At 46.8% G+C, this 134,263-nt stretch overlaps 1 protein-coding gene and 1 long non-coding RNA gene across 2 annotated transcripts; both read left to right on the top strand.

The window, feature by feature from the left end:
- The first annotated feature begins 39,019 nt into the window (after positions 1 to 39,019).
- LOC142312937 (gastrula zinc finger protein XlCGF66.1-like) lies at positions 39,020 to 49,355 on the top strand. Its single transcript, XM_075351925.1, has 4 exons — positions 39,020 to 39,085; positions 48,675 to 48,824; positions 48,954 to 49,133; positions 49,215 to 49,355. The coding sequence occupies exons 1-4, from the start codon at positions 39,020 to 39,022 to the stop codon at positions 49,353 to 49,355; spliced, it is 537 nt and encodes a 178-aa protein (XP_075208040.1).
- An 81-nt stretch (positions 49,356 to 49,436) lies between these two features.
- LOC142312205 (uncharacterized) lies at positions 49,437 to 120,330 on the top strand. Its single transcript, XR_012754340.1, has 5 exons — positions 49,437 to 49,519; positions 49,717 to 49,807; positions 50,592 to 50,660; positions 51,576 to 51,644; positions 120,264 to 120,330. It is a non-coding gene; the product is annotated as an uncharacterized LOC142312205 (long non-coding RNA).
- Positions 120,331 to 134,263: the final 13,933 nt, after the last annotated feature.

Genomic DNA, 134,263 nt, shown 5'->3' on the forward strand with positions numbered 1-134,263 from the left:
ACTCCTTAAGACGCCTCATGCACTTCCTCGGGAAGATGGTGGCGGCAATAGAGGCGGTTCCGTTTGCGCAGTTTCATCTGCGTCCACTTCAATGGGACATTCTCCGCCAATGGGACGGGAGGTCGACATCCCTGGACAGGAAAGTCTCCCTTTCCCAAACGGCCAAGGACTCTCTGCAGTGGTGGCTCCTGTCCACCTCATTATCACAGGGAAGATCCTTCCTACCACCGTCCTGGGCGGTGGTCACGACAGACGCGAGTCTGTCAGGGTGGGGAGCAGTGTTTCTTCACCACAGGGCTCAGGGTACGTGGACTCAGCAGGAGTCCAGCCTTCAGATCAATGTTCTGGAAATCAGAGCAGTGTATCTTGCCCTTCTAGCCTTCCAGCAGTGGCTGGAAGGGAAGCAGATCCGAATTCAATCGGACAACTCCACAGCGGTGGCATACATCAATCACCAAGGGGGGACTCGCAGTCGGCAAGCCTTCCAGGAAGTCCGGCGGATTCTGATGTGGGTGGAAGCCACGGCCTCCACCATATCCGCAGTTCACATCCCCGGCGTAGAAAACTGGGAAGCAGACTTCCTCAGTCGCCAGGGCATGGACGCAGGGGAATGGTCCCTTCACCCGGACGTGTTTCAGGAAATCTGCCGCCGATGGGGAAGGCCGGACGTCGACCTGATGGCGTCCCGGCACAACAACAAGGTCCCAACCTTCATGGCACGGTCTCGCGATCAAAGAGCCCTAGCAGCAGACGCCCTAGTGCAAGATTGGTCGCAGTTCCGGCTCCCTTATGTGTTTCCACCTCTGGCACTCTTGCCCAGAGTGCTACGCAAGATCAGATCCGACTGCAGCCGCGTCATACTCGTCGCCCCAGACTGGCCAAGGAGGGCGTGGTATCCGGATCTGTGGCATCTCACGGTCGGCCAACCGTGGGCACTTCCAGACCGACCAGACTTACTGTCCCAGGGGCCGTTTTTCCATCGGAATTCTGCGGCCCTGAACCTGACTGTGTGGCCATTGAATCCTGGATCCTAGCGTCTTCAGGATTATCCCAAGGGGTCGTTGCCACCATGAGACAGGCTAGGAAGCCCACGTCTGCTAAGATCTACCACAGAACGTGGAGGATATTCTTATCCTGGTGCTCTGCTCAGGGAGTGTCTCCCTGGCCATTTGCATTACCTACCCTTCTTTCTTTCCTGCAATCTGGGTTAGAAAAAGGGTTGTCGCTCGGCTCCCTGAAAGGACAAGTCTCGGCGCTATCCGTCTTTTTTCAGAAGCGTCTAGCACGACTTTCTAAGGTGCGCACGTTCCTACAGGGGGTTTGCCATATCGTTCCCCCGTACAAGCGGCCGTTAGATCCATGGGATCTGAACAGGGTACTAGTTGCCCTCCAGAAGCCGCCCTTCGAGCCTCTGAGGGAGGTTTCACTTTCTAGACTATCACAGAAAGTGGCTTTTCTGGTAGCGATCACATCTCTTCGGAGAGTGTCTGAGCTAGCAGCGCTATCTTCCAAGGCTCCCTTCCTGGTCTTCCACCAGGACAAGGTAGTGCTGCGCCCCATTCAGGAGTTTCTCCCGAAGGTGGTATCCTCTTTTCATCTTAATCAGGATATCTCTTTGCCTTCGTTTTGTCCTCATGCAGTTCATCGGTATGAGAAGGACTTACATTTGTTAGATCTGGTGAGAGCACTCAGAATCTACATTTCCCGCACGGCGCCCCTGCGCCGTTCGGATGCACTCTTTGTCCTTGTCGCTGGTAAGCGCAAAGGGTCGCAGGCTTCTAAGGCCACCCTGGCTCGTTGGATCAAAGAACCAATTCTTGAAGCCTACCGTTCTGCGGGGCTTCCGGTTCCATCAGGGCTGAAGGCCCATTCTACCAGAGCCGTGGGTGCGTCCTGGGCATTGCGACACCAGGCTACGGCTCAACAGGTGTGCCAGGCAGCTACCTGGTCGAGTCTGCACACTTTCACCAAACATTATCAGGTGCATACCTATGCTTCGGCGGACGCCAGCCAAGGTAGAAGAGTCCTGCAGGCGGCAGTTGCCTCCCCGTAGGGGAGGGCTGTCTTTGCAGCTCTAACATGAGGTATTTCTTTACCCACCCAGGGACAGCTTTTGGACGTCCCAATCGTCTGGGTCTCCCAATAGAGCGCCGAAGAAGAAGGGAATTTTGTTACTTACCGTAAATTCCTTTTCTTCTAGCTCTTATTGGGAGACCCAGCACCCGCCCTGTTGTCCTTCGGGATTTTTGGTTTGTTTGCGGGTACACATGTTGTTCATGTTGAACGGTTTTCAGTTCTCCGATGTTACTCGGAGTAAATTTGTTTAAACCAGTTATTGGCTTTCCTCCTTCTTGCTTTTGCACTAAAACTGGTGAGCCAGTGATCCCACTGGGGGTGTATAGCCAGAAGGGGAGGGGCCTTACACTTTTAAGTGTAATTGCTTTGTGTGGCCTCCGGAGGCAGTGCTATACACCCAATCGTCTGGGTCTCCCAATAAGAGCTAGAAGAAAAGGAATTTACGGTAAGTAACAAAATTCCCTTCTTTGTTTTTCATTAAAAAAACAACTATGTATTCAGTCAAAGCAAAGACAAGTTAATGAGATCTGATATTGATGTCATATATTATAGTGTTTATTATTGCTAAGTGGGGGGATAACTGAGGGGGGAGGGCTGGGGTAATGGGACGGCGATGCCCAGGGCTGTTATACTTGTTTTGTTGGAAAAGTTCAAATAAAAAATATCTGATTTAAAAAAAGAAAAAAAAAAAAGTTAATGAGGAAAATAAAGCAATTTAGAATGGAGGTTAGAATTAACACTACAGTCTATCACAAAAGTGAGTACACCCCTTATATTTTTGCAAATATTTTATCGTTTCATAGGACAACATTGAAGATATGACACTTTGACATAAAGTAAAGTAGTCCGTGTAGAGCTGGTAGAACAGTGTAAAGTTGGTGTGTGTGCCCTCTATATAATTCCACACACAGATATTAATGTCAAAATTGCTAATTGCTAGCAACATGAGTGAGTACACCCCTAAGTGAATATTGCCAAATTGTACCCAATTTACCATTTTCCCTCCCCAGTGTCATGTGACTTATTAGTGTTACAAGTAGGGCTGATCGATTCCGCCAAAATCCGGGACCGGCAGATCCCTGCCGGATTAAATAAAAATCCGGATCCGTTCTGGATTCCGATGCCCAAAATAAGTCTATGAGGATCAGAATCCGGAGATTAAAAACGTTTGTGGAAGGGATACAGGCTTAGGAGCACACGTGGTATACTTACCCGAGGCTGTGTCATGGACACTTTTCCCTTCCAGAGCGACAATTCAATGTTCATTGTTTTGCTCACCCACCGGCGCATGTAATTGGTTGCAGCTAGATGCGTCCCCACCCTGAGTGGCAGCGTGTCAGCTGTCTGCAACCAATCACAGGCGTCATGACGGCCGGTGGGTGGGGAAAGCAGTTCAAATGTCTGTGGTTCAGTATGGTGAACGTGCAGATCTTTCAGAAATACATGCAGGCTCCTGTCAGAAGTGCGCGGCTGTGTCGGTGATGCGCTGTCAGACTCGTAATGGTCTGACATGACATCAGCCGGCACAGCCTGCGCTCTCTGAACATGAGCGTGCATGTACACAGAAACACATGCACGCTCGTGTCAGAGGTGCGCGGCTTTGTCGGTGATGCGGCTTTTTTTTGTTTATTATTTAAATAAATAATTTAAAAAAAAAAAGATGTGCGGCCAGCCCCCCCCTAATTTTCATCCTCAGCTATGATAATGCCGGCTGGGGGCTGGTAGTCTCAGCCCACAGCCGGCCGGTATTGCCGCATCTATTAGATGTGACAATCCCGGTGCAATATCGGCTCTTCCTGTCAGCCTGGAGCAGTGCCAATCTGGGTGATAAGGGGTTAATATCAGTGCACAGCTGCTACTAAACTCTAGGTTAGTGTGATAGCACAGGCGTCTATGAGATACCTGCATCACACTAATCTGTAAGTGAATGTAAATAAGCACAGACACAGAGAAAAAACCTTTATTTGGAATAAAGTACAAAACACACACCCTCCTTCACTACTTTATTATCCCCCAACACCCTGTAGGTCTGGAGTAATCCACACGAGGTCCCACGCCACTTCAGCTCTGCTACATAACCAGCGGCCATAGAGCACGACCGCTGGCTGCGCAGACAATGACTGAGCATCGCAGCATGGCAGGCAGATACTGTCACAGGCTGGGGGGGGCGCGTCTGCCTACAACCAATCACAGATGAGATGACGGCTGGTGGGCGGGGAAAACATGGAAAGCTGTGTGTATACGATGCACAGTACAGGAAGGGAATGCGCGACCCGGAAGCAGTGTGCCGCCATGACACCGATTCTCGGTAAGTATGAAATGCTGTTTTATTTCTGTTTTTCTTTATTTTTAAATTATTTTCCCCAGTGCCGGATCTGGATTGTGCACCCGGAATTCCGCGTCCGGATCCGGTACCCGGAAATCTTTGAAACCGCGCGGATCCGGACTTTTACAGTTCGGATCTGCTCAGCCCTAGTTACAAGGTGTGAATTGTGAGCAGGTGTGTTAAATTTGTAGTGGCTCACACACTCATACTTGTCAGTGGAAGTTCAACATAGCACCTCATGGCAAAGAGGATCTGAAAATTAAGAATTGGTGCACTGCATAAAGATGGCCTAGGCAAAAAGAAAATTGCCAACACTCTAAAATTGAGGTGCAGCACAGTGGCCAGGACCATACAGCGGTTTAACAAGACAGGTTCCACCTAGAACAGGCCTCACAATGTTCAACCAAAGAGGTTGAGTGCCCTTACTCAGCATCATATCTAAAAGATATCTTATTAAAATAGATGTATGAGTGCTGTCACCATTGCTGCGGAGGGTTAAGGGTGTGGGAGGTCATCCAGTCAGTGCTCAGACCAAACGCCACACACTGCATCACTTTGGTCTGCATGGCTGTCATCCCAAAAAGAAGTCTCTTCTAAAGATGATGCACAAGAAAGCCCACAAACAGTTTGCTGAAAAAAGCAGACTAAGGACATGGATTACTGGAACCATGTCCTGTTGTCTGATGAGACCAAGATAAACATATTTATTTCAGATGGTGGGAAGCATGTGTGGCAGCAACCAGGTGAGGAGTACAAAGACAAGTGTGTCTTGCCTACAGTCAAGCATGGTGGTGGGAACATCATGATTTCGGGGCTGCATGAATGCTGTTGTCTGTAATTGAGCTAAAGTTCATTGAGGGAATCATGAATGCCAACCTCTACTGGGACATACTGAAGCAGTGCATGATCCTCTTCAATTGTATTCCAACATAACGACCACAATCTCCACCAAGACGTCCACTGCCTTGCTAAGGAAACTCATGATAAGGGTACTGGACTGGCCAAGCATGTCTCCAGATCTAAATCCTAAGGAACATATGTGGGCCATCTACAAATGCAAGAAGGAGGAGCGCAAGGTCTTTTAATATCCACCAGATCTGTGATGTCGTCATGGAGGAGTGGAAGAGGATTCCAGTGGCAACCTGTGAAGCTCTAGTAAACTCCATGCCCAGGTGAGTTAAGGCATTGCTTGAAAATAATGGTGGCCCCTAAAAATATTGATACTTTGGGCAACATTTGGCTATTTTTACTTACGGGTGTACTCACTTTTGTTGCCAGTGTTTTTTACCTTAATGGTACACAAAATGTACACTGTTATACAAGCTGTACACTGAATACTTTACATTTTATCAAAATGTCATATCTTTAGCATTGTCCCATGAAAAGGTAACATCCACTTTCCTTCAGTGGATTCCTGTGCTGCAGGCAGAGGAGCTTGGAGCATGTGGCTTGGATGGCGTAAAGACTTAACATACTAGTAGTCTGAATGATTTCCATCATAAAGCTACAGCCTGGTTGGCTTTCTAAGATGTAACTACAGTGGTACCTCGCTTAACGAGTAACCCACATAACGAGAATTTCGCTTAACAAGCAAAGCTTTCTGTAAATTTGTAACCCGCTTTACGAGAAAGCTTTGCTGTACGAGCGAAATTCTCACCGCACACACTTCCGGTTTCGTCCATCCACCACGCTCTGACCCGCACGTGCAGTGCACACAAGCACACACATGTACTCACAAACACACACACGCACGCACACACAGTATTATGCTCACCTTACCTTTCGTTCCACCGGCGGTCTCATGGATCTTGCAGTTCCCGGGTACATCGCGACGTCCTCGCGGTGAACTACACGACCCAGGAGGCCGGCGACGGAACGGAAGGTAAGGTGAGCATATAACATAGTGTACCTTACGTTTCATCGCCGGCCTCCTGGGTGCTGTAGTGCGCCGCTCCGTTCCACGCTGTGATTCTGCCTCCATAGCGACGAGGGAGGAACTTCCTGTCACCGCTGCTGAATGGCAGAGCGCTGGCCAATCAGAGGCAAGCAGCTCTGCCTTGACGTCAGCGCTCTAGCCGGGAAGTTCCTGCCTCGTCGTTATGGAAACGCGATACACGGCTCGGCCCCGTACTGGTGAACAGCAAGTCCCAGGAGACCAGCGATGGAGCGGAAGGTAAATAATAATAATAATCTTTATTTCTATAGCGCCAACATATTCCGCAGCGCTTTACAATTCAGGAGGAACATATACATATAATATACATAAACATATACAAGCAAGTAACAATTATAGAGGATACAATATTTAAAAGGAAAAAAGGCAACCCTGCTCGTGAGAGCTTACAATCTACAATGAGATGGGGGGAGGGGCAAGGTACAAGTGTTTATTTAAAATGACAATCCAGCCAGCTCATGGGGGATAGATGATGGCTTCCTGGACCAGTTGGCCAGAGCCTTGAGATGCATTTGGGTGCCATGGAGTTTGACGTGGGGTTATGTTCTGAGAAAGTAAGGTAAGGAAGGAAAGGAAGGTAAGGTGGGCATGTAATATGTGCGTGTGCATGCGTGCATTAGTGTTTGTGTGAGTTTGTGTGTGTTTGTACGTGTTTGTGTGTGTTTGTGCATGTGTAGAATGACAGAATAGGGGACCAGGATGGGACATTTAACCCGTTGTGGAACGAATCGTTAGCATTGCAATGATTTCCTATGGGAAAACTTGCTTTGCTGAACGAGTAACTTGTTTAACAAGCACAGTCCCAGAACGGATTGTTCTCGTTAAGCATGGTTCCACTGTACAGTGGAACAATCCTCAAATCTGGAGATCCCTCTAGATGCCGCATGGCTTGGCCTAGCACCTCATGTCTTGACTTTGCCTGTAGCCTACTGCCTCATAGCTTGGCACTGTTGCTGACTTTATACCTTGGATTTGGTAAACTTTGAGTTTTATCATTTTATAAATATTTATATAGAAAAAGCTGTCTTCATTGCTTACATTCCTGTGTAAGTTGTAAAATAATACTATCACTGTGCATAGAGTTCTAGGTTGGATTACCAGGGGTTTTACCAGCCATGTGTTAGGATCTCTGAGATGAGATTTGTTCAAGCATCACAATTAGATCTATTGAATCTTAAAGGGAACTTGTCAGGTCCTATGTGCCCCCAGAACCAGAAGCAGTTCTGTGCACATATCTACAGTATGTTACATTCCTAACAATCCCTTCATGCAGTTGCACACGTAAACTGATCTTTAGAGAAATTATTTCTAAAGTCCGTTTATGATATGCTAATTAGGGCTTTAATAAGTTGAGGGGGCATTAGCTCAACGACTTGTCAGCCCACTTAGTATGTTATCATGCCCCTATAGGCATGATAACCTGCTTTACTAAAGCGGCATCTTTGCCAGCACTATAAAAATCCACCCACATGCGTAGATCCATTCCCCTTAGCTTTGACCTTGTCTGACGCCGGGTGCATGTGTTCCAGCTTCCGATACAGTTAAAACCAGAAGTTTAGATACACTATCTAAAAAGAGACGTATGCATGTTTTTCTAACTATCTGACATGAAATCAGAATAAACCTTCCCATTTTCCAAATGCCAGAATAATGAGAGAGAGAATGTTTTATGGCATTTTTATTACTTTCTGTAAAGTCAAAAGTTTACATACGTTTCAATAGTGTTTAAACTGTATGACTTGGGTGAAACATTTTGGATATCCTTAAACAAGCTTCTCACAACAGTTAGTAGAAATTTGGAACCATTCCTCTGACAGAACTGATGTAATTGAGTCATGTTTGTAGGTTGTCTTGCTTGCATCTGAATTCTTTTGACTTTCCCATGATACTACATAAAAAAAACGTGTGTTTCAGATGTGCAATAAAATACCTCCATAGGAGACATGTCCGTTTTTTCTCCAGCATCACGCGTGTCACACGTACCACACAGTAATGTGATCCATATGACTTCAGTGTGACAAGTACCGGAGAAAACATGGGTCTTTGAAATAAAAAGATTTTCTATATTTACCTGTATCCAGCTCTGTTTTCTTGGGCTTTGCTGCCTCCCGCTTCTGACCAACGTTCATTACATTCATTGATTTGAAGTAAAAAGAGAAAAAACGGGCACTGCTAATCCTTCTGATATGTCGCTGTTAAATCACTCTTATACTGCATATAATGGTGCACATCCAAGAAAAGAAAGTCCATATAATAATATCCAAGAGGAGTTAGAAAGAGGCAGCACTCACCGGCGCTTCAGATGCGATTTTAATAAATCATGCTGAGGATGGGTACAAGTGGAGTGGAGGGTGAAAGAGGCTTACAGCGCCGGACAACGGCGAGTTGTTTCCCACACTTAGGACCCGTTGAAGCACTAAGTGTGCGAAACGGCTCGCCGTTGTCCGGCGCAGTAAGCCTCTTTCACCCTCCCCTCCACTTCTACCCGTCCTCAGGATTATTTATTAAAAACCGCATCTGAAGCCGAGTGCTGCCTCTTTCTACCTCCTCTTGGATATATTCATTGGTTATTCACTGCACTGAGGAACTATAAGCTGAAGCATCGCAGGGACAGCATCACAGGGACAGCACCGGGGACCGCACCGCTGGAGACAGCGTCGGGGACAGCATCCCGGAGGACAGCATCGCCGAGGACAGTATCACCGGTGACAGGTGAGTTTTCAGCAAACAAGCAGTGTGAGCAGCGACGTCCAGGAGATCATCAGAGTTCCCAATCAACTCTGATGAATCCGTGAAATCACCGACATGACACCCGCTGTAGCGCAGGGGTGTCATTAGGATGTCATCAGAGTTCATTGGGAACACCAATGACCTCCTGGACTTCACTGCACACACACTGCTTGCTGAATACTCACCAGTCCCAGATTCGGTCCTCGGCGGTGCTGTACCCAACGCTGTCCCCGCAATGCTCCGGCTTCCAGCTCCTCAGTGCAGTGAATAACGAATATAATGAGCGGCAGTCAGAAGCAGGAGGCAGCAGAGCCGAAGAAAACAGCGCTGGATACAGGTGAATATGAAAAAAAATCTTTTTATTTCAAAGACCCGTGTTTTCTCCGGTACATGTATGCAAACAAAGATGTCACACATGTGACACGCGTATGACCATAACCATGCGTGTGGCTTGTACCTGATTAAACATAGACGTCTGAAACCGGCCTTAGGGACCATTTTAAACACTTAGTAAACTTTTGCAGGTGTTTTGTGGTAATTATTCTATTCTAATTTTCTGAGATAATGACTTTTGGGTTTTCATTGTGTGTGAGCAACATTAACAAAAATAAACACTTGAAATAGATCCCTCTGTGTGTAATGACTCTATATAATATGTGTTTCCCTATTTGTATTGAATTACTGAAATAAATTAACTTTTTGATGATATTCTAATTTATTGAGATGTCCTTGTACAATTGACAAATACCGTCACACCATAGCCGAATCACATATTACCCCCACATAGTGACTGAATAATACCACATACAAGGGACAAATACTGTCACACTATGACCAGACCACATATTACCACCACACAGTGAACAAATACTACAGTACTGATCATTAATAAAAAACACACAATACTAATGTTACCATCGGTGCCATTATACACAGGAGCACTATACATAGTATACAGTGTTAGTGTAAGTGTACAGGTAATACAGTGACTCACCAGTAACATTATACGATGGAGCTCTGTATATGGTGTATAGTGTGCAGGCAATACAGTGATCACCAGTGACATAGTACACAGTGTACAGTCATGGCCAAACGTTTTGAGAATGCTACAAATATTAATTTTTACAAAGTCTACTGCTTCAGTTTTTCTAATGGCAATTTGCATATACTCCAGAATGTCATAAAGAGTGATCAGCATAACAGCAATTACTTGCAAAGTCAATATTGGCTAAGAAAATGAACTTTAACCCCCAAAACACATTTCAACATCATTAAGTAAGAATTACACCACTGGACACTTTAAAAGGAGGCTGGTGCTTGGTATCATTGTTTCTCTTCAGTTAACCATGGTTATCTCTAAAGAAACACGTGCAGCCATCATTGCTCTGCACAAAAATGGCCTAACAGGGAAGAGTATTGCAGCTACAAAGATTGCACCTCAGGCAACAATCTATCGCATCATCAAGAACTTCAAGGAGAGAGCTTCCATTATTGCCAAAAAGGCTACAGGGCGCCCAAGAAGGATCAGCAAACACCAGGACCGTATCTTAAAACTGTTTCAGCTGCGGGATCGGACTACCAGCAGTGCCGAGCTAGCTCAGCAATGGCAGCAGGCTGGTGTGAGTGCTTCTGCACGCACTGTGAGGCAGAGACTCTTTGAGCAAGGCCTGGTTTCAAGGAGGGCAGCAAAGAAGCCACTTCTCTCCAGAAAAAACATCAGGGACCGACTGATATTCTGCAAAAGGTACAGGGAGTGGACTGCTGAGGACTGGGGTAAAGTCATTTTCTCAGATGAATCCCCTTTTCGATTGTTTGGGACATCTGGAAAACAGCTTATTAGAAGAAGAAGAGGTGAGCGTTACCACCAGTCTTGTCTCATGCCAACTGTTAAGCATCCTGAAACGATTCATGTGTGGGGTTGCTTCTCAGCCAAGGGAATCAGCTCACTCACAGTCTTGCCTAAAAACACAGCCATGAATAAAGAATGGTACCAGAATGTCCTCCAAGAGCAACTTTTCCCAACCGTCCAAGAGCAGTTTGGCGCCCAACAATGCCTTTTCCAGCATGATGGAGCACCTTGCCATAAAGCAAAGGTGATCACTAAATGGCTCATGGAACAAAATATTGAGATTTTGGGTCCATGGCCTGGAAACTCCATAGATCTTAATCCCATTGAGAACTTCTGGGCAATCATCAAGAGACGGGTGGACAAACAAAAAACAACAAATTCTGGCAAAATGCAAGCATTGCTTATGCAAGAATGGACAGCTATCAGTCAGGATTTGGTCCAGAAGTTGATTGAGAGCATGCCAGGGAGAATTGCAGAGGTCCTGAAGAAGAAGGGTCAACACTGCAAATATTGACTTGCTGCATTAACTCATTCTAGCTGTCAATATAACCTTTTGGTACTCTTAATATGATTGCAATTATATTTCTGTATGTGATGTAAACATCAGACAAACACAAATAAAAACCAGAGGGCAACAGATCATGTGAAAAAATAATCTTGGTGTCATTCTCAAAACTTTTGGCCATGACTGTATAGTGTAATACAATGACTTACCAGGGACGTCTCTAGTTGAACTTATTCATCTTTGCTTTTCTTCTTCATCCAGTGCAGACCACCATCACTTCTTCCAGCCAGGACAAGTCTCTGCAGAACATTACACACAGTTATCTATAGCTGATCGATTCCAAAGCACAGTCCCAACTTTTCCCCTAACTTCTCCACTACTTTGGATCAATAAAATAAGTGACATTGTGTCGTTCTGCACAGTTACAGTATCATCAAAAATAAAATACATACCAGCAGTAATAATATCCCTTAATTATCCCCTATAGCAGTCATGGCGAACCTTTCAGAGACGGAGTGCCCAAACTACAACACAAAACCCATTTATTTATTGTGAAGTGCCACGAGGGCAATTTAATCTGAATAACAGAACTTTACAATCATTTGGCATGCTTTTGAACAATTATTGTGATTTTTGCTGTTGCATGCATGCTGATAACTTGTCTACCCTTGGCTCATACTTTGTAAGTTTGAGGGCAACACATGCTGCACTGAAGTCATCTGTTAGTCTGTTTCTAATGTCAGATTTGATATAATTCAAAGCTGAAAACAGCTGCTCACAAGAATATGACGACCCAAACAGGGTAAGTAAAGCAATCCCAAGTGCTTTCATTGACTTAAAATTATTTGGCAGAGAATTCCACACTTTAAGGATTTCATTTTCTGAACTAACTGTGCTGTCCTTTGTCATTCCTTCTATCTTCTCAAGTGTTTCACGCAGGTCACAGAATTTATTTTTCCAGATAGAGCTTTCTTGAAATTCCAATAGCTCCATTTCAAGATTCCCTAAATCTAACCATTGTAAGCAGGAAAGATCAATATCTTCAAATTTGGCTCTCTCTGGAAATGTCAGAAAACACAGAGTTGTCTCCATTTTACGGAACTGTAAAAATCTGTTACTAAAATTGACCTTTGCAACTCGTACAAGGCTAGAAAATTCCTTGTAGATTTCTTGATGGCTGGTGACACTGTCTACAAATGTAGAATTTTCTAAATGCATTTTTAGATTTGGAAAATATTTCAGTTGCCCACTTTCAATGTCTCTTTCAAAAACCTGAAGTTTGGAGGGATGGAGCACAATGGGGGATGGAGCACGATGGGGGTTGCGCAGCATGGGGGATGGAGCACGATGGGGAGTGCACAGCATGGGGGATGGAGCACGATGGGGAGTGCGCAGCATGGGGGATGGAGCACGATGGGGGTGCACACCTCCCCCCAAAACACACACTGCCACACGCGCACTGCACAACACACTACACACACACTGGGAACCACAAACACCGCCCTACACAGACACCCACACACACAGACAACGCCGCACACACACAACACCCAACACACAAACACCGCAGCATACACAAATATACGCACATACCGCGCAACACACACACATTGCACAAAACATACCTCCCCCAAAACACACACACGCACCCCACACCCACACAAACCGCGCAACACACACAGCACCACACACAAACAACACTGCAGACACACAGCGCTCCACAAACAACGCAACACACACACAGCGCTCCACACAAACAACACCGCTCTCACACACCCCCACCCAGACAACACCCAGAACATTTACAGCCCCTACACAAACACTTGGCAACTACACACAACAACATCTATATATATAACAAAAATCATACATTAACTACACAATAAATTCTAGAATACCCGATGCGTTAGAATCGGGCCACCTTTTGGTTGTACATAAGTAAGCAATTATACTGTGCCTGAACCTCCTCAAGAAGTGCTTGAAATTGTCGAGAATTTAGAGCACGAGCTATGATGTAATTAACCATTTTTGTGACATCTTTAAGGACATCCTCAAATTTTTTGCTACTTTCCCTGGCACAGAGAGCATCTTGATGTATAATACAATGGAACTGAATGACTTCATGTTTTATTTCTTTAACAAAGAACTGTATGAAACCAGCTGATTTACCCACCATAGAAGGTGCCCCATCACTAGTAATTGAAACAACTTTTTCTGGTCTTATGCCTATGTGACAAAAAAGCCTCCATCACAGCATTGTGGATATCTATCCCTTGTGTTCTTTCAGGCAAGGATAACAGTTTCACCAGCTCCTCTCTCATAGTGTCACCAGCAGCATAACGCAAAATTACTGCTAGTCTTGCGTGATTTTTTTACATCTGTGCTTTCATCCAAGCACATTGAGTAACAAGCTGCCTTTTGTAGGTCAGTGGTGAGCTGCTGACAAACATCACTTGCCATGCGCTGGACTCGATCTTTAACAGTATTTCTGCTAAGTGGCATCTCAGAGATGGGTTGAATAATTTTATCTTTATTTGGCAAATCATGAAAAAGAGAATTACTCCCAGACAACATGGCTGCTTTGATAATTTCCCCATCAGAGAGGGGCTTACCATGTTTTGCTATGACCAGGAACATTTGAAAACTGGCAGCTGTCAGATGATTTGTTCTATTTGGAGAAAGATAGTTGCAAAAACTAAGAGACTGGGAATTATATTTTCTCAATTTGCCTTCAAGAAACTCTTGTCGTTCAGTTTCACTTAGTTGGGCAACATTTTTGTGGTTGGTGTCAAAGTGCCGTCTGACACTTGATGTGCGACACACAACACTTTCATTACACAGAGTACATAAGGCTTTCCCACTGCGTTCAATAACTCCAAATGACTCTGTCCAGACCTCTTGGAATGATCTTCCACTACCTGTTTTTGCTTTTTTTGCTGTACTCATATCTGGTGGCTGCCAACTTCTGAGTCCTGATTAGCTTGGAAAGTAGCAAGGGAAGCTGGCTGTCTCGGAAAAGCTGGTTGTCTCAGAAAAGCTGGTTGTCTAGGAAAAGCTGGCTGTCTCGGAGAAGCTGGCTGGCTCGGAAAGCTGGCTGGGCTAGCTTGGAAAAGCTGTCTGGCTCGGAAAAGCTGGATGGGCTGGCTCGGAAAAGCTGGATGGACTGGCTTTGAAAAGCTTCCTGGCTTTGAAAAGCTTGCTGGCTCGGAAAAGCTGGCTGGCTCGGAAAAGCTGGCTGACTCGGAAAAGCTGGCTAGCTCGGAAAGCTGGCTGGCTCGGACAGCTGGCTGGGCTGGCTTGGAAAAGCTGTCTGGCTTGGAAAAGCAGGCTGGCTGGCTCGGAAAAGCTGGATGGGCTGGCTCGGAAAAGCTGGCTGGCTTGGAAAAGCTTGCTGGCTTTGAAAAGCTGGCTGGCTCGGAAAAGCTGGCTGGCTCGGAAAAGCTGGCTGGCTTGGAAAAGCTGGCTGGCTCGGAAAGCTGGCTGGGCTGGCTTGGAAAAGCTATGGGGAGATAAGGTATGCACACCAGTGACTATGGAAGGGGAATACATGGAATAGCAGAAACTGCTGTGTGAATACTGACATGAAAAATTCAATAGCTATTTGTAAGAATGAAATGTGAAAAATGGAACCTGCATTACTGCCATGAATATATGAATAAAGAGAAATTTAGCTACTGAATTGATCAATGCAGAAGAGCCCCAACACTACGCCAAAGTATTTCTCTACGTTGGGGTCCCTAGCTTGTGTGTGTCCTCTCATGCAGTTAAAAAACTTACCGTGTATGGGACGCTGAGACCCAGGCTATATATGCGTATAATGTGGATTGGCAATAGGTGTGTATGGGGAGGGTTCACAAACGAAAAACTACTAACATTAAGGAATAACGTTTGGAACTCCATTCTATGTCTGAACTGGGTGCAAAAAACCTAAAAAACATCACTATGGGGAGATAAGGTATGCACACCAGTGACTATGGAAGGGGAATACATGGAATAGCAGAAACTGCTGTGTGAATACTGACATGAAAAATTCAATAGCTATTTGTAAGAATGAAATGTGAAAAATGGAACCTGCATTACTGCCATGAATATATGAATAAAGAGAAATTTAGCTACTGAATTGATCAATGCAGAAGAGCCCCAACACTACGCCAAAGTATTTCTCTACGTTGGGGTTTCGTTTGTGAACCCTCCCCATACACACCTATTGCCAATCCACATTATACGCATATATAGCCTGGGTCTCAGCGTCCCATACACGGTAAGTTTTTTAACTGCATGAGAGGACACACACAAGCTAGGGACCCCAACGTAGAGAAATACTTTGGCGTAGTGTTGGGGCTCTTCTGCATTGATCAATTCAGTAGCTAAATTTCTCTTTATTCATATATTCATGGCAGTAATGCAGGTTCCATTTTTCACATTTCATTCTTACAAATAGCTATTGAATTTTTCATGTCAGTATTCACACAGCAGTTTCTGCTATTCCATGTATTCCCCTTCCATAGTCACTGGTGTGCATACCTTATCTCCCCATAGTGATGTTTTTTAGGTTTTTTGCACCCAGTTCAGACATAGAATGGAGTTCCAAACGTTATTCCTTAATGTTAGTAGTTTTTCGTTTGTGAACCCTCCCCATACACACCTATTGCCAATCCACATTATACGCATATATAGCCTGGGTCTCAGCGTCCCATACACGGTAAGTTTTTTAACTGCATGAGAGGACACACACAAGCTAGGGACCCCAACGTAGAGAAATACTTTGGCGTAGTGTTGGGGCTCTTCTGCATTGATCAATTCAGTAGCTAAATTTCTCTTTATTCATATATTCATGGCAGTAATGCAGGTTCCATTTTTCACATTTCATTCTTACAAATAGCTATTGAATTTTTCATGTCAGTATTCACACAGCAGTTTCTGCTATTCCATGTATGCCCCTTCCATAGTCACTGGTGTGCATACCTTATCTCCCCATAGTGATGTTTTTTAGGTTTTTTGCACCCAGTTCAGACATAGAATGGAGTTCCAAACGTTATTCCTTAATGTTAGTAGTTTTTCGTTTGTGAACCCTCCCCATACACACCTATTGCCAATCCACATTATACGCATATATAGCCTGGGTCTCAGCGTCCCATACACGGTAAGTTTTTTAACTGCATGAGAGGACACACACAAGCTAGGGACCCCAACGTAGAGAAATACTTTGGCGTAGTGTTGGGGCTCTTCTGCATTGATCAATTCAGTAGCTAAATTTCTCTTTATTCATATATTCATGGCAGTAATGCAGGTTCCATTTTTCACATTTCATTCTTACAAATAGCTATTGAATTTTTCATGTCAGTATTCACACAGCAGTTTCTGCTATTCCATGTATTCCCCTTCCATAGTCACTGGTGTGCATACCTTATCTCCCCATAGTGATGTTTTTTAGGTTTTTTGCACCCAGTTCAGACATAGAATGGAGTTCCAAACGTTATTCCTTAATGTTAGTAGTTTTTCGTTTGTGAACCCTCCCCATACACACCTATTGCCAATCCACATTATACGCATATATAGCCTGGGTCTCAGCGTCCCATACACGGTAAGTTTTTTAACTGCATGAGAGGACACACACAAGCTAGGGACCCCAACGTAGAGAAATACTTTGGCGTAGTGTTGGGGCTCTTCTGCATTGATCAATTCAGTAGCTAAATTTCTCTTTATTCATATATTCATGGCAGTAATGCAGGTTCCATTTTTCACATTTCATTCTTACAAATAGCTATTGAATTTTTCATGTCAGTATTCACACAGCAGTTTCTGCTATTCCATGTATTCCCCTTCCATAGTCACTGGTGTGCATACCTTATCTCCCCATAGTGATGTTTTTTAGGTTTTTTGCACCCAGTTCAGACATAGAATGGAGTTCCAAACGTTATTCCTTAATGTTAGTAGTTTTTCGTTTGTGAACCCTCCCCATACACACCTATTGCCAATCCACATTATACGCATATATAGCCTGGGTCTCAGCGTCCCATACACGGTAAGTTTTTTAACTGCATGAGAGGACACACACAAGCTAGGGACCCCAACGTAGAGAAATACTTTGGCGTAGTGTTGGGGCTCTTCTGCATTGATCAATTCAGTAGCTAAATTTCTCTTTATTCATATATTCATGGCAGTAATGCAGGTTCCATTTTTCACATTTCATTCTTACAAATAGCTATTGAATTTTTCATGTCAGTATTCACACAGCAGTTTCTGCTATTCCATGTATTCCCCTTCCATAGTCACTGGTGTGCATACCTTATCTCCCCATAGTGATGTTTTTTAGGTTTTTTGCACCCAGTTCAGACATAGAATGGAGTTCCAAACGTTATTCCTTAATGTTAGTAGTTTTTCGTTTGTGAACCCTCCCCATACACACCTATTGCCAATCCACATTATACGCATATATAGCCTGGGTCTCAGCGTCCCATACACGGTAAGTTTTTTAACTGCATGAGAGGACACACACAAGCTAGGGACCCCAACGTAGAGAAATACTTTGGCGTAGTGTTGGGGCTCTTCTGCATTGATCAATTCAGTAGCTAAATTTCTCTTTATTCATATATTCATGGCAGTAATGCAGGTTCCATTTTTCACACTTCATTCTTACAAATAGCTATTGAATTTTTCATGTCAGTATTCACACAGCAGTTTCTGCTATTCCATGTATTCCCCTTCCATAGTCACTGGTGTGCATACCTTATCTCCCCATAGTGATGTTTTTTAGGTTTTTTGCACCCAGTTCAGACATAGAATGGAGTTCCAAACGTTATTCCTTAAGGCTTGGAAAAGCTGTCTGGCTTGGAAAAGCAGGCTGGCTGGCTCGGAAAAGCTGGCTGGCTTGGAAAAGCTTGCTGGCTTTGAAAAGCTGGCTGGCTCGGAAAAGCTGGCTGGCTCGGAGAGCTGGCTGGGCTGGCTTGGAAAAGCTTTCTGGCTCGGAAAAGCTGGATGGGCTGGCTCAGAAAAGCTGGCTGGCTTGGAAAAGCTGGCTGGCTTGGAAAAGCTTGCTGGCTCGGAAAAGCTTGCTGGCTCGGAAAAGCTTGCTGGCTCGGAAAAGCTTGCTGGCTCGGAAAAGCTGGCTGGCTCGGAAAAGTTGTCTGGCTCGGAAAAGCTGGCTGGCTCGGAAAAGCTGGCTGGCTCGGAAAAGCTGGCTGGCTCGGAAAAGCTGGCTGGCTCGGAAAAGCTGGCTGGCTCGGGAAGCTGGCTGGCTCGGAAAGCTTCACTGTGAACTGAAAAAATATATAGTGGCTGCAGCTCCACATTTGACAAAAGAAAAATATATATATAACTTAAATTGTACCTGTCAAAGACATGTCAAAAGTTTCGCTGGCGGTCCGGTGCTAAGATTGCCAACAGCCGCCAAACGTGACAGGTGGACTTTAACTTTTAATTACTGTGTTCACCACCTCTCCAATAAGACTGGTTCCACAGCCCCACCCCACTCCACATTCACAGCACATGTAATGTTCCCATCCTGATACTCTCCATCTAGTACTGTGCCCCACCCAGATCCTTGTAATACTGTGCCTCATCCAGATCCATGTAATACTGTGCCTCATCCATGTACATATAATACTGTGCCCCATCCATATACATATAATACTGTGCCCCATCCAGATACATATAATACTGTGCCCCATCCAGATACATATAATACTGTGCCCATTCAGATACATATAATACTGTGCCCCATCCGTATACATATAATACTGTGCCCCATCCATATACATATAATACTGTGCCCCATCCATATACATATAATACTGTACCCATCCAGATACATATAATACTGTGCCCATCCAGATACATATAATACTGTGCCCATCCAGATACATATAATACTGTGCCCCATCCAGATACATATAATACTGTGCCCATTCAGATACATATAATACTGTGCCCATCCAGATACATATAATACTGTGCCCATCCAGATACATATAATACTGTGCCCATCCAGATACATATAATACTGTGCCCCATCCAGATACATATAATACTGTGCCCATTCAGATACATATAATACTGTGCCCATCCAGATACATATAATACTGTGCCCATCCAGATACATATAATACTGTGCCCATCCAGATACATATAATACTGTGCCCCATCCAGATGCATATAATACTGTGCCCATTCAGATACATATAATACTGTGCCCATCCAGATACATATAATACTGTGCCCATCCAGATACATATAATACTGTGCCCATTCAGATACATATAATACTGTGCCCACTCATAGTCTTTATTTGTTACTTTTTAGTCGCCTCTAGATAGTAAAAAAAAAATAAAATCGTACTACTCAGCTTCCTACTCCCACTTCACCGCTGCTCGCTCCTGGTCTCCTCAAGTCTTCTCTATTCCCACACTGCCGCAGCCACAACACGTGATGACGCCGGCGCCGTCACATCAAGGTATGAGACAGTGTCGGGCTTAATGACGCTGCGGGGGGGGTGTCAGCGGGAGGAGCAATGTCCCCTCATATCCGACAGTCACAACTTTGAACTGCTAGCGCTGGCGCGCCAGCAATTTAAAGCGGCAGTACGATTCTGCCTGAGGCAGCGGCCGTCACATCACGGTATGCGACAGTCGGGCTTAATGACGCTGCGGGGGGTGTCAGCAGGAGGAGCAATGTCTCCTCCGATCTGACAGTCACAACTTTGAACTGCTAGCACTAGCGCGCCAGCAATTCAAAACGGCAGTACGATTCTGCCTGAGGCAAGGACGCGCGTGCCAGCAGAGAGTGCTCTGCGTGCCCTCTCTGGCACGCGTGCCATAGGTTCACCATCACTGCCCTATAGTAATAATGGTCCACATCCTGGCCCCATGTCTCCATCTTGACCCCATGTCTCTCCATCTTGGCCTCATGTCTCTCCCTCATGGCCCCAAGTCTGTAACTCATGGCTTCAAGTCCTTTCCTCATGTCTCTCCACCCTGGCCCCATATCTCTCCATCATGGCCTCATATCTCTCCATTGTGGCCCCATGTCTCTCCATCCTGGCTGTGATGGTAGGATATGGGGGGAGGTGTATCATGTTGTGCAGATTCCTACTTTAAGCTTGGTTCACTGTCCATTATTTGTACTCCTTGTGTGTACATTGTATTGTCTGTAGGTAATCACCCCCTGTAGTGCAAGGTTATCATGGACCAGGGTTGGTTATTGAATTGGCTGGAGGACAAAGGAGGAATATCCAAAAGGCGACTGTTGATCTGGACTTTTGCTTTGGAGTCAAGCAATGTGTGGTTGGGGTGATGAGCGGCCTGCCTGCAGATATTCTCCTAGGAAATGATGTGGGAGATCTACAATGCCGATTTGTGGGTACAGGAAACACAGTTTGAATGAAGGAGGACACAAAGGGAAGCTTGTCCTTACAACCCTACCGCTGTACAAGGCATTATCTACAGCTTCTCCATCCAATACAAGCGTGGAAGCCAACACCAGAATGCTGATGGACTGTCACGGCAAGAGCAACCATAGACTATCCACACCTGAGCAACATGGACTTAAGCGAGATGGCCAGAGGTCTGTGTAGACCTCATGGCATACTCACTTATTCAGAAAGAGGGACAGGTTGCTCTGGTGGGATATGGGGGGAGGTGTATCATGTTGTGCAGATTCCTAATTTAAGCTTGGTTCACTGTCCATTATTTGTACTGCTTGTGTGTATATTGTATTGTCTGTAGGTAATCACCCCCTGTAGTGTAAGGTTATAGCTTCTTGAAGCGCTTCTATCCCTAGGTGTGGGGGGAGGTGGGCCTGGAATCTATCTACTGTAAACTCTCTGCTTACCTGGGGGGAAGTGGCAGTCTGTTTGAGAACTTGAAGAGAGAAGGATTGATCCTCTGGGAGAAGCTGTGACTTCTCAGAAAAACCTGGACATTTTTTGCTTCACTAATTTTACCCTCTGTTTTGTGGATTATGTTATGGACCATTTGATTTGCTTGGATTAAATGCTCTTCGGATTGTACAGCCATCTCTCGCTCTGTTGTGTGATATGGGAGAAGGACCCCATCACACTAGCCTCATGTCTCTCCATCCTGGCCCCATATCTCTCCATCATGGTCTCTCTTTCCTGGCTCCATGTCTCTCCATCCTGGGCCCCATATCTCTCCATCCTGGCCCCATATCTCTCCATCATGGTCTCTCCTTCCTGGCTCCAGGTCTCTCCATCCTGGCCCCATGTCTCTCTATCCTGGCCCCATATCTCTCCATCGTGGTCACTCCATCCTGGCCTCATGTCTCTCCATCCTGGCCTCATGTCTCTCCATCCTGGCCCCATGTCTCTCCATCCTGGCCCCATGTCTCTCCATCATGGACTCTTGTCTCTCCATCCTAGCCCCTATATATCTGTTCATGATATTGCGGGTTTTTTTTTTAATAATAAACATCACAAATCAGCAAATAACACTGACATCTCTGGTGTCTCTGTAATCGTAACGACCCAAACAACACACCAATCAGATTATTTATGGGGATCGGTAAATGGCGAAAAAAATGGCGCAATTGATTGTTTTTAAAACCCATAAAAAATGTAATAAAAATGTATCACTGAGGCAGTGTTCACACATAGTGTAAATGCTACATATTTTCTGCAGGTGTCCGCACCACCACACAACGCAATAACAATCTTCTCTGATTATTGCGTGTTTGCTGTGTTTTTTATGCATTCTCTCCGACATTTGATACATGTTTGTTGCAGATGTGAATCCAGGGTTTTATTATTACAGAAAAGCTTTGATTATGCGTTTAAAAATGTAACGGCAATTTTTTTTTCGCTTACGTTTTATTTCAGGCTCCACAAAGAAGCCTATAAAGAAAAAAAAACACCAAAACCGCACAGTTCAGCGGTGTTTTTAGACGCATCGAGGGCAGAAATTTCATGAAATGACATGCTCTTTGCTTGGACATTTAGTCCATGTTCACATGTAGCGTAAATGCCGGGTTTTTCTGCTGCTTTTTTGCACATAAATTCTGCTGTGTGTAATTGTTCAAGCAAAGTGGATGTGATTCCATGAAAAGACATCGCTGAACTCTACAGTTTTGGTGCTTTTTTATTTTCTACAGGTTTTTATGTGGAGCTTAAAACAATTCAGGAGAAAACTGCAGATAGTTTTATACAGTCATATGAAAACGTTTGGGCACTCCTATTAATGTTAACCTTTTTTCTTTATAACAATTTGGGGTTTTGCAACAGCTATTTCAGTTTCATATATCTAATAACTGATGGACTGAGTAATATTTCTGGATTGAAATGACGTTTATTGTACTAATAGAAAATGTGTAATCCGCATTTAAACAAAATTTGACCGGTGCAAAAGTATGGATACCTCAACATAAAAGTGACATTAATATTTTGTAGATCCTCCTTTTGCAAAAATAACAGCCTCTAGTCGCTTCCTGTAGCTTTTAATGAGATCCTGGATGAAGGTATTTTTGACCATTCCTGTTTACAAAACAATTCCAGTTCAGTTAAGTTTGATGGGCGCCGAGCATGGACAGCACGCTTCAAATCATCCCACAGATGTTCAATGATAGTCAGGTCTGGGAACTGGGATAGCCATTCCAGAACATTGTAATTGTTCCTCTATATGAATGCCTGAGTAGATTTGGAGCGGTGTTTTGGATCATTGTCTTGCTGAAATATCCACCCCCTGCGTAACTTCAACTTCGTCACTGATTCTTGCACATTATTGTCAAGAATCTGCTGATACTGAGTTGAATCCATGCGACCCTCAACTTTAACAAGATTCCCGGTGCCGGCATTGGCCACACAGCCCCAAAGCATGATGGAACCTCCACCAAATTTTAGTGTGGGTAGCAAGCAAGTGCTTTTCTTGGAATACCATGTTTTTTTGCCTCCATGCATAACGCCTTTTTGTATGACCAAACAACTCAATCTTTGTTTCATCAGTCCACAGGAGCTTCTTCCAAAATGTAACTGGCTTGTCCAAATGTGCTTTTGCATACCTCAGGCAACTCTGTTTGTGGCGTGCTTGCAGAAACTGCTTCTTTCGCATCACTCTCCCATACAGCTTCTCCTTGTGCAACGTGCGCTGTATTGTTGACCGATGCACATTGACACCATCTGCAGCAAGATGAAGCTGCAGGTCTTTGGAGGTGGTCTGTGGATTGTCCTTGACTGTTCTCACCATTCTTCTTCTGATATTTTTCTTGGCCCTTTTCTTGGTCAAATTTTGTTTAAATGCAGATGGCACATTTTCTGTTAGTGCAATAAACCTCATTTCCAGAAATATTACTCAGTCCATCAGTTATTAGATATATGAAACTGAAATAGCTGTTGCAAAAACTCAAATTGTTATAAAGAAAAAAGGTTAACATTAATAGGGGTGCCCAAACTTTTTCATATGACTAAGTGCAGAATCCGCGCTTTTCTGTACTATTAACAAAACACTTAAAAACGCAGATTCACTTTGACACCAAAAACGCATTAAATAATGGAGAAAAGGCATAAAAAAATGCAGCAAAGATGCAATAACACTAAGTAACAAAAAAAAAAAATCTGTTCCTGGGTTAAAAGTGCTAGTTCCTCTTTAATTGGGCATTACATGTTTTGGAAAAAATTCATGTAACCCCGAAACTTTGCTTTTGTGGCTGCCACAATGATTTTAGTATACCAATGTAGCCCTATAGTAAACTCACTATATTCGAATGTCATTGTTCATGTGAACTACACATTACTGTTGTTTCTTTAGTCTGATAAGATTCTTCTTTCATGGTAACCAAGGTATGAAAGATGTTTAGTACTTCAGGATTCCAGACTTTACATCATTCAAAGCTATTGATACACACAAGTATTACTCCATAATGGTAACCAGTATCCTTCTCTTCCCCTTGCCTATTCGGCAAAGCTTAAAGAAGACTATGAAATACGTAATTACTTACCGGTAATGTGTTTTTTTTCTGAACCCATGACGGCACCACGAGAGAGGGGATCCGCCCTTCAAGGACAGGAAACCTCCAGGATAAAAAGGGGCGGCACCTCTCCCCGCATCAGTTGATTACCGAGCATGACAGGACCTCCGAAAAAAGGAACATCGTTAAGACATACCCCGCCACCGTAACTGCCCAGTGGAGAGGAGCGAAAAAGGAAGTAAACTATCAACACCTAAGTGTAGGGAGGGAATGTAAGGGTGCCATCATGGGTTCAGAAAAAACACATTACCGGTAAGTAATTACGTATTTTTCCAGCACCATGACGGCACCATGAGAGAATTACATAGAGGAAGACCTAGGGAGGGACAACAGTCTGCAGAACCTGTCTCCCAAAGGTGATGTCTGTGAATGACAAATCAAGGCGATAGTGATTAAAAAAGGTTGACGGAGAAGACCAGGTTGCCGCCTTACATATTTGCTCGATGGAGACCTCTGATCTCTCCGCCCAGGAAGATGCCATCGCTCGTGTGGAGTGCGCCTTCAGACCAGGAGGTACGGCTTCACCCCTGGCTGTGTAAGCAATGGAGATGGCATCCCTGATCCACCTGGCCAAGGTGGACTTGGAAGCCTTAAGCCCCTTCCTACAACCCTGGAAGACCACAAACAGAGACTAAAGGCCGCTTTACACACTGCGATATCGGTACCGATATTGCCAGTGGGCGTACCCGCCCCCATCGGTTGTGCGACACGGGCAAATCTCTGCCCATGTCTCACAACATCGCCCGGACCGTCACACTACTTACCTTACCTGCGACGTCGCTGTGACCGGCGAACCGCCTCCTTTCTAAGGGGGCGGTTCGTTCAGCGTCACTGAACCGCCGCCCAATAGAAGCGGAGGGGCGGAGATGAGCGGGATGAACATCCCGCCCACCTCCTTCCGCATTGTGGCCGGGAAGCAGGTAAGGAGAGCTTCCTCGTTCCTGCGGTGTCACACGGAGCGATGTGTGCTGCCGCAGGAACGAGGAACAACTTCGTTACTGCTGCAGTAACGATATGTGAGAATGAACCCCCATGTCACCAATGAGCGATTTTGCACGTTTTTGCGATGATGCAAAATCTCTCATGAGTGTCACACGCAACGGCATCGCTACAGCGGCCGGATGTGCGTCACAAAATCCGTGACCCCAACGAGATCGCTGTAGCGATTTTGTAGCGTGTAAAGCCCACTTTATCCCTCCTCCATTCTGAAGTGACCAACAGATACTGCTGAAGACAATACCTAACATCTAGGCAGTGCCATCTAGGCAGTGCCATCCTATCTCCTCCGGAGTAGAAGGGTTGTCATAAAAAGAGGGGAGCACTATCTCTTGGGACCTATGTAAGTGAGAATGCACCTTCGGCAAATAGGCGGGGTCACTTCTTAAAACCACTCTATCGTCAAAAAACTGGGTATACGGAGGAGAAATGGATAAGGCCTGAAGGTCACTAACCCTATGGGCTGAAGTGAGGGCGACCAGGAGAATCGTTTTTAGGGACATATGTTTGAGTGAGATGGAATCTAAGGGCTCAACCGGGGGCTGTTTTAAGGCTGAGAGGACTAAGTTAAGGTCCCAGGACGGTAGGGGCATGTTGCACCGAGGTCTAGACCTAGCACAGGCTCTAATGAACCTAGACACCCAGGGATCTCCGGCCAGGGCATGGTTATACAAGGCACTCAACGTGGAAACTTGCACTTTAAGGGTACTAACCGACAGACCCAGTTCCCAACCCCTTTGCAGGAATTCTAAGATAACTGGGACAGGGGCCAGCTTAGCAGGATCTGCACCCATGGAGGCTAAGAATTTGTTCCAAATGCACCCATAGATATGTGTAGTGACAGGCTTCTGACACTGCATCAAGGTGGAGATTAGACCCGGAGAAAACCCCTTGCCGCCTAACAGTGACCTCTCAAGCACCACGCCGTCAGATGTAATCTGGTGTTCTGTAGGTGGAAGGCTGGACCCTGGGACAGGAGATCCGGTAGGTCCGGAAGAACCCATGGATCAGTTATGGACAGGTTGGTCAGTCAATAAAACCAAGGTCTCTTTGGCCAAAAAAGGGCTATGAGAATCACTGCTGCTTGATCCTCCCATATCTTCCTGAGTACCGCAGGAAGGAGGGTGATTGGAGGGAAGGCATATGCGAGGTGGGAGTCCCATCTGAGCAATAGGGCATCTACTGAGTGGGGACGATCCCTCGGATCCAGGGAACAGAATTTGGGAACCTTCCTGTTGGTTCTGGTCGCAAAGAGATCTATCTCGGGTATCCCCCACATCTCCGTTATCCTGGTGAAAACGGACTGATTTAAAGACCATTCGCCTTGGTGAAACCGGTTGCGACTGAGAAAATCCGCCATAATGTTCTCCTTCCCTCGGATGTGTACTGCCGATAGGGAGTCTAGGTGAGCCTCTGCCAGAGACATGATTCTGCTTGTGATGGACATAAGATGCCTGGAGCGAGTACCCCCTTGGTGGTTGAGATACGCCACTGTCGCCTGGTTGTCTGTCAGGATTTTCACAGGGCGAACCATCAATGACGGGAGGAAACGACCTAACGCCTTTTCCACCGCCAGCAATTCCCTTGTATTCAAGGAACTTTGAGCTTCTCCTCCAGACCATCGCCCCTGAATGAACTGAGTGTCCAAATGTGCACCCCAACCATAGAGGCTGGCGTCGGTGGTCACCACCGTTGTCTCTTGTACCAGCCAAGGCACCCCCCTTTCCAGGTTGACAGGATACAGCCACCAATAGAGTTACTGGAGCGTGTGAGGGCCGAGAACTATAAGACTGTCCAGATGATCCCCGTGAGCGGTCTGATGCTGCAAGACGTTCCACTGCAGGACCCGGGTGTGTGACTAAGCCCATCGGACAGCCGGGATGGCCGCAGTCGGGGAGCCCAGAAGGGACATCGCACCCCTGAGAGACATGCGCTTGCGCCGCAGAGTCCGGTCTACCTGGGACTGGAGGGCTTCCACCTTGTAGTGTGGTAGATGACACATCTGAGTGTTTGAGTCCCAAGTGAGTTCCAGAAACAGCTGAACCTTGGATGGGATTAACCTGGACTTTTCTGTGTTGATCAACCAGCCCAACTCCCGCAGGGAGGCTTGCACCTGCCGCAGAAGGGCTGCGAAATGGCGGGCTGAGGTCCCCACAATCAAGAAGTCATCCAGATAAGGAATTAGAAGGACTTCCCTCTGACGCAGCTATGCGGATACTTCCGCTATTAGCTTTGTAAATATTCTCAGGGCGATGGCCAGACCGAAGGGGAGGGCTTTGTATTGAAAATGGCAGACCCGACTGTCCATGTGTATGGCTACTCTGAGGAAGCATTGGAAGAGAGAGTGGATCAGGACATGATAGTATGCATCGCTTAAGTCTATGACTGCCATGTGACATTGGGGATACAGATATTTCACAATGGACCTCTTGGACTCCCTCTTGAAGCTGTCATATATTTTTCTTCAAATACGTAAAAGCGCATGAAAGAAAGAACTTCAAAAATGTAAAAAATAAATGTATTTTATCTATTTAAAAATGGTTGCCAAAATTCAGTTACAAAAAGGAAAAAAATATACTTCATTAGCTTACGTAAAAAGTTCAATGAGTCCATACAAATCAATAGAAATCTTCATCTATTTCACCTTGGTTCCCAAGTAGAATCATGTTGCAGGACTGATAAATATATCTTGCTTCGTCTTGGGTGAATGCAGGATAGGCTGGATGGATGGATCCGCTTCGACATGTGTGGATTGACTCTCGGAGCAGGAGTGAGCAGCCACCCTCTCCCACCGTGTGTTTTATGACAACTGTCCAATCCATATAGGGTGTTTCAACTGAACACAGTTACATATGACATAATCACTAGAAGCTTCCAGAAGGAAGAATATATATATAACTAGGTACCAGGCTTCTGTCAGCATCTATCCATACTTAATACAGATACCTTATTATTTATTCTTTATAAAAACTTTATCAATAAGCTATGCCCTTCCAATATAAACAAAACTGTGAAAACATATATGTCCTATTATAAAATGTTTGATAACTAGATGTTTTAATTTTAATGTTTTTACAATTCCCCCTTGAAGCGGGTGAATTATTAATTATTATTAATGAAACCCCGAAAATTAATTAATACATCATTAAAATAACAAATCTTCTTTCCTTATTTGGCGACAATGGATTAGTATCAATAATAATGATGAATAATAATCAATTTGCATTATTCATGTTGTAAGTTCAATAATATAATTATGTGGATTCATGTTATGGTAGGCCGTGACTGATTAATCCTATAAAAATATATAATTATACTTCGCTAGACCTAAAAAGATGCAAAACAAATCCGGTCACCATATGATGTCCTCTGGGTTGATGTCTTCTTATCTCCGATGTAATCCGGCATAAACACAGTCTCTTAGAAATAAATCCTTTGATAAAAAATGAATGGTTACCAATTTAATACAGTCCCGTATTGCATTTATCATCGTTAGATCAAGTCCATAAGCTTTATTCTTTATTACAAAGTCCATAGCCAATGTTGATAAACCACAGTTCATGAGTGTAGAAGAATAGCATAAGTCTTTGATGTCTGTGCAGTGTAATTTACATTAGTCACCTTTTATCCTCCGCGCTGCCTGTTGTCAAATCCTGGAACAGATGTTAAGACGTTCTTGGTCAGCACGACAGGGGTTAACTTTAACACGTTATTGCTCTCCTTAGTAACTGTAGTGAGGTCTTAATGCACAGACCATGTGTCATTGTCCATCCTGGCACCATAAGATCACTGTGTTTCTGAGGTCCAGACGCGGTAAGTATTTTGTATTTAACACAGTCTTATTTGAGACGTTACCTTTTGGACCGTTGAATTTCAGCCTTTTAAACCTTTTTGTAGAATCCCTTTTAACTTTAGAAAAATTAATAAAAGTCTTTTATCTTAATCTTGATTGAAGTCTTCATTCCCTAAACTAGATACCAAATATGGCAATAACTATCACTAATAAATGTCACAGTGTATCATAACTCTAATACTATAATACCATGTCATTATTATTATCGTAGAAGTATTAATATAATTGATACTTAGAATGATGTAATAATACTGCATAATGGTATAGACGATAGTATTCTCATGTAATGACCTTTTTTATCATTGGTGTAATTACCTTTCCAAACCCATAGGTGGCAATGTGTTAAATGTAACCAAAATGTAATATAAAATATGAAATAATACAATATGTACCCATAACATGTATCATATTATAAATATGAAAGGCAACAATGTGGCTTATTTAGTTAGATCATTTGTAAAATTATAAACCAAAGCAAATAACCTTTTAGAAAAGACTGGATGATTCCATCAAAACACAATAATACCCATTATAAATTATTATTGATTACAAATATAATATATTATTAATAAATATAGGAAGGTAAACCTAGATGTACCTCGATCTTCCATCTTTATTACTCTAGTTTAATTTATTTGATTTGTCTATTATTTATTAAATAACCTACTATATAAGAAAATGTGTAACTATAAGTAATATTTCATCCTTATTGTGTTAACATACTAATATAAAAAATAATGTATTACTAGGAAGTAAATAATTGTATATATTGATGAAGGAAATATTCTTTTCTTCCAAAAAGTGGAACTTTCCCTTTTAATATGATTCATATTTAACAAAGTAATATTCTTATATTAGATATTACTTAACTAAATATTGAAGTGTTTCTCAATTGAGATATTTAAAATTTGAAGGAAAAATAAAAAATTGTAGAATTAAAATTTTGATTAAAAATTTGAATATTAAATAAAAATAATGAATATAAAGAATAGGAATAAAAATGAAAATCGGAATAAAAATAAAAATTGAAATAAAAATAAGGCCTTCTATGTATATAATAATACATAACCTTACATACATAACCTTAATATTACCAGGATCTTATAGGATTTCCATACCATATCATATCAGTAACCTATAAAATAATTAAGTCATGTAACTTTGCAGATAATACTCTTCTCTTAGTATATAAATGCATTATGATATACTTCAAATATATTTTTTTTTTATTCCCAATTCTTCCTTTGTACTTGAAATATTAATTATTAAAGTATTCTGTAGACACATATATTTATCAAATATAAGTGTGTGATTGAGACCAAACCTTTTCCTTTTAATATCATCAAATATGATGTTATAAAAATTAATATGTCAAGATTAAATTAAATTAAAATGTATGTTGTATATCTTCAAGACCATATTATAAATATTACTTTCATATTTGAAAAGAAAAATGATTACCAATCTGTGTATCAGTAAAAGAAGTAACTAACACAAACCTGTATAAAAATCAAAACGTTAAAACCTTATTCTAGAATGTAACTCTTCAGAATAAACCCTTAATAAAGATCCTAACATAGCTATACTAAAGAAATATGTCTAAGAATAAGATATATTCGGTATAAATTCCTTCATTATTTATACTTATGTACTATAACTTATTTATTCTATTAATATACATACATATTATAACCTCGAAGTTAAAACAAAAATTCCTTTTTTTTCTTTTGGAAGCTTCAAAGACCTCTTAACCAAGTACTTGACATCGGCACCTGCTCAGACAATCAATCATTCATAGACACATTATGCACACAAGACTGTCATGGTTCTTTAACATACATCCACATAGAAACATTGACAGACACATATCCCTGTTTTTGATTTTCAATTTCTCTATGCGCATTTCAAAACTTCTTGAAGTATACGAATAATTTATTACATATACTCATGAGAAATAGGTACCTTTGATCGTCACATACTGTACATTTCACCATAGAACAAACATTTATTATTATTAGCTTTAGTAATTCAAAAGTCACATGCTTTGGTTACGTGCAAAGAACATTCCATTCCAAAACAGCAAGCAGTTTTACTCCACTCCAAAACTCAGATTACATTTCTAATAACTCTAAAGAAGATATATATTCATAAAAGAAATGTTAAACTAATGGTCCTCTGGCAATTGGTACCTGAGAAAATAATAATTCTTCTTCTTCTTCTTATTATTATTATTATTATTATTATTATTAATCATGCTTTCGCGATTAGCCTTACACAATAAGATATATGTTACCTGATTGTGGACAAGAACAAATTTATAAATAAAAAGTTAATACTTCATTAATCTGCTTTACTGATAAATTCTGAGGGAAATAAAAGAATAAAATTATTATCATATTTATGATAAAAAATGAAACACTTAGAATCAGTTACTTTCTCTTACTATTACATTTTAAATATTATTATTCATATACAGAGATCAAATAATTGATTTATAACTTTTAGACTATCATAACTAAATGAAGATATGACCTTGATTTACTATCACTACTTTTAATATACATATATATATGCATAGATTCACTGTATATGAATAATCATGATTATCAAATAGCAAAATTACTTTATCTAGAAAACCCCTTTTATTCAGCTAAAACCCAAACCTCAATTTTTTCAAGATCCGATCTATTACAGTACATTCCAGAATATTAGAATGGAAATTATTTTGTAACTCAATTTTTCTCCTTAAATGAGAAAGAATGTCTCTCTCTGAAAGACCACCCAGCTGTTGCTGGCTATCAAATTCTCTGGCCAACGTTTTTTCTTCTTTCAATAGTAACCCGGGGATCGAATCTGCACAAGACACCTGTTTCTGTCTTTCAAAACTTTTACTCATCATTTGTCTGGGATCATCAATATCTGATCCTGTGACCAATCCCTTCACTGGAGACAAGGGAAACAAAGGTTTTTCCTGTGGAAAGAGATTTTTAGATAATAATAATTGTGATGGATTGTATGGTTTGTAACACGTATGCAATTTCCTGCGAATTTCATAGATTCTGTCACAGAAATATCTGGATCTGGTAGACACTGTTGGCTTTTCACAGAATCTCTCCCTTTTTTGTGTTGGTTTTTCAGAATTAATTAATTTCTGTTTTGATTGACTTTGGTGATTTCTAACAAAATCGATAAATGTCGTACATTCGAATAGGGACTTTTTATTTAATGCCACCGTACAGGCTGCATTATCAAGGAAATTAAATTTCCTTATGAATGTGGAAATTAAAGATTTTAATCTGACATTTGGAATGACCGCCCTATATAATCGTTCAAAAACGGACATAAATGAGAACGTACTTTCATTCTCTTCAATTTGTAATTCCTTTTACATCTCATAATCTGGATTCGTTTCATTCCTTGCACAGAAAATGAGATTTTTCAGCCTTATGATATCGTTATCATTTGAACAATCAAATGTCTCATTGTCAGAAGACTTTTTTAATGCCAATTGTCTAAAGAAATGCTGAGGTATCCACATATCAAATACCTGAGTCTTCTCACTATTGGTTAAATTTAATTTCTCAACGGAACTTTCAAATATTTCTGAATTTCTGCATACATGTATTTTAGGATTATATGCGGGAATTAATTTGCATAAGTCCAATAGACTCTTTCTAAGTTTAATCCCTAACTTAGTCTGTTCTATTTTTAGAAACTGATCGTCGCCATTTTCTCTCTGCACGTGTCCTTCTCTGACAACTTTCTGCACGTCTCCCACTCTGGCTCCTCCCCCTTCTGGCTTCTCTACGTCATTTCCTGCTTCTTTCCCAGTGTCCTGAAAGTCACCTTGAATACACAGCACATGTCTGCCGCCATTGTCAAGATTCTGATTTTCAGAATTACAGTCTAAATCTGACTTTTCATTTGCAACATTACAGTCAGAATTCACAATATAACTGACTGACATTCCAGGTTCTAAGCAGTCTTTGGATTTCTCTATCACTGACTTTCCTGACAATTCAGGTTGTCTATTTCCACCATTTTTTCATTTTTCTACGATTAACTTGTGAAATTCATAGACTAAATGACAGACATTTCTAATTTTCTGTTTCTCTCTATTAAAAGACCTTGCACATTCTACACGTGAATTCTCAAGTTCACACTCCCCATAAAAGCTTAACCAAATCTCCTCCACATTAGAAATATCTGAATAAGTGAACTGAAGTTTACTTTGCTTAACATAAGAAGAGATAAAATCCATTTTCTTACCTGAAATTATCAGATGATCTGATGGATGATCCTCTAAGACTCGATTCACCTTGTTCAGCACGTCCAATACTTTTTATGGACTGACTTATTTTTTTCTTGCTCAAAGACACGTCAAAAGAGTATTATCTGTGCCTTAGCAAAATCTTTAAAGTTCATTTAAAAAAAACATTCATGCAACTTGACTTAACCGTATTTCCTAGGTTCTGCGTGATTTTTATAAATTGTCAATTCCCTGTCACTTTGCAGGAGGCATATGTCTCTGTCCCCCCTTATGCAAAGTGAAGGAAGAAGTACAAAAATTAAAAAACACGAATGGCTGGCTCACCAAAATGTTAAAAATATACTCTTAAATATATTTTTCTTCAAATACGTAAAAGCGCATGAAAGAAAGAACTTCAAAAATGTAAAAAATAATTGTATTTTATCTATTTAAAAATGGTTGCCAAAATTCAGTTACAAAAAGGAAAAATAATATACTTCATTAGCTTACGTAAAAAGTTCAATGAGTCCATACAAATCAATAGAAATCTTCATCTATTTCACCTTGGTTCCCAAATAGAATCATGTTGCAGGACTGATAAATATATCTTGCTTCGTCTTGGGTGAATGCAGGATAGGCTGGATGGATGGATCCGCTTCGACATGTGTGGATTGACTCTCGGAGCAGGAGTGAGCAGCCACCCCCTCCCACCGTGTATTTTATGACAACTGTCCAATCCATATAGGGTGTTTCAACTGAACACAGTTACATATGACATAATCACTAGAAGCTTCCAGAAGGAAGAATATATATATAACTAGGTACCATGCTTATGTCAGCATCTATCCATACTTAATAAAGATACCTTATTATTTATTCTTTATAAAAACTTTATCAATAAGCTATGCCCTTCCAATATAAACAAAACTGTGAAAACATATATGTCCTATTATAAAATGTTTGATAACTAGATGTATTAATTTTTTTTTTAAACTTTGAATTTTTATTGAGATTTTCAATTTACGTTTTTCATACATAAAATAAAACATAAAATTCACAATTCTTATCGAACCTAGACAAACAATGACAGGACAGGTGAAGAGGGTTAGGAGGGGAGAGGAGAAATAGGAGGGAAGAGGGAAGGGTTTCAAGAGTCCATGCTCCTTCCATAAGACCCATAGGCCTCAGTCTCACAGATCCTCCTGTCCCGCAAAGTAGTCCCATGGTGCCCACACGGCCTGGAAACGGTCAACTGTGTCATGCAATAGTGCCGTGAAATGTTCCATGCGTCTAACGTCCAGTAATCTATACTTGAGGCTCTGGTGTGAGGGTGTCCCTGGCTGCCTCCAATTTTTTGCAATTAAGCATCTGGCCACCGTAAGGATGTGGGACAAAAGCTTAGAGGACGTTTTTCCCAATCCCCCATTCCCAAGACCCAGAACATAGATCAGGGGATCAAGATCAACCTCTATATATAGTACTTTATGGATCAACCCTCTAACCCGCTCCCAGAAGGGGACTATCCCTGGACAGGACCAGAATATGTGCAGAATGGTGCCCCTGCCTCCCCCGCATCTCCAGCAACAAGCCGGTATGGAGGGGTCTATGCCATGAAGGAAATCTGGAGTGTGGTACCAAAATAGCAAAATTTTATAGATATTTTCCTTATATAGTGTGCATATTGACGTCTTGGCGGCGTTTCCCCAGATTGCTGCCCATTCCTGAGGAAGTATCCGCCTTCCCAATAGAGACTCCCATTTCCGCATGTATGGAAAAGACCCCTCGGGCCCCTCCCGTGACTCAGAAAGCAAAATGTAAATTTCCGAAATCAGCCCCTTAGTATCAGTGCCCCTTCTGCAAATTTTCTCAAAATCTGTGGGAATCGAGGCCCCTGCCCTGCCAAACAAGGAGCCAGCCAAGTCTCTGATCTGCAGATATTGGAAAAACTCTCGATTAGAGAGAGAGAATTTATCTCTAAGGTACTCAAAGGAATGGATCTGCATTGTACTTCCATCTATAATGTCTGCAAATCTGAATAGACCTGCCTTGAGCCAGGGGTGCACCATGTCCGACTCCAGACTGCTTGGGAGCAAGGGTTGGTATATGAAGGACACCAGAGGGGAGCAGGGGGATGCCAAAGGAAATCTTCTAATGCAAAATGCCCAGAGGTCCCTAGTGAACTGCATCGGTCCAAGAAGAGGGGGGAGCGAATCACACCGGGCCGGGGGCCACAGGAGCGCGTTTGGATGTATAGGCGCCAGCCAAAGTTTTTCAATCTCAGTCCACCTGTTGTATGCCCAAAGGGACACCCAACAGGGGATCCTCCTAAGATGGGCCGCCCAATAGTATTTTAGGATGTCCGGGACAGAAAGCCCCCCCCTGTTTCTCCGAGCCATCAACACCTCCCTGGCCACCCTATGACGTTTGTTACACCAAATAAATCTAAGGATAGCCGCCTGAAGGGACTTCAGCTCCTTTATTGGTACCTTAACTGGGAGGGTTTCAAAGAAATATAATAATTTTGGGAGCAAGCTCATTTTAACCGCCGCAATGCGCCCCATCCACGAAAGAGGGAGGGGCAACCACTTGCTCAAAAGAGTTCTCAGCTCTCGGAAAAGGGGGGGGAAGTTAAGGTTATAGAGGGAATCATAAGTAGATGTGAGGTTAACCCCCAGGTACTTGACCGCATCTGTCTTCCAACGAAACTTAAAATTCAAACGCAAGTAATCCAGGGCCACCGGGTCGAGATTCAAGGGCATTGCCTCCATTTTGCTAGAGTTGATCTTATACCCCGAAAGGCTCCCGTACCTACCCAAGGTGCACATTAAAATTGGAAGGGACACATGGATGTTAGTAAGTGTAATGAGCACATCGTCGGCAAAAAGCGAGATTTTAAACGGTTTATTCCTGACCAGGACCCCCGAGATGTCTGGGTTGCTCCTGACCGAGGCCGCGAGGGGCTCTATAGATGTATTAATTTTAATGTTTTTACAGGGCTTTCAGGTTGATGATGGTGCGATAGAACCCGTCGGGCTTCCTCACCAGAAAGAGGGTGGAGTAGAATCCGTCCCCTTGTTCTTGTGTGGGAACTTTCATCAGAACCCCCTTGAAGAGGAGGTGTTGGATCTCTGCTTCCAAAGCCAGCTGTTCCGTAGGAGAACGACGTAGAGGGGTAACCAGGAATCGTTGAGGAGGAGGGTGATGGAAGAGGAGCTGGAGGCCTGATTTTATTACGCCCAGAATCCATGAACTGGATGAAATCCTTTCCCAAGCCGGAAGGAACTGAGAGAGTCTCCCTCCGACCTGGGAAAGCGAGTCACTTGGATGACTTATGTTGATCTTTCGAGGGCCCATTGAACATGAACCCCTTTCCCGGTTTCTTTCTATCGGACCAGGTATTCCGATCCCTTGGCTGGGTGTTCCGGTGAACTGGCTTCTTCCGAAAGGACCGCCTTAACGATGGAAAGGACGGAAAGGGAAAGCCACTTTTCTTGTCGCTAGCCTTCTCCAGGATGTCATCCAGGACCGGCCCAAACAGATATTCCCCTTGACAAGGGATATTGCAAAGTTTAGACTTAGTTTGCATATCCCCCGGCCAGCATTTCAACCAAAGAGCTCTTCTAGCCGCATTGGAGAGGGACGCCGACTTTGCAGTCAACTTAGCGGAGTCTGCTGAGGCGTCCGCAAGAAAGGCCGCCGCTCCTCGCAATTTGGAGAGGGGGGAAGCAATCTCTTCCTTAGTTGCCCTTGATCTAAACTGGTCTTCCAGTTCATCTATCCATATAGGCAGGGATCTAGCCGTACACGTAGCAGCAATGGCGGGTCTCAGTCCTCCAGCAGAAGCTTCCCAGGTATTCTTCAGGAAGTGATCTGCCTTTTTATCCAACGGGTCTTTCAATGAACCCATGTCCTCAAATGGTGAGGCAAATTTTCTGGACGCCTTGGCGACCGCAACATCCAGTTTTGGAGCATTATCCCAGGTGGAGCAGGAGGCCTCCTCAAACGGATATTTCCTCTTAAAGGCGCCTGGAAGGGAACGCTTCTTATCAGGCTTCTTCCATTCCCTGGTAATTAAAGCTTGTACTCTATCCACCACCGGGAAGGAGCGCTGTTTTTTCTGCTCCATGCCCCCGAACATCCGATCCTGAATAGATTTTTCAGGTTTCTCATCTGGGATGCCCATAGCGGTTCGTACCGCCTTAACCAATTTCTTCATATTTTCGATCGGGATGCACTGGCGACCTCCTGAGTCACTATCTGAAGAGGAGCGGGAAGTAGAGCCAGAGGAATCACATTCCCCATCAGACCTATCAAAGTCCTCGTGGGTAGGCGAAGGGGGTTTAGAAGCCCCAGCGCTCTGCGCCCCAGACAGGGATCTGAGGGAGTCCCTGACCTCTTCCCGTATGATGGAACGGAGATCGGAGGTAAATCTCGGCCGTTCCTCTGACAAAGTCTGCTGAATGCAGCTCCTGCACAGCCTCTTAGTCCAGGAACCGGATAATTCCTTACTGCCCAAGGCACCTTCTTTATGCCTAGACTTGGATTGACATTTCTTAGGTCTATTATGATCCGGGTCAGCAGGGACATCATCTGACTTCCCTCCTTTAGAGGGTCTATTCCTGTCAGGGGTGCCAGAGTCCTTCCGCTTGCAGGACCGATCATCAGTCATCCCACGCTTGGCTCCAGAGCCGGTGACACTGCCATCCCGGCTACCTCTCTGCTGCCGCTTCTGGGAGGCAGTATCTGGATCAGAGGGAGGCTTTGGAGAGGAGAGAAGCGAAGGAGACACAGCCGATCGCTTGTCAGCCATGGTACTGAGCACAGACACCATTGAGGAAGATTGCCGCTCTTTTTTTAAAAAACTGGCAACCCCTCCCTTCTATTTCCAGGAGATGACGTCCCACTCATGTCCAATGCACTGCGCATGCGCACTGCCCAGACACCCCCACCTGCCACACACAACATGGCGCTCCGATATCCGGAAGCGCCACAGTGCCTGCAGCCGCGAGGACGCCACTGCAGGGAAGCGCAGCAGCAGCCACCTCCATCCAGACCCCTGGCGCCCGGTGCTACGTGGTAAGGAGAGGGGGGAGGAGGGAGCCCACGCGCAGACGGTACCCCCGTGGGTTTGCTGCGGCGGGAGAGCACTGCGGCCGACCGGCCCTTAGCTGGTCCTCGCAGGCTCCGCACCACGTCCCCGCGCCTAGAATCCGTCCTGGTGTCACCGGAGTATGGTGTGCCGCGCGCAGGCCTGACACCCGTGGGTCCGCTGCGGCAGCTCCACAGCACCTCGGCCGACCGCAGCAGGACCCGTGCCGCTGCCAGAGTCGGCCGGCCGGGCGCCGGACTTGAACCTTCGGCCCATCAGGACCATCCTGGATCTAGTAGATCCCTGGAGGCTACCTGTTCAAGGACAGGAAACCAACTGATGCGGGGAGAGGTGCCACCCCTTTTTATCCTGGAGGTTTCCTGTCCTTGAAGGGCGGATCTCCTCTCTCGTGGTGCCGTCATGGGTGCTGGAAAAAATGTGAAGAGATTGTTAAATGTGATGAAATATGAGGAATATGGTTGGGAAGTAATCTGAGATTTCAAAATGCTTGCATTCTTGATGGGTCTTCAAGGAGGCTATGCTAAGCTTCCACGCGTTGTTTGCCTTTGGGATAGCAGGGACGCTACCATAGACAATATTGGCTTGAATGTACTGAGTTTCCGTGGGGAACAACAACATTACATGGGAGTCACTTGTAGACCCTAGAAAGGTACTAATGCCACCTTTCTATATCAAACTAGTCCTCATGAATCAATTTGTCACAGCTTTGGACAAGGAATCAGTGCCATTCACGTATCTACAAGATCTCTTCCAAAAGCTTTCAGAAGCAAAAGTTAAAGCTGGCGTTTTATGTTGGCCCTCAAATCAAAATAGTTACGGAGTGTCAAGAGTTTCCCAAACTCCTCAAAAGAAAAGAGAAAGAAGCATGGATCAGTTTTGTTAATGTAGTTACAGGCTTCCTTTTGAAATCATAAGACTGAAAACTATGATGCATTGGTTGAGACTGGTGAAGCAAAATGGGCTGCATGAGGTCTCAAAGTCCATATCCTTGATGCCCATCTTGATAGACTCAAACAGAAGATGGATTCCGAGGAGCAACAAGAGTGCTTTCATCAAGATAGCAAAGTTCAAAAATATACGATAGAGGAAAACATGATGGGGGACTACATTTGGGGATTAATGCGTCAAAGTGATATGACATACCTTCACAAAAGTAAACATTTCTAGGTTCCTTTTCATCAATTTGTAGCATTTTGATTAAAATATGTTAATGATTTGAAATATATTGTATTTCATTTAGATTATGAACTTAAAGCCGCCCCTATATCACAGGATCCAATTCAAATATCTTGTTCTCACCCACAAAGCTCTCCACAGTGCAGCACTCCACTACATCTCCACCCTCTTCTCTGTCTATCACCCTACCCGTTCCCTTCGCTCTGCAAGGCCTAAAACACACTTCCTCATAAAAAATGTCCATGTGACACGGTCCGTTTTTCGGGTCCGTGTTCCGTTTTTTTGGGGCGTTTCTCCGGTACGTATGGCATCCGTGTGATGGCGTATGCGAGCCGTGTGTACGTGTAAAATGTCCGTGTTTGTGTGTAAAATGCCCGTGTATGTGTACGTGGAATGTCCGTGTGGAATGTCCGTTTGTGTGTTGCACAATATCCTTGATACATGTCGCTGACAGCAGACAAAGTTGCGCGATGAGAATGAACTCGGGTGAACTTCACCCGACTTCATTGTCATGCCGCGGCTCTGTCTGTGTGCCGCGTACTGATTAGCGGTCACCTGTGAAGGATTCACCAGTGACCGCTAATCCCCCGAGTGACTGAAGTGAGCAGCCCTCTCCCATACTTACCGCTCCCCGATCACCAGCGCGGCGAGGAACAGCTGTGCAGAGAATACGCGGCAACAATTACTTTGAATATGCCGGCTGCTCATTAATCAATCTCGTATTCCCTGCTTTCCCCACCCACAGACGCCTGTGATTGGTTGCAGTGAGACACGCCCCCCAAGCTGAGTGACAGGTGTCTCACTGTACCCAATCACAGCAGCCGGTGGGCGTGTCTATACTGTGCAGTAAAATAAATAAATAATTTAAAAAAACGGCGTGCGGTCCCCCCAATTTTAATACTAGCCAGATAAAGCCATACGGCTGAAGGCTGGTATTCTCAGGATGGGGAGCCCCACGTTATGGGGAGCCCCCCAGCCTAACAATATCAGTCAGCAGCCGCCCAGAATTGCTGCATACATTATATGCGACAGTTCTGGGACTATACCCGGCTCTTCCCGCTTTGCCCTGGTGCATTGGCATTCGGGGTAATAAGGAGTTTTTGGCAGCCCATAGCTGCCAATAAGTCCTAGATTAATCATGTCAGGCGTCTCCCTGAGATACCTTCCATGATTAATCTGTAAATTACAGTAAATAAACACACACACCCGAACAATCCTTTATTAGAAAAAAAAACACTAACAAATTGCCTTGTTCACCAATTTTATAAGCCTGAAAAAGCCCTCCCTGTCCGGCGTAATCCAGGATGGTCCAGCGTCGCATCCAGCTGTGCTGCATGAAGGTGACCGGAGCTGCAGAAGACACCGCCGCTCCTGTCAGATCCACGTCAGATCGCGCTATTCCCTTTATTAGCTGCGTGGAGCTGACAGGAGCGGCGGTGTCTTCTGCAGCTCCGGTCACCTTCATGCAGCACAGCTGGATGCGACGCTGGACCATCCTGGATTACGCCGGACAGGGAGGGCTTTTTCAGGCTTATAAAATTGGTGAACAAGGCAATTTGTTAGTGTTTTTTTTTCTAATAAAGGATTGTTCGGGTGTGTGTGTTTATTTACTGTAATTTACAGATTAATCATGGAAGGTATCTCGGGGAGACGCCTGACATGATTAATCTAGGACTTATTGGCAGCTATGGGCTGCCAAAAACTCCTTGTTACCCCGAATGCCAATGCACCAGGGCAAATCGGGAAGAGCCGGGTACAGTCCCAGAACTGTCGCATATAATGTATGCGGCAATTCTGGGCGGCTGCTGACTGATATTGTTAGGCTGGGGGGCTCCCCATAACGTGGGGCTCCCCATCCTGAGAAAACCAGCCTTCAGCCGTATGGCTTTATCTGGCTGGTATTAAAATTGGGGGGGACCGCACGCCGTTTTTTTTAATTATTTAGTTATTTATTTTACTGCACAGTATAGACACGCCCACCGGCTGCTGTGATTGGGTGCAGTGAGACACCTGTCACTCAGCTTGGGGGGCGTGTCTCACTGCAACCAATCACAGGTGTCTGTGGGTGGAGAAAGCAGGGAATACGAGATTGATTAATGAGCGGCCGGCATATTCAAAGTAATTGTTGCCGCGTATTCTCTGCACAGCTGTTCCTCGCCGCGCTGGTGATCGGGGAGCGGTATGAGCCGGGGGAAGAAAAAAAATGAGTGCCAATGTAAGTATGACTGAGAACAACAGAAAAAAAGGTAAGTATACTGAATTTAATTTAAAAAAAAATAAAAATAAGATCGCTAGTGTAAAAACGCACACGCACGAAACGTGCTGAACACGGACATACTCCGTGTGCGGTCCATGCAGGCACGGACCCATAGACTTTAGAGGGTCCGTGCCTGCGTGCTGCTGGCCAAAAACGGACATGTCGTCCGTGCAGAAAAGCGCACACACTTAGTTATCACACGGACACACGTTCCGTGTGATTTTACATGTGTGTGCCATCTACCATTGAATAACATGGGTCTCCGTGTGTACGTGTCTCCGGTACGTGCAAATACGTACCCCACACGTACAAAAATAACGGATGTTTGTTGCGGGTTCAAATGACTTTCGACTAACATCCACACTAATCCGAACCTCCACTCCCGAACCCAAGACTTCTCCTGAGCTGCACCAATCCTTTGGAACGCTCTACCCCAAAAAGCTAGGACGAATCAAAACTTACTCAGCATCAGACACCCCCTAAAAACACATCTTTTTAGGGTGGCCTATCAGACTCCCTAGCCGAATTAGATTCACATAGTCCCTCCATGACATTTCAGAACATAACTCCCCGTGAAACTCCTCCGCACCCAAAAGCATCTCAAGGTTCTGGTGAATGGTAAAGGCAGCCTCTATCTATCCCCCATTTCTTTGAGATGGCTGGATTGTCATTGTAAATAAGCACTTGTACCTTGTTTCCCCTCCATCTCATTGTAGATTGTAAGCTCTCACGAGCAGGGTTGTCTTTTTTTCCATACTTTAATTATTGTATTTTCTATAACTGTTATTTGTTTGTATATGATCCCCCTGAATTGTAAAGCGCTGCGGAATATGTTGGCGCTATAGAAATAAAGATTATTATTATTAGATTATTATTATTTCTAATTTTCCTTAAGACAGTATTCCAATTTCAACTTTTCAGTGTCCTGAACGCAAAATCTAAGTTTCTGCAGGCTGATACATTTTTCCATGTTTTTATGATATAACTAATTAAGAAATGACATTAATTCCCTGGGAACAAAAATCATGTTACATAGTCTAATCAGAGAAGATTGTTATTGTGTAGTTTGGTGCAGACAGCGGCACAAACAAAAACACAGGATTTCTGTTATGTGTGAACATGGCCTTAAGGCTACTTTACACACTGCGATATCGGTCCCGATATCGCTAGTGTGGGTACCCACCCCTATCTGTTGTGCGACATGGGCAAATCGCTGCCCGTGACGCACAACATCGCGCAGACCTATTGTAACGGGGTGCCAGGGGTGCCTCCAGGGTTGTAGTCGTGGCCCTTGCTATCAGGCTTACCCCTGGCTCCGCCGTCACTATCGGGACGGGAGATGTCTCGGTGGGGCAGAGTGTGGTGGTGCAGATGTCGTCCGATGTATAAACACGTTCCAGGCATGATTCGGTGCAAACAAAAGGCATTCTTTATTACACAGTTCTTCACACAACCGGCAGTTATAGATGACACTTCACACTTCCTTTAGCTGAGGGAAAGCCTGTCCTGACGTCTCCTCCAGTGGGGATGTGCCCGGCTACTCTACTTCACCTGGCTCCCACTTATGGCTACCCACAGCCCGGACCCACACCGGGACTGCTTCGCACTATGAGGTTCCGCCCGCTCCTTTTCTCTCCGGCTTCCCTGTTCTTCCAGCTCCCTTCTTTCTTTCTTTCTTTCTGCCCACTCAGCTCCACACTCTGCCACTGGCTGTATCTTCTCTCCCGTCCCGGACACAACTGACTTCAACACACACACACTTCTCTCTCTAAGCTGCCGGCCCCTCCTCTCTCCTGCCCTGTTTCTATGGGGACAGCCGTCCCACCCGGGCTCTAGGGGAAAACCCACTGCACAGTAAAAACATGTTTATTAATAACATCAACAGTAACTACCCCAGAGTGAGGTATCTTCAGGGGGAAACTGCACCTCCTTGTAAGGGGTCTGCCCACCCCTTACATTCCTCCCCTCTTTAAGCCTAAGCCTCCCGGCAAGGCATAAATCTAAAACCACATGTAAAAACAAACAAAGTCATTTTAATAAAACTTCAAACATGTTCACCTTAGGGCACCCGCAAGGGGCACACCAGTCCAGCGCCCGGAGTCCCTCCTGGGAGCTCCCGGTCTTTGTAGACAATGTGCCCGGAGGCCGTCAGCAGGCACTCCCGGTCTTTGCTGATCTTCTGCCCGGAGACTATAACAAGCGCTCCCGGTCTTTGAAGGCAGGCACACGGACACTAAAGTCTTCCTTAACAACACGGAGGGAGCCCCTGGCTCAGTCCAGCATCAGGCTCCTTCCGGGCTCCGTAGCTTGAACAAAGGTTGCAACTGTGAAACTTTGCCGGCTCCGTAACAATGCCGGTATTCAACACAAACATGTCCATAACCTCCGGTTTTGTATCTTCAACCCTCGACGGGGTGATGGGGACTTCCGCTAAGTCAGGGGTGACGGTTTCACTGGGTCCCAGAAGAATCCCCACTCGTCTTCTTCTAGCTCCCGGGTAGGTTGCTCTTCCGGGGCCGGAACTGCTGTGTGAGTTGGAGGTCCCACCTCGACTGGCGGGGACACCTCCGGACACTGATATGTAGTTCCCAGGACTTTGCTTCCCGGCTGCAGCTGTGCCCTATAGGTGGCGCGGACTTCAGTCAAGGTCTCGCCGGTCGCGGCATCCCAGGTAGTGACCCAGGTTACTTTGGTGGGCCGCTCCGGTCCTTCTGGCACAGCCGGTAAAATAAGGGTAAGTCCTTCTGCGGCCGCAGTCTGCTTCGGCCGTCCTCTCCCCCGGCTGATTTCTACCAGCGCGCCCACTGCAGCATGCTGTTTTCTCGGGGTCTCCATCTTGCTCGGAGTTAGCGTTTTTGGTAAAGGCGTCGGGGTCAGTGGAGATGCTGGAGAAAGTGGAGGCGGGCCCACTTTTCCCGCTCTCGGGTACACTCCACCCCCAGTCTCACACATCAGATCGACCCCTCCGCGGCGGTTCCTCTTTTTCTTCAAAACACCGCCCACTTCACATGTCTTCTTCGATGCCCTGGAGCCAGCACCTCCCCTCTTTGGGCGGAGTACTCTGAACTTCTTTTTAGGCACCGGCCAGCCCCAGGCTCTTCTTTTGGCGCCAATTCTTCGCGCGCTTTCTGTGTTCTCAAAGACGACGGCCATCTTGCCGCCATCTTTTGCCCGGTCCAACGCCTTAGGCACTGTTTCTTCTTCCCACCATGGGATCGGAACTCTTTTCCAATAATCCGGATCCAGGGCCCTAGGCACCACTTGGTCTCCTTTTTCTTGGAGCGGGTCCCCTTGCATATGATCCGTATCCTGCCGACTACGCCACATGTAACGGGGTGCCAGGGGTGCCTCCAGGGTTGTAGTCATGGCCCTTGCTATCAGGCTTACCCCTGGCTCCGCCGTCACTATCGGGACGGAAGATGTCTCGGTGGGGCAGAGTGTGGTGGTGCAGATGTCGTCCGACGTATAAACACGTTCCAGGCATGATTCGGTGCAAACAAAAGGCATTCTTTATTACACAGTTCTTCACACAACCGGCAGTTATAGATGACACTTCACACTTCCTTTAGCTGAGGGAAAGCCTGTCCTGACGTCTCCTCCAGTGGGGATGTGCCCGGCTACTCTACTTCACCTGGCTCCCACTTATGGCTACCCACAGCCCGGACCCACACCGGGACTGCTTCGCACTATGAGGTTCCGCCCGCTCCTTTTCTCTCCGGCTTCCCTGTTCTTCCAGCTCCCTTCTTTCTTTCTTTCTTTCTGCCCACTCAGCTCCACACTGCCACTGGCTGTATCTTCTCTCCCATCCCGGACACAACTGACTTCAACACACACACACTTCTCTCTCTAAGCTGCCGGCCCCTCCTCTCTCCTGCCCTGTTTCTATGGGGACAGCCGTCCCACCCGGGCTCTAGGGGAAAACCCACTGCACAGTAAAAACATGTTTATTAATAACATCAACAGTAACTACCGCAGAGTGAGGTATCTTCAGGGGGAAACTGCACCTCCTTGTAAGGGGTCTGCCCACCCCTTACACTATCACACATACTTACCTGCCCGGCGACGTCGCTGTGACCGGCGAACCGCCTCCTTTCTAAGGGGGCGGTCCGTGCGGCGTCACAGCGACGTCACTGAGCGGCCGCCCAATAGAAGCGGAGGGGCGAAGATGAGTGGCCGGAACATCCCGCCCACCTCCTTCCTTCCTCATAGCGGCTGGGAGGCAGGTAAGGAGAGGTTCCTCGTTCCTGTGGCGTCACACATAGCGATGTGTGCTGCCGCAGGAGCGACGAACTACATCGTTACTGCTGCAGTAACGATAATCGAGAATGGACCCCCATGTCACCGATGAGCGATTTTGCAACGATGCAAACTCGCTCATCGGTGTCACACGCAGCAACATCGCTAATGTGGCCGAATGTGCGTCACAAATTCCGTGACCCCAACGACTCCGCATTAGCGATGTCGCAGCGTGTAAAGCCCCCTTTAGGCTAGGTTCACATTTCCGTTGTTTTGCATCAGTCACATGCGTTGCTTGACGCATGTGACTGATGCATTGTACAATGGGTGACAAGTATTGGATGAGAAAGCGGATTCCGTTCGGCGGATGGCTATTGTGAACGATCAGCTGATCTCCCGGCCACCGGCTTCTGTGAGCGATCAGCTGATCTCCCAGCCGCCGGCTTTTGAGAGCAATCAGCTGATCGTTCACAATAGCCGATGGCCGGGCAATCAGCTGATCGTTCTCATTAGCCGACGGCCGGGAGATCAGCTGATCGCTCTCATTAGCCGGCAGCCGGGAGATCAGCTGATCGCTCTCATTAGCCTGTAGAGCTGTAGGGGGAAAAAGCGCAATAGGGTCTTACCCGGTATGAGGGTAGAGAGACAGAAAGACACTCACCTGGTAGGGTTGTGCAAGTCACAACTCCTTATGATCGCATGTGAGTGCCTTTTTGTGGTTTAGCAGCGGCCCCAGAATGCAGTATATAACATATAGGTCAGGTAAAGAGAAAACCGGTTTAAATGCCGCGCTAAAAAATATGATTTCTTTTCCTGAGGAAGGAGACAGAGATGTCTCTGAAACGCGTAGAATTACGAAATAAAGGAAATCTTTTTCATCTACAGCATCAGTGGTTTTTAGCGGGGCAGTTAAACCGGTTTTCTCTTTACCTGACCTATATATTATACGCTCTCATTAGCCGGGAGATCAGCTGATCGTTCGGCCGCCGATGAGCATGCGCAGTGAAAACATATGGATTGCGCTGCTCAAAAAACGTTACAGGCTGCGTTCCTGCCGCCCGACGGTCAGTTGTTCCACGACTGATCAGTTGGGCGGAGAATGCAACGCAGCATCATCAGTCACAATCTTCCACTCATACAAGTCTATGGGAGCAACGGAATCCGCCAAACGGATTCTGTTGTTTACCAGAGCAGCGGATTGTGACTGATACAATTTAACGGAAATGTGAACCTAGCCTTATAGGCACAAATAACCAACATGTCATATAGTGACACATAAATATAAGACAATTCTGGCTGCTATGAATGAACAGTCCGGGGCAATAGGGTAATGACCCTTACTGCCAAATGGGCGTGGTCAAAATTTCCTGCTGCGCACGCCGCATGCATTGTCCCTTTTTCTCTTCTTCGAAAGTTGGGAAGTATGCACATGCGGCTCCGCTCCGGGCACCTCGTACACACACGGCTCCGCTCCGGGCACCTCGTACACACACGGCTCCGCTCCGGGCACCTCGTACACACACGGCTCTGCTCCGGGCACCTCGTACACACACGGCTCCGCTCCGGGCACCTCGTACACACACGGCTCTGCTCCACACACACACACGGCTCCGCTTCCCACACCTCGTGCACACACGGCTCCGCTCCGTACACCTCGTACACACACGACTCCGCTCCATACACCTCGTACACACACGGCTCCGCTCCGTACACCTCGTACACACACGACTCCGCTCCATACACCTCGTACACACACGGCTCCGCTCCGTACACCTCGTACACACACGGCTCTGCTACATCCACACTGTAAACCCCTCCTGACCCCACACATAACCTTCCCCTCATCCAGCACCATGACACCCAGCACAGCAGAGTCCTGCATACACTGAGGAGCTGATCATGTGACCCTTACTGCCAAATGGGCGTGGTCAAAATTTCCTGCTGCGCGCACCGCATGCATTGTCCCTTTTTCTCTTCTTCGAAAGTTGGGAAGTATGCACATGCGGCTCCGCTCAGGGCACCTCGACTCCTCCCCTCCATGTGACATCATCACAGGTCCTGGAAGCACAGAGCAGCCATATATCTAGTGTGCGGCTCTGCAGGAGGAGGTATGTGGAGATTCCCCATTACTGGGGCAGGGGGCATTAACCCCTTCAGTGTGTAATTTATCTTTTAGTTTGTATCTTGGCACTACGTTTCTTACCTGTTTCTTTTCCTTCCATTTCGCATTACTAGGTTTTGTTATTATTGTATTTTGTCATTATCAATGCCTGATAAATAATCACTGGATCCACTCCTCAGACTCAAGCGACCACAGTCCGAGCAAAGCCAGGAAAGAAATACAAATAGTATATCTCCTTATATGTATCTCCTTATTATCTTCAGGTCTTCTCCTCATTCAGGTCCCTACAATACCAGACCTTCTATATAAGAAAATATCTGACTGCCCCATCAAGGATGGATGCGGACAGGGACAAGATGGCGGAGAGGATATTACACCTCACCCTAGAGATCCTCTTCCGGCTTACTGGAGAGGTGAGAGATTCTGATGACGTCACATTACATCATTCTTATCTATGGGAATAACACATGGACAGAACTGGAGAGGTGAGGACTCTGGGAATGTCTGGAGTGAGATTTATTACTGTGTCTCTCCATAACCAGGATTACACAGTAGTGAAGAAGACCTCTAGTGAGCGCTGTCAGGCCCCTGTGTCTGAGGGATGGGGAAGACCCCAGAGCCCAATCACGGGGCCTCCACCTCACCCCCCGATACATGAGGACATCAATGACCAGAAGATCCTAGAACTCACCTACAAGATGATTGAGCTGCTGACTGGAGAGGTGACACTGCTGGGAATGCTGGGACATTATACAGTAACGCTATGAAGGGATCGGGGGTGACAGTATTATTGTATGTGTCAGGTTCCTATAAGGTGTCAGGATGTCACCGTCTATTTCTCCATGGAGGAGTGGGAGTATTTAGAAGGACACAAAGATCTGTACAAGGACGTCATGATGGAGGTTCCCCAGCCCCTCACATCACCAGGTAATAGACAGGACTAAATACACACGGCCTATAATTATCTGTATGTAAGGAATGAATTCAGTCCCTGTATGTGTTTCCTCCAGTTCTATCCAGTAAGAGGACAACACCAGAGAGATGTCTCCGTCCTCTTCTTCCACAGGACTGTAAACAAGAAGATCCCAATGTTCCTCAGGACCATCAGGTAGATGGAGAGAAGGTGCCATGAAATCTCCCTATGATGTGTAGACGGCTGTGAAGGTCTTGTGCTCAGTCTTGTTTTATCCACCAGTATTATATGTTTTATACTTGTGTAATGAGAGCGGTGGAGATGGCAGGATTAGAGCTGATCATAGATGTGACTTCTCCATCTGTCTGTGACTTTTACAATATTTGTTTCAGGGTGAAAATCTGACCCATATTAATACTACAGAGACATATGTGAGGGGTGATGAGTGGAGTAAAGTGGAGATTCCTACATATGACTACCCAGGTGAGTAATTTCCACTAAAGCCAGAGATTCTTCATAGCCATTGACAGTGGCTGGTTTATCAGGTGTGTAGCCATATTGTGATCACCATTCTACCGTTAAACCACTGCATGCTCTTCTAATCAAAATTGTCCCTATTAGTTTGGGCACTTTTCCGGTTAGTATGAGAGCTCTCCCCCAGAATGTCTGAGACTTAATAGGAACCTGTCATGTCCCCAAACACTATTAATCTGCAGATATGGTGTTCATTTGCAGGTTAGTAGCATTCTAAAGAAGCCCGGACGCTGCATTGCAAGCTCAACTACTGGGAGGAAACTAAAATTATTCCTCCTGGTATTCTCTGGCTTTTAGTCATAATAGAAGTGCGACTGACGCAGCTTAATCACCACTCTGTGCATAGTGAGCGATGCTCACATTGAGTAATGCATAGTGCGCGCAGTGAGGATTTACATACAGTGGCTGAAGACTTGTACCATAAGGTCAGACAACACCTTTATGACTGTTTTGACCCCACAGGCATTTTCTGGAACTTTGCACACAGTGGATGTTGCAAAGTGAAAATTGCAAATATGCCAATTTAGTACCAAACACCTATACTACTCACAAAAAGTTAGGGATCTTTGGCTTTTGTGTTTAACTTATGTAAAACGTAAAAAGTTCATGTTGCAGTGATACGTTATCATGAAAGCAGGGTATTTAATTAGAAGCATGCAACTGTGATTTCCTTATCTCAAATAATTTATTGAAACAAAAGCCAACAACAGACCGCTGTATCTCATCTTTTTAGACTCGCTTGTAACAGGGTTGGTGCCTCAGGATTGGAGGATTGCTGATGTGGTACCGATATTTAAGAAAGGTAAGAGGGTAGATCCATTCAACTACCGTCCAGTAAGCCTGACATCAGTAGTATGCAAAGTTTTTGAGGGTATTTTTAAGGGATGACATGCAAAAATATATTGCAGAAAATAATATAATAACTGACAGACAGCATGGATTCATGAAAGATAAATCGTGTCTAACCAATCTGTTGGGGTTCTATGAGGAGGTAAGTGCAAATCTGGATATTGGTAATGCAGCTGATGTGATTTATTTGTACTTTGTAAAGGCATTTGATACTGTACCACATAATAGCCTTATACTAAAGCTCCAGAAGCAAGGACTAGGGAAAACTATATGCAACTGGGTAAGGAATTGGCTAAAAGATAGTAAACAAAGAGTAGTCATAAATGGTACATTCTCTAACACACTATGAAGAAAAAGACATGGATCGCACATCCCAAAAAATACAATGATCTAAAGCCGCTAGGCAAAAAATTAAATAGAACATTAGGTTCTTTGTTACCATTCTGATCAGATTGTATTAAGCACACTGCCACGTCACGGCAAACCTCTTGAGTGGGTCCCTATTCTAAATTTTGTAGTGCGCACTGTGCAATAACCACTGCTGCAGCAACAAAGCGCCAGCAGGGCAGGTGACCTGGTGCCTCACAGCACCCATGCTGGAAGGCGAAGCCCCAAGGCTTCAGGCCGCACCGCTCCACTGACACGACACCACCACAACAGCGGCCACCACACAGTACCAGCACACAGTGAGAGGAGCTGCGTGCTCACCTGCCACTGGCTCCCATATGTAAAACGTAAAAAGTTCATGTTACAGTGATACGTTATCATGAAAGCAGGGTATTTAATTAAAAGCATGCAACTGTGATTCATTCATCTCGATTTATTGAAACAAAAGCCAACAACAGACCGCTGTATCTCATCTTTTTAGACTCGCTTGTAACAGGGTTGGTGCCTGAGGATTGGAGGATTGCTGATGTGGTACCAATATATAAAAAAGGTAAGAGGGTAGATCCAGGCAACTACCGTCCAGTAAGCCTGACATCAGTAGTATGTAAAGTTTGTGAGGGCGTTTTTAAGGGATGACATGCAAAAATATATTGCAGAAAATAATATAACTGACAGACAGCATGGATTCATGAAAGATAAGTTGTGTCTAACCAATCTGTTGGGGTTCTATGAGGGGGTAAGTGCAAACCTGGATATTGGTAATGCAGCTTGATATTGTACCACATAATAGCCTTTTACTAAAGCTCCAGAAGCAAGGACTAGTGGAAACTATTTGCAAATGTGTAAGGAATTGGCTAAAAGATAGGAAACAAAGAGTAGTCATAAATGGTACATTCTCTAAATAGCCTATTGTCAGCAGTGAGGAGCCATAGGGACCGGTGCTAGGACCGATTCTTTTTTTAATCTCTTTATTAACGACCTTGTGGATGAAATTGATAGTAAATTGTCAGTCTTTGCTGATGACACCAAACTATGTAGGATATTAAAAACTGACCTTGATAGTACAATATTACAAAAAGATCTGGATAAGATGTCAGAATGGACAGATACTTGGCAAATGAGATTTAATGTTGATAAATGTAAAGTAATGCACCTAGGACGGAGTAATCCTATAGCTGCGTATACATTAAATGGATGTAATCTCGGGACTACAGAACAGGAGAAGAACTTGGGTATTCTCATTACAAATAAGCTGAGCAGGAGCACTCAATGTCAGGCAGCAGCTACTAAAGTAAACAAGATTTTAGGGTGTATAAAAAGAGAGATTAGATCCGGTGATTCCAACATATTATTACCCCTCCTATAAATCACTTGTAAGGTCACATCTGGAATATGGGATCCAGTTTTGGGCTCCACATTTTAAAAAAGCCATTTGGAAGTTAGAGTTAGTTCAAAGGCGGTTAACTAGACTACTACAAGGAATGGAGGCCTCCAATATGATCAGGTGGAAAAAGTTAGATTTGCTTAGCTTAGAAAAAAGACGTCTCAGAGGAGATCTCATTTATATGTATAAATACATGTGTGGTCAATATAAAGGACTGGCACATGACTTATTCCTTCCAAAGACCATACTAAGGACCAGGGGGCATACACTGCGAGTGGAAGAAAAGCGATTCCGGCAGCTAAATAGGAAAGGGTTCTTTACAGTTAGAGCAGTCAGACTGTGGAATGCCCTACCACAAGAGGTAGTAATGGCAGATACTATTACAGCTTTTAAAAAAGGGCTGGATAATTTCCTCAGTACATATAACATTGTTGGTTATAAATGACTTAGGGTGGCTTTACACGCTGCAACATCGCTAGCCGATGCTAGCGATGGCGAGCGTGATAGCACCCGCCCCTATTGTTATGCCGATATGTGAAGATCGCTGCCGTAGCGAACATTATCGCTACAGCAGCGTCACACGTACTTACCTGCTCAGCGACGTCGCTGTGACCGGCGAACCGCCTCTTTTCTAAGGGGGCGGTTCGCTCGGCGTCACAGCGAGGTCACTAAGCGGCCGCCCAATCAAAGCGGAAGGGCGGAGATGAGCGAGACGAACATCCCGCCCACCTTCTTCCTTCCGCATTGTGGCCGGGAGGCAGGTAAGGAGAGGTTCCTCATTCCTGCAGCGTCACACGTAGCGATGTGTGCTGCCGCAGGGACGAGGATCAACTTCGCCCAAGCGACAGCAGCGATAATTGGGAGAGGACCCCCATGTCAATGAGGAGCGATTTTGGACGTTTTTGCAACGATCCAAAATTGCTCCTAGGAGTCACACACAACGAGATCTCTACAGCGGCCGGATGTGCGTCACAAAATCCGTGACCCCAAAGAGATCGCTATAGCGATCTCGTAGCGTGTAAAGCTCGCTTAAGTGACAACATGTAGAATTGATGGAGGAAGGTTGAACTAGATGGAGCTAGGTCTTTTTTCAACCTATGTAACATTGGTGGGCATACCCCTCTAAAAAAGTTAGTGTGTCAATAACTTATCATATGGCCTTGACGATTAATTATAGCTGACAATGACATCTCATTCTGGTCACAAGTGGAGTTATTGCCTGCTGAGGCATGGAATCCCACTCTTCTTAAAGGGCGGCCTGAAGGTCATCGAGGTTCTGGGGTACAAAATTACAAGCCTCTACACCACGACTCAGCTAATCTTATACGTTTTTTATGGGATTCAGGTCTGGCGTACCTCCATTTGAGGTACCCCAGTCTCCAGCACCCACTCCCTAATGATGCAGCCTCAAGCTGGAGCATTGTTGTCAATGGAGATTAAATTAGTCCTCTTGACAGGAAAAGGCGGAAAACTTTCTTCAGCACAACCTTCCGATTAGAAAAAAATATTTCATTGAAAAAAGGACTAAAATTTGCAAGGATCTATGGTTTAAAACTTACGTGTTTCTGGCAACTGGGTTGCCCTTAGGCCTAATTTTTTTGCTATGGTTATGTTCATGCAGAGGCACAATGACTGGATGAATGATAGTAGTAGGGGCCTGTCACTACCATTCACAAAGTGTAGGGCAGTTTTTTTATTGAATAGACACACCACCCCACGCTGTAACACCACTACACAAGCTCATCAGGTGACAACAGTGGCTGGTGGATAACGCTCTTCTTGACATCTTCATCATCATTGGTGGCCATCTTTTCTGCTCAGCGTGAGCACTGAGGCCCACTGGTCCCCTTGTGCCTAGTAGGGTGGTCAAGTACCCTTGCAGGTCATCTAGCATGCAGACCACGCTAATGTAAATTATTTAGAATGGTGGCTGGAGCTGGAGTTGTGTAGCAAAGATCATCCGGTTCCAAAGGGCATTGTTCAAAGTCAGTGGTCATCAGTGTGGGATGTGGACAAAGAACGTCCACTCCTGTGCCTTTCTGTGAGTTTTTTAGTCTCTTTGTATTTCTGTACAACCTGCTGATCACACTCTTAGCTCAGTGGCTACTTCAGTCTGAGAACAGCCTGTTTGAATCTTCGCAATGTTGAGGTACTGTTAAACAATGGTTAGCTGTCGTCTTGGTCTCATGATGTCAAAATGTGAACAGCATGATGAAGAGGACTGTTTAAATTACTAATTGAACCCTAAAATTTATTGGGCGATTCATAGTGAATTTTGCCATTAAGTTCCATGTTCGAGAACAGGAAGTTGTGCAAAAAGTACTGAAACATTGAACAATTGAACATGTGCATTCAAACATATAGAGAAGGTCACATTAAGATGACCTGAAAAGGATAGAGTGCATTATAGAGTAATTCTGAAATTTCACCTGGAAACCAAATATCCCTAACTTTTTGTGAGTAGTGTAGTGCAGAGCTTGGGCTTCTGGAAACCTGCACACCATAAATTAAGTGGGTTCCTCTTACCACAGCATTGCCAAAGGTGGATGCTCAATGTGGTTTGGACATACTGCAAGATTCAGAGGGGGAGATATTTGGCTTTGAGAGTGGATTTTGCTGAATTGTTGAACGGTAGCCATGTTGCTTTTCAAGACTTTTTGAGCTACATGTAATTTGTAAACCTTCTATTTTTCCATTGAAATTTGATAGACATAAGTAGGATTTTGGTATTTGCGGGATGAGAAGAAGTTTTTAATGGTATAATTTTTGCCTACATAACATTTTTGGTTAGCTTCTTATTCTATTATTTGGTAGGGTGAATGAACAAAGAGCCAAAAATCATGGTTTACTGGTCCTTCTCAGATGTCTTAGATTATGAAATGGTTTTGTGTAAGTAAAAAATGTTGCAACAAACCTTGCAATTTCAATGTACATTTTATATGGAAATCTTATAAAAATAGATTTTTTTTTAAGGATATTTTATTCAAAAATAATAATTGGTTTTATTCTCGACAGATTTGTCATCTGATCCTTTTAAACAGGTCCTATGTTCCAATTCATCACAGACTATTAAGAAAAATAAACGTCATGAAGGGGATGTTAAATCTCAAAGTGCTCTCACAGAAATGAATCCATCCGAATGTTCAGAATATGAAAAAAGTTTTTCCTTTGTAATGTCTTTGTTTGCATATGAGAAAAATCACATAGAAGAAAAGAATTATTCTTGTTCAGAATGTGGGAAATGTTTTGCAAAGAAATCAAATCTTGTTAAACACCAAAGATATCACACAGGGGATAAGCCTTTTTTATGTTCAGAATGTGGCAAATGTTTTGTAGAAAAATCACATCTTGTTTTACATCAAAGAACTCACACAGGTGAAAAACCATTTTCATGTACAGAATGTGGCAAATGTTATGCAGATAAATCAAGTCTTTTTACACACCACAGAAGACACACAGGGGAGAAGCCATATTCTTGTACAGAATGTGGGAAATGTTTTAACCAGAAAGCCCATCTGGTTAGACACCAGAGAACTCACACTGGAGAGAAGCCATATCCATGTTCAGAATGTGGAAAATGTTGTGCAGATAAATCAAATCTTGTTGAACATCAAAGAATTCACACAGGAGAGAAGCCATTTTCTTGTTCAGAATGTGGTAAATGTTTTGCAACCAAATCAACGCTTGTTAAACACCAGAGAATTCACAAAGGGGGGAATCCATTATCATACCTGCAGGGTGAAACATTTTTTACTTAAAATTCATATTTTGTTGTTCATTAAAAAAACAACTATGTATTCAGTCAAAGCAAAGACAAGTTAATGAGGAAAAGAAAGCAATTTAGAACGGAGATTAGAATTAAAAATACAGTCTATCACAAAAATGAGTACACCCCTTATATTTTTGCACATATTTTATCTTTTCATGGGACAACATTGAAGATATGACACTTTGACATAGTGTAAAGTAGTCAGTGTAAAGCTGGTAGAACAGTGTAAAGTTGGTGTGTGTGCCCTCTATATAATTCCACACACAGCTATTAATGTCAAAATTGCTAACTGCTAGCAACATGAGTGAGTACACCCCTAAGTGAAAATCGGTAAATTGTACCCAATTTACCATTTTCCCTCCCCAGTGTCATGTGACTACAAGTAGGGCTGATCGAATCTGCCAAAATCCGGGACCAGCGGATCCCTGCCGGATTGAAAAAAAAATTCACATCTGCTCCGGATTCTGGTGCCCATATAAGTCTATAAGGACCAGAATCCGGAGATTAAAAACGTTTGTAGAAGGGATACGGGGGTAGGAGCGCGTGCGGTATACTCACCCGAGGCTGTGTCATGGCAGTAAACTCTTTCCGGGTCACGCTTTTCCCTTTCGGAGCTGACAATTCAATATTCATTGTTTTGCCTGCTCACCGGCGCATGTAATTGGTTGCAGCTAGACGCGCCTCTACCCTGAGTAGCAGCGTGTCAGCTGACTGGAACCAATCACAGGTGGCATAACGGCCAGTGGGCGGGGAAAGCAGTGCAAGTGTCTGCAGGTCAGTATGGTGCACGTGCATGTGTTTCAGAAACACATGCACGTTCCTGTCAGAAGTGTGCGGCTGTGTCAGTTATGCAATGTCAGACTCGTACAAGTCTGACACGACGTAAGCCGGCACAGCCTGCGCTCTCTGAGCATGAGCGTGCATGTACCTAAAAACACATGCACACTCCTGTCAGAAGTGCGCTGCTGTGTTGGTGATGCGGCTTTTTTTTATTATTTAAATAAATAATTAAAAAAAAACAAAAAAAACGACGTGCGCCCCCCCTCCCCCCTAATTTTCATCCCCAGCCATGATAATGCCAGCTGGGGGCTAGTAGTCTCAACCCGTAGCCGCCCGGTATTGCCGCATCTATTAGATGTGACAATCCCGGTGCAATACCGGCTCTTCTCATTGGCCTGCAGCGGTGCCAATCAGGGTGATAGGGGTTAATAGAAGCGCACAGCTGCTACTAAACCTATGGTTAGTGTGATAGCACAAGCGTCTATGAGATACCTGCATCACACTAACCTGTAAGTGAATGTAAATAAGCACAGACACAGAGAAAATTCCTTTATTTGAAATAAAGTACAAAACACACATCCTCCTTCACCACTTTATTATCCCCCAACACCCTGCAGCTCTGGCGTAATCCACACTAGGTCAAACGACACTTCAGCCCTGCTACATAGCCAGCGACCATAGAGCACGACCGCTGCCTGTGCAGACAATGACTGAGCATCGTGGCACGGCAGGCAGATACTGTTATAGGCTGGGGGTGTGTCTGCCAACAACCAATCACAGACGAGAGGACGGCCAGTGGGCGGGATAAACACGGAAAGCTGTGTGTATACGATGCACAGTACGGGAAGTGAATGCGCGACCCAGACGCAGTGTGCCGCCATGACACCAAGTCTCGGTAAGTATTAAACGCTGTTTAGTTTCTGTTTTTCTTTATTTTTCAATTATTTTCCCCTAGTGCCGGATCCGGATCATGCACCCAGAATTCCGGATCCGGAACCCGAAAAGCTTTGAAACCGCGCAGATCCGGACTTTTACATTTCGAGTCCGCTCAGCCTTAGTTACAAGGTGTCAGGTGTGAATTGTGAGCAGCTGTGTTAAATTTGTAGTGGCTCACACACTCTCTCATACTTGTCAGTGGAAGTTCAACATAGCACCTCATGGCAAAGGGGATCTGAAAAAAAAGAATTGGTGCACTACATAAAGATGGCCTAGGCAAAAAGAAAATTGCTAACACTCTAAAACTGAGGTGCAACACAGTGGCCAGGACCATACAGCGGTTTAACAAGACAGATTCCACCTAGAACAGGCCTCACTATGCTTGATCAAAGAGGTTGAGTGCCCTTACTCAGCATCATATCCAAAATATATCTTATTAAAATAGATATATGAGTGCTGGCAGCATTGCTGCAGAGGTTAAAGGTGTGGGAGGTCAGCCGGTCAGTGCTCAGACCAAACGCCACATACTGCATCACTTTGGTCTGCATGGCTCTTATCCCAAAAAGAAGTCTCTTCTAAAGATGATGCACAAGAAAGCCCACAAACAGTTTGCAGAAAAAAAGCAGACTAAGGACATGGATTACTGGAACCATGTCCTGTGGTCCGATGAGATCAAGATAAACATATATTGGTTCAGATGGTGGCAATCATGTGTGGCAGCAACCAAGTGAGGGGTACAAAGACAAGTGTGTCTTGCCTACAGTCAATCATGGTGGTGGGAGCATCATGATTTGGGGCTGCTGTCTGTAATTGAGCTACAGTTCATTGAGGGAATCATGAATGCCAACCTCTACTGGGACATACTGAAGCAGTGCATGATCCTCTTCCATTGTATTTGAACAACATGATAACGACCACAAACACTACCAAGACGTCCACTGGCTTGCAAAGGAAACTGATGGTAAAGGTACTGGACTGGCCAAGCATGTCTCCAGATCTAAATCCTAAGGAACATACAGTATGTGGTCTCTTAACATACACCAGCTCTGTGATGTTGTCATGGAGGAGTGAAAGAGGATTCCAGTGGCAACCTGTGAAGCTCTAGTAAATTCCATGCCCAGGTGAGTTAAGGCATTGCTTGAAAATAATGGTGGCCCCAAAAATATTGATGCTTTGGGCAACATTTGGCTATTTTTACTTAAGGGTGTACTCACTTTTGTTGCCAGTGTTTTTTACCTTAATGGCACACAAAATGTACACTGTTATACAAGCTGTACACTGAATACTTTACATTTTATCAAAATGTCATATCTTTAGCATTGTCCCATGAAAAGGTAACATCCACTTTCATTCAGTGGATTCCTGTGCTGCAGGCAGAGGAGCTCGGAGCATGTGGCTTGGATGGTGTGAAGATTTAGCATTCTAGTAGTCTGTATGGTCTCTATCATAAAGCTACAGCCTGGTTGGCTTTCTAAGATGTAACTACAGTAGAACAATCCACAAATCTGGGGATTCCTCTAGATCCCGCATGGCTTTGCCTAGCACCTCATGTCCTGACTTTGCCTGTAGCCTCCTGCCTCGTAGCTTGGCCTAGTGCATCATGATTTGGCCTAGTACTTTCTGATTAATGGCTTGGCCTGCTGCCTTATGGCTTGGCTTACTGCTTCATAGCTTGACCTGGTCTACTGCCTCTTGGCTTGGCCTACTGCCATTTTGCTTGGTTTACTGCCTAATGCCTCTTGGCTTGGCTAGTTCCTCCTAGCTCAGATCTTAACCTACTACCTTAGAATTTGGATTGTTTGCTGCCTATTACCTCTGGGCTTGGCTTGGACTGTGAGATACGTATTCCAAAGTTTGGGGCAATAGGGTTTGTCCCTTTTGTAGCAGCAGTGTGAGGGCACTCAATCAATCATTGAGGATGGACCAAGCTATACCCTTCGATAGAAGACTGAGTTCTTATCAGAGAAAAAGATCTGAGCATTCAGACTTTCCTGAGCCTGCCCATCTCTAATAGCTTTCTTGGGTGAACAGTGTGCTGGTCATTGTCTTCGGCATGTGCTAGTGCTAGAAGCCACAGCTCTTCCGTGTAGGAAATCCCTGCTTAAAGCTAGTGGGGAGTTTCCCAGTGTAAATGTTTCAGTGTAAACCAGTAGGGTGTCCCACCAATGGCACAGGCTCATAAGAAATCCGAAGAATGTGCATGAATTGATGAAGTCGCCATTGGCACCTGGAGAAGCCGCACTATGGATTAGTCTTGTTACCAAGTGGAAGGATATCCTTGGTGAGATGAATACCTGTTGGAAAGACCAAGGTAACAGTTCTGATTGTTACACAGGAACAGCAGAGAAGTCTATGAAATGTTTTTTCACTGTTGCTGACTATGATACCTTGGATTTGGTAAACTTTGAAGTTTATTATTTTATAAATGTTTATATAGAAAAAGCTGTCTTCTTTGCTTACATTCCTTTGTAAGATGTAAAATAATACTATCACTGTGCATAGAGTTCTAGGTTGGATTACCAGGGGTTTTACCAGCCATGTGTTAGGATCTCTGAGATGAGATTTGTTCAAGCATCACAATTAGATCTATTGAATCTTAAAGGGAACCTGTCAGGTCCTATGTGCCCCCAGAACCAGAAGCAGTTCTGTGCACATATCTACAGTATATTACATTCCTAACAGTCCCTTCATGCAGTTGCACACGTAAACTGATCTTTAGAGAAATTATTTCTAAAGGCCGTTTAGGATATGCTAATTAGGGCTGTGACTAGTTGAGCGGGCATTAGCACAACGACTTGTTGGCCCACTTAGTATGTTATCACGCCCCTGTGAGCATGATAACCTGCTTTACTAAAGCGGCATCTTTTCCAGCACTATACAAAGCCATCCACATGCGCAGATCTATTCCCCTTAGCTTTGACCTTGTCTGATGCTGGGTGTATGCGTCCCAGCTTCCGATACAGTTAAAACCAGAAGTTTAGATACACTATCTAATCATTGCAACTACAGATGGATTTGAGTAAATTGGAGAATTGGGCTGAAAAATGGCAAATGAGGTTTAACACAGATAAGTGTAAGGTTATGCACATGGGAAGGAGAAACAGATGCTACGATTACTTACCAAATGGGAAACTGCTGGAGAAATCAGACATGGAAAAAGACTTAGGCATCTTAGTCAATAAGAAGCTAAATTGGAGTGCCCAGTGTCTGGCAGCAGCCACCAAAGCAAATAGGGTGATGGGATGCATTAGAAGAGGTCTGGGGGCACGAGATGAAAACATCATTCTCCCTTTGTACAAATCACTCGTCAGACCACACTTGGAGTATTGTGTGCAATTTTGGGCGCCGGTGCTCAAGAAAGACATTACTGAACTTGAAAGGGTTCAGAGGTGGGCTACTAAAATAATAAATGGAGTGGGTGCATTACAATACACGGAAATGTTATGAAAATTAGGTCTATTTACTCTAGAAAAGAGAAGACTTAGGGGAGACCTAATAAACATGTACAAATATATCAGAGGGCCATATAGAGATCTCTCCCATGATCTGTTTGTACCAAGGACTATGACAAGAACAAGGGGGCATTCTCTTCGATTGGAGGAAAGAAAATTCCTACATCAGCATAGAAGATGGTTCTTCACGGTAAGAGCAGTGAGGCTCTGGAACTCTCTTCCTGAGGAAGTGGTGATGGCCAACTCACTGAATGAATTTAAGAGAGGAATGGATGCTTTTCTTGATAGCAAAAGTATAGAAGGTTATAAATAGCATAATCTTACAGGTAGATAGAAGAGCGACCAAGATTATTAGAGGAATGGGTGGGCTGCAATACCAAGACAGGTTATTAAACTTGGGGTTATTTAGTTTGGAAAAACAAAGGCTTAGGGGGGATCTAATTACAATGTATAAACATATGAGGGGACAGTACAGAGACCTTTCCAAAGATCTCTTTACACCTAGGCCTGCGACTGGAACACGGGAGCATCCGCTATGTCTTGAGGAAAGAAGATTTAATCACAATCACAGACGAGGATTCTTTACTGTACGAGCAGTGAGACTATGGAGCTCTCTGCCGTATGATATTGTAATGAGTGATTCACTACTAACATTTAAGCAGAGCCTGGATGCCTTTCTTGAAAAATATAATATTACCAGTTATGTATATTAGATTTTATGACAGGGTGTTGATCCAGGGAACTAGTCTGATTGCCGTATGTGGAGTCAGGAAGGAATTTTTTTCCCCATTGGAGCTTATTTGACACATTGTTTTTTTTTTGCCTTCCTCTGGATCAACATGTTAGGCTATGGGTTGAACTAGATGGACTAAGGGCGGCTTTGCACGTTGCGACATCGCACATGCGATGTCGGTGGGGTCAAATCGAAAGTGACGCACATCCGGCGTCACTTTCGACATCGTACTGTGTAAATGCTAGATGATACAATGAACGAGCGCAAAAACGTCGTTATTGTATCATCGTTGCATTCACCGACATTTCCATAATGCCGGTGCCGCGACAGGTACGATGTTGTTCCTCGTTCCTGCGGCAGCACACATTGCTGTGTATGAAGCCGCAGGAGTGAGGAACATCTCCTTACCTGCCGCCGGCGGCCGGCTATGCGGAAGGACGGAGGTGGGCGGGATGTTTACATCCTGCTCATCTCCGCCCCTCCGCAGCTATTGGCCGCCTGCCGTGTGACGTCGCTCTGACGCCGCACGACCCGCCCCCTTAGGAAGGAGGCGGGTCGCCGGCCAGAGCGACGATCGCAGGGCAGGTGAGTGCATGTGAAGCTGACGTAGCGATAATTTTCGCTACGCCAGCTATCACATGATATTGTACCTGCGACGGGAGCGGGGACTATCGCGTGCGACATCGCAGCATCGGCTTGCGATGTCGCAACGTGCAAAGCCCGCCTTAGAGTCTCCCTTCAACCTTAAAAAAAACTATGAAACTATCTAAAAAGATACGTATGCATGTTTTCTCACTATCTGACATGAAATCAGAATGAACCTTCCACTTTTCCAAATGCCAGGATAATGAGAGAGAGAATGTTTTATGGCATATTTATTACTTCCTGCAAAGTCAAAAGTTTACATACGTTTCAATAGTGTTTAAACTGTATGACTTGGGTGAAACATTTTGGATATCCTTCTACAAGCTTCTCACAACAGTTAGTAGGAATTTGGAACCATTGCTCTGACAGAACTGGTGTAATTGAGTCATTTTGTAGGATTGTGATGGCCAATACAAAACATTGACTTTGTTATCCTTAAGCCACTATGTTTTGTGTCATTGTTAGTGTTGAGCGGACCCGGACTGTAAACGTCCGGATCCACGCAGTTTCAATGCTATCTCCGGGGACGACCCGGACGCGGGATTCTGGGTGCGCGATCCGGATTCGGCAAGTCCTAAAACATGAAAAAAACAATAAATAAATGAGCGTTTCATACTTACCGACACTCTGTGTCATGGCGGCATACTTCTTCCGGGTTGCGCTTTGACTTCACACTTCTTTCCTTGTTTTCTCCGCCCAGCGTCCGTCCGTGCAGGCTGACACGCCCCCCAGCCTGTGACAGTCTGCTGCGGTGATCGCGTCATCGCCGCCCACAGTCCGACCGTGCAGGTTGACTCTCTCTCTGTCTCTCTCCCCGAATCGGACTTCTGCTTCAGTCCGTCAATGATTCGCCGGACCCGAATTATATCCTATCCACTCAACTCTAGTCATTGTCCATTTGGAAAGCTAATTTCTGCCCAAGCTTTAAGTTCTTGGCTGATGCCTTGAGATGTTGCTTCACAGTATTGTAACAAAATTCTCTTTACTCATGATGCCATCTATTTTGGGAAGTGCACCAGGCCCTCCTGCAGCAAAACAACCCGACAGCATGATGCTGCCACCCCTGTGTTTCATAGTTGGGATGGTGTTCTTAGGCTTCCAAGCTTCTCCCCTTTTCCTCCAAACATAACGATGGTCATTATGGCCAAACACTCCAATTTTAGTTTTGTCATACCACAGGACATGTCTCCAAAAATTAAGGTCATTGTTCCTGTGTGCATTTGCAAACATTAATCTGGCTTTTTTATGTTTCTTTTGGAGTAATGGCTTCTTCCTGGCAGAGTGGCCTTACAGCCCATGTTGATACAGTACTCGCTTCACTGTGTATAATACCAACTTCCCCCCCCCCAGCATCTTCACAAGGTATTTTGTATTTGTTCTTGGGTTGATATGCAGATGTGTGGTCAAAGCATGTTCATCTCTGGTACACAGAACCCTTCTTCCGAGCGGTATGATGGCTGGACATTCCCATCTTGTTTGTACAGATGAATGAGGCGCATTCAGATATCTGGAAATTGCACCTAAGGATGAACCAGACTTGTGCAAATAGACAATTCTCTTTCTGAGATCTTGGCTGATTTATCTAGACTTTCCCATGATGCTACATAAAAAAAAACTGTGTGTTTCAGATGTGCAATAAAATACATCCACAGGAGACATGTCCGTTTTTTCTCCGGCAGCACGGGTGTCACACGTACAACACAGTGATATGATCAGAGTGACACGTACCGTAGACAACACGGGTCTTTGAAATAAAAAGATTTTCTATATTTACCTGTATCCAGCTCTGTTTTCTTCGGCTCTGCTGCCTACCGCTTCTGACCACCGCTCATTTTATTCATTGATTTGAAGTAAAAAGAGAAAAACCAGGCAAACCAAGCCGATGCTGCGATGCCGAGCGCGATAGTCCCCGCCCCCGTCGCAGCTGCGATATCCTTGTGATAGCTGCCGTAGCGAACATTATCGCTACGGCAGCTTCACATGGACTCACCCGCCCTGTGACGTCACTCTGGCCGGCGACCTGCCTCCTTATTAAGTGGGCGGGTCGTGCGGCGTCACAGTGACATCACACAGCAGGCGGCCAATAGGAGCGGAGGGGCGGAGATGAGTGGGATGTAAACATCCCGCCCACCTCCTTCCTTCTGCATATCCTACGGAAGCCGCGGTGACGCCGGTAGGAGATGTTCCTCGCTCCTGCGACTTCACACACAGCGATGTGTGCTGTCGCAGGAGCGAGGAACAACATTGGACTGTCGCGTCAGCGTAATTATGGATTACGCCGACGCTGCACCGATGATACGATTACGACGCTTTTGCGCTCATTAATCGTATCATCTAGGCTTTACACACTACGATGTCGCATGCGATGCCGGATGTGCGTCACTTTCAATTTGACCCCACCGACATCGCACCTGCGATGTCGTAGTGTGCAAAGCCCACCTTAAGGCCCTGTCACACACACACACACACATAAATCTTTGGCAGATCTGTGGTTGCAGTGAAATCATGGACATATTGTTCCATTTGTACACAGCCACAAACCTGGCACTGATTGTCCACAATTTCACTGCAACCACAGATCTGCCACAAATTTATCTGTGTGTGTGACAGGGCCCTTAGGGCGGCTTTGCACACTACGACATCGCGGGTGCGATGTCAGTGGGGTCAAATCGAAAGTGACGCACATCCGGCGTCACTTGCGATGTCGTAGTGTGTAAATCCTAGATGATACGATGAACGAGCGCAAAAGCGTCGTTATCGTATCATCGCTGCAGCCTCCGACATTTCCATAATGCCGGTGCAGCGACAGGTGCGATGTTGTTCCTCACTCCTGTGGCAGCGCACATCGCTGTGTATGAAGCCGCAGGAGCGAGGAACTTCACCTTACCTGCCGCCAGCTGCAATGAGAAGGACGGAGGTGGGCGGGATGTTTACATCCTGCTCATCTCCGCCCCTCCACTTCAATTGGCCGCCTGCCGTGTGACGTCACTGTGATGCCGCACGACTCGCCCCCTTAGGAAGGAGGCGGGTCGCCGGCCAGAGGGACGTCGCACGGCAGGTAAGTGCATGTGAAACTGCCGTAGCGATAATAATCGCTACGGCAGCTTTCACTAGATATTGCACGTGCGACGGGGGTGGGACTATCGCTGCAGCATCGGTAACACATTGTTACTGATGTCACAGCGTGCAAAGCCCACCTTAGACTATGTGCCCACGGGAGTTTGTACCTGCGGATATATCCGCAGGTTTCCCGCAGCTGCTCGCCAGAATCCGCAGCTATTTTTAGCTGCGGTAGTACAGCGAAATAGCTGCGATAAACCTTGGGGCATTCAGGCGACTAAAGCGGGCTTTACACGCTACAATATATCTTACGATGTGTCGGCGGGGTCACGTCGTAAGTGACGCACATCCAGCATCGTAAGTTATATTGTAGCAAGTGACAGCTACGTGTGATTGCGATTGAACGTTAAAATGTTCATCGCATGCACGTCGTTCAATTGCTAAAAATTGAACGTGAGGTTGTTCAATGTTCCCGAGGTAGCACATATCGCAGCATGTGACAACCCGGGAACGATGAACAGATCTTACCTGCGTCCTGCGGCTCCCGCCGGCAATGCGGAAGGAAGGAGGTGGGCGGGATGTTTACGTCCCACCCATCTCCGGCCCTCCGCTTCTATTGGCCGGCTGCCGCGTGACGTCGATGTGACGCCGAACGTCCCTCCCACTCCAGGAAGTGGACGTTCGCCGCCCACATCGAGATCGTATGGAAGGGTAAGTACGTGTGACGGCAAATAATCGTTTGTGCAACACGTTCAACAAATTGAACCTGACGCACATACGATGGGGGCGTTACGATTGCATACGATATCATATGCTTAATCGTAACGTGTAAAGCAGGCTTTACCTGCGGAAGCCCGGCCTCTATTTCCATAGTGGAGGGCTGGGATTTCCGCAGGTAATTCCACAGAAATAATTGACATGCAATTACGTGTGGCTGCAGGACATCCGCAGCATATTCCGCAGCCGCACGTATCCGCAGCATGGACACAGCACTCCCCATGTCCCATAGGATAATGTGGCGCCCCTGACCTGGTCAGGCACCACTGAGTACTGCACCCATGCTGGGGACAGTACAAAAACAGGTAATCCAGAAGGCTGACCGAGGTGTGACTACACAGGCGCATAGTGATCAGGTCTCACACATTTACCTTTGAGAGGACCCCTGGGGATCCCAGGAGGGGGCGAAGCCTCCATCTCCACTCGAGGGGTGTGGTAGAGAGCCTGGTTGCTAGGTGACGTAGGCAAGAACAGGAGAGGAGGGAAGAGTGAGCCGAGGACAGTTGAGTGGTGAAGTTCAGGGAGGGCAGAAGCAGACCCTGTAGCTCTACACAATTCTGACAACGTACGCGCAGTGACTACCGACGGGGGAGAACGGTCACCTGGGAGTGCTGCCCGAAATCCACACACGGCTAAAGAGAGAGCAACGGAGTGGAAAGTAAGGAGACTGTCAGGGAGATACCAGGCCCAAACGGGTAGCAGGTCCCAGTGCAGGGATAGATTCACCTTTCCTTTGCCAAACCTGCATGAGGGGGCACTTTACACCCCCAAGACAACACCACAGAGTCCGCAGCCACGTAGCCAAAGTTAGGGCCCATAGCTCACAGGAGGCAAGCAGCCGGAGTGACCTGGTCCAGGCTACAAGCAAACGGGCCAAAAGAAGGGGAGAGAGGCACCAGCAACTTCCCTGGGCGACCCCAGCAGGGCTTCAAGCAGAGGTTACCCCAAAACACAACGGGCTAAGGAAGGCGAGTTGGTAGCCACCCTCATAAGTCAGCCTGAAGGACACCTGGTTCCAGCCTGGTTCATCCCAGCTACGCCCGGGTTACTCACCCTGCCACCATCAGTGAGTAAAACCCCTGAAAGACATCCTGCTTGTGCGTGTGAGTCATTCTGCGACTTGTAGTTCCACACACCTACACGGGACCCTGGGGCATGCCTCACTCTCAGGAGGCTATTACAACTGACTGCACCTACCATCAGCCCCAGGCACCCCTAACCTGCAGTGGCGGTCTCCACTGACCGCAATTCTGAGAGTGGCGTCACGACAATCGAAATAGAGGATTTCCTAACCTGTGACAAGATCCAGCCGCGTGGAGTCCCTGAAGGTAATGCACCGCTGCACCGACACCGAGCCTCGGGGCCCCACAATAACATGGGGAGTGTCTGTAAATGCTGAAACCTGCGGATTTATCTGGAAAATCGAGAAAATCCGCAGGTTTAATTTCCTGTGGGCACATAGCCTTATACCGCATATAACGGGTGCACATCCAAGAAAGGAAAGTCCATATAATAATATCCAAGAGGAGGTAGATAGAGTCAGCACTCACCGGAGATTCAGATGCGTTTTTTAAAAAATCATGCTGAGGACAGATACAAGTGGAGGGGAGGGTGAAAGAGGCTTATAGCGCCGGACAACGGCGAGCCGTTTCGCACACTTGGGACTAGTTAAAGCACTAAGTGTGTGAAGCGGCTCGCTGTTGTCTGGCGCTGTAAGCCTCTTTCACCCTCCCCTCCACTTTACCCGTCCTCAGCATGATTTATTAAAAAACGCATCTGTAGCTCCGGTGAGTGCTGCCTCTTTCTACCTCCTCTTGGATATATTCATTGATTATTCACTGCACTGAGGAACTGGAAGCTGAAGCATCACGGGGACAGCATCACAGGGACAGCACCGGGGACAGCGCCAGGGACAGCATCGTGGAGGACAGCATCGCCCAGGACAGAATCTCCGCATCGCCGGTGATAGGTGACTAGTCAGCATGTAAGCAGTGTGTGCAGCGACATCCAAGAGATCATCAGAGTTCCCAATCAACTCTGATGAACCCATGAAGTCACCTTCCTGACACCCGCTGTAGCGTAGGGGTGTCATTAAGATGTCATCAGAGTTCATTGGGAACTCCAATGACCTCCTGGACTTTATTGCACACACACTGCTTGCTGAATACTCACCTTTCCTCGATGCGGTCCTCGGGGATGCTGTACCCAACGCTGTCCTCGCAATGCTACGGCTTCCAGCTCCTCAGTGCAGTGAATAATCAATTAATATAATGAGCGGCGGTCAGAAGCAGGAGGCAGCAGAGCCAAAAAAACAGCGCTGGATACAGGTGAATATAAAAAATCTTTTTATTTAAAAGACCCATGTTTTTTCCGGTACATGTATGCAAAAACAGATGTCACCTATGTGACACACATAGGACCATAACCATGTGTGTGGCTTGTACCTGATTAACCACGGACGTCTGAAACTGGCCTAAGGGACCATTTTAAACACTTAAGGCCGCTTTACACACTGCGATATCGGTACCGATATCGCTAGCGTGGGTACCCGCCCCCATCTGTTGTGCGACACGGGCAAATCGCTGCCGCAAAACATCGCCCAAACCTGTCACACATACTTACCTGCCCAGCAACGTCGCTGTGACCGGCGAACCGCCTCCTTTCGCGTCACAGCGATGTCACAGCAGTGTCACTGTATCGCGCCCAATAGAAGCGGAGGGGCAGAGATGAGTGGGACGTAACATCCCGCCCACCTCCTTCCTTCGCATTGCGGCCGGGAGGCAGGTAAGGAGAGCTTCCTCGTTCCTGCGGCGTCACGCGGAGCGATTTGTGCTGCCGCAGGAACGAGGACCAACTTCGTTACTGCTGCAGTATCGATAATTGAGAATGGACCCCCATGTCACCGATGAGGGATTTTGCACGTTTTTGCGACGATGCAAAATCGCTCATATGTGTCACACGCAACGGCATCGCTAATGCAGCCGGATGTGTGTTACTAATTCCGTGACCCCAACAAATTCGCATTAGCGATATTGTAGCGTGTAAAGCCCCCTTTAGTAAACTTTTACATGTGTTTTGTGGTAATTATGGTATTCTAATTTTCTGAGATAATGACTTTTGGGTTTTCATTATGTGTGAGCTATAATCATCAACATTAACAGAAATAAACACTTGAAATAGATCTCACTGTGTGTAATGAGTATTTAATATATGTGTTTCCCTATTTGTATTGAATTACTGAAATAAATTAACTTTTTGATGATATTCTAATTTATTGAGATGCACTTGTACAATGGACAAATACTGTCACACCATGGCCGAATCACATATTACCACCACATAGTGACTGAATAATACCACATACAAGGGACAAATACCATCACACTATGACCAGACCACATATTACCACCACATAGTGACCAAATACTACAGTACTAATCATTAATAAAAAAAAAACACAATACTGTTACCATTAGTACCATTATACACAGGAGCTCTGTACATAGTATACAGTGTTAGTGTAAGTGTACAGGTAATAGTGAATCACCAGTAACATTATACACTGGAGCTCTGTATATGGTGTATAATGTACAGGCAATACAGTGATCACCAGTGACATAGTACACAGTGTACTGTATAGTGTAATACAATGACTTACCCAGTGACGTCTCTCGTTGAACTTATTCATCTTCGCTTTTCTTCTTCATCCAGCGCAGACCGCCATCACTTCTTCCAGAAATTATACGTCTCTGCAGAAAATAACACACAGTTATCTATAGCTGATCGATTTCAGAGCACAGTCCCCACTTTTTCCCCCAACTTTTCCACTACTCTGGATCAAGAAAATAAATTACATTGTGTCGTTCTGCACAGTTACAGAAAACAGTATCCTCAAAAATAAAAGACATAACAGCAGTAATAATATCCCTTAATTATCCCCTACTGTAATAATGTTCCACATCCTGGCCCCATGTCTCTCCATCCTGACCCCATGTCTCTTCATCTTTGCCCCATGTCTCTCCCTCATGGCCCCAAGTCTCTACCTCATGGCCTCAAGTCCCTCCTTCATGTCTCCACCCTAGCCCCATATCTCTCCATCGTGGCTTCATGTCTCTCCTGGCCTCATATCTCTCCATCATGGTCTCATGTCTCTCCTGGCCTTATATCTCTCCATTCTGGCCCCATGTCGCTCTATTGTGGCCCCATGTCTCTCCATCCTGGCCTCATGCCTCTCCATTCTGGCCTCATATCTCTCCATTGTGGCCTCATATCTCTCCATTGTGGCCTCATATCTTTCCATTGTGGCCCCATGTCTCTCCATCCTTTCCCCATGTCTCTCCATCCTTTCCCCATGTCTCTCCATCCTGGCCCCATGTCTCTCCATCCTGGCCCCATGTCTCTCCATCCTGGCCCCATGTCTCTCCATCGTGGCCTTATGTCTCTCCATCATGGCCTCATGTCTCTCCATCCTAGCCCCTATATATCTGTTCACGATATTGCGTTTTTTTTTTTTTTAAAAATAAACATCACAAATCAGCAAATAACACGGACATATCTGGTGTCCCTGTAATCGTAACGACCCGAACAACACAGCGATCAGATTATTTATGTGGATCGGTAAATGGCGAAAGAAATGGCGCAATTGATTATTTTTAAAACCCATAAAAAAATGTAATAAACGGATTGCTGAGGCAGTGATCACATGTAGCGTAAATGCTGCATTTTCTTCTGCAGGTGTCCGCACCACACAACGAAATAACAATCTTCTCGGATTTGCGTGTTTGCTGGTTTTTTTATGCGTTTTTCCTAACATTTGATATATGTTTGTTGCAGATGTGAATCCAGGGTTTTACTATTACAGAAAAACTTTGATTCAGTGTTTAAAAATGTAACGGCACTTTTTTTTTGCTTACGTTATTTTCAGGCTCCACAAAGAAGCCTATAGAGGAAAATACACTAAAACCGCACAGTTCAGCTGTGTTTTTAGACACACCAAGGGCGGAGATTTCATGAAATCACATCCTCTTTGCTTGGACATTTAGTCCGTGATGACATGTAGCATAAATGCCGGGTTTTTTGCACATAAATGCTGCTGTGTTTAATTGTCCAAGCAAAGTGGATGTGATTCCATGAAATGGCGCCACTGCACTCTCCGGTTTTGGTGCTTTATAATTTTCTAAAGGTTTCTATGTGGACCTTAAAACAATGCAGGAGAAAACTGCAGATACTTTTATAAGTGCAGAATCCAAGTTTTTTTGTACTATAAAAAACACTTAAAAAACTAGGAATAAGTGAATGTATTCGCCACTATTCGGTATCCGGGGGATAATGGGGTATTCGAGGTATTTGGTATCCGTTGGCTAATATGGTATTCGCTCCGATACTTTCATTTTCATTTCTGGACTTTCTGGCACCTTTTTCCAGCCAATTAACACATCTGACGTTGCTTGCCCTCACAGTTAATTCCCGAGCTGCTGGTGTAGCTAGACTGTACTGTGTGTGGGACAGCGTTTATACAGCAAACTAATAATAGTCCTTGTAAGGGCTGAACACAGTGTCCACTAGCTGCTACCAGCTGTGTAAATCATAGAACCAGGTATAGGGACAGTGCAGTGCGTTCTATGAGATAGCGTTCCTGCTGCACAATCCAAAATAGTCCTTGTAAGGGCTGAAGACCGTGTCCACTAGCTGCTACCATCTGCGTAAATCGTAGAACCAGGTATATGGACAGTGTTAGTGCATTGCTTAGTTAGGTGAGAGCCGTTCCTGTTTTAAACCGGCAAAAAAAAAAAAACCCTTATTAGTGCTGCAGACCATAGTCTGTTACTGCAGTGTGTGATATAGGGAGAGCTTATTCACAGGCAGGGAGAGATTTAAACCTGTCCTGACATCTGCTACTAATAATCAACAATCTCAGCACTGCTACATCCCTTGTGTCTGTTATACTGTACTAGGTATAGGTATTACAACTTGCAAAAAAAGTCCCAAAATGCAGGTGTAGTGTAGTGCCTGTCAGCCACCATCTCAATTCATACCAGCTCAGTTGCGCCCTTGTGTTGGCTTCATAGCGTACATAAACTCCATAGTACCCTACTGCTAAAAAAAAATAGTGTAAGTTTAAAAAAAAAAAAAAAAATTGCTGTCACAGCCTGTAGTTCTGCCTGAAGTCAAATACCATAATATAAAGCATCCTGGTGGTGGCTTCGTATCTTACAGAACTTAGATAGTGGCCTGCTGCAACTAAGGCTGGGGCCACACAGGGCACTACTGCGATGCTCGCATGAGACTCGGCTCACGCTGGCAGTACAGCAGGAGCCGAGTGTCATACGAGTGTGCTTGCATCTGAGGTCCGATCATGTGAGCAGACCTCAGCTGCGGGGGGCGGGCTGGCTCTCAGGAGGGGAGGGAGGGATTTCTCTCCCTCTCTCCTCCGTAGTCGGCTATTGCCATTCTCGCACTGCACTGGCAGTACACCAGTGTACCGCGAGTGCAGTGCGATTTTTCTCTCGCCCAATTCACTTGAATGGGTGCGAGAGAAAGAGTCTCAGCTTACAATCGCAGCATGCTGCGATTGTTTTCTCGGTCCGATTAGGGCTGAGAAAATAATCGCTCATGTGTGCTGACACACAGGCTAGAATTGGTCCGAGGGGAATGCGATGTTTTATCGCACTCCACTCGCACCGATTTTCTCGCCGTGTGGCTTAGGCCTAACACACACTCTCAGTGTTACCCAATTTTTATTAATACTTGGTGTCAGTGGCACTATTTCTGCCTAAAGGCCAGTACCTTCCTATCAGCAACCTAGTGTAATATTGGGGACATCATATCTTACAAAACCTACATAGTGTCTTGCTCTTATTAAAACACAGTCTCAGTGTTACACAATTTTTATTAATGTTGAGGATAAAGAATTGAGTATCCAAAAATACTTAATTCAGCCATTTCATAGACTCAGGTATATAGTTTAGTAAGATGTAAACTAACACACATATCTATGCATGTCTTTGTTCTCTTTTATTCTTTTACTAATACGTTTATATAAGTATATTGCATATTCAGTGTATTTTCCTTAAACTCAGTATATACTAGAATTTATATATATATGTATAGCTTGAAGATGGCCACCATTTCCTGTTCTCCACCCAAGACATGGACAAAGGAAAATTCCTGAAGCCTGGATTGACCAATCCAAGGGGGATATGCAGATCTCTCTACGTCATGAAGCCCTGACCTACGATACCTGATTGGACTAAAACTTTTGTTTACACCCCTTTCACTTCGTGGTCTAATTGTCCGAGAATAAAGATTTTCAGTCTTGCCTCAGCCTTGGTCGTGAGAGGAAGAGTTTTAATTGATTTCCAATTAATTATCATTCTTTTTCGCCGTGCACAAACGACATTTTAATTCGGAACAACGATCAGGTCGAGGGATCACTTGTATCCCATCCTCAACAACTGGAGGCACTGCTGAGAAACCGTAAGAAAGATTGGCCGAACTTCTATCTCGGATCCGAGGGATCGTTTCCTAGTACCCACAGGCCGCCGAAACAGGAGCTGATCACTCAAAATCGCAGGTAAGTGTCATATATAATGTATATGAGAACTGCCTGTGATTTCGGAGACTTGTGGCGAAAGGTCTGATCCCTGAACTGAGGAAGGGGTTGACGCTATTGACCCTTAGCGGGCTTGAATCTTTCGCCGGTAGTCTAAGAACAAAGAGACGGACCCAGACCCCATAGCGTCATAGGGTCCGTGGGTCATACGATCTGATCGTTTGTTTTCTTTATTGCTAATTGTGAACGGTGTTTTTAGCTTCATAGATAGCTTGTAGATTCTACGCTCTGATCTAGTTTTCAAAGAGTTAATTGCCTGTAGTTTTTTCTTCTTCGCTGTGAACAAAGGAAGAGGGGGGGTAGTCACAGACTGAGCGCGGGAGTTGTATTACACACTGTGTCTGCAGTGTCTTAGACAAAGAAAGCAGGGGGGTTGATAGTTAATCCCCCCTTGCCTGCATTTCTTCACTAAGAGGAAAGTTTGTGTGTGTTAGAAAGCGGGGGGGGTTGTAATGCCCACATAGACGCAGCTGCTGTCTTTGTTCTGTGGAGGAGAAGGGGGGTGGAGGGTGAAGAGGCAGACGCCGGGGGTTAAAACAGCGCAGCTCTTTGGAGAGAGGAGGGGTCAGTGGAGGTGGCTGCAGCCTTTGTATTACATCAAGTTGTAATGATTTGAAAGAAAGACAAGTGTTATCTTGGTTTGGATTTGAGAGAAATTAACTAGTTTATGCGTTTTTCAGCATTTTGTAATCGTTGGTTTGTTTTTGGAACAGAGAGATAAGGAAATTGGCGTGTCCCCCAGTGTTTTATTTATATATATATATATAAAACACATCGATTTCTGTTTATAGCCAGAAATAGGAACACGTGGAGAACGGTATTAGTATCCACGTGTTGGACGCTGAAAAGTGCGTCCTCTTACACGGAAAAGAGGGGGAGGGATTCCGGCGGTGGAGAAAAGTGTTTTGAACCAGCGTATTCCCCTGAGTATTAACTCATGCACTGCTATGTGAGACGCCGGTAATAGGGACGCGTGAAGGAACGGTTTTTGTATTCACGCGTTGGACGTCTAAGTGTGTCCTTATTGCATAGTAGGGAAGTGGGAAGAGGGTTCGGTTGGAACGGTCGGTCCAATTAAGCACTATGTATACTTTGTTCAGAAGGAAAACGGTTCTTCCGGAGGATGCCGAGAGCGCTAGTATTCTAGTTGGAAAACGAGAAGGGAAAAAATATACGAAAAATTGTAAGAAATTGTGTAAAATTGTTGGATTACCACCAGGTGGCAGGCTGCAGCCCAGTGTATGGAAGTCTATATTGACCGCCAATAAGGGGATACTTGAAGATAATAATCTGTTAGATACAGCAAGGGCTTGGTTTCGGACAGCTGCGGTGTTACAGAAAGAGGGCTGGCAGGAGATTGAAGTGGACCAAGGAGATGTTAAATTGTATGGTTATGTTTTAAGTGAAAAATCAAAGGTTCAAGTGATGGATTCACAAACCTCATTGCCGCCGTCTTACAATAGCTCCGCGGCCGATTCAGGCGTTGGTCCAGGTGGATGGATATGCCCTGTTTGTGATTGCCAAAATCCTGATTATTGTGGTGTTTGTTATAATTGTGGAGGACAAAGACCTCATTCACTGCCTGCTATAGCTTACAGTCCCCCCCTTTACCCCCCTTTGCCTGTTGCTGTTTCTGACGTCACTAAATGTCTTCTTTCAACTGTGACCCATCGTTCTCCTTCTCTAGGAGTTGCTGTATCCGGTATTAACCAAACCCCTCCTTTGCATGCTGTAATGCAAACTAGTTTAGAGCCCTTAAAAGTAACGCCCCTGGCACCGCCCGTAGCTTCTGCCCCTCCCAGTACACCCATAGTGTCCCAACATGGCAATACTCCCGGAAGTCAGATGCCTGGAACTTCCTGTGGTGGCCATCTTGCTACACCTCATAAACCACAATTACTTTGTCCAGTCATCACCCCAGCCGGCACCTATTAAAGCCCGGTGCCTGAACCCGGTTTGCTTTGTCCCAATCTTTCAGCATCCTCAGTGGCACCTCCAGTTTTGCAACCTCATAGGCCCCTACCACATACTACCCGTTCTGCACTGTCACATGAGCTTATTGATCTGGATCCACCCGGACAGGAGGGTGTTACTTATGCACAGGACGGTGTGGCTTATGATAATCCCCATACAGATGGAGGATCACAGGATTCATTTTCTACCATATCCGAGGAGTGGGACCCTGTCTTTCAGCGTTATCATGCCTGTGCCAATGGCACACTCCTCCTCTCAGTTGGAAAAGGAGACATCACTACCATGTCTGTAGGAGCCGTGGTTAATCCTGCCAACGGCCACCTGCGCCACAGTGGTGGCCTAGGTGCTCGCATAGTCAAGGCTGGAGGCGAATCTATTCAACGTGATTCAGAAGCCCTAATACGTACACAAGGCCCTGTCCAACCAGGACGTATTGCTATTACAGGCCCAGGCAACCTGCCCTGCAATCTAGTCATTCATGCAGTTGGCCCACTTTATGATTCCAATCAACATGACACCAGTTGCCGGATCCTCCGAGAGGCAGTCGAAGCAGCCATTCTACACGCTTCCCAGGCCTCTCAGGCCCAGATGCCTTTACGGTCAATAGCCTTGCCCGCCATTTCGGCTGGAATTTTCGGATTCCCTATCCGAGCTTGTGCAAACGAGATTGTTAAAACCATAATGCCCCTAATCCATGGCCAGATGTTGAATTTGCAAGAAATTTGTCTAGTCGGAAGTTTGGAAGCGACTGTTAAGGCACTCCAGGATGCCCTCCAAGGATATGTTCGCCCATCCAAACCCACTATCATCTCCAGGAAACTACCTATTATGGTTGAAGATGCAAGTGATGATCAAGTACCAGTCCGGACACAGAAAGCCGTACTTGATAAGGACGACTCAGAACCCTTGATGTACATAAAGTTTACTCCTGGACAGGCAGCAACCTTAGTCTCCACACTGCCAGACCCAGAGGCCCAACCTATGCCATTTTACCGCCGTATCGTACAGATCCAGAAGATGTACGCAGCTACCTGGCAAGATTTAATGTCATTGGCCCAAATTAAAGCAGGAGACTCTTATTGGCCAGTCATGGAAGGGGCCCTGAATGATTCTCGCCTGTCTTCTGAAGAAACCTGGCAATCCGGTGTCACTTTTTGTGAACAGTTGAAATCCTGGGCACAAGATCGTTTATCTGATCAAGCCACCAGCCTTAAGGATGTAACTCAAGATCAAGCAGAGTCAGTTGAAAAATACGCTTCCAGACTCACCCAGATGTTCGCAGACCTCGGATTCTCACAACAGATTAAACCACAGGCTCAGCTTTTGTCACAAGCCTTTGTCGCTGGTCTGAGGGAGGAGCTTAGGAACAATATAATGAAGACTCGCCCGGAGATTGAAAATGCTGCCATGACAGATGCTATTATTATTGCAAAAAGCTTCCAGAAGAATATGAAACCCTCCAAGAAGGCGATGGTTGTCCTGGCGGAAGAGGACTCTGAGAACCCTCAATACGTTATGTCTAATGTATCACCATTTCCTATGCAAGTATACCCTCCTGCCATCCATCAGACTACAGCTGAACCTTCACCACAATTTCAAAACTACCCTGACCAGAGAGGAGTCAAAGGCCCTTGCTTCAGGTGCGGAAGAGAAGGACATATCAAACGGGATTGTCGAGTGCCACCTAATAGGTATTACTCTCGGGACAATGATAAAAGACAACTAAGGAGACCATATCTGGAATCTCAACAAGTTGTCCAGAACCAGGCCCAACAACAGCCACAATGATGGTCAGGCACGCCTGAACCTACCATGGCTTCTACCACAAGTGCCTTTTCTCCTTGCTCTGCAGTCACCCTACTGGTAGATGAGAACCCAATCAAATTCATGGTGGACACAGGTGCGGCCAAAACTGTTATTAGACAACAAGACTTACCATTGTCAGTTCCTCTTACTTCAGACACTTTTACTTGTGTTGGTGTAGATGGCACACCAACTAAAAACCAACTTACAGTGCCGGTCCCAATCGGTCCTTTCCCTGAAGTTTTGACCAGACTCCTGGTGTCGCCTACCTGTCCCATTAATCTTCTGGGTGCCGACCTCTTACACCGTTTCCGAGCCAACATCAATTTCGACTCCGATGGCATGACGGTAACTTTCTACAATCCCAATACACCGGAGGGAATTGAAGACGTGTGTATTGTCTCAGCATTGCCTATGATGCTCTTGTATCGAGACGATCCCTTGTATGGAATACCTGACAGTGTTATAGCTCTTATACCACAGTCTCTATGGTCAACGGGTCCCGAAGATGTTGGCCGTCTGCAAGTACCTCCCGTTATGGTGCGTCTTAAACCTGGGGCCCAGCTACCTCGAGTGCCGCAATATCCTCTGAAATCCATCCAGGAAGAATCACTCAAACTGCAAATATCAGCTCTCCTTGAAAACGGGGCCCTCATTCGCTGTGTTTCGCCATGCAATACGCCATTGTTTCCTGTCAAAAAGAAGACATCTAAAGGAGAAGCTCCTAAGTTTCGGTTAGTGCAAGATTTGAGGGCCGTCAATGCTGCTACTCTGTTGGAAACCCCAGTGGTACCTAATCCACATACTCTTCTTGGACAGATCCCACCCTCAGCGACCGTTTTCACTGTCATTGATCTCGCCAACGCTTTCTTCAGTGTACCTCTACATCCGGACTGTCAATATCTGTTCGCTTTCACCTTCCAAAGAGGCCAGTATACATGGACAGTCATTCCACAAGGAGCACAAAACAGTCCCAATCAGTTCACTCAAGCAATGTCTATCATTCTCTCACCATGGCAGCAAGAGCATCCAGAAGTGGCTCTTTTACAGTATGTGGACGATCTACTCCTCTGTGCTGGGAGTGAACAAGACTGCTACGACTTCTCCGTATCTTTGCTCCAGTTCCTTGCAGCCCAAAATTGTAAGGTCTCTAAGGCAAAGGTTCAGTGGTGCCAACCCAAAGTCGTATTCCTTGGTCATTGTATTTCACCAGGCTGTAAGCATCTTACGGAGGACAGGAAAGAGGCCATTGATGCTTTATCTTTTCCCAGGAATATCAAACAACTGCAAGCCTTCTTAGGCCTCATCACTTATTGCAGACAATGGATACCAGACGCTTCCAGGATCATGCAACCGTTGTACGATGCTGTCAAGACCAATCATATCACATACGACGACTCTCCTGAGGATTATGACAAACGAAATTGGGCTTTCGAGAAACTCAAAGACGCCATCTTAACAGCCCCAGCATTGGGCCTTCCGAACTATGCTTTGCCATTTACTCTTTTTCTTCATGAGATCGATGGCCATGCCTCTGGAGTGTTAACACAAGACCATGGCTCCAGAAAACGCCCAGTTGGATACTACTCTTGCAGACTTGACCCTGTGGCAAGGGCCTCGCCCACCTGTCTTCGTGCGGTCCATGCTGCACATCTTCTTCTTGACAAAACGGCCGACATTACCCTTGGCCACCCCACGGTGGTTCAAGCACCCCATGATTTGAAGGCGATTCTTGACCAGACTCAACCAAGACACCTGTCCGCCCAACGTCACCTTCGTCTTCAGTGCTCCCTACTACTTCCTGACAACGTTACTCTACAGCGATGTACCACCTTGAATCCCGCCACTCTTCTTCCGCTTTCTAGGGGGGACTACCCCATATGTCAGCATGAAGCCCATGAACGCTGCAGCTCCTGCAACATGGTTGATGTCCCTGTTTGCAGCCATGATTGCTTAAAGGAGATGGAAAAGGAAACAACTACACCTTGTCAAGTATCTGAAACACCTTTGCCGGATGCAGATCTTACTTTGTGGACAGATGGTTCTCGGTACGGGGATGGCGGCAAGTTCTACACGGGATTTGCTGTGACCACTCTGGATCAGCCAATTACATCGGGAGCCATACCATCCCACATGTCAGCACAAGAAGCAGAATTGGTAGCTCTCATCAAGGCATGTGAAGCGGCAGAAGGGAAAAGAGTCAACATCTATACTGACAGCAGGTATGCCTTTGGGGTTGTACACGATTTTGGACTGCTATGGTTGCACAGAGGACTCATTAACTCAACTGGAACTCCAGTGAAGAATGCGGTACTTGTCCAGAGACTGTTGCAGGCAGTTCAGATGCCCAGAGAAATAGCTGTCATGAAGGTCAGAGCGCATGGACGGCTGGACAGCCCAGAAGCACTTGGCAATCATTATGCTGATGAACTAGCGAAGACGGCAGCACGAGAGAAACCGGAAGAATTGGCGGATATTCTACTTATGGTAATAACCAGGACGGGGAAGACTACACAGCCAGAAGACTCAGGCAATAAAGTGGGGAGGACTCCATATGATAAACTCATATCGGAACAGATCCATGCTCAATATGATGAAAGACAAGAATGGAAGAAGATGGGAGCCAAAGTGGATTGGAAACTATGGAAGCTTGAGGGTCGAGTCTGTCTACCAAGAAGAATGTTCCCTGCAGTAGTAGCATGGGCCCATGGTTGTACGCACAGAGGGAAGAATCAAATGTTGGCACTCATCCAGAAGTTCTACTACGCACCAGGAATTTCCTCAGCAATATCCGCGTACACCAGAAGCTGCCAGACTTGCATAACATGTAATCCTGCACGAACAGAGAAGACACCACAAAAACATCTGGCGAAGCCTCTTTATCCATTTCAAAGGATACAAGTGGATCACATCCAACTACCCAAAGTGGGGAAGAACGAGTATGTTTTGGTAGTTGTCGACATCTTTTCCAGTTGGCCCGAGGCCTACCCGGTAGTCAACATGACTGCAAGAGTCACAGCTAAACGGCTCATCACGGAAACCGTGTGCAGGTTTGGAATGCCAGAAGTCATCGAAAGCGATCAAGGACCAGCCTTCACAGCTAACATTTACCAAGAACTGTGGAATATGCTTGGAGCAAGTCTCGGACTGCATACTCCGTATCATCCACAGAGCAGTGGGAAAGTGGAAAGGATGAACTCAACTCTGAAAACCAAACTGCTCAAGGCCTCACAAGACAGTGCACTGCCCTGGACAGAACTTCTCCCTATAGTCCTGTACCATGTCAGAAACACCCCTGTTGCAAAACATGGCCTAACCCCCTTTGAAATACTTTTTGGTTCCGTCCCCAGATTAGGGTCCTATTTCCCTCAAAATTTGTCTGACCACCATGACTCAGTTGTGCAGTTTGTTATTGAACTAAGTCGAGAGTTAACTAAAACACATGCAGCAGTTTTCTCTTCTCTTCCAGATCCTGACACAGATCTAGCCACCCACACATTGAAACCAGGAGAGTGGGTGGTGGTTAAAAAACACGTCAGGAAGAATTGTCTGGAGCCCAGATACGAAGGCCCGTTCCAGATAATCCTGGTGACTCCTACCTCCGTGAAACTTGAAGGCAGGACAACATGGATCCACGCCTCGCATTGCAGAAGGGTCGATCCACCAGAGCTGCACTGAGTGTCCTGCTTATACTTATCCTTTGCACAAAATCTGTGTGGTCTCAGGCCACTGTTACTAAAACAAATGATGTGGTTACGTTTTGGTACAATAGTTCGACACAAGTTGTCACTTTTACATTTGATTACTGTGATATCATGAAATGTCAACTAGGACGGGCCCCCCAAATGGGATGTCAGGCACACCTGAGACAGGGGCAACAGTACATATGTGTTACAGGAGGAGGATATGGAGACACATGTAGCTCATGGAAGGCTGTTGGGTGGAATACTGGTGAAAATTGGGGATACAAACCAAGTGTAGCCTTAAATAAACGGGATGAGAAGGGCAGATCTTTACTTACCAGGATGACACTCTCCCGTGCACCAGCCACTAGAACATGTACTACGAATAACCAGTGTAACCCTTTAGTTCTCAACATAGAACACCCCCAATCACAGGATGAAGGTATATACCTTCTGGGTACACATATAAAGGGTGGACACAATGGTTGTATGCAGTTGGGAAAATTTAGGTTATCACAGATGACAAAAGTTCTACCAGTATTTCGAATGCTTACACATATTCAGACCTTTCACAGTATGGTAGCCATAGCTAATCCCACCATGGAAGATGTATATGCAGTTGAACAGGGTTATACAGACACCAACCTGTGGTTAGAATGGATGAAATATACAGTACACCAAGCCAACAGGTCAGACTGTTATGTATGTGCAGGAGCCAGACCTCATTTAGGAACTGTCCCACTAAATTTAGATTACGAAGCTGAATTATGTCTTGTTAGTCTGTTTACAAATATGACTGAGGGTAATGCATGTGAAGAATGGAAAAAGAGATACCCGATAGTAGCTAAGGCCTTCTCCCCTGGGAAAGGCATTACTATATACCCTGGCAACTATACCTGTTATAATGTGAGTGGTCAAGGGAGAGATATGGGTAGATTTCGAGATGGGTTCTGTGGATCCTATAGCAATCTCACCCGTGATCACTTAATTAACCAGGTACAGTCCGTGGCAGATGTGTTTTGGATTTGTGGGGATATGAAAATTCGATCACGAGTAGAAGGAAATTGGACGGGAGAATGCACTTTAGCTAAGGCACTTATGCCTATACACATAGCCCCCGCTGACCACACTGTCAAAGAAAATGACTTTATAGCACACATCAAAATCAACTTACGGACTCGACGGGGTGCAGATGATGACCGTACCAGTAGAAATACACCTAAAGGCTCTTTTGACCCACATGTTTACATTGATGCTATTGGAGTGCCTAGGGGGGTCCCTGACGAATATAAGGCTAGAGACCAAGTCAGGGCGGGGTTCGAATCCATTATCCCCATAATTACTGTAAATAAAAATGTAGACTGGATTAACTACATCTACTATAATCAGCAACGTTTTGTTAATTATACACGTGACGCCTTACAGGGACTGGCAGAACAACTAGATCCGACTTCCATCATGGCTTATCAAAACAGAATGGCTTTAGATATGATCCTTGCAGAGAAAGGTGGAGTCTGTAAAATGGTGGGGGATGTTTGTTGCACATATATACCAGATAACACTGGAGTGGATGGGAAGGTCACCTTAGCTATAAAGAAACTTACTACACTGTCTGAAGAATTAAAGAAAAATTCAGGAGTGACCGACCCTTGGGGAGATTATTTTGGATGGACGAGTTCTTTTAAAGGCTGGTTGATCCAGATAGGGACCGCCTTAAGTATAGTATTAGTTATATTACTAGCCATTCTGGTTTGTGTAATTCCGTGTTTGAAGAAAATATTTTCCAAAACAGCTGAAGTCACATTAGGAGGGACCTTTCCTTTACTCGAAACAGAAGACCTAGATATGACAGACGACATGCCCATAAAGACCAACACGACCCTCTCCCCCAGTTACAAAACGATTCTGCTAGAATAAACTGTTAGAAGAGAGGACTTAGAGAACCTTGGGACATGGGAAAGTCCAACTACAAAGGGTGAGGACTCGCCTAGGAGTCCTTGGTCTCAAACCGGTGAAAAAAACCACTTCCCCTTTCCACCCATGCCTCAATGTTCAGTTAGGCAGGTTTTCCGATAAGTCTTTCTACCTCTCTTCCTAAGGGAACACAGTACCCTTAGAATTCAGAAATGGCAGAAGTAAGTCTTTAGGGGGGACTGTTGAGGATAAAGAATTGAGTATCCAAAAAAACTTAATTCAGCCATTTCATAGACTCAGGTATATAGTTTAGTAAGATGTAAACTAACACACATATCTATGCATGTCTTTGTTCTCTTTTATTCTTTTACTAATACGTTTATATAAGTATATTGCATATTCAGTGTATTTTCCTTAAACTCAGTATATACTAGAATTTATATATATATGTATAGCTTGAAGATGGCCACCATTTCCTGTTCTCCACCCAAGACATGGACAAAGGAAAATTCCTGAAGCCTGGATTGACCAATCCAAGGGGGATATGCAGATCTCTCTACGTCATGAAGCCCTGACCTACGATACCTGATTGGACTAAAGCTTTTGTTTACACCCCTTTCACTTCGTGGTCTAATTGTCCGAGAATAAAGATTTTCAGTCTTGCCTCAGCCTTGGTCGTGAGAGGAAGAGTTTTAATTGATTTCCAATTAATTATCATTCTTTTTCGCCGTGCACAAACGACATTTTAATTCGGAACAACGATCAGGTCGAGGGATCACTTGTATCCCATCCTCAACATTAATACTTGGTGTCAGTGGCACTACTTCTGCCTCAAGGCCAGTACCTTCCTTTCAGCAACCTAGTGTAATTTTGGGGGCTTCATATCTTACAGAACCTAAATAGTGGCCTGCTGCAACTAACACACAGTCTCAGTGTTACCCAATTTTTATTAATACTTGGTGTCAGTGGCACTACTTCTGCCTGAAGCAATATACCTTCATAACACCAAACTGGCATCCTGGTGGTGGCGTCTTCCTATCCTACAGAACCTACATACTGTCCTGCTCTTACTAAAACACAGTCTGAGTGCCAAAAACCAATACTAAAATAAAAGTGTTGTCAAACCCTGTTTTCTTTTGGGGCTGAAGAGATTCACATCTTTGTCGACTCCTCCAAGTGGTAATTTGTCCAATAAAGGTACCTTTTGGTTTTTAGACTTACAGAAATGGCTATCGTGAGAAACTATTAACACAAGTTTAACAACCCGGCATAAGTGTTGTTCCACTGCCTGTAGAAAAGATCACGTTACAGTATTCACCTTCAAATAATTAATCCAAAAAAATGGGAAAAAGAGGGGGTAAGGGCAGTGGACAAGGTGGTAGTGACAGTGGTGGTCGCCCAAGCAGTGTGATCGAGCCAAAGAAAAAGGTTCCTGCTTTATCTACCTTTTGGCTTCCTATCACAATTTTCTTGTCCACGTGGGAAAGCACTCTTGCGCCCTGAACAGTGCGAACAGGTAACGAATTGGCTAGCTGAAAATGGCTGCAGTTACTTATTGAGTAGCAAATCCCAATGGTTGACATAGACAGACTTGAGTAGTGCAGAGGCTGGCCCATCGAATCCTCAGCCTGGTCCTCCTTTCTCACAACATCAGTATTCTAAGGAAACATATGACACGAAAGCAGGTTACTCTGAGGATCTGTTTACGGGACACTTTGACCTTTCTTGCCCCTCACCGCACAAGACCACCAACGCAGGTGAGGTTGTGGTGTACAGTGATGCACAGATCTTTGAGCACCCAAGGCCAGAAGAAAGCCATGTTGTTGGCTGTGACATGCTGGGCAATCAGATGGAAGTGTTGGAGGATGATGAAACACATTTGCCCTCAGGTCAGCCTGAAACCTCCATTCCTGAAGATGTTGACCTTCAAGAATTTGAAGACGACCACGTCGATGATGAGGTGACTGATCGAACATGGACGGGTGGCATGGATTGCGAGAGCAGCAGTACAGAGGAGCATGTGCCCATAGTCCGCAAAAAGGCAGCAAGATATAGGGTTTCGACCACTGCCAGAAGTCAATCAACTGTGCACATGACACCACCACCTGTGGCATCTCCTAGGGTCCCTGCACCACCTCAGTTATCTCAGAGTCCAAGGGTCCGTGGTGTGATTGTGTGGGAGTTTTTTTCCAATAGTGCTTTGGACCAAACAGTTGCCATTTGTCAAATCTGTCAGACCAAGCTTAGCAGAGGCAGAAATGCTTCCAGCTTGGGCACCTCCAGCATGAGAAACCATATGTTAGCCAAGCACACCACTAGGTGGTTGACAGCGCTAGGAGAAAAACATGATTTCCAGACTCAAAACTCTGCCACTTCCCCTGGGCTGCCTGCTTCCCAAACTGGTGTGCAAGAAGGTGGCGCTGTTGCCTCCTTCTCCCAACCTGATGTTGGCCAAACTCAATCATCAACGACCACATCCGCTTCGGTGTCCCAGCGTTCCGTTCAGTTCTCCATACCACAGACCTTTGAAAAGAAGCGAAAATAGCCCAATACACACCCAAGGGCAGAAACCATAACTACACACATTGCACGATTGATAGCCCTTGAGATGTTGCCATATCGACTTATGGGAACAGAGGCTTTCCGCGACCTTTTGGCGGTGTTAGAACATCAGTACTCTGTGCCTAGCCGCCACTATTTTTCTCATTGTGCTGTCCCTGCGCTCCACAATCACGTGTCTGTATACATAAAACGGGCTCTCACCAACGCCATAACAGTGAAGGTCCACTTAACCACAGACACGTGGACAAGCGGAAGTGGACAGGGATGCTACATCTCACTGACGGCACACTGGGTGAACCTGGTGGCGGCTGGTACAGATTCTGAGCAGGCAACATCCCATATAGTTCCCACACCCAGAATAGTGGAGCCCTCTTCAATCACAGTTTCAGTAGCCTCCTACACAGCAACAAATCCCTCCTCCTACTACTCTTCATCTAGCTCCTGTGCATCCTCCTCAACATCCACCGATATCCAACCGTCGACATCATTCCCCAGCTGGGATCTCTGCAGCACTGCCTCGGCTAAGCAGCAACACGCTCTACAGAAACTCATCTGTATCGGTGACAAATCGCACATGGCACCTGAGCTTTTGAAAGCAATAACTGAGCAGACAGATGAGTGGCTTGAGCCGTTGGACCTCCATCCAGGGATGGTAGTGTGCGATAATGGTCATAATCTGGTGGAGGCTTTAAAGCTTGGAAAGTTTGTACACGTTCCTTGTATGGCCCACATTGTAAATTTAGTAGTTCAGCAGTCTCTGAAGAAATACCCTGGGATACCAGACCTACTTACCAAAGTACGAGGTATTAGCGCACATTTCTGCAAGTCATCTCCCTCTTTTGCTGGCCTAGCAGTGCTGCAGCAGCGCTTACACTTGCCTCGTCACAGACTAATATGTGACATCCCTACGAGATGGAATTCAACGTATCATATGTTGGCCAGGATCCATGAGCAGCAGAGGGCAGTATCCCAATTCCAGCTGGAACATGCCCTTCAGACTCAGCTGCCAGATATAAGTACTGCCGAGTGGGTGTGAATTGCAGACATTTGTCAGGTCTTGGAGAATTTGGATTACTGTACCAACATTGTGAGCAGTGAGGATGCTGTTATCAGCATTACCATTCCACTGATTTATTAATTGAAACGCTCTCTGGATGGTCTGACTGACCAAAGTGTTCATGTATCCGAGTTGTCTGTGGATCCAGACTTCACAATGGTTGCTAGTAATCCGCACAACATCATGAGGATGAGGAGGATGATGAAGAACAGAAATGCTTGGAAGTTGGTAACCAAGGGATTGATAACCCAAGCTTCAGGGCTGTCCAGCATGGATGGCCTGAGGAGGAGGAGAGAGAGACTGATTAGGAGACGAGGTTTAGGGAGACAGAATGTATTCTTAGCAGTGACACACAAAGGTTTCCAATTCGGAATCTGGGACACATGGCACAGTTCATGTCACACTGCCTTTCTCATGACTGTCGGCTAGTCCACATTTTGGCAGACAACAAATTATGTACCTTCCTTGACCCACGCTACAAAGAAATTTGCTTCGCTACTTGTCGAGGCAAATAAGGATTGTACTACAGAAATATTCAAGACGGCTGTAGTGGAGCAGTTGATGAAACGATTGCCCTCAGATCATACTGGCATCAGAGGTAGCGTGTCATCTCACGCAACAGGATTACAAGAGAGGGCTACGCATAGTAGGAGCAACACAGGCGGGGGACTAATATGCCAAAACTGGTCCATTTTCCACAAACCGTCAACTGCGAATCAGATAACGGTTGGGGGAACTATGACAAGGAGGGAACAGTTAAGTAAGATGGTGAGGGACTCTGTAGGTGACCGTATCAGCATGTTTCAGAGTCTACTGTTCCCTTAAACTATTGGGTTTCCAAGCTCAACACTTGGCCTTATACGCTTTGGAAGTGCTAGCTTGCCCTGCTGCGAGTGTGTTGTCTGAGCATGTTTTCAGCTCAGCGGGGTCAATAATAACAGATAGTCGCACACGACTATACACGGAAAGTGCAGACAGTTTGACGATGATCAAAATAGACCATATATGGATTGCCCCAGAGGATCTCAGGTCGCCTCTTAACAAGACCCAATAATAAGTCTAGCCCCAAAATTTGGATTTCTTAAGTTCAAGTAAGTTCCGTTGTTTCTCATTCAAGACTATTTTGTCTTCTATCATCTAATGACACCGCATGACTAATCTAACTTGTTATGCTGCTGCGATGTAATTGTTTGGCCCAATCACCCAGGGCAATATTTTTCAAGCATCTGTACATTATGCACTGGCACAAGCACTGTCGAGGCTACACTGTCTAGAAGAATTGGTCAGGTAGTCTCTATTTGTGTTCTTTATTAATGCTGTGCTCCACGGTGTGTTACACATGGCCCCTTGCAAAATTAGAATTTTTTTTAGCTCCTCAGCATGTTATGCCCTGTTGTTTATCCTACCAATTTTTTAAAATAAGCTGTTGGGAGTACCTTGTGATGCTGTGCTCCATGGTGTCTGAACCATTTATTCCCTGGGGGAACTGAATTTATTAAACTCCTTGGCATGTTATGCCCTGTTGCTTATCCTACCAATTTTTTTAAAAAAAGCTGTTGAGAGCTATTGGGAGTACCTACTGATGCAGTGCTCCATGGTGTCTAAACCATTATCCCTTGGGGAAACTCAATTTTTTTAAATCCTCGGTGTTGTGATGCTGTGCTCCATGGTGTCTGAACCATTACACCCTAGGGGAACTGAATGTATTAAACTCCTTGGCATGTTATGCCCTGTTGCTTATCCTACTAATTTTTCAAAAAAAGCTGTTGAGAGCTATTGGGACTACCTTCTGATGCTGTGCTACATGGTGTTTGAACTATTCCCCCCTAGGGAAACTGATTTTTTTTAAATCCTCGGTGTTAGCTGGTGGAATAAAGCCTGAGTTACAGAGTGAAACAACTGCCACTTCCACGGTGCTGCATGCTTCACAAACTGCGGTCTAGGCAGCAGGCGATGATGCCCCCTGCTCCCAACCTTGTTTTAGTCAGATGCAATCATCATCATCAACAACATGAGCTTCCCATAAGGCGGGCTTTGCACACTGCGACATCGGTAACAATGTGTTACCGACGCTGCAGCGATAGTCCCCGCCCCCGTCGCAGGTGCGATATCTTGTGATTGCTGCCGTAGTGAACATTATCGCTACGGCAGCTTCACATGCACTCACCTGCCCTGCGACGTCGCTCTGGCCGGCGAACTGCCTCTTTCCTAAGGGGGCGGGTCATGCGGCGTCACAACGACGTCACACGGCAGGCGACCAATAGAAGCGGAGGAGCGGAGATGAGCAGGATGTAAACATCCTGCTCCCCTCCTTCCTTCCGCAGAGCCGGCGTGAGACGCGGTGATGCAGGTAGGAGATGTTCCTCGCTCCTGCGGCTTCTCACAAAGCGATGTGTGCTGCCGCAGGAATGAGGAACAACATCGTACCTGTCGTTGCTGCCAAATAATGGAAATGTCGGACCCTACACCGATGATACAATAACGACGCATTTGCACTCGTTAATCGTATCAAAAAGGATTTACACACTACGATATCGACTGTGACGCCGGATGTGCGTTACTTTTGATTTGACCCCACCAATATCGCACCTGCGATGTTGTAGTGTGCAAAGCCCGCCTTAGTGTGTCATTAGAGGCATATTTATTCAACAGGGGGCAAGACTGAAGAGGGAAAGGGAACTAGAGATATCTAGGCTTCTGGCGCGGCTGAAAGACTTAGAGACCCGACACAAACAATTACCCTCAACTGAATTGGGGCGGAGCACTCTTTAAAGTCCGGGATGATTTACGGAAAATGCTTAACTCTAAGGCGAAGGGGGTTTTGGCTCGTTGTCGTCGACATTTCTATGAATACAGAAATAAATGCAGTAAGACATTAGCAAGAGCCCTTAGACAGCAACAAGCGTCGACCTTCGTCTCTAAAATCGCCTCTTTACCCCCTCAAAACACCATGTTACATTCATCCCTGGAAATTGCGGAAACTTTTAAAAAATTCTATGCGGCCCTCTATAATTTAGATGCAAGCATTCCTCCAAAGTCCACTAATGCTGTGACCCCCACGCCACCTAATGTCTCCTTCCCAAAATCCTTTAGAATGTAAGCCTGCAAGGGCAGGGCCCTCTTCCCTCTGTACTAGTCTGTCTATTGTAACTTGTATATGTGTTCTGTATGTAACCCCCTTCTCATGTACAGCACCATGGAATCAATGGTGCTCTATAAATAAAAAATAATAATAACAAAATTGTAGATTATATTAGAAAGGCAAAAATTCCGCAGCTAACGGAAGCGGAGGTGGCAGCGTTGGAGCTTCCAATTTCAAACCAAGAGCTGTGGGATGCTATAGCATCCTCTAAGTCAGGCAAGGCACTGGGCCCTGATGGACTGGCCCTCACATATTATAAAAAACTCAGAGACAAGGTGACTCCACACCTTCTGCTGGCCTTTAACTCCAGAGCTCAGGCGAACTTTACTCCCAACGTGGACTCTCTAAGGGCACATATTACTGTAATACATAAGGTGGGAAAGGACCCGACACAGTGTGGTAGCTTTTGCCCAATTTCACTTTTAAACGTTGACACTAAACTCTTTGCAAAAATTCTTGCAAGCAGATTGGCACCTTTGCTCCCAAAGATTATCCATCCAGACCAAGGAGGGTTCATGGCGGGGCGCGAGGCACGCGATAACACCATCAAGGCCATCAACCTAATGTATAAGGCTAAATTAAGGGGCATTCCGTCCATGCTGCTCTTGACCGACGCCGAAAAGGCATTTGACAGAGTGGACTGGACATTTATGGAGGCCACGCTCAGGAGTCTGGGGTTGGGGAACGGAATGTTGATATGGATATTATATCTCTACTCGGCCCCTTCAGCTAGGGTACGGGTGAATGGGATCCTCTCGGACTCATTTAATATCTCAAACAGCACCCGCCAGGGGTGCCCGTTATCCCCATTGATATTCATCCTGACTTTAGAACCCTTCCTCAGACACATACGAGCCAATAGTGGGGAGCTCCATTGTTTAGGCACCTCAGGGGGTCTCCAAATGCAACATTACGTCAGCTAATGATTCCAACTAATTTTGCTGTCAAATGGCACTCCTTCTTTTCTGAGCCCCGCCATGCGCCCAAACAATTACTTTCCACCACATATGAGGTATCGTCGCACTCAGGAAAAAATGCATGAAAATTTCATGATGCATTTTTTCCTGATATTATGCTTCAGGGTCACCATATGCAAACATTTTTTTTTAAAATTTAACGCTATACAAGGTGGAACTTATCTCACCCATAAACCAGGTGCCAGTTTCAGAAAAGTCCACTGATAAATAAAGAAATGGATTTATCTCACCAAATTCTTATATACCACATATTAGATTCAAATGGGTTCAGGCAACCTCCTGGCGGAGGATGAATCTAATATATGGTATATAAAAATTTGGTGAGATAAATCCATTTCTTTATTTATCAGTGGACTTTTCTGAAACTGGCACCTGGTTTATGGGTGAGATAAGTTCCACCTTGTATAGCAGTACTAGCTTATTTATGGTTTGCATTGAAACCTTGAAAAAGTAGGAGGGGCCAAACCTTATTTGTATTGTTTGTCCTTTTATTAGTGAGGATTATCCTCATTTTTATGAATGAATTAATTAAAAGTTAAATTTAAAAAAAAAAAATTCGCATATGGTGACCCTGATGCATAATATTGCTGTTCTGATTTGATAACTTGTGAATTTAACCCAGTGGCTATTTATATATATATTGACTTGGTATGGCGGGCTTCCTGAGTACAGGTATTGATATAGGCTCCTGGGCAAATGAAGCAAAGGACGTTTTCTCAGAGAAAACTTTCGTACAGAAAAAATACACTCCTACCCTCAATGGGGCTTTCCGTGAACTAACTAAAATTTATAAAAACAGGATAGCTTCTTGGTGGGAAGTACAGTCTCTGGAGGTTTATCTTCGTGACAAGATTGTTCCTAGGCATTTGAGGATCTCCCTTCAGCCGGGCTACTGGTATAGAAGCCAGGAACTGGCTGCAAAATGGGAGAAAGAAGCCACTGAGAGTTCTCTTAGATTGATGGCCTTGCTCTTAGATGAAGAGAAAAAGAATCTTGCAGATCTAGAGATAGCACTCAAAGAACAGATAGAAATGACTAATACTTTTTCAAAAGAATCGGAATTTTCAGGTAAAGAAAAAGTTCTGCAGAACACAATTGAAAAATATCAGTATCATTTGAAGGATAAAAAACATAAATTCTATAATAGAGATCTGCAAGATTTTAGGGAAAATAAAATATATAACTTTGCCCCGCCACGTTTTATGAAACCCAGTGAGACCGAGTGTTCTACAACGGATACTGATGTATCTGACTCCGAAGGAAGAAATATAGGAGCAAGAGGTAGAAGGAAAAAGAACTTTGGGAATGGTAGGGGCAGGTTTAATCAACCTTATCAGAGTGGCCATTTTTTAGAGCCAAGGGAATATTTCCTCAGAAATCGAACAAACCGGGGAGGTTATTAGAATCCTCCAGATACCAACAAGTAGTTAACCTCTCTAATAGGGTACTTACCACTACTGAATTAAGTGTGCTTAGCAAGGGTCTCTCATTTGTGCCTACGACAGATTACAATGGCTTTGAAAGTGTTAAGGACCTCAATCTCTTCATTAGAAAACTGAAGTGGAAGAAATACTTCATTAGGGATAACAAAAAGATATGCACTGATCTAGGTATTCAGGATGACATCCTGGAAGATGTCTGACTCCTATACAGTTTGGATGTGATGGGACCTGAATCAACGGGTCAGGGTCCCTTCACAGATCTCAAACTGAGGAGTACCAAAATGCCACCAATCCAAAATGATCTCAGTGCAATTGATGTCTTTTGTAACCTTGTTTCTCAGGAGTTGGAAGGGTTGAAACCCAACCATAAGATTAAATTTAATCTTACTAAGGAAGAGATGGTGAGCCTTAACACATTGGGAAAGGCGACTGACATAATTATTAAGCAATCTGACAAAGGGGGGAATACTGTTGTGATGGATCGGGAAAAATATCTTGAAATGTGTTATAACATCCTAGGGGACAAAAATAGTTATGTGAAACTGAAGTCCAATCCATCACAGCAGTATTGGAAGGATTTAAGATTGATTCTCTTGGCTGCCTTGGAGAAGGAATTGATCAGTAAGTCTGAGTTTGACTTCCTCCTTCCAAGGCACCCAGTGATGGCCACTTTCTACAGTTTGCCCAAACTGCATAAAGGGATTAACCCCCTGAAAGGTAGACCTATAATTTCTGGGGTCGATAATCTGACACAGAATCTTGGTGTCTATCTGGATAACATCCTCAAGCCATTTGTTTTAGGCTTGGACTCTTATCTGTCGGATACAACTGACCTGCTGAGAAAAGTGGAAGGACTTACATTTGAGGAAGAAACGCTCCTTGTGGGTATTAATGTTGAATCTTTGTACTCATCCATACGCCATGACTTGGGACTGTCGGCGGCCCAATATTTTTTGAAAGGCAGGGGAATACAGTGTGAAGAACACACTGGTTTTGTCCTGGATATCTTCAAGTTTTGCCTGACACACAATATTTTTTCCTTTGATGGCCACACCTTCCACCAGCTCAGGGGCACAGTGATGGGGAGCCCCAGTGTCTAAAGATCTAGAGAAAAGATTCCTAGAAAGAGGATATCCAGGACAAGTGATAAGCAGAGCGGCTGCTGACATAGAGAAGGTCAAAAGAACAGATCTTCTATACCCCCCTAAAAAATCGGTGAAGGACGAGGGCAGGGATGTGATGAGATTCATAACAACTTTCAACAATGGAGCGGGAGATGTAAGAAACATCCTTGAAAAATATTGGCCCATTTTAAAAATGGATGGCGATATAGGAGACTTTCTTACAGACAGGCCATCCATCACGTATAGGAGAGCGAGATCACTGAAAGATCGGCTGGTTCACAGCTATCTCGACCCAAAAAATCCCTTTGAGGCTATACCAACGTTGAAGGGTTGTTATAGATGTAACGGATGTATTGCCTGTAACTCCATCACAGTGGGGAAAAAATTCCACAGTCAAGTAACCAAGAATGAGTATGACATCCGGTCGTTTATTAATTGTAGAACACGAGGTGTGATATATAAGGCGACCTGTATATGCAGTATGGAGTATGTAGGTAAAACTCGCAGGGAATTGAGACGACGGATTGGAGAACATTTGAGGGACATTAGACTTAATAATGATACATCATTGGCGAGGCACATCAATAAAGTACATAATGGAGATTCCACTGTTTTGAAATTTCAGGGTATCGATCACATCAAGCCTCCGCCTAGAGGAGGGGACTGGGACAAGAGACTTTTACAACAGGAATCCAGATGGATTTTCTGGTTGAAGACACTTCATCCTAATGGTTTAAATGAGGAACTCTCTTTTGCACCCTTTATTTAGTGGTGTTTTAGGGGGATCTCAGTTAGGAGGGTGAGACGTCGGCCGAGTGGGGGCGCCCACACATCGTTCTATCATACGGCGCCGACCCCCACGTGATAGGTAGGGCTATCCCTGAAAGTCAGTTTAATTAGGGTAAGGGTAGTCTCTATGTGGTGGTTTCTATTTCTACTCTTTAATGGTATTTTTCCATGGCTCTCCTGATGAACCTTGTAGGTATTAAAGGTTTTCTGTGATCGATATGGACATAATTAATTGCTAGTCTTTCAGTAGGTGTTTTTTTAATCTGATTATTAATTTGATATCTGAGCCCCTTTGCTATTTTGACCCTTGAGTAGAGTTGAGCGCGGTTCGTGGTTCGTGGTTCTCCAGTTCGCGGCTCGAGTGATTTTGGGGCATGTTCTAGATCGAACTAGAACTCGAGCTTTTTGCAAAAGCTCGATAGTTCTAGATACGTTCGAGAACGGTTCTAGCAGCAAAAAGCAGGGCTTTTTACAGCTACAGTGTGCAGGAGCCATCGCTGGCAGCCTGCCACAAGCTGGTAACCAAGATAAACATCGGGTATCCAAGCAAAGCGCTTTGGTTAGTAACCCGATGTTTATCTTAGTTACGTGCAGGAAGCCCACACTTTCCCGCTCAGCTCGCTCCGCCCCCTCCTGCCCGCGGCATGTACACATACATACACAAACACACACACACACACACATCCCCCCCCCCCCATCCCCCCCATCCCCCCCGCCCGCCCGCTCGCTCGCTCGCTCGCTCGGCTTACCTGCGGTGATGAAGTCCCGCCATCCCGACCTCAGCGCTGTCACTGTCCTCCATGGCCGCCGCTTGTCACATCACCTATCGCTTCCGACCCGAGACTGACTAGCGGTGACGTCACGGACCTCTCGCGATACTTGCTGTGAAGGCGCCGGTCATTGACCTCAGTGACAGGTGCTGTCAGTGTGCTGGAGATCAGCGCAGGTAATGTACCTCGCTGACAGCAGCACTTGTCACCCCCCTGCAGTGACCTGGGCTGACCCATTGATGTTAGCTCAGGTCACTGCACTGCTCTCCCAGTCAATGGGGAACATCCTGCTCTTCATTGACTGGGACAGTGTGGATCGTCATGGCAACCCCTTGGATTACACCAGACCTGGATTTGTTTTTCAATCTAATAAATTGGTTAAAGAGGGAATGTTTTGGGGAGTGTTTTTTCAAATAAAAATGTGTTTGTCGTCTATTTTTTTTTATTACTGACTGGGTTGGTGATGTCGGGTATCTGATAGACGCCTGACCTCACCAACCCCAGGGCTTGATGCCAGATGACATTACACATCTGGTATTAACCCCAAATATTACCCCGTTTGCCACCGCACCAGGGCGCGGGATGAGCTGGGGCGAAGCACCAGGATTGGCGCATCTAATGGATGCGCCACTTCTGGGGCGGCTGCGGCCTGCTATTTTTAGGCTGGGGAGATTCCAATAACCATGGACCTCCCTAGTCTGAGAATATCAGGCCCCAGCTGTCTGCTTTACCTTGGCTGGTGATCCAATTTTGGGGGACCCCTACGTGTTTTTTTTTTTAATTATTTATTTAATTTAAAATAACAGCGTGGGGTGCCCTCAGTTTTGGATTACCAGCCAAGGTGAGGTTGCCAGCTGTGGTCTGCAGGCTGCAGCCGTCTGCTTTACCCTAGCTGGCTACAAAACTAGGGGGAACCCTATGTCATTTTTTTTTCATTTTTTTGGCTAAATACAAAGCTAAGCACCCCTTAGTGCCACATGAAAGGTACCAAAGGGTGTTCCACTTTTTCTCCATTTTTTTCTCCACTTTCTCTCCACTTTTTCTCCACTTTTTCTCCATTTTTTTCTCCACTTTTTCTCCACTTTTTCTCCACTTTTTCTCCACTTTTTCTCCACTTTTTCTCCACTTTTTCTCCACTTTTTCTCCTCTTAATCTCCACTTTTTCTCCTCTTATGCTCCACTTTTTCTCCACTTTTTCTCCACTTTTTCTCCACTTTTTTCTCCACTTTTTCTCCTCTTATGCTCCACTTTTTCTCCACTTTTTCTCCACTTTTTCTCCTCTTATGCTCCACTTTTTCTCCACTTTTTCTCCACGTTCTCTCCACTTTTTTCTCCACTTTTTCTCCTCTTATGCTCCACTTTTTCTCCACTTTTTCTCCACTTTTTCTCCTCTTATGCTCCACTTTTTCTCCACTTTTTCTCCACGTTCTCTCCACTTTTTTCTCCACTTTTTCTCCTCTTATGCTCCACTTTTTCTCCACTTTTTCTCCACTTTTTCTCCACTTTTTCTCCACTTATGCTCCACTTTTTCTCCACTTTTTCTCCACTTTTTCTCCACTTTTTTCTCCACTTTTTCTCCTCTTATGCTCCACTTTTTCTCCACTTTTTCTCCACTTTTTCTCCTCTTATGCTCCACTTTTTCTCCACTTTTTCTCCACTTTTTCTCCACGTTTTCTCCACTTTTTTCTCCACTTTTTCTCCTCTTATGCTCCACTTTTTCTCCACTTTTTCTCCACTTTTTTCTCCACTTTTTCTCCTCTTATGCTCCACTTTTTCTCCACTTTTTCTCCACTTTTTCTCCACTTTTTCTCCACTTATGCTCCACTTTTTCTCCACTTTTTCTCCACTTTTTCTCCACTTTTTTCTCCACTTTTTCTCCTCTTATGCTCCACTTTTTCTCCACTTTTTCTCCACTTTTTCTCCTCTTATGCTCCACTTTTTCTCCACTTTTTCTCCACTTTTTCTCCACGTTTTCTCCACTTTTTTCTCCACTTTTTCTCCTCTTATGCTCCACTTTTTCTCCACTTTTTCTCCACTTTTTCTCCACTTTTTCTCCTCTTATGCTCCACTTTTTCTCCACTTTTTCTCCACTTTTTCTCCACGTTTTCTCCACTTTTTTCTCCACTTTTTCTCCTCTTATGCTCCACTTTTTCTCCACTTTTTCTCCACTTTTTCTCCACTTTTTCTCCACTTTTTCTCCTCTTATGCTCCACTTTTTCTCCACTTTTTCTCCACTTTTTCTCCACTTTTTTCTCCACTTTTTCTCCTCTTATGCTCCACTTTTTCTCCACTTTTTCTCCACTTTTTCTCCACTTTTTCTCCTCTTATGCTCCACTTTTTCTCCACTTTTTCTCCACTTTTTCTCCACGTTTTCTCCACTTTTTTCTCCACTTTTTCTCCTCTTATGCTCCACTTTTTCTCCACTTTTTCTCCACTTTTTTCTCCACTTTTTCTCCTCTTATGCTCCACTTTTTCTCCACTTTTTCTCCACTTTTTCTCCACTTTTTCTCCACTTATGCTCCACTTTTTCTCCACTTTTTCTCCACTTTTTCTCCACTTTTTTCTCCACTTTTTCTCCTCTTATGCTCCACTTTTTCTCCACTTTTTCTCCACTTTTTCTCCTCTTATGCTCCACTTTTTCTCCACTTTTTCTCCACTTTTTCTCCACGTTTTCTCCACTTTTTTCTCCACTTTTTCTCCTCTTATGCTCCACTTTTTCTCCACTTTTTCTCCACTTTTTCTCCACTTTTTCTCCTCTTATGCTCCACTTTTTCTCCACTTTTTCTCCACTTTTTCTCCACGTTTTCTCCACTTTTTTCTCCACTTTTTCTCCTCTTATGCTCCACTTTTTCTCCACTTTTTCTCCACTTTTTCTCCACTTTTTCTCCTCTTATGCTCCACTTTTTCTCCACTTTTTCTCCACTTTTTCTCCACGTTTTCTCCACTTTTTTCTCCACTTTTTCTCCTCTTATGCTCCACTTTTTCTCCACTTTTTCTCCACTTTTTCTCCACTTTTTCTCCACTTTTTCTCCTCTTATGCTCCACTTTTTCTCCACTTTTTCTCCACTTTTTCTCCACTTTTTTCTCCACTTTTTCTCCTCTTATGCTCCACTTTTTCTCCACTTTTTCTCCACTTTTTCTCCACTTTTTCTCCTCTTATGCTCCACTTTTTCTCCACTTTTTCTCCACTTTTTCTCCACGTTTTCTCCACTTTTTTCTCCACTTTTTCTCCTCTTATGCTCCACTTTTTCTCCACTTTTTCTCCACTTTTTCTCCACTTTTTTCTCCACTTTTTCTCCTCTTATGCTCCACTTTTTCTCCACTTTTTCTCCACTTTTTCTCCACTTTTTCTCCACTTATGCTCCACTTTTTCTCCACTTTTTCTCCACTTTTTCTCCACTTTTTTCTCCACTTTTTCTCCTCTTATGCTCCACTTTTTCTCCACTTTTTCTCCACTTTTTCTCCTCTTATGCTCCACTTTTTCTCCACTTTTTCTCCACTTTTTCTCCACGTTTTCTCCACTTTTTTCTCCACTTTTTCTCCTCTTATGCTCCACTTTTTCTCCACTTTTTCTCCACTTTTTTCTCCACTTTTTCTCCTCTTATGCTCCACTTTTTCTCCACTTTTTCTCCACTTTTTCTCCACTTTTTCTCCACTTTTTCTCCTCTTATGCTCCACTTTTTCTCCACTTTTTCTCCACTTTTTCTCCACTTTTTTCTCCACTTTTTCTCCTCTTATGCTCCACTTTTTCTCCACTTTTTCTCCACTTTTTCTCCACTTTTTCTCCTCTTATGCTCCACTTTTTCTCCACTTTTTCTCCACTTTTTCTCCACGTTTTCTCCACTTTTTTCTCCACTTTTTCTCCTCTTATGCTCCACTTTTTCTCCACTTTTTCTCCACTTTTTCTCCACTTTTTCTCCACTTTTTCTCCTCTTATGCTCCACTTTTTCTCCACTTTTTCTCCACTTTTTCTCCACTTTTTTCTCCACTTTTTCTCCTCTTATGCTCCACTTTTTCTCCACTTTTTCTCCACTTTTTCTCCTCTTATGCTCCACTTTTTCTTCACTTTTTTCTCCACTTTTTCTCCTCTTATGCTCCACTTTTTCTCCACTTTTTCTCCTCTTATGTTCCACTTATTCTCCACTTTTTCTCCACTTTTTCTCTACTTTTTCTATGGTCGGTCTACCCATTAGCTCTGCCATGCATAGTGTAGCTCTACACCTACTGCACATGTTACTTTATGATTGACATCTCTTTCGTACCAGAGCTGTCTAAGCCTACTCTGACCCCATATTTGTCATTACTATATTGTCCTTGTACTGTATTATGACATTTGTATCATGTGTTTCATTTCTTGCTGTGTTGCAATTTTTTTGCTGCATCCCAATTGTACCTCTACATTGTTCGAGTTTATGTTATTGTTCTCTCACTCTTATGTGATACTGATTATTGTCATTTTTCATGATTACATGCAGATAAGTCCAATCTGACGAAGGCTCAGGCCGAAACGTCATTTGTAACTTGTTTTGGACAAAAACATATATGCTTATGAAAAAAAAATTTTCTTAATACGGACCAATAAAGAGTGATTTTGCATTACTATCCATTGTGACTTACTGACTTAGTCTGGGAGATATAGAGTGCCGAGGTTACTCACTAATTTTATCTATTATTACCTCTGAGCACCTATATACCAGTGAGCAGAGCTTCCTCTACAGTAGTTCTCCTGATTAGGCATGCCCTTACCTCATGAGCAGGGCATTGCAGCTTTGGTAGCAACCATTACGACATGGACTCTGCTGCTGTGGACCCGGGGAGAGTGAGTGCAGATTCATTGCACCCACACTCCTCACATGAAGGGTCCGCACTCCTAGAAAATGGGGGATACGTTCCCTGAGTGTCTCCCCCCCATATTCTAGACGGTCCAGAGTCGTCGTGGGACCCCTTTATTTTTTTTCTTACAATAAATTGGTGAAAGAGGAAATGTTTTGGGGACTGTTTTTTCAAATAAATTTCTTTTGTCGATTTTTTGTTTTTGTTAGTACTGACAGTTTATGATGTTGGGTATCTAATAGACGCCATGACATCACAAACTGCTGGGCTTGATCTCAGGTGACTTTACAGCTAGTATCAACCCGATTTATTACCCCGTTTGCCACTGCACCAGGGCACGGGATGAGCTGGGGTGAAGCGCCAGGATTGGCGCATCTAGTGGATGCGCCACGTCTGGGGTGCCTGCGGCCTGCTATTTTTAGGCTGTGAAGGCCCAATAACTATGGACCTTCCCACCCTGAGAATACCAGACCACAGCTGTCCGCTTTACCTTGGCTGGTGATCCAATTTGGGGGGTCCCCTACTTTTATTGTGTAATTATTAATATTTATAAAATAATTATAAAAAAGAGCCTGAGGGGACCTCCACATTGGATCCCCAACCACGGTAAAGCTGCCAGCTGTGGTTTTCAGGCTACAGCCGTCTGCTTTACCCTAGCTGGCTATCAAAAATGGGGGGACCCAACGTAATTTTTTTTTTTTAACTATTTTTTAAATAGAAAAAATTAATGGGCTTCCCTGTATTTTGATTGCCAACCAAGGTAACGGCAGGCAGATGGGGGTGGCAACCCATAGCTGTCTGCTTTATCTGCGCTGAGAATCAAAAATACCGCGGAGCGCTACGTCATTTTTTTAAAGATTTATTTTTACAGCACTGTGATGTCCAGCAATCAAAATACAGGGAAGCCCATTTTATTTTTAGTTATTTAAATAAATAATTAAAAAAAATATATGTTAGCTCCCACTGCATTTTTTGTATTGCTAGCTAAGGGTAATCCAAGCAGCTACTGGCTGCTAACCCCCACTGCTTGGTGTTACCTTCACTGGCAATGGAAAATCCAGGGAAGCATTTTTTTTTTTTTTTTTTGCCAAAAAGCTACAAAAAAAGGACGTGAGCTTCGCCATATTTTTGTATGCTAGCCAGGTATAGCAGGCAGGTGCTGGAAGAGTTGGATACAGCGCCAGAAGATGGCGCTTCTATGAAAATGCCATTTTCTGAGGTGGCTGCAGACTGCAATTCGCAGCAGTGGGGCCCAGAAAGCTCAGGCCAACCGGTGGTGCGGATTCCAATCCCCAGCTGCCTAGTTGTACCTGGCTGGACACAAAAATGGGGCAAAGCCTACGTCATTTGTTTTCTAATTATTTCATGAAATTCATGAAATAATAAAAAAAGGGCTTCCCTTTATTTTTGGTTCCCAGCCGGGTACAAATAGGCAACTGGGGGTTGGGGGCAGCCGTACCTGCCTGCTGTACCTGGCTAGCATACAAAAATATGGCGAAGCCACATAATTTTTTCAGGGGGCAAAAAACTTCTGCATACAGTCCTGGATGGAGTATGCTGAGCCTTATAGTTCTGCAGCTGCTGTCTGTCTGTATGGAGAAGAGCAGACAGCAGCTGCAGAACTACAAGGCTCAGCATACTCCATCCAGGACTGTATGCAGAAGTTTTTTGCCCACCAAAAAAATGACGTGGGCTTCGCCATATTTTTGTATGCTAGCCAGGTACAGCTGGCAGCCACGGGCTGCCTCCAACCCCCAGTTGCCTATTTGTACCCGGCTGGGAACCAAAAATATAGGGAAGCCCGTTTTTTTTAATTATTTCACTTATTTCATGAAATAATTAAAAAACAAATGACGTGGGCTTCGCCCTATTTTTGTGTCCAGCCGGGTACAACTAGGCAGCTGGGGATTGGAATCCGCAGCACAGGTTAGCCCGAGGTTTGTGGGCGCCTCTGCTGCGGATTTCAGTCCGCAGCCGTCCCAGAAAATGGCGCTCTCATAGAAGCGCCATCATCTGGCGCTGTATCCAACTCTTCCAACAGCCCTGGAGCCGGGTGGCTTGTTGGGTAATCATGAGTTAATACTGGCTTTGTTTTACCAGCCAGTATTAAGCCAGAGATTCTTAATGTCAGGCACGTTTGACCCGGCCATTAAGAATCTCCAATAAAGGGTTAAAAAAAGACACCACACAGAGAAAAAATACTTTAATAGAAATAAATACACAGACACATTAGAGACTCCATCTTTATTACCCCTGTCAGCCCTCCACGATCCTGCTCTTCTGTCTTCTTTCTTTCTAGTGTAGTAGTAGTGACGATTGTAGTGAGGAAGGATGAGATTCACCAGCTCATCACTTGGGGCTGGGGAACCTCCATCCTAACTACAATGCTCACTACAATCGGGAAGCAGCGTGCAGCCTTCACTCCGTGAGTGATCACTGCTGGCTGCTAGCGGTAACGCTGACAGACGCGTTACCATAGCAACGGTGCTCTCGGAGCCGCGGTTAGCGGTGACGTCACCGCTAACTGCGTTGCTATGGCAACGGTGATCTCCGTTAATGACCGGCTGTGTCAGCCGGTCCCTAACGGAACGGGGAGTCGACCGTGTGCTAGAGCATGTCGTCGGTACACGGCGATACACATATGTGCACCGTGTACCGGAGAGATGCACTCGCAGGTCCTACATGACGTGTCATAGTCATGTGACCAGTCTGTAGCCAATGAGATAATAGCCACGTGACTGGTCACATGGCTATTTTGACGTCACGATAGGTCCTGCTTCTCTGCTGGCAGTGCAGGTCACCGGGAGGATTCAGCGATCATCGGATGGAATAGCGGCAGGAGACAGAGTGCAGAAGGGATCGCGAGGACCGGTAAGTGTTATGGCAATGTTTATTAACTGTTTGTGTACATTTATAATGCATTTTTATATGTTTGTGATTGCCTCCCATTATAGCCTATACGTTCGAGTTCGGTTCGTCGAACGTTCGACGAGCCGAACTCGAGCCAGACCCCCCGTTCGGCGAACCGCCTCGAGCCGAACCGGGACCGGTTCGCTCATCTCTACCCTTGAGCGTAATATTGATTTTGAGCTATTTTGAGGTCCCCATATTTCTGGGTGACATACTCCCAAAGTGGGGCTATTGCTCTCCACGAGTATGTCTTTGATTATTGTGGTGGTATGGCTGTGATCTGTTGAGTATGGTATGCAATCACCTTTACACTGCTTGTGATATACACTGGTGAAACCGACTGTTTAAAATAAGCGGGTTTAATCACCGAGTTATGAGCAGTTTCTTTTCTGTACAAACAATACCCTCCTAGTGATTACTTGTGGATCAATTTTGGAGGATTGGACGATTCTGTGATGCTGCATACAAACCAGAATGATACTGTGTGCCTGCAGTATAATATCGGGCTGTCTTCTCTGTTTGTGTGACGTGATGTCACATGACTTGCTGAAGGGAGGTGCACATTACCACGGCTACGGTGTAAACATCATGACGTGGTGTGCTCGTCTGCGGTCATGTGACCGGGATGGGCGGAAACCACGTCCCATGCTATTGCAGGGTGGGAACATTTAAACCCTGACAGTCTGCGGTGGCTCTCTTGTTAGAGCGATAAGCACGGCCGCTCCTGCCACGTGGTGAGTCCCCCTGCTATGGTTATATGCTGTCATGGAATGAATCGTCCTGACATGCTGGTGTTTATTTATTTATAAATGTATTTCAGCATGTTATTAGGAGTGAGGTCCATGGCTTATGGGACCTGAATTGGAATTACCGCTTACATGACTCCCTGTTGAGTCTATGTTTATTGGTGAGTTTCTCCACATATGAGTGTGTGATTAACTATTGACATGCTGATTCTTATTGCTATTTTGTATATGTTTTTGTTTCAGCATATGATGGATATTTTTGGACTCATTTTTAATGAGACCTGAGATGCAATTGCCACAATTATAAGCTCCCCTGATGAGTTTGCTTTTCTAACGAAACACGTTGGGAGGTACATTTTCATAATCATGAGGTTCCGCCATGAGGATGCCTGAACCCATTTGAATCTAATATGTGGTATATAAGAATTTGGTGAGATAAATCCATTTCTTTATTTATCAGTGGACTTTTCTGAAACTGGCACCTGGTTTATGGGTGAGATAAGTTCCACCTTGTATAGCGGTACTAGCTTATTTATGGTATGCATTGAAACCTTGAAAAAGTAGGAGGGGCCAAACCGTATTTGTATTGTTTGTCCTTTTATTAGTGAGGATTATCCTCATTTTTATGAATGAATTAATTAAAAGTTTAATTTTAAAAACAATTTTTCGCATATGGTGACCCTGATGCATAATATTGCTGTTCTGATTTGATAACTTGTGAATTTAACCCAGTGGCTATTTATATTTTTTCCTGATACCCTTGTGAAAAAAAAGCTACCTAGTTGAAGCAACAGTTTTGTGGTAAAAAAAATTTTTTTTTCTTTTCACGGCTCAATGTTATAAACTTCTGTGAAGCCCCCAGGCGTTCAAAGTGCTCACCAGACATCTAGAAAAATTATTTGAGGGCTCTAGTTTCCAAAATGGGGTCATTTGTGGGGGAGCTCCATTGTTTAGGCACCTCAGGGGGTCTTCAAACCCGACATGACGTCCACTAATGAGTGCAGCTAATTTTGGACTCAAAAATTCAAATGGCGCTCCTTGCCTTCCGAGCCCTGTCGTGTGCCCAAACATTTGATTTCCACCACATATGAGGTATCTACGTACTGAGGAGAAAATGCACAATAAATTTTATGGTGCATTTTTTCCTTATACCCTTGTGGAAAAAAAAAGCTACCTAGTTGAAGCAACAGTTTGGTGGTAATTTTATTTTTTTTCTTTTCACGGCTCAATGTTATAAATTTCTGTGAAGCCCCCAGGCGTTCAAAGTGCTCACCAAACATCTAGAAAAATTATTTGAGGGGTCTAGTTTCCAAAATGGGGTCACTTGTGGGGGAACTCCATTGTTTAGGCATCTCAGGGGGTCTTCTAACTCAACATGGCGTTCGCTAATGAGGGCAGCTAATTTTGCGTTCAAAAATTCAAACGGCGCTGCTTCCCTTCTGAGCTCTGCCGTGCGCTCAAACAATTGATTTTTTACCACATATGGGGTATCAGCGTACTCAGGAGAAATTGCACAATAAATTGTATGGTGCATTTTCTCTTTTATCCCTTGTGAAAATGCTAAATTTTATGGCTAAAGTAACATTTTTGTGTTAAAAAGTTAAATTTCATTTTTTCCTTCCACATTGGTTTGGTTCCTGTGAAGCACCTGAAGGGTTAATAAGCTTCTTGGATGTGGTTTTGAGCAGTGTGAGGGGTGCAGTTTTTAAAATGGGGTCACTTTTGGGTATTTTCTGTCACCTAGGCCTCTCAAAGTCACCTCAAATGTGATGTGGTCCCTAAAAATAATGGTTTTGTAAATTTTGTTGGAAAAATGAGAAATTGCTCATGAACTTTGACCCCTTCTAACTTCTTAACAAAAAAAAATTTTGTTTCGAAAATTGCGCTGATGTAAAGTAGACATGTGGGAAATTTTATTTAGTAACTATTTTATGTGACATATCTCTGATTTATGGGCATAAACTTTCACAGTTTGAAAATTGCGAAAGTTTCAAAATTTTCGCACAATTTCCGAAATTTTCACACAATTTCCGAAATTTTCACAAATAAATACAAAAAATATTGGCCTAAATTTACCACTGACATGAAGTACAATATGTCACGAAAAAACAATGTCAGAATCGCCAGGATCCGTTGAAGCGTTCCAGAGTTACAACCTGTCAAAGTGACACTGGTCAGAATTGCAAAAAAATGGCCCGGTCATTAGGGTTTTTTAGTGGCCGGGGGTGAAGGGGTTAAAAACCTACAGATCCTCACTGAGGAAGTTCCTTATAATGGCTCCTAGGTCATGCATTCCTGAGAGATGAAAAAGTCAAGCGCCACCTACTGTCGCAGAGTGGATTGCCAGATCCAATGAACTCATGCATATGGAGGACCTGACTTCTTCTGTGCATGACTCCTACAAAAAATTCTGGGCCACTTGGAGAGAGTGGATGGACTTCCAACAAACAGTGGAGTACCGAGACCTGGAGGGGGATTGCGCAGGGTCCAATGGTGGGGCGTCATTGTAGGTTTGGAGTGGCGCTTGGCTTGGGTTCGGAGAGACAGTGTGTTGCCTTGCCTTGTTTACCCTACCTCCCCTCCCCCCTCACCCTACCCCCTCACCCTCCCTCCTCACCCTCCCTTTCTTCTATACCCCCTGTTCTGGTCTTTTCTTCTTCCTTTTTCTTTCTCTTCTGATCTACTTTGGGCTATCACGTGTTGTCAAGTTCAAAATGACGATGATGATGGTGAGACTCAAAAGGTCTCTCAGGATCTGGCTGCTGTTTCAAATCAATGTCATGTGTGCACACGAGAATGAAGAATAACTGGACAGCAAGTCAGTTACATCTATCTCCATGACTGGCTCTTGACCAAGTAATCTTTATTATTTGAAAAAACTCTAGACCGAGCAGTAAGGGGGTGTAAACAAAAGTTTTAGTCCAATCAAGTATCGTAGGGCAGGGCTTCATGACGTAGAGAGATCTGCACATCCTCCTTGGATTGGTCAGTCCAGGCTCCAGGAATTTCTTTTGTCTATCGTCCCATGTGCAAAACAGGAAATGGCAGCCATCTTCAAGCTATATATATATATATACTGTGTCTAAGGAAAAATCACTGAATATGTAACATACATATATACATGTTAGTAAGAAACAAAAGCATTCACAAATATGTGTGTTAGTTCACATCTACTGAACTATATAACTGAGTCTATGAAATGGCTGAATTAAGTATTTTTATATACTCAATTCTTGTCCTCAACAGTCCCCCCTAAAGACTTACTTCTGCCATTTCTAAATTCTAAGGGTACTCTTCCCTTAGGAAGAGAGGTAGAAAGATCTATCGGAAAACCTGCCTAACTGAACGTTGAAACATGGGCGGAAAGGGGAAGTGGTTTTTTTCACCGGTTTGAGACCAAGGACTCCTAGACGAGTCCTCACCCTTTGTAGTTGGAGTTTCCCATGTCTCAAGGTTCTCTAAGTCCTCTCTTCTAACTGTTCTGGCATTGCTGGTCTAAGACTGTACAGGGTTTTCTGAAAAGGATAAGTATGAGCAGAACGCTCAGTGCAGCTCTGGTTGATCAACCCTTCTACAATGCGAGGTGTGGATCCATAAATTTTTCTGTGGTTGGATCAGCTCCTCTAATGTTGACTCATGGCTCTTTCTCGCTTGTCGTTTAGGATCAATCAGTTTCCTGACTGGAGACCATATGCTAATAGTTCTGATGTAAGATCTGGAATTGGAAAATACACCTGATTACCACACTATTCAGTCAATTATGTAAAAATATACATGTCTGTGCTAAACCAAAAAACATCTTACATAAAGACCTGTTTATTACGAAAAGAAAACAAAACATATACATTTTATACATGATTTGCCAGTTTCCACTTTTCTATAAAATATACACTTTTTGTAAACACATTTTTTTTTTTTTTTTTTTACATACCACCTTCATGTGCTTCTCAACAATAATGTCGTTTTCTACACTGGAATGCCTCTGACCAAACCTGGAGAGAAATTTACACAACACGCACAGAGTTGCATACAACGTGCTCATAATATACATCTATAATCAGTCTGCATTCTCTGCATTCTCTAAAAAATGGGTAGAGTAGGTGCAGGGTGTTTCTACGGACTCTTTACAGTTTTTTCTCACTTTGTTCTAGGCACTTGTCTTATAAGACTGGGTGAGTCTACCCACCTGGGTACTGAACCCTGGCGTCACCAAAGCACACACTGACAATTGTCTTTCACAGATGTTACCTGGGCCATCATTAAGAAGAGCTCTCATGGCAGAGAAAGCTTACCACCCTTTGTCCACAGACCTTCCTCAGTCACCTGGCTCCCTGCATGTCACACTCCATTCCTTGTTGTTTTGCTTGTTCCTGTAGGGATTTAAGAACACAAGGAGTGACAGAAGTCACTGACGTGACCGGTGTCACCGAGGCATGGTCTCTATGCATGGTGAAAGACTCTCAACTCTAGGCCCGTTCACTGCTTCTTGGTCAGCTGCACCTGTGCGAGGATCTCCATCCGAATCCATCAGCTCAGATCTAGACTTTCTTTTCGGCATACCTAATTCATTTGACAACAGGAAAAAATCTACAACCTACATACACATCTAAAAACTCTTACCCACTCCTGTTCTACCCATCTAGAGAGGCATTTAATGCGGCACTGCCTCCTGTATCGATAGGAGGGGAGAGTGGCTCAAATTTAACTACCTCATGTTGTGTAACGTGTAGCATTTCCAGTGCAGAATCGACCACCATCTGGTTTCATTTATAAAAACAAAACTAAAAAATATACATTAGATCATTCTTATAACTTTAACTCTGACCATAATACAGTTAGTGGTCATCTATACTTCATATGACTGAAAATACTAAATAAATAAACAAATAAACAAACAAACATATAAGACAAGACTTTCCTATTTCAGTTAACAGATATACCTCATAGTAATCTAGTAAACATAACCTATGGGAAAAAGGTCAGCTTCAAAACCTAAATAATATGCCTGCTGCACCCTCGAAGAAACTGGAGAATATAATTAATACCTTATTCCCCCCTTGTTTAATTGTTTATTTACCAATATGGCAAAATTCAGAGTTTTTATACTGGTGTTCACTAAAAGAAAAGATAAAACAGCAGGTAATAAATTAGCTACATACTAAAACCTAAAATGAACAAACACTGAAAATAACGTATATCTTACAACAATATACATTGCTGGGGAATTTTAAAACCTTACGATAAACAACACTGTATCCATAAAGAAAAGAAAAACCTTTGATAGTAAAAATAACTGAGACATGATTAAATGACAGCTGTGACTGGGCGACTAACCCGCAAAAATATATAAATTGTTTAAAAATAATCGTAAAAACAGAAAAGGTAATAGAGTCACAAAATAAAAATATATTATTCAAATAAATCGCCATTAAAAAAGAAAACAACACAGAAATTAAATCGCACATCCCATGAAATTTAATATTCCCTATTCAGGTATAAGCAATAAACTGAAAATATGAAATCCTGAACTCTAAAAGTTAAACCAAACTTAGGTCACTATTGGGGAAAGACACATTCCATTCTTATCTATGACTATCTATCAATTCAGTAAAAATTTCACTTACTTATCTTTGACTTGCATTTATGGGATAGCTGAGTAAACAAATATACTATTTATACTTATTCAAATGTGTTAGTCATATATACCAGAGAACACCTCCCACCGGGGATGGGTGGAGAGCTTTGAACAAAGAGCAATTGTGAGGGGTGTGGCTTATGAGGTGTACTGCCATCAGTGGGTGTAGCAAAACGGCTGCCACAGGAAGTTCCAGGCACCTGACTTCCTGGTGTAGCATCCATGTTGTGACTCCCTGGGTGTACTGGGAGTGGCTGGAACTACGTAGTAAACCAGGGATACTTTTAGTGCCTGTAAATTTGCATTCCAGCATACAAAGGAGAGATTTCATTAATACCAGATATAATGACTTCTAAAGGAAAACCATGAGGCACAGCTAGAGAAAGACATTTAGTGATTCTACAAACAGCAACACACAGTGAATAGGGTCTTTGTCCTCCAGTATACTCTCACTGGAGATTAATCTGAACTTCAGTACATGGGTTGCAGCCTGCCATCTAGTGGTAGTCCAACGATTTTACACAAGTTTTTACAATCTTTTATATATTTTCCCGCTCTTTTTTTTTTTTTTATTTGTAACTAGGGCGACAGCGTTCTCAGCTCCTACTAAAAACAACGTATTTACTTCTTGAACAGAGTATACAGTGCTCTAATTTGACCGGCCGTTCCAACTGAACCCTTTTTCCCTCCTCCCTGTTATGCAATAAGGACACACTTAGACGTCCAACGTAGAATACAAACCGTTCCTCGTACGTTCCTTTTTCCGGCATCTCACATAGCAGTGCATGAGTTAATACTCAGGGGAAATACGCTGATTCAAAACACTTATTTACCACCACCGGAATCCCTCCCCCTCTTTCCCGTGTATAGAGGATGCACATTTCGGCGTCCAACACGTGGATACTAATACCGTTCTCCACGTGTTCCTATTACCGGCTATAAACACAAGAATCGATGTGTTATAAAAAACACTGGGGGACACGCCGATTCCCTTATCTCTCTTTTCCAAAAACAAACCAACAATTACAAAATGCTGAAAAACACATAAACCAGTTAATTTCTCTCTAATCCAAACCAAAATAACACTTGTCTTTCTTTCAAATCATTACAACTCCTTCGTTTGCTTTACTATACAAAGGCTGCAGCCACCTCCTGTATGTTAGCCCACTGACCCCTCCTTTCTCCTCACTCCAAAGAGCTGCGCTGTCTCTGCCTCTTCACTCCTAGCAGGGATGGTGGGTAATTCACTAACCCCCCCTTGCTTCCTCTCAGCTAAAAGACGGCAGGGACATAGCTATGTAATTCGATCTCTGCTCTGTCTCAAGCAGCCGGTGGACATATGGCCAACACACACTGACCCCCCTTAATGCTGCCCTCTCAGCTAAAGAATGTAGCTGCGTGAGCGAGTGACCCCCCCACCTTTTTCGTGCTTTCCTCTTAGTGGAGAAATGCAGGGACGTAGAGTTGTCTGTCAGTCTGTCCCTGCGCAAGTAGCCAATGGGGGACTGACCCCCCTCCTTTTTGTGTAAGAGACTGCAGGCACGCTGGGCTTCTCTCCACCATTTCTATAGCTGTCTGCTCAGACAATTAACTCTCCGAGAACCAAACAGAGAAATCACAAGCCTGATTAACCATACACTATATACAAATCAACAGCTACTCAAAAAGCCCCCCATTTCTACCTTACTTACAGCAAATCAATAATACAGACAGCCAGATACTTTAACACCTAAAAGCCAGCACCTATAGGGTCTGGGTCCTTTTCTAGGTCACCGGCGAGCGACAGTCACACCGTTAGGTCTCCGGTGCACTACCATTCTCCGGACTAGTGACCACCCCCTTTCTCCAGGTGTCTCTCGAACCATAGGTAAAACAGCACACACAATGTACAGTCAGGGCCAGAAATATTTGGACAGTGACAAAAGTTTTGTTATTTTAGCTGTTTACAAAAACATGTTCAGAAATACAATTATATATATAATATGGGCTGAAAGTGCACACTCCCAGCTGCAATATGAGAGTTTTCACATCCAAAGCGGAGAAAGGGTTTAGGAATCATAGCTCTGTAATGCATAGCCTCCTCTTTTTCAAGGGACCAAAAGTAATTGGACAAGGGACTCTAAGGGCTGCAATTAACTCTGAAGGCGTCTCCCTCGTTAACCTGTAATCAATGAAGTAGTTAAAAGGTCTGGGGTTGATTACAGGTGTGTGGTTTTGCATTTGGAAGCGGTTGCTGTGACCAGACAACATGCGGTCTAAGGAACTCTCAATTGAGGTGAAGCAGAACATCCTGAGGCTGAAAAAAAAGAAAAAATCCAACAGAGAGATAGCAGACATGCTTGGAGTAGCAAAATCAACAGTCTGGTACATTCTGAGAAAAAAGGAATTGACTGGTGAGCTTGGGAACTCAAAAAGGCCTGGGCGTCCACGGATGACAACAGTGGTGGATGATCGCCGCATACTTTCTTTGGTGAAGAAGAACCCGTTCACAACATCAACTGAAGTCCAGAACACTCTCAGTGAAGTAGGTGTATCTGTCTCTAAGTCAACAGTAAAGAGAAGACTCCATGAAAGTAAATACAAAGGGTTCACATCTAGATGCAAACCATTCATCAATTCCAAAAATAGACAGGCCAGAGTTACATTTGCTGAAAAACACCTCATGAAGCCAACTCAGTTCTGGAAAAGTATTCTATGGACAGATGAGACAAAGATCAACCTGTACCAGAATGATGGGAAGAAAAAAGTTTGGAGAAGAAAGGGAACGGCACATGATCCAAGGCACACCACATCCTCTGTAAAACATGGTGGAGGCAACGTGATGGCATGGCCATGCATGGCTTTCAATGGCACTGGGTCACTTGTGTTTATTGATGACATAACAGCAGACAAGAGTAGCCGGATGAATTCTGAAGTGTACAGGGATATACTTTCAGCCCAGATTCAGCCAAATGCCGCAAAGTTGATCGGACGGCGCTGTGACGGGGGTGTACAAGAGAGCAAAGGATGGACGAGGCCGAGGAACGATCCAACAGGTTTATTAACAGGAATACAGGAACAGCACACGATTAGTCCACATAAAACAGATTCGGGGGCCCTTCCCGACAATCCTCGGACCGGATAACAAAGCAATCGTCCTTACAGTAGTCCAAAGAGTTCCACACAATCCCACGGGCCGCCACACAGGCCTAGCTCCGTCCGTGTCCACAGCCACCCAGGCTGGGGCTCCTGCTTCTTCCAAGTTTCAGCTCACTCTGAAGTTACAAAAAGGGAAATGCATTGTCTGGGCTGCTTGACCAGCCCACCATGTTTGTTCAGGGGGTAGGGGTCACACATCCTATCATCAATGGTTTGGTCCATCACAGGGCTCCAATATGTCTGCCAGCCACAGTAGATGAAGGGATCCCCTGCTGTAAAGAACAATGACTATTCCTTCACTGGCCAATGCAACTACAGATTAGATACACAACTCTGGAAAGAAGAGGACAGGCTATTTACATAATCACATTAGATGCCAAGATTACAATTGTATGAGAGAGACACATTGAGACCAGTAGCTCCCCCAAGAAAATACATGAATTACAACTAATACAACCAGGGAAATATACATATCATGACATAGTATCACAGCATATACAGTGAGAGGGTAAATTACATCTTCACAATCCCTCCCCCTCCCAACTTGTGTACGTACTAGGGACCTCTACAGGTCACTGGTTAAGTACACACAGGCAGAGCGTTACTTACATGTGGCTTCATGCAGCCACGAATTGGCATCGTAGCTCTCCCACATCATTGCCCAGGAGAACAGCTGCAGGCAGACCACCCATCACCCCAACCACACATCGCCTGACCCCAAAACCAAAGTTCAGATCCACAGTGGCTGTGGGAATAGTTCTCCATTGTCCACCAGCCAGTTCAATAACAATCCCAGGTCCTCTATGGATTGCCTCAGGCCGAACCACTCGGGGATCAGCCAGTGTGAGGAAAGCACCCGAGTCACAAAATCCAACAAGTCTCTGTCCATCCAGCACAACCTCCTGCAAGTGCTTACCTCGATGAGCAGAAGTCGTCATAACTGCGGGTCGCACCCCGTAAACTCCTGGTGGTGCAACATGGGGGGCTGAGTCACTAGGCCAGTCCTCACATAACGGTGCCACATCTTCCTCCATGGCACTGGGCTGTAAATAATTAACAATCCGATTGGGTGCAGGATCAGTCCTCATTTGAACAGCTGGGCAGGAGACTTGCCGATGCCCTGGCTGTCCACATTGATAGCATCTGAGCTGGGTCTCCCTCCATCCAAGGCGTCCTCTTGGGTAAGGGGTAGGGGAACTTGGAGGCCGGCTCCCACCTGAAGGTGCTGTAGGGGTTTGAGGATGATTCCTCCATGGCCTGGCTGGGCATGAGGCCTGCAAATGCCCGGGATGCTTACAAACATAACACCTGCGCTCTGTTACTTCCTCTCCCCGGCGTATTCCAGAAAGTGCAGTAGAAGCAACTGGAGGCACATTAACACGGGTATCAACATGTGGTGGCTTAGAGGAACGGGGAACAATGGGGACAGAATAACTGGGGGCATCCGGTGTTGTGGAGCTGTTAGGCGTCTCTCCATCCTCCAACAGAACCCTCCACTGAGGCTTGATGGTGAGAGCCTCATCAGCGAGAGCAGCAGCTTCCTCCACTGTCGCTGGTTTTCTCTCACGCACCCATTCCCGGATCTCAGCGGGGCACTGGGCAAAGAATTGTTCTTTTAGGATGACCTGCAGGAAGGTCTCCCAAGATAAGGCCTCCTCTGCCTCCAGCCAGCGATTACATATTTGTTTGAGTCTATGAGCATATATCTTAAAAGACACTTCCCCATCACAGGCTAAAGCACGGAACTGAGTCCTGTAAGTGTCTGGGGTCACAGCATAATGTTCTAGAATAGTCTGTTTAATATCCGCATACTCACAGTTCCACCGAGGGTCCATAGCTCTATAGGCTTCAGCAGCTCCCCCCTCTAGGAGCCCAACCAGATGCCGGACACGCTCCCTGTCCAGGACTTCCATTAATCAACACTGATGCTCAAAGTCCTGGAAGAAGCCCTCAATGTCGCCTGCAGCCTCATTAAACGGCTTAAAGTCTTTGCGGGACACCCTGGGAAGTTCCCTCATGATGGGTGCTGGGGTTACAGTCTGTCTGGAACCTCTCGCGGCTTCCACAGCGAGCTCCTTATCCAGCAGTACCATCTCCTCCATCCTGCGCTCCTTCTCTTTAGCTCCACGCATGGCCTCCCTCTTATCTTCTATGGTGGCCTCATCTCCAAGCAGTGCCATCTCCTCCTTGTACCACACAACCCATTGACTTTTTTGGGTATTCACCTCCGGCTCCCGTCTTTGCTCCCCTTGCTGTGGAAATTGTTCCTCGGTGCCATCTTGCAGGCAAGCGTGTTCCAATGCCTCAATTAGTTGCTCCTTAGAAGGTCCTTTGTAGCCGACACCTAATTCACGGGCCTTTGTTTGTAGACTCGCCACAGTCCAGTTCCTGTATCCTGAGGTTCTGGTTTCAGACGTCGATTGGCTGTTGTCCTCCATTTCTTCTGCTCTGATCCCGCCGCTGCCAACCAGTTTGTGACGGGGGTGTACAAGAGAGCAAAGGATGGACGAGGCCGAGGAACGATCCAACAGGTTTATTAACAGGAATACAGGAACAGCACACGATTAGTCCACATAAAACAGATTCGGGGGCCCTTCCCGACAATCCTCGGACCGGATAACAAAGCAATCGTCCTTACAGTAGTCCAAAGAGTTCCACACAATCCCACGGGCCGCCACACAGGCCTAGCTCCGTCCGTGTCCACAGCCACCCAGGCTGGGGCTCCTGCTTCTTCCAAGTTTCAGCTCACTCTGAAGTTACAAAAAGGGAAATGCATTGTCTGGGCTGCTTGACCAGCCCACCATGTTTGTTCAGGGGGTAGGGGTCACACATCCTATCATCAATGGTTTGGTCCATCACAGGGCTCCAATATGTCTGCCAGCCACAGTAGATGAAGGGATGCCCTGCTGTAAAGAACAATGACTATTCCTTCACTGGCCAATGCAATTACAGATTATATACACAACTCTGGAAAGAAGAGGACAGGCTATTTACATAATCACATTAGATGCCAAGACTACAATTGTATGAGAGAGACCCATTGAGACCAGTAGCTCCCCCAAGAAAATACATGAATTACAACTAATACAACCAGGGAAATATACATATCATGACATAGTATCACAGCATATACAGTGAGAGGGTAAATTACATCTTCACAGGCGCTTCATAGTACAGATGGACAATGACCCCAAGGATACAGCCAAAGCTACCCAGGAGTTCATGAGTGCAAAAAAGTGGAACATTCTGCAATGGCCAAGTCAATCACCAGATCTTAACCCAATTGAGCATGCATTTCACTTGCTCAAATCCAGACTTAAGACGGAAAGACCCACAAACAAGCAAGACCTGAAGGCTGCGGCTGTAAAGTCCTGGCAAAGCATTAGGAAGGAGGAAACCCAGCGTTTGGTGATGTCCATGGGTTCCAGACTTAAGGCAGTGATTGCCTCCAAAGGATTCGCAACAAAATATTGAAAATAAAAATATTTTGTTTGGGTTTGGTTTATTTGTCCAATTACTTTTGACCTCCTAAAATGTGGAGTGTTTGTAAAGAAATGTGTACAATTCCTACAATTTCTATCAGATATTTTTGTTCAAACCTTCAAATTAAACGTTACAATCTGCACTTGAATTCTGTTGTAGAGGTTTCATTTCAAATCCAATGTGGTGGCATGCAGAGCCCAACTCGCGAAAATTGTGTCACTGTCCAAATATTTCTGGACCTAACTGTATATGATGCTTACCGCGGAATGAAGGGTGGTCAAGTCCTCGATATCGAGCAACACCTGGATACTTGTGGAGTAGCCCCCAGACGTCCGGAAAATGGAAGATCTGACTCACCCTTCTCGGTGCCCCCACACTTGGCGCGCCAACTGTCAAGTTCAAAATGATGATGATATTGGTGAGACTCAAAAGGTCTCTCAGGATCTGGCTGCTGTTTCAAATCAATGTCATGTGTGCACACGAGAATGAAGAATAACTGGACAGCAAGTCAGTTACATCTATCTCCATGACTGGCTCTTGACCAAGTAATCTTTATTATTTGAAAAAACTCTAGACCGAGCAGTAAGGGGGTGTAAACAAAAGTTTTAGTCCAATCAAGTATCGTATGGCAGGGCTTCATGACGTAGAGAGATCTGCACATCCTCCTTGGATTGGTCAGTCCAGGCTCCAGGAATTTCTTTTGTCTATCGTCCCATGTGCAAAACAGGAAATGGCAGCCATCTTCAAGCTATATATATATACTGTGTCTAAGGAAAAATCACTGAATATGTAACATACATATATACATGTTAATAAGAAACAAAAGCATTCACAAATATGTGTGTTAGTTCACATCTACTGAACTATATAACTGAGTCTATGAAATGGCTGAATTAAGTATTTTTATATACTCAATTCTTGTCCTCAACAGTGTGATAGTCTGTTTAAATTCTAGTTGCCTTTCTATTAGGTCTGTTTACCTTGTTTTTATTTCAATATTTTCAATATTTGGAATCTTACACTCATCTTGATGTAGTTGGGCTGTTAGGCCCTTGGATTGTTTATTATGTTTATGTTGATTCCAACTAATCTAAATAAATAAAGAATTTAAAAAACAACAGCTTCGATGTCCCAGCGTGGCGTTCGTTTGTCCATAAAACATACATTTCTGAATCATTTGAACAGAATTTGAATAGAGGGTCACTGGAGCCGGTGGTGGAGGAGGAGGGCAAGGCCAACACCCAAATAGCCACATTGGCAATAGCACTGTAAAGTGTTATGGAGTACGTATTCCAACTTTCACACTAATGATATAGGAGACACAGAAAACTACAAATGACTGCCACCCCTCCCCAATGTACTGTATGTTACAGGGCCCACCTGAGAGCCCTAAGAAGTCTGAGATTTGAGGACAGCCAGTGGCCTTTCCTACATTTGGGTAGAGGGCCACTGGATTCAGTGGTGCTGGTGGAGGAGGAGGAGGGCAAGGTCAACATCCCAACGGGCACATTGTAGCTGACCTTTTAAAGTGCTGTAAAATATGTCCAAAAAAGGAGGTGTGAGACAGACACCAATATAATGTATAAGTTACAGAACTTTCTACAGTCATGGCCAAAAGTTTTGAGAATGACACCAAAATTATATTTTCACATGATCTGTTGCCCTTTGGTTTTTAATTGTGTTTGTCTGATGTTTACATCACATACAGAAATATAATTGCAATCATATTATGAGTACCAAAAGGTTATATTGACAGTTAGAATGAGTTAATGCAGCAAGTCAATATTTGCAGTGTTGACCCTTCTTCTTCAGGACCTCTGCAATTCTCCCTGGCATGCTCTCAATCAACTTTTGGATCAAATCCTGACTGATAGCTGTCCATTCTTGCATAAGCAATGCTTGTATTTTGCCAGAATTTGTTGGTTTTTGTTTGTCCACCCGTCTCTTGATGATTGCCCACAAGTTCTCAATGGGATTAAGATATGGGGAGTTTCCTGGCCATGGACCCAAAATCTCTATGTTTTGTTCCATGAGCCATTTAGTGATCACCTTTGCTTTATGGCAAGGTGCTCCATCATGCTGGAAAAGGCATTGTTGGGCGCCAAACTGCTCTTGGACAGTTGGGAGAAGTTGCTCTTGGAGGACATTCTGGTACCATTCTTTATTCATGGCTGTGTTTTTAGGCAAGACTGTGAGTGAGCCGATTCCCTTGGCTGAGAAGCAACTCCACACATGAATCGTTTCAGGATGCTTTAACAGTTGGCATGAGACAAGACTGGTGGTAGCGCTCACCTCTTCTTCTCCTAATAAGCTGTTTTCCAGATGTCCCAAACAATTGAAAAGGGGATTCATCTGAGAAAATAACTTTACCCCAGTCCTCAGCAGTCCACTCCCTGTACCTTTTGCAGAATATCAGTCGGTCCCTGATGTTTTTTCTGGAGAGAAGTGGCTTCTTTGCTGCCCTCCTTGAAACCAGGCCTTGCTCAAGCAGTCTCCGCCTCACAGTGCGTGCAGAAGCACTCACACCAGCCTGCTGCCATTGCTGAGCTAGCTCGGCACTGCTGGTAGTCCAATCCCGCAGCTGAAACAGTTTTAAGATACGGTCCTGGCGTTTGCTGGTCCTTCTTGGGTGCCCTGGAGCCTTTTTGGCAACAATGGAAGCTTGAAGTTCTTGATGATGCGATAGATTGTTGACTGAGGTGCAATCTTTGTAGCTGCAATATTCTTCCCTGTTAGGCCATTTTTGTGCAGAGCAATGATGGCTGCACATGTTTCCTTAGAGATAACCATTGTTAACTGAAGAGAAACAATGATACCAAGCACCAGCCTCCTTTTAAAGTGTCCAGTGGTGTCATTCTTACTTAATCATGACTGATTGATTGCCAGCCCTGTCCTCATCAACACCCACACCTGTGTTAATGAAACAATCACTAAAACAATGTTAGCTGCTCCTTTTAAGGCAGGAATGCAATGATGTTGAAATGTGTTTTGGGGGTTAAAGTTCATTTTCTTAGCCAATATTGACTTTGCAAGTAATTGCTGTTACGCTGATCACTCTTTATGACATTCTGGAGTATATGCAAATTGCCATTAGAAAAACTTAAGCAGTAGACTTTGTAAAAATTAATATTTGTAGCATTCTCAAAACTTTTGGCCATGACTGTAATCGAAAAAGGAAAAAATGTAAAAAACGAAACGTGTGAACATATGCAAAGTGTTTTTTTGGGAGGTCGGGGCTTGATTTGACGTTTTATTACAGTGATTAGGCACTAGAATTTGTTTCTTAGCAATTTCCCCTCTTTTACTTTGGTTTGAGAGCTGTTCTGGAGACTACGTAAACGCCGCGTGCTGCTCTGACCACGTTATTCAAAGACACCAGAAATGCAGTCAGACACCTTCTACAGGCTGTGCCCATTTTCCCATACATTTCAGCCTTCACCTCAGTCACCACAGGTCACCGACAGGTCCAACGTAAAATGATTCTGGTTTCCCATAGACTTACATTGGGGATCGAATATTCGCGAATACTCGAATAGCGGCGAGGTATTCGTCGAATCGAATAATAGGGTATTCGATCATCCATATTAAAAACGCAGATTCACTTCACTAAAAACACATTAAATAATGGAGAAAAGGCATACAAAATGCAGCAAGGATGCAATAACACTATGTAACAACAAAAAAAAAAAAATCTGTTTCTGGGTTAAAAGTGCTATTTCCTCTTTAATTGTGCATTACATATTTTGGAAAAAATTCATGTAACCCCAAGACTTTGCTTTTGTGCTTGCCACAATGATACCTATGTAGTCCCATAGTAAGCTCACTATATTCGAATGTCATTGTTCATGTGAACAAAACATTACTGTTGTTTCTTTAGTCTGATAAGATTTGTTTTCTTCTTTCATGGTAACCAAGGTATGAAAGATGTTTAGTACTTTAGGATTCCAGACTTTACATCATTCAAAGATATTGATACACACAAGTATTACTCCATAATGGTAACCAGTATCCTTCTCTTCCCCTTGTTCATTCGGCAAAGCTTAAACAAGACTATGAAAATGTGAAGAGATTGTTAAATGCGATGAATATGAGGAATATGATTGGGAAGTGATTTGAGATTTCAAAATGGTTGCATTCTTGATGGGTCTTCAAGAAGGCTATGCTAAGCTTCCACGCGTTGTTTGCCTTTGGGATAGCAGGGACGCTACCATAGACAATATTGGCTTGAATGTACTGAGTTTCCGTGGGGAACAACAACATTAAATGAGAGCCACTTGTAGACCCTTGAAAGGTACTAATGCCACCTTTGTGCATCAAACATCAAGGCCTCATGAATCAATTTGTCACAGCTTTGGACAAGGAATCAGTGCCATTCAAGTATCTATAAGATCTCTGCCAAAAGCTTTCAGAAGCAAAAGTTAAAGCTGGCGTTTTATGTTGGCCCTCAAATCAAGAAAGTTATGGAGTGTCAAGAGTTTCCCAAACTCCTCAAAAGAAAAGAGAAAGAAGCATGGATCAGTTTTGGTAATGTAGTTACAGGCTTCCTTTGGAAATCATAAAGCTTAAAACTATATTGCATTGGTTGAGACTTGTGAAGCAAAATGGGCTGCATGAGGTCTCAAAGTCCATATCCTTGATGCCCATCTTGATAGACTCAAACAGAAGATGGATTCCGAGAAGCAACGAGAGCGCTTTTATCAAGATAGCAAATTTCAAAATATAGGATGCCAGGGAAACTACAAGGAAAACCTAATGGGGGACTACATTTGGGGATTAATACGTCAAAGTGATATGACATACCCTCACAAAAGTAAACATTTCTAGGTTCCTTTTCATCAATTTGTAGCATTTTGATTAAAATATGCTAATGATTTGAAATATATTGTATTTTGTTTTCATTATGAACTTAAAGCAGCCCATATATCACAGGATCCAATTCAAATATCTTGTTCTCACCCTCAAAGCTCTCCACAGTGTGGCACCCCCATACATCTCCACCCTCCAGTGCACATCAAAGTTAGATAATAGTATAATGCTATAAGCATATCGAAAACATTGAAGCATACAATGAAAAATGCCACTTGCTAACTTTAAAGTGTGAATAATGAAATGCATATCAACCAAGGACTTTCTTATATAGATGGAAAAATCATGGCCGAAAGGGGGATAATAACTAACTTTGATGTGCAGCCTTATCCTCATGTACTATGTATTTTTTGGCTTGCACTCATAATATATATTAGTGCTCACTTCAGTTATCCTATTTAGTATTATGAAGTTTTTTTTTCTGAATGTGAACACAGCTCCGCCCCTTTCGGCCATGTTTTTTCCATCTCCTATATAAGAAAGTCCTTGGTTACCCCTCTCCACACACAGCAGTTTTTAATTGCAATGAGATGACACACAGTTAGGGTCATAGAGCTAGGGACCCCAATATAGAGATATACCTTGACGAGGTCTTGGGGCTCAGTTACATTGATCAATGCGATTGCTAAATATCTCCTTTTTCCTAATATTCATGGCAGGTATGCATTTCATTATTCACACTTTCAAGTTAGCAAGTGGCATTTTTCAATGTATGCTGCAATGTTTTTCGGTATGCTTATAACATTATACTATTATCTAACTTTGATGTGCAGCCTTATCCTTATGTAGTTAGTTGAGTAGTGACCCTCGAGCTGTGAGGAGCTCTAAGGAAGCTGGGTGTTGGAGCTCCCAGGGGAGAGGAAAACTAGGTCGCAGACGGTGGTCTAGACCTAGAGGAGTTGGACCCCCAGTCGCAGGGGATTGAGGCTAGGTGCCTGGGACCTGTCAAGGTGGACGGTCAGCAGCCTGGTCCTATCACCAGTCCGGTGACCGAATGCACGACGGGGTACATTGACCGTAGGTTGGGGAGAAGCTTCAGGCAATCCGGCAATTAACCTGAGGAGAACGGGGCCTTTATGGACTGTTCCCACCAGCTCAGAGATCGTGGGCACTAGGCAACGAGGGGGATAGGGTTTTCCTAGCAAGCAGCCCACTGAAATCCCAAGCGTGAGCTCCTGAGAGCAGGCTTCTTCACTTAGCCACAGTGGGGAGCAGGGCCCGGAAAGCTCCAAGCTACCGGGCCACAACGGACAATCTAAAACATAGTGCCAGGAGGCAGGTTACAGACCACCAGCAGCACTGCAGGGGACAGGACCTGGACGAGCTCCCCTTGTGAGGCAAAGGGGGTTAAGAGACTTGGTTTACCCTGTTGTAAGCGTCTGCTTCATTGCTGAGTGAGTACCCGACTGACCCCTGCACTGAATCCGCACATCACCATCCAGAGTCCCGGGCCTGTCCCCTACCCGTGGAGGGTAACGCTCCTAACTGACCCACTCCATCACCCCGGGTACTCCCAACGGCAGCGGCGGTACTCCTAATTACCGTACACCATGGGTGGCTTCACGAACTATACCAAATCCTCTGTAAATATTCCCCTTTTACATTTGAGTGTGGCCCCTAAGCCCCCGGGTCCGGAGACCCTCGAGCCACGAACGAACACCACCCCCGGATCCGAGCGGTTCAATCTGCTTCTGAGGCGGCACCCGTACACCTTGTACACACACGGCTCCGCTCCGTACACCTCGTACACACACCTCGTACACACATGGCTCCGCTCCGTACACCTTGTACACACACGGCTCCGCTCCGTACACCTCGTACACACACGGCTCTGCTCCCTACACCTCATAGACACACACACACACACACACGGCTCCGCTCTGTACACCTCGTACACACACGGCTCCGCTCCGTACACACACGGCTCTGCTCCGTACACCTCGTACACACACGGCTCCGCTCCGTACACCTCGTACACACACGGCTCTGCTCCCTACACCTCATAGACACACGACTCTGCTCCGTACACCTCGTACACACACGGCTCTGCTCCGTACACACACGGCTCCGCTCCGTACACAACACGGCTCCGCTCCGTACACCTCGTACACACACGGCTCTGCTCCGTACACCTCGTACACACACGGCTCCACTGCGTACACCTCGTACACACACGGCTCCCGCTCCGTACACCTCGTACACACACGGCTCTGCTCCGTACACCTCGTACACACACGGCTCCGCTCCGTACACCTCGTACACACACGGCTCCGCTCCGTACACCTCGTACACACACGGCTCTGCTACACCCACACTGTAAACCCCTCCTGACCCCACACATAACCTTCCCCTCATCCAGCACCATGACAACCAGCACAGCAGAGTCCTGCATACACTGAGGAGCTGATCATGTGACCCCTGACTCCTCCCCTCCATGTGACATCATCACAGGTCCTGGAAGCACAGAGCAGCCATATATCTAGTGTGCGGCTCTGCAGGAGGAGGTATGTGGAGATTCCCCATTACTGGGGGCATTAACCCCTTCAGCTCTGAGGCTATTTGCTTTCTGCCTCCCTTATTTCTCGCTCTGTGACCTTTCCTCTTTCCTCCCATATCTCTGGATCAGGTTTTGGTTATTATTGGACGAGTTGTATTTTGTCGCCATTTTCGGGTCCATATAATGGAACTGATTGAATTTTATGAACATATTTCTGGTGTATAGAGTACAGGCAGCTGTTCCTCTATTATTTCTTAGTATAAAATGGCCAAATACTGTGATAATAAATACTTATAGGGAATTTTTGTTGTATGAGTTTTCCTAATTATCTGCACATTTCTTGGATGAAATATCCCTTTTACATACCTCCCAACCGTCCCGGATACAGCGGGACAGTCCCTCTTCTGAGCCTTTGATCCCGGATCCCGCCCGTGAGGCTGATTGTCCCGGCTCCACCCACCCACTGTAGCCCCGCCTCGCTGTTTCTCCTTCTACTATTCATTACAGAGCCGAGCGAGCACCTCCTCCTGTGACTGCTGCTGAGGTATGAATCACCCCCTGCAGCAGAGCGACCCCCCTGCAGCTGAGCGACCCCCCCCCTGCAGCAGAGCCCCCCCCCACCCCCTGCACCAGAGCCGACCCCCCCCAGTCCCGGAGCCTGCGTTTGTCTGCAGCTGTTCTCTCTGACTCCCCGTGTGCGGCTTCTCACTGCTGCAGACACGCGGGGAGTCAGGAAGCTGAGGAGACCGTGCAATCAGCACTTATCTCCTGCAGATAGCAGTGACAATAACCTATGCAGAGTGACATCTGCAGGCTTCTATTACCGATCAGTGGTCTCCTGCCTGTGGAGCAGAGCTGCTGGGTCCTAGCTTCCCAACAGCTTCAGCTCTGCTTTATCCTGGCTCCCCTACCAGTTAAAGGGAACATGTCAGCAGAAATTTCACAATAAAAGTAAAAGCTTCCCTCTGCAGCTCCTGGGCTGCTTCTAGAAAGGTTCCTGTTGTTATTGTGCCCCTTTGAGACCTACAAAAATACTTTATGAAGTCTTACCTTTTTGTATGCAAATGTGTTTTTATGGTCACGGGGGCGGGCTGTCTGGCGTCCGTTATTCCCCCTCCTGCCGCTTTACGCAGTCCCCCATTGCTCATTTACATACACAAGGACGCCTTCCTCATGTAACTGTCCTCCCGAAGTTTTGCGCATGTGAACGCTTTTTCAGGTGATTGCGCAGGCACGAGATTATGGGCGGCGCTGTGATTGTCATCAGCAGCGTTAACCAAGTACCCGCCCATAATCTCGTGCCCGCACTTTTCCCTCTGACTCCACCGTTATGCGCAAGTGCTGGCCATATGAACCATGTTACCTATTACTGCTTGCACGAGATTATGGGCGGGTACTTGGATGACTTTGCTGATGACAATCACAGCGCCGCCCATAATCTCGCGCCCATGGTAATAGGTAACGTGGTTCATATGGCCAGTGCTTGCGCATAACGGTGGAGGCAGAGTGAGAAGCGCGGGCACGAGATTATGGGCAGGTACTTGGATGACGCTGCTGATGACAATCACAGCGCCGCCCATAATCTCGCGCCCATGGTAATAGGTAACGTGGTTCATATGGCCAGTGCTTGCGCATAACGGTGGAGGCAGAGTGAGAAGCGCGGGGCACGAGATTATGGGTGGGTACTTGGATGACGCTGCTGATGACAATCACAGCGCCGCCCATAATCTCGCGCCCATGGTAATAGGTAACGTGGTTCATATGGCCAGTGCTTGCGCATAACGGTGGAGGCAGAGTGAGAAGCGCGGGCACGAGATTATGGGCGGGTACTTGGATGACGCTGCTGATGACAATCACAGCGCCGCCCATAATCTCGCGCCTGCGCAATCACCTCAAAAGCGTTCACACTTTGCACAGTGCTCACTCCCGCGAGAGTGGCACTGGGCATGCACAAAACTTCAGGAGGACAGTTACATGAGGAAGGCGTCCTCATGTATGGAAATGAGCAATGGGGGACGGTTGTACAGCGGCAGGAGGGGGAATAACGGACGCCAGGCAGCCCGCCCCCGTGACCATAAAAACAGATTTGCATACAAAAAGGTAAGACTTCATAAAGTATTATTTTAGGTCTCAAAGTGGGCACAATAACAACAGGAACCTTTCCAGAATTCATCCCAGGAGCTGCAGAGGGGAATCTTTTATTTTTTTTTGCTAAATTTCTGGTGACAGTTTCCCTTTAAAGGGAACCTGTCAGGTGCAATCTGCACTCAGAGCCAGGAGCAGTTCTGGGTGTATATTGCTAATCCCTCCCTAACTGTCCCTGTATACACTAGCATAGATAAAGGCATCTATAGAAAAAGTATTTTTAAAGAGCTTATATCTTATGCTAATTAGCGCGGGGACTAGTCCCAAGGGCGTTACTTCACTTGGCTAGTCGGCTCATATAGCGTGTTAGTACTCACACAGGGGCGTAATAACATGCTAACATGCTATGCGAGCCGACTAGCCAAGTGAAGTAACGCCCTTGTGACTAGTCCCCGCGCTCATTAGCATAAGATATAAGATCTTTAAAAATATTTGTTCCTGATCTCTTTATCTATGCTAGTGTATACAGGGACGGTTAGGCAGGGATTAGCAATATGCACCCAGAACTGCTCCTGGCTCTGAGTGCATATTGCACCTGACAGGTTCACTTTAAAGGGAACCTGTCACCAGATTTGGAGGCCTATAAGCTGCGGCCACCACCAGCGGGATCTTATGTACACATTCTAACATGCTGCATACCTCCCAACCGTCCCGGATACAGCGGGACTTTCACGCTTTACGTTGTTTGTCCCGTTGCCACGGGCGGGACGGCCGGCTCCCGGGCTCCGCCCACCCACTCTCTCTCCGCCTCCCTGCTTTTCCCTCCTACCATCCTAGTAGACGTGGCATAGAGAGAGAGCGCTGCCTGTGCTGCTGCTGGTACAGTAAACTAATCTCCCCAGCGCTGATTTCCCTCCCTCCCCCCTCACCCCCCGGCCGGAGCCTGTCTGTGCGGTCGGCCTGCCACCTGTCTGTGCGGGCGCCCCCCGCCGCCTGTCTGTGTGGGCGCCCCCCGCCGCCTGTCTGTGCGGGCGCCCCCCGCCGCCTGTTCTGTGCGGGCGCCCCCCGCCGCCTGTCTGTGCGGGGCGGCCCGCCGCCTCATTGTGCGGGCGGCTGGCCGCCTCTCTGTGCGGGCGGCTGGCCGCCTCTCTGTGCGGGCGGGCCCGCCGCCTGTCTGTGAAGGCGGCCGGCCGCCTGTCTGTGAAGGCGACCGGCCGCCCTCACTGTGGCTGCGCTGCGTGTCCGTGCTGGAGGCCCGCCGGCTGCCTGCGTGTCCGTGCTGGAGGCCGCCGGGCTGCCTGCGTGTCCGTGCTGGAGGCCCGCCGGCTGCCTGGTGCGTTCCGTGCTGGAGGGCCCCGCCGGCTGCCTGCGTGTCCGTGCTGGAGGCCCGCCGGCTGCCTGCGTGTCCGTGCTGGAGGCCCGCCGGCTGCCTGCGTGTCCGTGCTGGAGGCCCGCCGGCTGCCTGCGTGTCCGTGCTGGAGGCCCGCCGGCTGCCTGCGTGTCCGTGCTGGAGGCCCGCCGGCTGCCTGCGTGTCCGTGCTGGAGGCCCGCCGGCTGCCTGCGTGTCCGTGCTGGAGGCCCGCCGGCTGCCTGCGTGTCCGTGCTGGAGGCCCGCCGGCTGCCTGCGTGTCCGTGCTGGAGGCCCCGCCGGCTGCCTGCGTGTCCGTGCTGGAGGCCCGCCCGGCTGCCTGCGTGTCCGTGCTGGAGGCCCGCCGGCTGCCTGCGTGTCCGTGCTGGAGGCCCGCCGGCTGCCTGCGTGTCCGTGCTGGAGGCCCGCCGGCTGCCTGCGTGTCCGTGCTGGAGGGCCCGCCGGCTGCCTGCGTGTCCGTGCTGGAGGCCCGCCGGCTGCCTGCGTGTCCGTGCTGGAGGCCCGCCGGCTGCCTGCGTGTCCGTGCTGGAGGCCCGCCGGCTGCCTGCGTGTCCGTGCTGGAGGCCCGCCGGCTGCCTGCGTGTCCGTGCTGGAGGCCCGCCGGCTGCCTGCGTGTCCGTGCTGGAGGCCCGCCGGCTGCCTGCGTGCCTGTCGTGCTGGAGGCCCGCCGGCTGCCTGCGTGTCCGTGCTGGAGGCCCCGCCGGCTGCCTGCGTGTCCGTGCTGGAGGCCCGCCGGCTGCCTGCGTGTCCGTGCTGGAGGCCCGCCGGCTGCCTGCGTGTCCGTGCTGGAGGCCCGCCGGCTGCCTGCGTGTCCGTGCTGGAGGCCCGCCGGCTGCCTGCGTGTCCGTGCTGGAGGCCCGCCGGCTGCCCTGCGTGTCCGTGCTGGAGGCCCGCCGGCTGCCTGCGTGTCCGTGCTGGAGGCCCGCCGGCTGCCTGCGTGTCCGTGCTGGAGGCCCCGCCGGCTGCCTGCGTGTCCGTGCTGGAGGCCCGCCGGCTGCCTGCGTGTCCGTGCTGGAGGCCCGCCGGCTGCCTGCGTGTCCGTGCTGGAGGCCCGCCGGCTGCCTGCGTGTCCGTTGCTGGAGGCCCGCCGGCTGCCCTGCGTGTCCGTTGCTGGAGGCCCGCCGGCTGCCTGCGTGTCCGTGCTGGAGGCCCGCCGGCTGCCTGCGTGTCCGTGCTGGAGGCCCGCCGGCTGCCTGCGTGTCCGTGCTGGAGGCCCGCCGGCTGCCTGCGTGTCCGTGCTGAGAGGCCCGCCGGCTGCCTGCGTGTCCGTGCTGGAGGCCCCGCCGGCTGCCTGCGTGTCCGTGCTGGAGGCCCGCCGGCTGCCTGCGTGTCCGATGCTGGAGGGCCCGCCGGCTGCCTGCGTGTCCGTGCTGGAGGCCCGCCGCTGCCTGCGTGTCCGTGCTGGAGGCCCGCCGGCTGCCTGCGTGTCCGTGCTGGAGGCCCGCCGGCTGCCTGCGTGTCCGTGCTGGAGGCCCGCCGGCTGCCTGCGTGTCCGTGCTGGAGGCCCCGCCGGCTGCCTGCGTGTCCGTGCTGGAGGCCCGCCGGCTGCCTGCGTGTCCGTGCTGGAGGCCCGCCGGCTGCCTGCGTGTCCGTGCTGGAGGCCCGCCGGCTGCCTGCGTGTCCGTGCTGGAGGCCCGCCGGCTGCCTGCGTGTCCCGTGCTGGAGGCCCGCCGGCTGCCTGCGTGTCCGTGCTGGAGGGCCCGCCGGCTGCCTGCGTGTCCGTGCTGGAGGCCCGCCGGCTGCCTGCGTGTCCGTGCTGGAGGCCCGCCGGCTGCCTGCGTGTCCGTGCTGGAGGCCCGCCGGCTGCCTGCGTGTCCGTGCTGGAGGCCCGCCGGCTGCCTGCGTGTCCGTGCTGGAGGCCCGCCGGCTGCCTGCGTGTCCGTGGCTGGAGGCCCGCCGGCTGCCTGCGTGTCCGTGCTGGAGGCCCGCCGGCTGCCTGCGTGTCCGTGCTGGAGGCCCGCCGGCTGCCTGCGTGTCCGTGCTGGAGGCCCGCCGGCTGCCTGCGTGTCCGTGCTGGAAGGGCCCGGCCGGCTGCCTGCGTGTCCGTGCTGGAGGGCCCGCCGGCTGCCTGCGTGTCCGTGCTGGGAGGCCCGCCGGCTGCCTGCGTGTCCGTGCTGGAGGCCCGCCGGCTGCCTGCGTGTCCGTGCTGGAGGCCCGCCGGCTGCCTGCGTGTCCGTGCTGGAGGCCCGCCGGGGCTGCGCTGCGTGTCCGTGCTGGAGGCCCGCCGGCTGCCTGCGTGTCCGTGCTGGAGGCCCCGCCGGCTGCCTGCGTGTCCGTGCTGGAGGCCCGCCGGCTGCCTGCGTGTCCGTGCTGGAGGCCCGCCGGCTGCCTGCGTGTCCGTGCTGAGGAGGCCGCCGGCTGCCTGCGTGTCCGTGCTGGAGGCCCGCCGGCTGCCTGCGTGTCCGTGCTGGAGGCCGCCGGCTGCCTGCGCTGTCCGTGCTGGAGGCCCGCCGGCTGCCCTGCGTGTCCGTGCTGGAGGGCCCGCCGGCTGCCTGCGTGTCCGTGCTGGAGGCCCGCCGGCTGCCTGCGTGTCCGTGCTGGAGGCCCGCCGGCTGCCTGCGTGTCCGTGCTGGAGGCCCGCCGGCTGCCTGCGTGTCCGTGCTGGAGGCCCGCCGGCTGCCTGCGTGTCCGTGCTGGAGGCCCGCCGGCTGCCTGCGTGTCCCGTGCTGGAGGCCCGCCGGCTGCCTGCGTGTCCGTGCTGGAGGCCCGCCGGCTGCCTGCGTGTCCGTGCTGGAGGCCCGCCGGCTGCCTGAGCGTGTCCGTGCTGGAGGCCCGCCGGCTGCCTGCGTGTCCGTGCTGGAGGCCCCGCCGGCTGCCTGCGTGTCCGTGCTGGGAGGCCCGCCGGCTGCCTGCGTGTCCGTGCTGGAGGCCCGCCGGCTGCCTGCGTGTCCGTGCTGGAGGCCCCGCCGGCTGCCTGCGTGTCCGTGCTGGAGGCCCGCCGGCTGCCTGCGTGTCCGTGCTGGAGGCCCGCCGGCTGCCTGCGTGTCCGTGCTGGAGGCCCGCCGGCTGCCTGCGTGTCCGTGCTGGAGGCCCGCCGGCTGCCTGCGTGTCCGTGCTGGAGGCCCCGCCGGCTGCCTGCGTGTCCGTGCTGGAGGCCCGCCGGCTGCCTGCGTGTCCGTGCTGGAGGCCCGCCGGCTGCCTGCGTGTCCGTGCTGGAGGCCCGCCGGCTGCCTGCGTGTCCGTGCTGGAGGCCCGCCGGCTGCCTGCGTGTCCCGTGCTGGAGGCCCGCGGCTGCCTGCGTGTCCGTGCAGGAGGCCCGCCGGCTGCCTGCGTGTCCGTGCTGGAGGCCCGCCGGCTGCCTGCGTGTCCGTGCTGGAGGCCCGCCGGCTGCCTGCGTGTCCGTGCTGGAGGCCCGCCGGCTGCCTGCGTGTCCGTGCTGGAGGCCCGCCGGCTGCCTGCGTGTCCGTGCTGGAGGCCCGCCGGCTGCCTGCGTGTCCGTGCTGGAGGCCCGCCGGCTGCCTGCGTGTCCGTGCTGGAGGCCCGCCGGCTGCCTGCGTGTCCGTGCTGGAGGCCCGCCGGCTGCCTGCGTGTCCGTGCTGGAGGCCCGCCGGCTGCCTGCGTGTCCGTGCTGGAGGCCCGCCGGCTGCCTGCGTGTCCGTGCTGGAGGCCCGCCGGCTGCCTGCGTGTCCGTGCTGGAGGCCCGCCGGCTGCCTGCGTGTCCGTGCTGGAGGCCCGCCGGCTGCCTGCGTGTCCGTGCTGGAGGCCCGCCGGCTGCCTGCGTGTCCGTGCTGGGAGGCCCGCCGGCTTGCCTGCGTGTCCGTGCTGGAGGCCCGCCGGCTGCCTGCGTGTCCGTGCTGGAGGCCCGCCGGCTGCCTGCGTGTCCGTGCTGGAGGCCCGCCGGCTGCCTGCGTGTCCAGTGCTGGGAGGCCCGCCGGCTGCCTGCGTGTCCGTGCTGGAGGCCCGCCGGCTGCCTGCGTGTCCGTGCTGGAGGCCCGCCGGCTGCCTGCGTGTCCGTGCTGGAGGGCCCGCCGGCTGCCTGCGTGTCCGTGCTGGAGGCCCGCCGGCTGCCTGCGTGTCCGTGCTGGAGGCCCGCCGGTGCCTGCGTGTCCGTGCTGGAGGCCCGCCGGCTGCCTGCGTGTCCGTGCTGGAGGCCCGCCGGCTGCCTGCGTGTCCGTGCTGGAGGCCCGCCGGCTGCCTGCGTGTCCGTGCTGGAGGCCCGCCGGCTGCCTGCGTGTCCGTGCTGGAGGCCCGCCGGCCTGCCTGCGTGTCCGTGCTGGAGGCCCGCCGGCTGCCTGCGTGTCCGTGCTGGAGGCCCGCCGGCTGCCTGCGTGTCCGTGCTGGAGGCCCGCCGGCTGCCTGCGTGTCCGTGCTGGAGGCCCGCCGGCTGCCTGCGTGTCCGTGCTGGAGGCCCGCCGGCTGCCTGCGTGTCCGTGCTGGAGGCCCGCGGCTGCCTGCGTGTCCGTGCTGGAGGCCCGGGCTGCCTGCGTGTCCGTGCTGGAGGCCCGCCGGCTGCCTGCGTGTCCGTGCTGGAGGCCCGCCGGCTGCCTGCGTGTCCGTGCTGGAGGCCCGCCGGCTGCCTGCGTGTCCGTGCTGGAGGCCCGCCGGCTGCCTGCGTGTCCGTGCTGGAGGCCCGCCGGCTGCCTGCGTGTCCGTGCTGGAGGCCCGCCGGCTGCCTGCGTGTCCGTGCTGGAGGCCCGCCGGCTGCCTGCGTGTCCGTGCTGGAGGCCCGCCGGCTGCCTGCGTGTCCGTGCTGGAGGCCCGCCGGCTGCCTGCGTGTCCGTGCTGGAGGCCCGCCGGCTGCCTGCGTGTCCGTGCTGGAGGCCCGCCGGCTGCCTGCGTGTCCGTGCTGGAGGCCCGCCGGCTGCCTGCGTGTCCGTGCTGGAGGCCCGCCGGCTGCCTGCGTGTCCGTGCTGGAGGCCCGCCGGCTGCCTGCGTGTCCGTGCTGGAGGGCCCCGCCGGCTGCCTGCGTGTCCGTGCTGGAGGCCCGCCGGCTGCCTGCGTGTCCGTGCTGGAGGCCCGCCGGCTGCCTGCGTGTCCGTGCTGGAGGCCCGCCGGCTGCCTGCGTGTCCGTGCTGGAGGCCCGCCGGCTGCCTGCGTGTCCGTGCTGGAGGCCCGCCGGCTGCCTGCGGTGTCCGTGCTGGAGGCCCGCCGGCTGCCTGCGTGTCCGTAGCTGGAGGCCCGCCGGCTGCCCTGCGTGTCCGTGCTGGAGGCCCGCCGGCTGCCTGCGTGTCCGTGCTGGAGGCCCGCCGGCTGCCTGCGTGTCCGTGCTGGAGGCCCGCCGGCTGCCTGCGTGTCCGTGCTGGAGGCCCCGCCGGCTGCCTGCGTGTCCGTGCTGGAGGCCCGCCGGCTGCCTGCGTGTCCGTGCTGGAGGCCCGCCGGCTGCCTTGCGTGTCCGTGCTGGAGGCCCCGCGGCTGCCTGCGTGTCCGTGCTGGAGGCCCGCCGGCTGCCTGCGTGTCCGTGCTGGAGGCCCGCCGGCTGCCTGCGTGTCCGTGCTGGAGGCCCGCCGGCTGCCTGCGTGTCCGTGCTGGAGGCCCGCCGGCTGCCTGCGTGTCCGTGCTGGAGGCCCGCCGGCTGCCTGCGTGTCCGTGCTGGAGGCCCGCCGGCTGCCTGCGTGTCCGTGCTGGAGGCCCGCCGGCTGCCTGCGTGTCCGTGCTGGAGGCCCCGCCGGCTGCCTGCGTGTCCGTGCTGGAGGCCCGCCGGCTGCCTGCGTGTCCGTGCTGGAGGCCCGCCGGCTGCCTGCGTGTCCGTGCTGGAGGCCCGCCGGCTGCCTGCGTGTCCGTGCTGGAGGCCCGCCGGCTGCCTGCGTGTCCGTAGCTGGAGGCCCGCCGGCTGCCTGCGTGTCCGTGCTGGAGGCCGGCTGCCTGCGTGTCCGTGCTGGAGGCCCCGCCGGCTTGCCTGCGTGTCCGTGCTGGAGGCCCGCCGGCTGCCTGCGTGTCCGTGCTGGAGGCCCGCCGGCTGCCTGCGTGTCCGTGCTGGAGGCCCGCCGGCTGCCTGCGTGTCCCGTGCTGGAGGCCCGCCGGCTGCCTGCGTGTCCGTGCTGGAGGCCCGCCGGCTGCCTGGCTGTCCGTGCTGGAGGCCCGCCGGCTGCCTGCGTGTCCGTGCTGGAGGCCCGCCGGCTGCCTGCGTGTCCGTGCTGAGGCCCGCCGGCTGCCTGCGTGTCCGTGCTGGAGGCCCGCCGGCTGCCTGCGTGTCCGTGCTGGAGGCCCCGCCGGCTGCCTGCGTGTCCGTGCTGGAGGCCCGCCGGCTGCCTGCGTGTCCGTGCTGGAGGCCCGCCGGCTGCCTGCGTGTCCGTGCTGGAGGCCCGCCGGCTGCCTGCGTGTCCGTGCTGGAGGCCCGCCGGCTGCCTGCGTGTCCGTGCTGGAGGCCCGCCGGCTGCCTGCGTGTCCGTGCTGGAGGCCCGCCGGCTGCCTGCGTGTCCGTGCTGGAGGCCCGCCGGCTGCTGCGTGTCCGTGCTGGAGGCCGCCGGCTGCCTGCGTGTCCGTGCTGGAGGCCCGCCGGCTGCCTGCGTGTCCGTGCTGGAGGCCCGCCGGCTGCCTGCGTGTCCGTGCTGGAGGCCCGCCGGCTGCCTGCGTGTCCGTGCTGGAGGCCCGCCGGCTGCCTGCGTGTCCGTGCTGGAGGCCCGCCGGCTGCCTGCGGTCCGTGCTGGAGGCCCGCCGCTGCCTGCGTGTCCGTGCTGGAGGGCCCGCCGGCTGCCTGCGTGTCCGTGCTGGAGGCCCGCCGGCTGCCTGCGTGTCCGTGCTGGGAGGGCCCGCCGGCTGCCTGCGTGTCCGTGCTGGAGGCCCCGCCGGCTGCCTGCGTGTCCGTGCTGGAGGCCCGCCGGCTGCCTGCGTGTCCGTGCTGGAGGCCCGCCGGCTGCCTGCGTGTCCGTGCTGGAGGCCCGCCGGCTGCCTGCGTGTCCGTGCTGGAGGCCCGCCGGCTGCCCTGCGTGTCCGTGCTGGAGGCCCGCCGGCTGCCTGCGTGTCCGTGCTGGAGGCCCGCCGGCTGCCTGCGTGTCCGTGCTGGAGGCTCCGCCGGCTGCCTGCGTGTCCGTGCTGGAGGGCCCGCCGGCTGCCTCTGCGTGTCCGTGGGCTGGTGAGGCCCGGCCGGCTGCCCTGCTGTGTCCGTGCTTGGAGGCCCCGCCGGCTGCCTGCGTGTCCGTGCTGGAGGCGCCGCCGGCTGCCTGCTTGGCCGTGCTGGAGGCCCGCCGGCTGCCTGGCTGTCCGTGCTGGAGGCCCGCCGGCTGCCTGCTGCCTGCGTGCCCCTCCCGTGCTGCTGAGGCCCGCCGGTGCTGCCGTGTCGTGT

This window comes from Anomaloglossus baeobatrachus, chromosome 5 (genome assembly GCF_048569485.1).
Source record: "Anomaloglossus baeobatrachus isolate aAnoBae1 chromosome 5, aAnoBae1.hap1, whole genome shotgun sequence".
In the NCBI taxonomy this organism is placed as follows: Eukaryota; Metazoa; Chordata; class Amphibia; order Anura; family Aromobatidae; genus Anomaloglossus; species Anomaloglossus baeobatrachus.

What these genes read in the sequence shown, in the direction of transcription:
- LOC142312937 (XM_075351925.1), top strand. Translation starts at nt 39,020, where the DNA reads ATGGGTGCTGGAAAAAATGTGAAGAGATTGTTAAATGTGATGAAATAT. An exon ending in ATGAGGAATATGGTTGGGAA is followed by an intron (nt 39,086 to 48,674) that starts GTAATCTGAGAT and finishes TATTATCTTCAG; the next exon opens with GTCTTCTCCTCATTCAGGTC. An exon ending in TCTTCCGGCTTACTGGAGAG is followed by an intron (nt 48,825 to 48,953) that starts GTGAGAGATTCT and finishes CTCCATAACCAG; the next exon opens with GATTACACAGTAGTGAAGAA.